Source organism: Crocodylus siamensis, chromosome 5 (genome assembly GCF_052110815.1).
Source record: "Crocodylus siamensis isolate JL-2025a chromosome 5, ASM5211081v1, whole genome shotgun sequence".
Lineage (NCBI taxonomy): Eukaryota > Metazoa > Chordata > Crocodylia > Crocodylidae > Crocodylus > Crocodylus siamensis.
In genome coordinates this window covers 161,760,434-161,904,612 of record NC_143399.1, presented here as the reverse complement: position 1 = coordinate 161,904,612, position 144,179 = coordinate 161,760,434, and the positions used below count along the sequence as shown (strand labels likewise).

The window sequence follows — 144,179 nt, the reverse complement described above, 5'->3', positions numbered from 1 at the left end:
GTGTGTATATGTCTGTGTCTGAGTCTGTTGCAGATGGGTGAGTAAGAAGGGAAGTTATTCATAGGGCTTAAAAGCTAAGGAGACCATTATGATCATTTCATTTAACTTCCTGCATCATTCAGGCACAGAATTTTTCCCAATGATTACTGTAAATCAGTCAAGTAACTTTAAGCTAAATAAAAGAATATTTTTAAAAAGATGCAATCTTGATGTAGTTTACAAGTTCTCTGGGGAAGACGTGCTGTCTTTTTGCTCTGTATAACAAGCAGTGCAATGAAGAGCCTTGTCTATGACTAGGGCTGCTAGGAGCTATGGAAATAGGGTGACCACCATAGAGCACAGTCCGGTTGTCCTCTGTCCTCTATTGAGAAAAATAGATGACAGAAAGGCGTCAGGTTTTGTATCAATAGAGGACCAAGGATAGAGTAGCAGAAAACTGGAATGTCCTCTATGATGGCCACCCTACATGAAAATAAGATAATTCATATATGCAAGCAGTAGCTGGAGATGATTGACTTGAAGACTTAAAGCAATGGAGAATCCATAGCTTCCCTTTGTAAGTTATTCAGTAGTTTAATCATTTCACAGTTAAAAACTTGCACTTTATTTCTTGCACAGGTTTGAACTTTGTTTAAACTGAACTTGCTTAAATTTCCTGTGGTTGGGTCCTTTTCATGTCTTTAAAGATAATTGATTATATGGACATTATTCTCAGTGAAGGGGAAATGTTTTAATCAGCAAAAAGATAACTTTGAAGCATTTATTAAAAGTGGTCAAGCTCTGGGGTTTGTATAACATTTTCTGAGTTTCACAGCCAGGTCCTCTTAACTGAGAATGGTCCTCTTTAGCTCTTTGCATGCTTTATTCTGAGTTTCTCTCACAAGCACAGCTATTTACCACAACTCTTTGGGTCTGCTGGATAGGAGTTATTTAACTCAATGAATTATTGCTCCAGCTTGGTGGTCAAGACGTACAAAATGATGTACTGTGTTGAAAGCTGACAAATATTTTATATGTTGAACTGAAGCCAATGACTCATGTGTACATTAGAAAAAACTGGAGAGCCCATATCTCTGAGTCAATGAACAGTATTAACTATTATTTTCTTCAGCAGGACTTGATATTGCTCCGGGCATCCTTTGATGTACAGGATTGGGCTCTTGTTAAGATTTTGCTTGTTCTCTTTTCAGATCTTGTTATTCTGAACAATGTGTGCTTAAAACAATCTGAAAGTTATCTACTGCATACAAAATTACTATATTTTAACTTGTAAACTATTTGCCTTCCACAAAGGCGTTTTCCTATGCTATGTATCAATGAAGAACAATCTTGAGGTGAATAGTTTACAAATTTGTTGAATTACTGCCTCCAAAATGTTGTTTGAATCATTTGAAGCTGTTTCTATTTTAGCTTATAAATGCTTGTTATGACTTTATTTTTATTCCGCATTTCTCTGTTTCTTATTCAGGTTTTATTTTAATGTAATATAATGTCTTTGGGATGACTTACCCACAGTAAAACATGTAACAATTAATGTGATGTTCTTCTGAAAAGGTTATAACTATATTTGCTGTCTGGATGAGGTTACAGATTGTAACCCTGATTTCAGGGAGGAGCCTTAAGTGGAATATGTGTCATTATGTACATATGTTGAGAATTGGAGGGAGGGATATATACTGCAACAAGGCTTTCTGTCTCGACTTTATTATCAGATTTATTGCTTTGACAATAAAAGGCATTTGATTCTTCTCCTGGCTAGTATACTCTCTCTCCCTTTTCCAAATGATGTCAAACCACAGGGTGCTTCTCATACTTGTCAGAATAATAAAGAAAAATGTGTTTTGAACATACTTGCCTCCTATTTAATCTGAAGTGCACAGTCTGAACTATAACATTTTTAAACTGAGCAGTAGTATTTGGAGAAAAGCATATTGCCCTCACTGACATGGAAAAAATACAAATATCCATATAAATTCTAAGCCTAATGCAAATGATTCGCGGTGTTCCCCTATTGTGATTCTCTTTCTTATATCCTAGTAATTTGAATTGATTAATAGAAGAGAACCTTACGTGCATATTATTGTGATATCCTTACATGTGTAGATATTACTGTATAGCCATATAAAGTAGAATCTTCACATACTTATTAAACTAAACCCAATATTGCTTTTATGTATTTTATTATAAATGTGCAATATGTTTTGAAGTATAATTACACTGTTGGCTGTCCACTCTTTCTTGTTTGTATTTTGAAAAATTTCTGGGTTAGTAATGGGTCCAAACTGGAACCTTTTATCTGTATTCTCTTCCTTGCCCAAATCCTGAATTTGGTAGCTAGGGTAAAGTAGAACTGAAATCTTAACTATTTGCATTACCCAGGCCCAAATTCGCTTTCATTTATTTAATATTGAATAATTAAGTGTGTTGCTTTCTGATGGGAAGTTTGAAGTAAAAGGTGGTGAAGGAGGAGTTGAATCTCCTTATCCTTGTCTTGGAAGATAAATATTAGACTCCTGTTAGAAAGTTGCTCACACTCTTGTATGCCAACCTGCACTGAAATAGGAGGAGATAAAGCTTCTGACTGATGTGGAGAGAGCACCAACAGATGCCAGACACTTCTTTGCTTGCAGCAATTTGGAAAGTGGAGATAATGGAGTCAGAAATGGGAAATAATGGGGATTACAGGCATCCCCAGATCACTTCAAAGTAGATTTGTCCTTTATCCTCTGCTTATGAACACAGTCTTGCACACCCCAACCAGAGCATCCTCATGGTTCCTCCTAAGTCCTGACTGAGAGTAGTTTCTCACAACTTAGACACAGAGCCTTTCTCTCTGCAAGCTCCATACTGAGGGAAATTGGGCTGATAAATTCACAACATTTTCATTTAATTTTAGTAATGAAAAGGAGGGAGGATATTTTTTTTTAAGCCCCTGTTGCATTTTGTTCAGAATTTTTGCACCTGATAAGTTTAATAATTTTCCTACAAGTGCTTTAATTGTTGCAGTCAATTTTCTGGTTACTAACTAAACATGAAGAATCCAAAGAAATTGATAAATAAAGACTCATTGCATTTCAGAGGGAAAAATCGCTTTTTGGAAAAAGCAAGTCACCATTAACAAATAAATGGCAGGAAGTCATACTTCACATGGAACTATAATAACAGTAATGACACAGTAAAACAAAAGCTAATAGCTGTGTAGGCATTCTGCTGGGAGCAAGTAATTGAGAGACACAGAAAGCAGTTTGGGAATGCCATAAAATGCATCACAGTTGACTACATGATGAGACATGTCAAAATGCTATAGTTAGCTGAAACCTAGCCAACATTTTTAAAATAAAATATTGTAGTAGCTCGGCCAATATTCCACAAGTGACCCTGAAGACCTGGGCCCTGAAATGGCATTCACAAGGTAGATTTTTAAGCATTTAGACTGTATTGTGAATCTGTTGTCAGTAGTTCAGACCTGAAAATATATTGCACTCAAATGATAAAAAGTGATATATTAAATGAGCTATTCACTGTGTTTCACATCCTGCTATACTACAAATATGTTTTGTAATAGCCAGGCACCAAATGTTATGGTTGCAAAAGAGACCAAAAAATCTAAGTTTATCATAATAATTCCACTTGCTGCCTTGGTTTTTATTTTGTATTCTACTAGCTGTCTAGAAAGGAAATAGAGGAAAATGACTATGAATTATGGTGACCTTTTATAGGGTTTCTCATTCTGGAATTTGGAACTGTAAAATTTCCTCCTTCATTATTTTTCCTTCTACTGTAAGACAACACAAAAGAACAAAATTAACCCTTTAAAATATATACTTTTAGAAGGTTATTTTGTCCCTTTAGAATAATTTTTCCTTTTGGGCACATCCTGTTCATTTCTGCTGTATACATGGGCCCATTGCCATTAATAGCTCAAGAAAGTAAGTTGCATAACCAGGCCTGATGTTAGTAATAGGACAAATACTTATTGTTTGGGGGTTAATGATTTTATATGGGAAAAGTGAGGATGATTTGGCTTTTTACAATTATTAGCTCTCTAAAGATTTCTCTAAAAAAACTGTCCATCAAAAGTGCAACAGAAATAACTCTCTTAATAGTCAATAAAGCTCCACTGAGAAAATGTGACAGAAATCATTCTTGTAGAGCTACTTATAGATGAAGCAATGGCTGTGTTTTTTGGGATCATCCAGATTATTTTATATTATCCTAGTAGTGCCACAAAAAAGAGAAAAATGGAAGGTTGTATGATTTTCAGATGGAACAGAAATGTTTTGCTACTCTCTTCCTTAGAAAGATATATTGATTTCTAGTTGTCTGGCAGTTGGCAGTCATTTTCTTACTGTAAGCATACAAGGTCAAATGCCAACTTTATCAATGCCGATACTCAAAGTGAAGTTTTGGGGGAGGGAGGCAGGAATGGGAAGTACGCCCCTTGCTTCCTTCCATTACTTTGAAAAGCCCTGTATTTTAAAACCAAACAAAAAACCCGCAAACATTTGTGACAGTGTAAAGTGTGAACATGTCACCCACAAACAAACAAACAAACCACAAGTCAACCATCTCCCTACAAGGAATTTTTTTTTTAAATAATGTCATGGAATATTTGTTTATACAGAATGGTTCTGTTAAAAAAAAAATAAAAAATTGCTAAGTGTATTTCAAATAAAATATTTTTAAACTACTTTCACCACTTAATACAAGATATTTTAAAGTAAACTATAGGCTGCCAAGACAGGCAAATAAATGTAACAGAGTAATGCAGCAAAGTAGTTCTTACATACACCAGTATATAGTGCCTTGAAAGTTTCTGGTGCTAAAAATTATGGATGGTATGTTTGTTATTAGTTGTCACTACAGTGCAATACAATTATTGATTGGAGGTGATTTTTATAAATTGAATCTGTTGCCAGTGGGAATAACTCTAAAGTAGAAAAAATTCAGGTGCTATAATCTGACAGCATTAAATAAATCACATTTGTGGTGTTTCTCTAAGTGTTGGCTTGGAAAAATTGCTGAATTCAAATTTTGTGGAAGAACTATATGAAAAAAATTGGGTTGCAGGGGTGGGGAGGGGAGTAAGGGGGAAGATGATCTGGCATTGCATGCATACCCTAAATGTGCAATTAAGTGAAAAGTGTCATTTGATAATAGAGGGTCTTGACTTTTTGGGTTGTTTTTTTTTTAATTGAACTTATTAAAATTGAAAGAGTTCAACATAAAGCTAATGTCAAGAAAGGCATATTGCTATTATCACTTGATGTGTAGATGACATCTTCATAGTGTTCTTTCCCAGTATTTATACTTTCTTCTCTTTTCTACAGGCTAGTCTACATTACACACCATCAGCCCTCAGAAGTTCATTTGGAAACGAGAAACAATTTTGTAAGTAATTGGTGCAAGCCGAGCATCTAAAGCTGCTAAGCATCTGGATTTTTTATTATACTTGGTTTTTATCAAGTGTATGCAGTCAAGTTCATTTTGTCAACATTTCGTTTTTAATTGTCTGAAACATTTGTTGCAGGGCTGAAATCTTGTATGCCAAGTTTTGATCCAGAATGATTTTTACACAAGACTCATGAAGCCACGTAAAACAGGATTTGAAATTCTGTAAAAGTGATGCTTCAATTATAACAGTAAAATTGGGCTCTATATATGAAACATACATCCAATACTAGGCCACTTACTTTTTTGCCTGCATATGGATAATTCTTAATTCAGTTATAAGGTTACTTTCTGTTGCAGGCTATTGCTTCATAAAACAGGTTACCCCAAGACAGAACCTCTACTATAAGCCTAGAGATGATGGCACTGGGGTAACTGCATACACATGAACAGCTGGCTTGGGAAGAAACTATACTGGATTGAACTAAGGCAAAATTTCTTGAGTTTGGGCAGAATTACCCTGGTGTAAGAAGCTGCATTGCGCAGTTGCAGCTTCTTTTCTCCAGACAGCTGAGTGCTTTCTCTGGGCCCAGGAAGTACACTTTCTTGTGTGACTAGCTTTATGTGATACTTTTCATCCAAGGTTCTGTGTACTTGAACCCCACAGAAGCACATCATTCATGTCTACATTTAAAGGACAATGAACTGCAGTAGAAGTACTAGTCTAGAGATTACTTGAATGTTTCCTGGCATTTTTGTTACTGTGGTTTAAATCTGCTCTGAGAAATGTTCTTCAGTGCAATCATGGCAGAGGTCTATATGTGCTACTACTTCCAAATGTGGATTGCACTTGTATTGTAACAGCAGGAAACTTTTTGGTGCAGACTGTATCAGGGAAGGTTGGTAAAACATTCATTTCAATGCTAGAACAGGGGCCAGCAATGTTTTTAGGCCGAGTGCCAAAAATACCTGCGACCTCAACTTTCAAGATGTTGGCATGCCAGAGGCAGACAATGCGGGAGTCGCAAGGGCCTGATCCTTGTTGTGGCAACACAGCCCTGACCCCTTGCCTGCTGTCCACCTCGAGAGACACGTGCCAAGCAAAATGTCTTCACATGCCATGCTCTGGCACCTGTTCTGGGGCTTGCCTAGCCCAGTGCTAGAAGGTATTTACTCAGATTTTTCTCTGCAGATTAGATATTTGATTTGCGAAATAGAGTTGTTATGGTTTGGAAAGTATTATTCTCCATTCTTTTGGATTTACATTATGCATATACAGATTGCCTTCATCTTTGAGGTTCTTAAGGAGAGTTGGGTTTTTGGGTTCTTTTGCTTGTTTTTTAATAAATACGTACATATGCTCAAAGGTCATAATAAGTAAACTTTATAAAATATAACATTTCCAACTCTGTCTCATGAGTTGGGCTCTAAAAACTTAAAATTAACATAAAGTTACTTTTTAAATAGTTGAACTCATCTGCTTCCTTATCTGGATGTACTGTTTGTAAGTAAAGCCATTAAGGTATAGAACTTTTTTTTAAAGAATGAGGACTGAAGTTTTTAATGCAATCACAAGACTTTAGGAGTTGGGAGTTTGACAAGCACAGATATGTGACAATTATATGTGATATTTAGCAGATGGCACTTAAATGCCAGGGTGATGATTCTTAGAAATCCAGATTCTAGGCAGGAGAAACGCTCTTTAAAGTCCACCCCAATCAAGCGGTTGCACTTAAATTAAAACATAGAATATAAAAGCAGATTGAGAGCTGCAACGACCCACTAGAGCTGGGACATTAATCAGAAACAGATGATTGAATAGGTACTGCCTTTTCTGCAAATTTTAATGTATACTTTACTCCTGTAGTTATTCATTTCCTTCACCCGTTATCCATATAATATGTGATTTAGAGGCCTGCAGATCAAATTGGTGTCTAGCTACCAAATGATGCTTTTAGCAAGTCTGTGTGTTTGTGGTTCTGGAACCTGTAGAGGCACTAATCTTATGTTACTGGAAAAGGGCCATTTGCATTCTATTATTGGCAGGCTGTGATATTAATGGTTTCTGTTTGGTTAGTATCATGAAAATAAATTAACACAAATACAATACTGTACATAAAGTCATTGTTCAAAGGTTGCTTTGTTTTTAGCTGCCAACATGAGTTTGAATTCAATGATGACTCTCTGCGGCTTAAGCCTTATGCATGATATTTCATCTTCAGTCTCTTGGATTTAGCTTTCTATAGATATGTATATATGTTTTTTCAATGTGCTTGTGCCTATTCTCATGCAGTTCAGCAAGACAATGTCTAAGCAATGAACATTAGGATGATTTTTCTTAGCGGCATCCCCTCTGTTGAACCCTGCAGGGGAGCGGGGAGAGGGTGCACACAGTTTCGACAGCAGGAAGGAAACCATGTGGGTTCTGAGAGTGGGGAGTGAGAGGAGAAGGTGGGGGCGGGCAGCAATCTTCTGTATGCCAGGTACTCTTAGATAGTACCTGTCTGAACAATTCCTGCAATCATGTCATGCTCTTTGTGCCCCAACTATTGGTCTTAAAAGGGCGGTGGCAGCAGCTGGGGACTGTTTTGGAGTTCCTGGCTTGGCAAAACTGCCAGGGTGCAAGGGCTGCATAGATGAGGGGCAGTTTTGGCACCCCTCCTATCTTGGCACCCAGGGTGGGTGTCCATCTTGCCCACATTTAGTTAAGCTACTGATTTTTCTGCAGTAATTTGATTTACCCACTAGAACAATCTTTTATTTTTCAACCATAATATAGTCTTATCCCTGACCAGATGCTTCATTTAGACCCTTTTATTGCCCAAACTCTTATTGACTTCAGTGTGTCTCAGATTAAGACATGTTTATTTAAGGATACTCTTATTTATTTAAAAGTACTTTTTAAAGATAAGCAGGGGTCCAGATACTCAAGAATACACATGTTCTCAGTCTCAGGGATGTTTTTGGTAGCTGTGTTGGTTTGCATTTATTTATGTTCTCAGTCTGGCTCTCACATGAACTCTAGTTCTGCTGTAAGCACAGAGAAGTCAGTTGCCTCAGTTACCCTCTCCATAAAATGGAGATGATAATCATCTCTCTAAAAGCCCAGCAAGCTAACTAAGGCAATGTTTATATTAAACAAAACTATAATTTGAAATGTGCTACATATATGCAAATTTGTATTTGCTATGTATTTGATCTATCTTCCTTCCTAAAATTGGAAAAGCATTTTTCAATTTTGTGAGAGAGTATGTAGAAAATTTGATGTGATAGATTTGAAGAAAATCACAAAAAATAAAATAATTTTTTAGATTGCCAAATAAAAGCCTTCATTACTTGTGAATAGTAAATTTATGGATAGCAATCAAGCCCTGTGTAAGAAGACCACTTCTGCTACTGCTGCTGAAATTCCAACACAAGCAAGCACTTCTGACCATTATTAGATATGGCATTTTTCTTCTTTTTTTGTCCTAGACTGCTCGATAGTGTTGCTGTCCACTGCTAAACAATCACAATATTCACCCTAAAGTTTGCAACATTTTTGTGATGGGCCAAGTGGCTCTTAAACGTAGCACTTATATAGGATGATTCTATACACACATTCATATACATGCACATGTTCTCACATGATCCTGGACACTAGTTTTACTTTGGGGCAACTTAAGTGACTTCAGGGGAGTAACTCCTGATTTACATCAGTTTGAGTGAGTAGCATAGGTGGCCTGGAGTCTCTAATGTATCTGAAATGAAATTAGCTGCATATGCAGAATCATGTTGTTAAGGCTGATTAAGAATGTGGTAGTATTTATTGGATGATGGGAATGGATTTAACTAACAGAACAATAGGAATTGACTATCTGATCCTGAAAAACTATAGTCTCAAAAGCAGTTTTTACTCTCTTGAATATTCCCCTGCAATTTATGCAATGAATCATGTGACTATGGACTTTCTGCTTGAGCAAATTTATACAGGATTAGACCATAGGTATTTATACTATGTTCATCTCTGTGTTATCTGAGTTCTCCACAAAAATTGCATCAAGTGCTATTTAATTATTCTTTTCATTGTTTATTATGCCAAACTTCTTTGAGAACAAAAGATAAGATTCAGTGACCAAAGAAAATGGTTTATTTATGAGGGACACAGTTGAGAGCCCTCGAGTAGTGAGATTAAATTCTTTTCAGCTGTTTGTATGCCAGCTTCTGCAGCTCAGCAGTGTGTTGTACAAAAAGAAAAGCGAGAAAGATAAGAGACCTCAGGTGGGTCCCGGTGATTCTGAGCAATCTGAATTCGCATTTAAATCAGATTACTTGGCACTTCACAAAGTCCTGCCCTTGAGTTGCAGGGAATTAGAGCCTCATATGGCACCCTTCAAATCAGTCATAGTTTCTCCAGCCCTTTAAGCAGAGCAGGATTTAGGTCCTTATTCAGTTCTTCAAAGGTATGTAGGCACCTGTTACTATCTGAACCCTAATTGTTGACAGTTTTGCCTGAATAAAAGGTACAGAATTGGATTCTGCTGAAACTGAAGGGACCACAGGGAACTCTGAACATCTTTCAAAGTGCTCAGGAAATTCTCAATATTGGGATTTGACCATAAGGGCAGTAAGGTCAGTGCAAAACTGCTGTTGGCTTAAGGTCAAGTTTCTTGGCACAGTTATGTTAGACAATGCTTGCTCACTTTTGGTCCCATCCTGTTCCCAGTGGCCAAGCATAAAAGTTTCAGAAGTGCAGGCATCAGGGTCTTCCTTTATGCCATACCAAAATGAATTACATAGTTTCATAACTTTAAAGCTAGAATAAGAGTCTGTTTTCTACCTGGAAATTGAAGGGTTTTTAATTTGGTTGTTACCTAATGCCTCTGAAAGAGTAAAGCCTAGAACCTGAATTACTAGCTGTTTAGATTCACCAGAAAATAACTTATGCTTCAGCCTTGAGTACTTTAATCTTTTAATATTTAAAATAACTATTTAGATCTTTCATTTAAATTATCAGAATTCAGAAGCATTTCTGCAGTCATTATGATTGGCTGGACTGTGGATTGCAAAAAACAGAAGCAACATCAGTAGGCACAGAAATTTTTCCACGGAGCTTTGTTGTTGTGCATTAGTTGTATTGTGGTGGTACCTATGGGCTCCCCCAAGCAGAGATCAATATCCCATTGTGTGAGCAATGTATACACATCTAACAATACACTGCATCTAACTACAGTGATTATTAACATCTTGAAGGGGTGAGTGAGTATTTTCCTTTTTTTTAAAACAGGTTAATTCTGAAATGCAAAGCTAACACATTATTTGGTATGGGACAGGTAGCAAAGGAAATACTATGTTGCTCTTCCATCTGAATCAAGAAGGACACCTACCTCTGTATGCTTTTTGCAGCTCTGACTGTGTCAGGAAAGAAGCGAGCTGGATAGGCCAAGGGCCACAGAATATTCATTTGGCTGGACCTACTGTTATCTAGCATGATGAAAATGTTCAAGACTGACTCTGTCTAGTAACTAAAATAAATCCTGTGAAAGTAGATATTCAGATAACATTAGTCTTGCTAGCCTAACACCCAGGACAAACTGTTTGTTAGGATGTTCATAAAGATTTCCATTTCACAATTATAGTCTAAGAGTTACAAAGTCTGACCTTGTCTTTCTGTCTGATATTTCCCCCACAGCGAAATTAATAGCGAAGAGTACAAAATCTGGTGTGTATGAGTTGGGCTGTGAATGTAAATATAACTATGAGGGTATAAATATCCTTCTTCTGAACATGTACATAAATGGTTTAAGCACATTTAACACTGTTACATCTGGGATATATATATATACATACACACACGCACAAATTGGTTGCACATGCACATGTTATTTGTAGTTGCTTACTTAAGTTGCATATGAAAATATGATCTTAGAGAAGATCTAAGATTTTGAAAAAAAGGCTGTGGCAGATGCAGCTGGTGGTAGAGACTGGCAGTGGTGAGCTCATTGTGCATGCAGTAGAGACAGTTGAAGGACAACTGCACCACCACAGCCGTTCTCTTGGATCTGCCCCATATAGGCCTATATTTCATTTTAGTTACTTTAGTAGAATAGCAGTAACATTATTTAATATGTTTCAAGTGAATTTTCTGTCTAGTTGCAGTAAAAATTCATCTGTTTTAGATTGTTGCCAATCTAGACTGGTATTAGCCTTAACTCCATAGTATCTGAAAGCCTTGCCGTGGTCTTCATTTGGAAAATGATCATGATCAAGCCTGCTGAACTGCATGATTTCCTATTGAGCGACATAATATAGCACGGGTACAGCAGTAATCAAACTCAGCTGCCAAGTATTTAAACGTATGACTTCTAGTCTGAGCAGGTTGTATAGTTCTGTTAATAGGTTAGACAATGGATTTGTATAGGATGGCTTGTAGAGGGATGACCCTGCCTCATGCAGGGGGTTTGACTAGAAGAGGCTTGGAGGTCTCTTTCAGCCCTGCTTATCTATTATTCCAGTCTGACTGAGGGCTGATTTTTTTGTAAAAGTGTCAGCTTTTTGACATAAGAAGGTGCTCCAATTTGTTTGTTTTTAAGCAAGATCATTTTGTAACTTCCCTTTGTAACTCTGCTTTCAAATTTTCTACGGAAGTTTAACATTTCCTGAAAACCAGCATTTTGCCCTTAGGAACCAGTACCATGTTCTGTTGTCCTGAGAGCATGTAGAGGCTGTACAGCATTGGGGCTGACCAGAAAGTATGAATTCTATTACTTATTTTGAGGTTTTAATATTTGGTTTTGTTTCATTTCTGAATGTAACCTAGGTATTTTGAAATGAGAGACACCTGTGCATATGGGCGTGCTCCCCAGAACGGTTAATAGTGAGTGGCTTGAGGATTCACTTGGCATGTGTAGAGGGCCAAGTTCAAGCTCTGATGTGAAGCAATGCCTTGAACACAGGTCTTGCATATCTCAAGTGAGTGTCCTCTTTACTGCCATATAAGGTGTGACAAATGACAGTTTCTCCCAATCTGGCCCCTGAAAGCACTACAGTCTTGACCAAACATAAGTGCACAGCTGCAGAGCACTTTAAATGGGCCCAATCCCATGACAAGCTGAACTGTCGTTGCTTGAGGGTTCTGATGAAGACGCTACAAAATGGAGCACCTTCAGTAACTTGTGTCTGCGCATGCCAGGCTGGACTGATGCAGCTTGGCCCTGCCCCTGGCACTCTCTTCAGAATGGAAGGAGGGGAAGGGAGAGGAGGGAGTTTGGTCTAGGGTTTTTCAGCTGGCGCTGGAGGAGTGGGATGGATGGATTGGAGCTCACTCTCCACCATTGGCTGGGCAACCCCCAGAATGAGCTCCTTCCATTCCCTTTCCCCTGTTCCATTCTGAGAACAGCACCAGGGCTGGGAGGTAGAAGTGGGGCTGGTAAGGGAGAGTGGTTGCGCGGGCTTGCAGCTGCTCTAAACAGCAGCTCAATTCCCTAAACCCTGGGACCCAACAGTGAACATCTGTTGGGTTCAGGGGAACGTAATTCATGGCACTTCCTGCAAAGCACCACAGATTACAATGGGGATGTGCTTTTCTGTTTGCACCTATAGTCAATTGTCTTTCTCTGACCCTAGTACAGTTTACTTTCCACAGTTGGTGGTATTAGGTAGTGAGTTGGGATGAAGTAGTGCTGATGTTTCACCTCCTCACCTCTACCCACCTATTCAGTATGAGAATATACAGAAGATGCATGTAGCCAGCACCATGTGGTAAAAAGTTGACTTGCACTGATATATTACACTATTGGAGCATTAGTGGGTTAAAATCAGGCTTTGAGTAACCTGGGTCACAAGACTGGTAATGAAACACTGTTTTTATTTCACAATTTGCAAATAAATGCCAAATGTAACTACAGGTACAAAAATGTGCAAGTTTTCTTTCTCTGCTCATACAACTCTGTTTAGCAGCTCCCAATAACTGTCATTTGTTGTTCAGTCAGAGGTGTAATGTGAGACAAGTGTACCCAGGGCAGTCTTCTCTCACCCTTCCCCAATTGTGCAGCATGCGAAAGCATCAGCAAACAGAGGGGCAGGCAATGTGGGTCATGGATTGTAAGGTATTTTGGGAGTTGTAGGTCTCTAGAGTGGCAGCAGACTTTGCTGCTGCTGGGTGGAACTTTCATCCCTTTTTTTTTTGCTGCCAAAGCACATGTCAGAAAGGCGAATAAATTGCTGATTTCAGCAGCAAAAAGCAATCGATTCTCCACCCCCAGCAGCAGCGAACTCCATTGTCTCTCTATAAAGCTATGCTTTCATAATAGCTTGCACCCTGTGTGACAGCTAAAAATTGTGTCTAAGGTGCTTGCTGAACACTGTGAAAATTAGACCAAGTGTTTTTCTGTCATTTGTTCAGATATTAAGCTATATGTTGTTGTTAAGAGCCTAATTAAAGTCAAAGAGTAATGAGGCCTAGTAAATTTAGCAAGGCCTTATAGAAGTAGTGGTAGGCCCTGTGATGTAGTAAAAATTAACCTTATCAAAAGAATGCAAGGCTTGTACTGCTATTGGTCAGTCCTAAGGAAAGTTTGCAGTGGGAGAATCTGGATGGCTGTAAGTTATCAGCATAGCTCAGAAGTTATAAATTGGCTAGCACATCTGAAAGGAAGACGCAGCTCTGTAAAAGAAACTACTGATTAAAATTAGCTGCTAACCTGAATTCATGGGCTAGTAGATCTCGAAGAGCCCAAGGACTGAATACCAGGGTCCTTCTCGGTACCCATTGGGCAGAGCTGATCGGGGACGTCTGACTTCACTGAACTTTGCAGAAGAGAAACTTGTCATACATCAGGCATCAGAGGAGATGGCTGATAAGTTGCCGATGCAAATTATTATTGTCTGTCATTGTAACATTATTAATTACGCGTAGTTGTGTGTTTAAGTCAATAAACCTTTCTTCCCCTTCTACCCCAACCACACTTTCAATCCCAAACCGTCCGCAGGCGGCTAGGACAACCCTGTAACACAAATTGCCTGTGCTGCTGCAGTGCACAGCTAGGAAGTGCATGCTGAGTAGGTAATGGAAAAGTGAGACACCCCCTTTCTTTCTAGCACCCCTCCTCTTAGGTAATACCTGGAGCAGGTGCCCCACTTACCTACCCCACATTAAGTGTTCATAGATTCATAGGGTCAGAGGGGACCTGAGCAGATCATCTTGTCCGACCCCCTGCCCTGGGCAGGAATGAATACGGGCCTCTTATGACCCCTACTAATTTTAAGCTCAAATAACTCCAGCTCTAGGTAGCTATCAAGCCTCCTTTTTAAAGACCCCTAAGCTAGGAGCCAGCACCACTTCGCTTGGAAGCTGGTTCGAGATCCCAGCCGCTCTGACTGTGAAGTAGTGCCTCCTGATGTCTAGCCTGAACCTACTTTTAATCAACTTGTGGCCATTGTTCCTTGTTACTCCAGGAGGTGCTTGGGGGAACAGGGTCTCACCCAATCCCCTTTGGTCCCCCCTGGTAAGTTTATAGACAGCCACTAGATCCCTTCTCAGCCTTTTCTTGTGAAAGCTGAAGAGGCTCAGGTCCCATGGTCTCCCCTTGTAGGGCCTGCCCTGCTGCCCCCGATCATGCAACTGGCCCTCCTCTGGACCCTCTCAATGCTGGCCTCATCCCTCCTGAAGTGTGGCGCCCAGAACTAGACACAGTACTCCAACTGTGGCCTGACCAGTGTCGCATAGAGGGGGAGGATCACCTCCTTGAACCTGCTCGTGATGCATCTGTGGATACATGACAAGGTGCAGTTAGCCTTGCTGACCATGTCCTCACATTGGTGGCCCATGTTCAGTTTTAATTTTTCAGACAGAAGTGTCTTGTTATGTATTTGTTTAAATGATCACACATAACTTCTGTGCAGTATGATATAAATCACTTGATATGCAGAAATGCACTCTACAAATTTGATAAATTCTTCTGTGAATTTAAACAGAGATGTTGAGGCATTGTAATTCCCCAATATTGAATATAATGTTAAAACAATTTATTTCATTCATAGGGCACCTTAATTAATACACTCATTGCATTTAATTAGACCCACTGAAGGAATATTTGTTATATTTTAAAATTACTGTCTTTCATATAAATTCTTTCCAGCTCCTCAAAAGAAACTCAGGGAAGTAAGAAAAGCTGCTTGATTTAGCCTAGACAAGCAGTGCTCTACCTTTTGGCCCTGCAGAGCTGAGCCAATCCACAGGCCAATCAAGTCCTGTGTACCAGGATTGGGTCCTGGGGTTTGGCACCACCCTCTCCCACTCCAGCATGCCAGGATTGAGTCTCAGGAGCCTGGTGCCGCCCTTACCCAGTCCTCCATGTGGGGATCAGATGCCCAATTTAGCATGCAGAGGCTGGAAATTTAGCAGTGGGGGATCAGTGCCACCACCCTCTCAGCATCACATTTCTAAGCTCATGTGGGGACCCTGTGGACTGGATAGGGCTGCAGGCTGCATCTGGCCTGCAGCTTGGGGGTTGAACATCCGTGGCCTAGACTGCCAGAAATTCTCTTTCTCAGAGGGGTAAAAATCACTGCATGAAAAATACATAAAAATTTAAAAACTAGAATTTGTAAAGGAATTACTTACAATAAATGTGCTGGTAGAGCCATTAAAACTTAGAAAGAATAAGTCATGACTGAGATGCTGCAAGGTGGTATGGTGTCATAAAGATGGATGGTTATATATTAACTTCTGTTACTGTACAGTGTGTCATGAGGAGGGGACAAAATGGAAGAATGAAAAATTAGTTCTGTGATGATTGAATTTGGCCATATAAATTTGACAATAGCCAAAGAATTACAAAATTACAATCTACCTTTTGCAAGGGCTGGCACAAAGCCCAGAGAACAGAGACTGAATCCCTGTTGTGCTCTTTTTGCTGTAGGTGAGTATCAGGGGAGGGGGGAGGAATAAGTACTTAATTCCTTTTTGTGATGCAGCTCATTGTGATATGCCTAGCCAAAATCTCTGGTCACTAAACAGGGCACCATGCCAGCATTCCCCTTGCTTCTCATTCTTGTTTTCTTGCTTGCAGGAGGGGATAATACATTCTCTCCAGAACAGTCAGAATCGCAACAGCAGCAGAACTGAGTAAGGTAAAGTGTACTGTACTGCACAAAAAACTAAGGGTTGTGACAATACACTGCAAAGAATTCAGCCATCACTTTCTTGTGGCATTCATGCTTCAAACATCCAGTGCACTATACAGCTAGGAACTTGCATAGATATACATGTGATGGAGTTACGTAACAACCTATACTGAAATGGGTACATGAGGAAGGGAGAATTTTACCCATTATATGCACAAAATTACAGGTGCACCAATATATCAGTCTCATATTGGATCGGCACAGATGAAAGGAACATTCGCATTATTGGCAATTGGCTTTTTTTGGCCGGTGTAGCCAATAATGTTACCGATAAATGCCTGCATGCATGCACATAGCCAGGAACACAGCCCAGCAGCTTGGAGAGCAGCTTCCTGCTGGTAAGTCTGTGGAGGGAATGGGGCAGGGGCAAGGGCAGGTTCTGCCCAACCAGGACATGGCACAGGACACTTGTGGGTGTCTTGGGGGTGGGGGGAGGTATGGGGGAGGTGACTCCACATCACTGCACACACTCCCTGTTGCGCTCATTTGCCCAACATCTTTATCACTTGATTTATTCAAAGCAAGGTCTGTTGCCCTGAAAAACTGCCATGGGAATTTCCTGCACATTGGGTTTTCATTATAGGGTTTATTTCTACCCATTCCTCTCCCATATGAAGTAAATTATTAGTTTGGTTCAAGAAGCACAAAATTTCAAGTCATGTTGCTAAGAAAGCAGTTTAGTCTTTGTCTCTTTCTCAAACACTGCAAATAGTAAGTCTCATAACACCCATCTGTGATTATTCAAACTGATTTACAAATTAAAGCAAAGAGAAATTAAGCATCTTGCCAAAATCATGGGGTGTTAGTGTAATAAATGATTTGGGAAAAGGTATAAAATCATTTGTAAAGTATGCAAAGAAAGCAAAAAATGGTGTGCGGTAAATGGTAAGGAAATATCAATTATATATAGGCTGACCATATGGAAATCCCAGAAATCTGGGACATTGCTGCCCTGCCCCCTGTACTCTCACAAGGCAGTGGGTGTGAGGCTGTGGGCCAATGTCTGCATGCCCACCTGCAAGGCACTATGCTGCTCCATCTTCTGGCCAGACTGTACCCCACCCCCTGCATTTCTGGGATGCTCGTTATAATCCCCAACAACCAGCTGGGACCAGCCTCTGAAATTCAAGACTGTCCCTGCTAAATTAGGACATATGGTAATCCTACTTGTATCGTGTCCTGGATTGCATTATAAACTGGGTTCACTTGACTATCATGCAAATTAGTACAGATGCAAGTTAATAAGCACAGACATCCTGGAACAAAGAATGTAGTTCAGTTACAGGAAAGGGAGAATGGTGATTTGAGGGTCATGTGCTTAAATAACTGAACATGAGCTCCCAGGGTGATGTGTTGGCAGAACAGAACATTTAATGCAGGAGAATAACAAGAAGTAGGAAGGATTTATACTCATATATACTGCCATTAATACTAGAATGCACATGGGAGAGGATCCAGAGAAGAGCTACAAGAATGATTCAAGATCTAGGAAACCTGTTACACAATCACAGACTAGAAAATATGACTAGAGGTGATGTAAAAGGTCATTTACTTACTCTACAAATCCTTTTATAAGGAGAAGGATTTTGGTGTTGAGGTCTGTATAACATAGAAAAAGACAAGGCTTGAATAAAAATGCTAGATCAATTCAGACTCGAAAAAAGTGCATATTTTTAACTCTCTGTTAAAAGTATGCACTTTATTTCTAGTCTGAATTAAGCATTAAAACAATTTGCCAAGTGTGTTAATAGATTCTCTGTCACTTGAAGACTTTATACTATGAATAGATATGCCTGTAAAGTAGTCTTGGTTGAGAATAAAACGTTTAGGGCCTGTTAGGAACCAATTAGTGAAATCCTGTGGTCTGATTTATGCAGGTCAGACTAGATAGCCCAGACTACAAATTTAGGAGTCCTGCAGTTTCTTATCCCTGTAAACCTACAGGGAGAAGAATTCACCACTAATTTTCTGGAAATTTTCCTTAGGCTTTAAGTGACAGACAGATTCAGATGGGAGGCATATAGAACCATGTTACCTCTCTGCTGAAGTAATTCCTCTTTCCTAGCTGGAGTTTGGTTCCTACTCTTTACAATTGTTCGTATTTGTTGTTTTTTGTTTGTTTGTGTGTTTGTTTACAAAGACTAAATCAAGGTTGTGGGAAGAGTGCAGATTCCATGCAGTGACGGGCTCAACTAACTGCAATTAGGATGATCAGAGCCTGTGCCCGGGCAGCTTTACCCCATTTTAAGTCAGGCGTTCTTGTAGGACTTTGGCTAAACCACTGGTGGCCAGAACCAAAGCCCACTGAAGAGAAGCCCTTCAATGAGTTCTGCCTGAGAGTTAGGGTTGCCAACCTTCCAGGCTTGCCCTGGGAATTAGACATAAATCTCCAGGAGCCTGTTAAGGGTCACCTGGCAGATAAATGACAGGGCATCCATTAAAATAAATAGTAAACACTGAATCCAATATATACAGTAGTCCAGCGGATTTTTAAAATGCAAGAGTGATGTGCATTTGCCTTCCTGGCATAAAGTCTATGCGCTGTTATCCATAACTGATGCACATGGGCATGTTCAGTGTTGTGTGTCGTGGGCACATTGGCATTCCCAAAACCACATGGAATAGTCTCAGAGTTGGCGACCCTAATGGGAGGGAGCACAATCACTTGTGCAGGCCTCCTTGTTTTCTACCCAGTTGAGAAGGCTTCCCAGATTCCCATAAAATGAAGCTGGAAACCTGAACTAACTCTTTGTGTCAGTAAATCTAGAATTCACGATGTGAAGCAGGGAGCACTGGCATTTCCAAATGGAGGTTCCCTTGTCTGTACCTTGGCACAGGCTTGAAATACATCAGCCAGGGCTGGAGCGGAGTCATTTTCTCCCTGGTGTTGGAGCTCTGAAGGCAAAGGTGGGGTGGGCTTTGTCTTGTGTTCTGCGGGGAGGTGGAGAGGGGGTGGCATGGAGAGAGGCTGAGGGAGAGTGCAGGGCATGGCGCAGGTGCTGGGGTGGCTGGTGCTGGGGGCAGCCAGTGCAGAGCTGGGCACAGGGCAGCCCAAGGCAGCGTGGGAGTGGTGGTGCCCTTCGTCTTTGACCCACACACCACCTGCTGCCTGGCCTGCTGCTACGGCGGCCTCTGCATCTGCAACAGCACCTGCTTCTGTGCCATGGGTTAGGGGGGTCAGCTGTGCTGGTAGGGTAAAGGGCTCTAGCAGTATGGCCCTGCTGCAGGCACAGGGCAGAGCTGCAGGGAATTGGCACTGCCACCCCAGGAGGGCTCAGCCAGCAGCAGGCACCACACAGGAGATGTCCAGCCCCTGCAGGAGGAAGGGGCCCTACCCAGGCACTCTCTACAGTGCAGGGATTGGGGCTTCAAGGTTTGGTCACCTGTGGAGAGCCACAAGTTTGGGTCTCCTGCCAAGGCTTGGATGCGGGGGGCTAACAGTGGAGGGATGGATGATCAGTCTCCACTGGCAACACATAGGGGGTGCATGTGCACCCCCACAGATTGGCAGTGCACCCCCTGCAATTGGCCATCGCCGCTGCTATGAGCAGTTGCTGATTGCTGCTGGCCACTGCTGACACTGCTGGTGGCATCTGCAAGTGGTTGCCAACTGCTGATCAGCACTTGCCGCCCCACCACTGCCACTGCTGCTGCTGTCTGTGGGCGGTTGCCATGCCCCTCCCCACCCAGACTCTAGGGGCACATGTCTTTCATGTCCATCCCTATTTAGTAGTAAGCTCAAATGCCTTTAAATCAGTGGTCTCCAACCTCTTTAAGAAGGAGGTCACTTTTGGCATTTAAAAGCAACCCAAGATCTACCATGTGCTGCTGCCACCCGCCTCCCCTCCTCCCAGCAGGTAAGTCTGTGGGGAGGGAAGGGGCGTGGGGCAGATCGAGGCAGAGGGAGAAAAAATTATTTGGGAAAGCACCTCCCTGGCAGGTAAGCCACACCTGGTAGAGACCCTTGTTCCTGCTTCTGCATCACTGCAGGGCCTTGATCTAGCCCCTGCCGCTTCCCTCCCTCACAGACCGACCTGCTGGGCCAGGGCACGTGCGTGCATGCACGCGGACACTTGGCCTCCCACCTCAGCCTTGGATCTACTCCAGAGGCTCCAAAATCTACTGGTGGATCAAGATCCACTCATTGGCAATCACTGCTTTAGAAAGAGACTCCTCTGGTGGTCACAGCAGTAATTAGGCTTCTTTGGCGATTTGAGAAGTATGGGGGGTATTCTTTCTTTACTTGTTCATAGGGACAAAACTGCCTAGAATTTTAAAGGAGAATCGATGCAAACCTTCTCTGAGATGGTTATCTGTGCAGACGAAGTTCTAGATAGGTAAATTCCTTTATATCATGTCCCATCAAATAGACTCATTGAGATCAGTTACTTTTCTCCTTTTCCAGACAAGAGCTCTTTAAGGGTATGCCTATTTGTCTCCCTTTCACCTGAGGTATCATTGTCATGGTCTGGTCAATGAAAGGATTGTTCTGTGGCATTTCTAGCATTTTCAGGGTGCTGGAAAGGTTGAATGTAGAGGAGGAAATTGTGCTTGATAGTGAAAGGAGACGACAAACCTGTCATGTTACTTGTGACTACAATGAAAACTTTTGTTATGAATGTAATTAGATGCTTGTATGAGCTGTTGATTTTTTTTCCCACCCTTCTTCCCCCCCCCCCACTTACATCTATTCATTTTCCAAACAGAATAGCCCCGAGTGTGCTTGCTGGAGTAAACTGGTGGACTGAATAAATGCTATCTGTTTCCACTGGCTTGTGCTAAAAATGAATGCAACTGGATGATGAAGTCTGGAGAGTTTTGTATACCATGAAGTGAACCTTTTCCCTTGATGGAAACTGTTCACAGAATAGCACTTTCAATTTCTTCCTCTTTGTGTTAATTGCTCTGAGAGAAGTATCAACCCTGTTTGTCTCCAAGGGTATGTGACATTCAGGAAACTGAATTTATGAGCGGTTTCCCAAGGCCAGTGTTACAAAGGGAATGCTGATCAGTTGAAAGAATTTCTTTTAAAAATGGGGTTTTTTGTTGCTCAAATTGAGAGAGGATTGCTTGCAGTTAGAGCAGCACTCCATAACATCTGAATCGTAAGTAGCCTGTAAATGTTGTAGTGGTATTACAAAATACTTAAGCAATTGCCCTAAGGTATCATTATTAATTGTGGCTTTTAAAACAGGATTTACTCTTTAATCAGATAAATTAAGCTGCAGACAGCTACTTTCCAGCCAGCTGGAACTATTGTATTTCTTGCTTAAGAAAAAACAAACAAAAAATCCAGGGTCACACATTTTGACAAAGAGGATGGCAAGAAGCTGGACTTCAATCTGGAGCTGGCTATAGTCTTCGAAATAGAAAGACAAAGGTCTTCCTTAAAAAAATGTTTTGAGTCTTTTCTGTTTTCTTTCTCTCCATTAACATTGATTTCTAATCCCAATGTTATAAAAGTTCTTTAAATATTCTAAAGCATTGCTTCCTTCTGGGACCTCCTTATAATCCATCTACTTCTAACACAGGAAACAGGCCAAGCAATAATAAATAAATGCAACAGGCTGAGAATACTTGCTATTACTTATGTTTTAAAACAAAGCCTTTTAAGTAATTGGGATCAAAGTATCAAGTTCCCAGCAAACCTGTCCTTGGGGATCTCATTGCTGTTCTCTGTTTTCTTCACTGTTTTTCCTGCTACCTATTTGATATACTCATTTCATGCATTCTCTGTCATGTTTTACTATATATGGTCTTCAAGGTAGATTCTCTTGGAATATTTGTGTAGTATCTAGCTAAATACATTCCTATTTTGGATACTGCTGTAATACAAAACTTAGTATAAATAAGGAAAATTTAAAAATGTGTAGAACTGTTACTATCACTTTCCATAAATTTACCACTTTGGGTCTATTCTGCAGTGTTTGAATGGAGTGGAGCTGATCAAATACCTTGCTTGCATAGCTGAATTTTTAATAGCTCTTTGGTTTACTTTTTGCTGAATGTGAACATTAGTAGAAATAAGGTTTTGCTTACATCAGTATTTGGGAAGTGGCCATTCTTATACTGAATACCTGTTTTCACAGTGACTGAGTGTATTTAGGTGTAAACATGAAATTATTAAGGGATTGTTTGCTTTTCCATTTCAGATTTCTCAGCCATCCAAACAGAGGGCAGAAACAATAGCATGTGATTTAGGAGAACCAATTCTACACAAGCGCCAATGAATTGCAAAGAGCAAAAATGAAAACTGTACATGCCATAGTCTGAATCTGGTGAATGGCAATTATATTAATAGACATCTATATTAATAGACATGAGGATTGATTCATGAAAGATTTGTAAGTAGAAAGAAGGCTAAATTTGTCAAATAATTTATTTTCAGTGAATAATCTAACCAGCTATACTCAGACCCTTGCAGGATAGGGGGCTTTCATTTGTCTCGTGCTGCACATATTTTGGCTGTCAGCAAAAAAAAAAAAAAAGAGCCAGTGAAATACAGGAAGAGTCTCTTCAACAGATGCATCAAAAGTTTTGTCATAAACCACTTTTATCTAAAATGCAGTTAAGATGAAACAACCCCATGCACTGGTACAGGCTGGGGAATGACCGGCTAAGCAGCAGCTCTGCAGAAAAGGCTTAAGCTGAATATGAGCCGACAATGTGACCTTGTTGCCAGAAGGCTAATGGCATATTGGGTGGCATTAGTAGGAGCATTGCCAGCAGATCAAAGGAAGTAATTATTTCTCTCTGTTTGGCACTGGTAAAGCTATACATGTGTTCAGTTTTGGGTGCCTCACTACAGAAGATATGCAGCCAAATTGGAGATAGTCCAGTGGAGGGCAATGAAACCGTTTTGGGGACTGTGGAACATGATTTATGAGGAAAGGCTGAGGGAACTAGGCTTATTTAATCTGGAGAAGAGTAGATTGAGGGGACATTTAATAGCAGCCTTCAAGAACCTGAAGGGAGCTAGATTGTTCTCAGTGGTGGCAGATGAGAGAACAAGAAGCAATGGTCTCAAGTTGCAGCAAAAGCAAGTTTAGGTTAGATATTAGGAAAAACTCTCTCATTAGGAGTACTCAGAGGAGTTGTGGTATCTCCTTCCTTGGTGGTTTTTAAGACCCCAGGATGATCCTACTCGGAACAGAAGGTTGGACTAGATGACCTCCTGAGGTCTCTTCCAAACCTAATTGCATTTTAGGAAGGCCATTTGAAAAGAAAATTGAGGCAGGAGTGGGAAATGGGAGGGTGGCAAGAGAACCAGAAGGTGCTAATGATCCCAATACATATCTTAACCACACCTACCCTACCCTCTTCCCTTTCCTGAACTTTCTTTTTTTCCCCCCTCTATCTTTGACCTAAATTATCAAAAGCTTTTGTTGAGGTTTAGTACATTGCTAGACACTTGTTTCCCACACTCTTGCATCTGTAGATCAAAAATATTCTCCATCCCTTTTCTTACTATGAAGTTTGAAAATATAAAAGCTTATCTGTGGTGTTTTACATGTTGTGTGCTGTGAACCTCCTTCCACCAACTCGCACTCCATCCATTTGGTAATATTAGGATAGCAAGGTGTTTGTGACCACATGGTTCTTGTTCATGAACTCCTGATTTGAGAACTTGTGGTTTAAGTCAGCTTGGTGAATTCCTCCCTAGCCTTCCCTGATCTTATACACCTGGTTTATTTTATTAGAAAATATTAAAAAGCATACCTATTTACATGGCTTTGTAGAACTAGAAGAAAATACATGACTCCATCATAATCTGTTCCATGGGTTACAGGCCTACATCAATTGCTAGTTATTTGTTAACAGTTCTGGGTTGGAAGCACAAAAAAATAAAGTATATTGAAAAACACCCATAAGTTAAAGGTTTGTGGAAGGTATCTGCACCCATACAAAAATTTTAAAATACAATAGCATCCTTTTTGCTTTCTTGGGTTTAATCTTAAGAATGAATTATTGTGTGTTTATAGGCCTCCCACTCAGAAGTATTTTTCAGAAGTGTCTGTGAACACAGGGGTATTTAATTAGGCCATGTCCCTTGTCTTGCAGCAACTTGTTATCCAAAATGTTAAAATGGCAGGGAGTGTCTCTGACCTGGCCATTGCAGAGGCCCACCTGGCTCTGGAGGAAGATACCGTCATAAAGGTGAGTTAAACCAAGAAATATTTCAGATTAGAAAAACAGCCGAAGTTTGGGGAATAGGAATAGGGAGAACGTAGTTGAGACTTACGTAGGGCCTGCTCTAATACCCATTAAAATAAATTGGGAAATCTGCATTGATTTCACTGGGAGTTGGATCTGCCCCTAATTCCTTTACCATCTGTTCTTGTTGTTTAAGATCCATATCCATAGCAATTTTGCACATGTAGGGGGACATTGAATAACTGAGCTGAGATCTGTCATGTGGATTTAAGACAATTTTGCCCTCAGGATAGATGCAAATATATTCTCTGCTTTGGGGTCATTGAGCTAAATGAAGATGTTTTCTCAGCTATTTCTTAAGGAGTTGATTTCTTGCTGTTCTCAGATAGGTGTGTATATATAGGGATCCAATTAATAATGTTGCATTCATTTGTGGAACCTCTGTAAATTTTTTATATGAATAGTAATGTGTTGGAAAACAGCTCAGATGTTTTCAGCTTTTAAGCCATCGATACGTTTTTGGAGATTTATGAAGAAGAAAGATGCATCTTTACTACTGGCTTATTATTAAGCCTTATGATCATTCATGCAGGAGTAGATGGGGAAATCAAAAAAAGATTACATATTCTAATTTTCAGATAAAATATTTGTCTAGGGCAGGCCCCAAACTGGTGAGGATAGGACAGGCAGCATGACCCCCCACAGCCTTGGATGAGAGATGGGAGGACAAAGCAATTGAATTTTTCTGCGGAGAGAAATAACTCAGCTCGGTAAAGCAGACCTCCCAGGTCTGGACACACACCTTTCCAAGATGCTGAAGACAGGCTGTCAGCAGTTTGCTGAGACAAAGAACTTTCCAGCATATTAGGCTTTCATCTCCCTTAATCAGTATTCTCCGTAATTCAGCTCAGACCCTAGCTAGTTATGTTTCATAGGAATTAATCTGTACTTATACTCTGCTTGATATTCGCCTTGTGGATTTTTCTACCCTGTGTCAAGTGCATGCAGGGCTTGAAGTTAACCTAGTCTTTCTCAAAACTTGGGGTATATTCTGCTGCAGGGACAGGTCTGGACAGATTTGCAATCATTTAAAAAATGTAATGATCTAGATGATGTTTTGTGACAAAAACATGACCTGAATGTAATTGATGCAGTAACATTTGCTTGAGTTTGCAGAGAACATGAAAAGTTGGCCAGAGGGTTGAATTAAGTTAGCCATTCTAAAGGATGCTTAATTCAAATGTCAATGATAATACATTAATGTTGACTCTGATTATTTTTTTATTCTCATCAAAAATATAAGAATAAAGAACCACAGAATGCAGATTTACCACGTAACTGGAATATGGATCTTTGCAATGTACTCGGAATGAGTATATGGCAAGAGAAGGCTGAGGGGGGAATCTTGTGGCAGTATACAAATTCACTGGGGGGCAGGGAGAGGCAGACTCAGTTCTCCAACATTCGGGAGATGTCTTGATGGAAGTTGCTAAGCCAGGCTGGGGCATCTTGGAATGGAAGACCAGGAGTCTATTGAGAACAGGCTGTCTTTGGTAATTGTGTCCTAAACTATGATAGTATCTGAGCAATTATCACTCATGTTTATCCTCGCATTACTCCTATGAGCCAGGGAAATACAACTCTCACCATGTAACAGAAGGACTGTGGACATGCCTATGCTGCAAGCATACCATATTGGACAGTCATGTCCTGAAATATGCTGCAGTGTTCCAGGTGGGTGTCCTGAACTGGAAATGGTATAGCTGTGTTGGAGTTGTGCATCAGCCATGCTAATTAACATTGCCTATTCGCTCATCTGTGGCAGTGCACAAATGTGGTTATATTGTTTCTGATTTAGGAGGTAGCCCAGAAGAAACAGCATAGTGTGTCTGACTGTCTGTACAGGATGCTTGCAGTGTAGACATATCATAAGTGACTTTCTGAATATCATCCTGGCATCTGAAACAGAGCAAAATTCTGAACCTCTCTCTTCCATTTTCCAACTAATTTTCTAACAACTGGAATATCCTTCTTTTCTATAGTAAAGCTGTTGTGTGGAGTAATCACCACTGTTGTGTTAGGATGTTCATGTGGCCGCATAGATGTCATGTCACCCTACATTTGAAAAGTGGTTTTGGGGAGCACAGGTTACTTTAGCAGTCAGCTATGCAGAAGCTGGTTTAGGCTTCACTGAACCAAGATTTAATAAGTCTAGTCAATGTTGTTTGAAAGTAGTACCTCAGAATCCTTGAGATCCTGTTTAAGCAAACACTTAAACATATAGATTTCATAGACATTAGGGCTGGAAGAGACCTGGCAAAACAATCAAGTCCAACCCCCTGCCCAAGGGGCAGGAAGTCAGCTGGGGTCAAATGATTCCAGCAAGATAGGTGTCCAAGTGTTTCTTGAAAGTATCCAGGGTAGGTTCTTGTACCACTTCTGGGGGGAGTTTATTCCAGGCCCTGAGGACTCAGTGAAGAAGCTTCTTCCTTATGTCCAACTTAAAATAGTCTTCCAGGAGTCTGTGACCATTGTCTTCCATTGGGGTGCCCTGATAAACAGATGTTCTCCCAATTCCTGATGCACACCCCCTATGTACTTATAGGCTAACACCAAGTCACCCCTGAGCCTACATTTTTCCAGGATGAAAAGTCCCATGTCTCTGAGTCTCTCTTCCTAAAGCCTGCTCTCTCATCCTCTAATGGTGTGCCAGGCTCTCCTCTGGACTCTTCCAAGCTTCCCCACATCCTTTCTGAATTGTGGAGCCCAGACCTGAATGCAGTACTCCAGCTGCAGCCTCACCAAGGCCAAGTACAATGGGAGGATGATCTCCTGAGTCTTGCTTGAGATGCATTGGTGGATGCAATCCAGAATTTTGTTTTCTTTGGCAGCTGTGGCTTCACATTGGAAGCTCATGTTTATATTGTGGTCAATCATGACTCCCAAGTCTCTTTCAGTCGTGGTGCTAGTGAATGTAGCACTGCCAAGCCTGTAAGTGTGGCGTGAGTTTTTTCTACCAAGGTGGAGCACCTTCCATTTCTCTGTGTTGAATGCCATCAGGTTTTGATCCACTCACCTTGCCTGTGGAGGTCAGCCTGGATCACCAGCCTATTCTCTAGGGTGACCACACTTTCCCATCATTTGGTGTTATCAGCAAACATAGCCAGTCTGCTTCTGACACCAGAGTCCAGATCATTTATAAATACATTAAAGAGTACAGGTCTGAGAACGAAGTCTTGGGGGATGCCGCTGGTCACCACGCACCATGTTGATTCAGTTTCATTGACTATCATATGTCAAGCAAGGTAGACGCACACTTGACTAGGGTGCTTTAGACAGGGATGATCCTGCCTTGAGAAGTTGTTGGACTAGATTGGCCTCTGGGCCCTACCAAACCTGCTTTTCTGTGATTTCCTGACATGTAAGATTATGCTTAATATTAAGTACGTGCTCAAGCACTTTGCTGTGTCCGGATCTAAGGACTTGATTATCTTTACTCATGCTGTTTTTCTGTGTCTGCTAAATTCAAGGAGAGCAGGATTAGACCTTGCACTAAATTGAATACAACATTTACAACAGTTGAGAGAAATTGATGTTAAAACATAATATCAGCCTCTATTTTACTAATACTTTGCAGTCAGAAACTTTATTAATAATGAAGTTGTCTAAAATGGCAGTCTGTCAGCTGCTTCAGACCTGTGCTATCGTGTGTAGCTGAGGGCAAATGAACGATTCACGACTTGTATCTGTTGCATGTGTACTACACTTTTGCAGTAAGGCGTCAGAATGGTGGGGAGTGCATCTCTGTCAATGGGATTGTGACGTGTCTCTGTGCTTCTGGCTGGACTGGGTTAAGGTGCCAGGAAGGTAAGTGCTGATATCTGTACTTTGTTTGTACCCACGGTAACTCAAATGCTAACAGTGCCTGGGGACTGTAAACATGTCCAGATGGCAGCCTAATGAGAGATCTGTGGAAACAACATCTTTTGCCAGATATGTGAGTGCAGTCTGCTCCATTTTTCATTACTATTTGCTGAATGTATAAAAACAAGTTGGGAGCAGACTTCCCATTCATGTGCCAGAAAAGCTATTTAATTTGAGGAAACTGTCTTTCTCTTCACTGAAATGGCAGCTTCGCTCTTCTATTAGGATAATAAAGTAGAAGTACATTATATATACAGTATATGGTGGCTGCAAAAATAAGATATTTTGCATGGATTTGAAGCAATTGCAATACGAATAAAAGCATTTAAAAAGGATTAAAGACTGATAATTATGCAGAGTTTACAGAACTGCTTTGAAAGTGGGGGAGTCATGCAATCACTAGTGACGTTAATTCAAAGTAAATGCAGTGAAATTACTATTGAGCTAAGGTGTTATAAATCTATTAAGAATTTCATTGTGATCCTTTACCCAGTAAGGGTAGCTATAGGAATGCACTTATCTTTTAAGTGAAGCTGATAAGCGTGCAGGCCAGAACATTGATTGATAGAAATGGGCATAACTATATTATGGGCCTGTGCTGTTTTACACCAGCTGACGATCTGACTCAATCTTGTCTGTTTTATAGCCTGCATAAGGGTAGTAGGGAACTTCTTATTTTATCTACTCTTTCTTTCCAGCGATTTGTCCTTAGGGATGTCAGAGTGATGGAGCTTGTGTGGCCTCTGGAATCTGCAGCTGCCAAGCTGGAGGTGTTGGTGGAGATTGCAATCTAGGTAAACTACACTGATATTTATTTTTCATTATTGTATGTGCATATCTGAATAACTAATTGGTGGTTCAAATCACCAATGCCTGGCTAAGCTCCAGATGAAGGACCTCATACTAGTATTTGTCATGGTTGCATTTGGTAGGGGCTGGCTTATGAGTACAGGGAGATAGAGCCATCATGTACCTCTAAATATCTAGTTAAATTCCAAGCTTTGGGTGGTCACCAAAACTATTATTTAATGTGGTTTGTGAATCTATGTGAAACAAGTTTTGTGGATTCAGGTCAGCAGTTAGTATGCAGATATTTATGTTGCCCAAAACCTTGCCAAGGTTGCACTAATTGGTAGTCTTAGAGAGCCTAAGGACTTTGTGGGCATCGTAAATGAAACTCCCTCTCCCTTTGGAAGCGTTCCCTCCAGAAGTTTCATGGGATGGTTGCTTGTTCCCTTTGTCTAGAGAGTAAATGAAAGGCTGTAGTAAACAGATCTCAATCCTGCTAAGTAAGATAAGAGCCACACACTTCCAAAACACTGATTCCCAGTTAGGAGAGAAAGGAACATATTATTTTTGATCCAAACAGAGCTGTGCCTTTCCCCTTTTTGCATTACCTTTCCTTCCCATACAACTACCCCATGTGATGTCACATTGCTGTTTCGTTTCTGGAAGCAGAGGCATTATATTAGGAAAAGCAGACTTTCTTCCTGCCATCCTGGAGGCTGAAGATTGCTTTCTGGAGATTGCCCTTGAACTGGGTCTCCTCAATGCTACTGCTCAACACTCTGGATTAATCCCCTGGACTAATCCTTTTGAAATTAATAATTTGGTGGAAAAGGATGATCTTTGAAATACCAGTCATATGGACCTTGGATTCCAAGCACTGTAGAAACATTAATGCAGCTGATGATGTCAAGCAGACCTTACAAATAAACACTATAATCTACTCACTTGTAGCAGCGACACCACAAATCACATCCTTGATGAAACAGTTTATCCCTTGTTCTTTCTAATGCAAAAATACAGGAGTGCAGGGGTTGCCCTGAGGTTCAAGGGTAAATGTCAGAAGAAATTAGAAAGCCCCAGGTCCCACAGTGTTTAGTTAGTTAAAATCTTGTGGAATAGTGATTGAAGCATTTGGGGTCTTCCCATCCTGTTTAATTTGGCATTGCCTCAGTTATGGCACTAGTAATCAGTTTAGGAATACCAGTTGCCACATTTTGCTTTCATTTTGAAATTCTCATTCAGGGCCTGTGAAACCAACAGTTAAGTTGCATTTGCAGCCTTATATGTAACATCAGTTAGTGTGGAGCCAAGGCTCTGCCTATTCTTTGTCTCCCTTCCTCTCCATGCCTCCCAACTCCAGCCTGTACGCTTTGGGAGAAGTAGTGTACGTACAACAAACACTGACTACACCTCTGTATTCAAACCTCGGGTTTAGTTAGCCCCTAGAAAGTATGGAAATAGGAATTCTTATGTTCTTTATGCAAGAAGCAAGGATTATTGTGACTGGTATCTTTTATTGGACCAACTGCATGGCTGGGGTAGGCGCAAATAAGCTTTCAAGTGCAATAGTTTTCATCAGGTGTGAGGGAAGCAGCAAGTGCAGGGGTGATTTAAAAGTATGGAGGACTGTGAACTTAGAGAAGAGAGAAATTCCCAGGGGTAGCAAACAGTTAATATTTTCAGGAATGTACTCCAAGTCACAGTACAGCCTTCATCAAGAGAACAGATCCAGTTGTTTTAAAGGTGAAACAGGATGTGGGTGAACTTACGTACGTTACCACTGGACCTGAATAAAGGACATCAGGCTATAATTCAAGGAGTCTTTGCTTACATTATTTCCATCATGCTTTTATTGATATTGTCCCCAGAACTGTCATTGGGGAACGATTCTACTATACAATGAGTCGTACAAGAAAGATTATATACTCTTTTGTCTGAAAAAATGTACTATATATTTGGTGTCTCTCATTTAAGCTGTTTGTAAGCTGCTTTGTCAACATGGAGGGAAATGTATAGCTCCAAACATGTGCCATACTCTGGTTGTACAAAGAAAAGAAAGGAATGAAACCTCTTCTGCTGAAGAAGTGTGACATTGTCTTATCAAGCAAATATGTGGGACGGGGAGGGAGACTCTTTTTTACAATATTTAATTGATTTATAAATACTTTTTCTTCCAAATATCTTAAAGAAAAGCTCTTCTGTGAGAGAGAGCAAGTATTTGGAAAAAATATTCCAGACAGTAACAAAGCCATTGAAAGTATATCTGAGTATTTCTGTGTGTGTTTAATGAGCAGAACAGTTTTGTTTCTCTGTAAATACAATTGAACATATCTTTTTTAAATAAAGGATTTCAAAATGGATGCCTGCTTTTCTTTTGCATTTCTCACTGGTGATCATTAATAGAAGAACTGTCGCTCATGAAAAAAGGCTTCATACATTAATAGCTGATTATAACAGACATTTGCACTATTAAAACATCCTATTTAATCTTACTGTCAAAAGGGCATTTCAATGATTGTGCCTTCAGTAAAATCATCCAGCCCCAAATGGAGGGGAGCTTTTTCATATACCATATTAGGATTTGTTACTTAAAAAATAGATCTTAGAAGGGGATAGTAGAAAGAATTTGCATTTCTTTAGGAACATCAAGCTGCTAAGCACAGTGTTGAAAACGAGGCTAAATCCTAATCATTCTTCTATATAAGTAAATATTGGAATGATGGTTCATTATAGCTTGGAGGGGTGGGGGAGAAATTGGGAACACATAGGGCATATCTACATGAGATGCTTTACTGCTCAGTAGACCAATTTACTATGCAGTAAGCATCTACACATGCAGATGCTTACTGCACAGTAAACTGGTCTACTTTGTCATTAATTTGCTACCTACAAAAGCAGGTAGTAAATTAACGGCAGAGTAGTTACTGCGCAGTAATGCATGTGTAGATGGCTGACCTGGAGCTCCCCTTGGCTGCTGCAAAGGGGGTTGGGAGCAGATCTGCTCCCAAGAGGAAGCACATCCCCAACAGGCTTACTGCACAGTAGTAAATACCTGCTTTGAATTAAGAGCGTGTGTAGGCATGCCCACCGACCACAAACTTACTATGTCTAGCAGTGATGCTTTCAAATGTGTTTCACAGCTCTCTGCATAATATTGTTTTAATTAGCCTGCCCTTGACACCGTTCAGACATAACTACACTGCTTCCAGCATGAGCAATAGCTGCACAGAACACTTGAGGGCATTGCTGCCAAAATGGTAAACTTGTAATCTAGACCTGGCCACAATCTCCTTTTTCAAATTTAGCACCTGCTGTCTAAACCCTTTATTTATACCTGAAGCCTTTTTTGTGTACTGATACGGCTTTCATTACAATCATATCTGGGCACTTCAGTTTTCTGTCTATTCATCCCACGACATCCCTGTTATGTAGGGAGTTTTGCTGTTATGTCCATTTTGGAGAATCAGTGCAGATATTACATTATTTGCTCAGACAGAAAAGCAGTGACAAAGCAGGCTAATTAATCTAGGGCTCCCAAGTCCCAGTTTTGCACCATATCTACTGGTCAGTCCCTCTTTTAGGACTGTTCCCTTGTAATACAAGTATGGTGTGTTGGAGGAAGGGGTTATCTTACCAGGGACCAGAGAACACCCTCAGAAACTATGGGATAAGGAAGAGAAGGAGCACCAGAGTCCTGCTAAGACCAGTGAGTAGAATCAGTAACTGTACCAAAAGGTTTAAAAAAATTTCACCCTAATGTTTCATGACAGATTTTAGGGGACACACTATTTAGGATATATATTTTACCTTTTTTTTTTTTAAATCAACTCTGCTAGTGAGCACAAAGAAGCAGAAAGCCAATGATGGGGGCTGGACTTCTTCCTTTAAATTATGCTTCAAGATTGCTTTCCTGTTGACCAGCAAAAAGGTCTCACTCCCTTGGAATACATTAGCTTTAAGTCACGCAGTAGCCGCAGAGGAAGGAATATTTCATCTGCTTTTCATTGCCACTAAACTTTGGCCAGAGGCAGATGAAGCAAAGGGAGTCGGAGGTTCTTATTCTGAGGTTCTTCATGTTTTTGGAGGAAAGACAAATGAAAGATATTCATATAATCTATGAGGCATTTACATTTTGCAACTTGTTTTCTGGTTACTGTACTTTAAAATGGAGAGAGCTCCCTCTCCCTGCCACAGAGACTGCTGCCTGGTGTTCAGATGCTGCTTTCAACCAAGGAGAAACGCATGCTGTTTCAGAGGCTTTGCTTGGGGCATTTCTTACTTGGGTACAGACATAGGTTTTGTGTGCTGAGCTTCTGTTCTGTTATAGGTACGGACTGGTTTCTGATCACTTATACCAGTCAAAGTGTAATGCCTGTACCTGGCCTTTAAGTTAGGCAAATTCTTTCTACTGTGCCCTTCTGTGATCTGTTTTTAAATAGATTGTATTTAACTATTGCTAAAATTTTAAATACTTAATTTTTTTAGTAGTTACTTAAAAACAGTAGATTTGGGAATAACTTCAGAATTTAAATTAATTTCAGAATTATTCTTTTTAACCAACATGGCCAAAAGCAGAGCTTGGTGTTAATTAGAAGCTTGTGAGAGTTATCAAAAGCAATAAAAATATGGGACAGATAAAAATGAGCATAGTGAGGTCATTTACATTTCGAGGCAGACTATGGAGGGTGTCAGCCTGATTGCATCCCATTCAGAAGTGATTTCAAGTTAGGTAAGCAGTAGTGTGGCTACAAAAGGTCTTGAGAGAGGGTTTTTTTTGTTTGTTTGTTTTTTAATTTGAGGTGGGATTGAGATTTGAATTGATTGGGATTGTTTAGATAATATGTTTCGTTTGCTAGAAGATTCTTTAAAACGTTATTTGTAGTTTGTCTCAAGTTTTTAACATGCTGAAAATGGAAGTGGTTGTATTTTTTTTAAAATACAGCTGCAATGTAGCACCATCTACTGGCTGAAGTGGCTTTCACTCATCACCAAAAAAAGGTAAACCATTTTTTTTTCTCCTTGAATTTCAGTTTAAATGATTTAGTACTGTGTTTATAGAGCATTAATATTGTAGTGTATGGTGGGATATGTAGTATATTATATAGTAAATGGCAGTTCATGCCCCAAAAATATATTCTTTCCCAGTACTTCATGTTGCTGCTACAATAAGTCCATGTTCATTTCTGGCTTTTTGGTGGAAGATTTAACACATTCTGTTTTCTGTATATAATTCTTTGGACGTGGGTATATCTCCCTATTCAGAACTGGAAAGATGCTTATGTATATGTTTATCATATGAAGAAGTTTATCATCTGTGTCAAGAAAATGTTATATGGGACAGCTTGACAGTACACCCCACATGAATTATGACTATCTGTATCTTTGAGGTCCAGTGAGGTCCTATGTTTGTTCCAGGAAAAACTAAGGAGACTGTGTTAGCTGTATTTCTGATGGGCTGTCACTTTTCCCCCGGTAATCTTCTAACAATGAGATTTTTAACTCATCCTCATGCCTCCTCCAATGTCAGTGACTATAGCAAATTCAGCCACTGTTTTTGCCTGCAGTATAACTTTTATGTTACCAGACTTACAGAATCATTTTCCCATGCCAAACTGCTGGTGTATATTGCTTGTTGATTGCAATAATTATATTTTTTTTACTGAAAGGCATTACAGAGTACTTCTTATAGATTAATCTCATTGGTCAGTACTAAAATTCGCTAAGCTTTTCTGCTTTTTTCATTGTCTGTGCTCACAATATTTTTAGTGTGAATTTAAGCTTTAAATTTGAACATACAGGGCTGAATAATGAGTTTAGAAAATCCAAGCAATGAGTAAGTTAAGGTGTTGTAACACTTTAGATTGCACTGAGTAAAGCAGTGGGACGCCAACCTTTTTGGGAAATGTATTGCAAATTAGCTTCACGCCCTCCCTGAGTGCCATTTCCATAATCTTCCCAGGCTTGATCAGCTGCTCTTTCTGTTCCCTGCCTTGTTCCCCTACCCCATTAGCTGCTCCCTACTCTGTGTTCCCAGTCTGCTTTGTTTCTCTATTTTCTGTTCCCTGCTTTATCTTGCTTGTGTTGCCTGTCCCCCTCCTAGTCTGCTGCATGCCACATACAGAAGCTGCCTGTGCCACATATTGTCTACCCCTAGATTAAATGATTCTTCAAGGGTTTGCATTGTGCTGGACTGAACTGTTATATTATCATTTATGTTGAGCCATTATTATACATAATAGATTTGTCTGAAAACAAATCGGATTAGGACAGGGCACATGTGAAAAGCTACATAATCAAGATAGAAATGTAAGAAAGCTATTCATTCTGTCCTTCATTTGGTGTTTTGTGTGAAAGATGACTTTTTTTTTTTCCTTCCAGAAGTATTCAAAATTCTACATGACATTATCTGATCTTGGGTGATCTTAGAAATCTATCTTGTTTGTGGCCTATTTCAGTTTGACTAAGTACAGATGAATGCTGCTCTCAGCCCACAGTTTCATTTGGAATATGGTATAGAGGATATTCAGGATTCAGAGAAACAATATCACAAATACAGCTATCACGTATCTAGGGATCTACCAAAGTCATGGTGAGCTAAAGAGATTTTCACAGGCTGCTCATGACGCATGAAGCTGATTTTGTGGCCTTTTCATGGAAAGCCTGCCCCTTGTTGCTGATTGGCAGAAGGGCCCCAATGGCCCTGCCCCTTGCCACTGATTGGCTGAGGGCTGTCCATTTTGTGGCCCTGCCTCTCACTGCTGACTGGACAGGAATGGGGCTGCACAATGGGCAGCCCTGTCAGCCAATCAGTGATGAGGGTGCAAGGCTGGACTGCAGTGGCTGTGAGGTCTGTGGGCTCTCTCAGGGGGAGCCAGCATTTTATTTTTAGTAAGGTTTTTTGTTTGTTTGTGGGGTTTTTTAGATTTCGTGGACAATGCCTGATTTCTTGGTCAATTAGATTTTGGACCAGAGAAAGAAAGCCAGAGAGACTATCCTAAAAATGCAGATATTGCTGTCTGTGACTCCCATGAACTGTGAGTCTATAGTTGTGCATAAAATTTCTTTCTTTGCTACAGAAGTGATCTGCATCGGGGTGCCTTCAATGCAGAACCAAAAGCTCTTTTTATCTCTAATTCTAATCATATTAAACAACCTTTGGATAATTCCCTTAGCCCTACTGACCTTAACACCCTCTATAATATAACTGTTTACATTCATTTGCTTCCTCATTAGACACCCTGATAAACTGTACACTTACCACATCTTTGCATAATACCTTTTAACCCTTTACAAAGTCAATTTCTAGCATATCCACTGATACACCAGGAAGCTAAGAATGTAAACAGCATCCATAGGAAAGCAGACACTTTGGAGATTTTCCACTTTAAATTTCTGGAGTGGCAACAACCTCTGGAAATATATTTTCAGCCTTGCAGTGTAAATTAAGAACAAAAGTCCAGAAAGATAATAAACAGCTTTTATTTCATGTACATGATTTACAATCTGGAGAATAAAATACTACACAAATACCATAAAGCTCTGGAAGTCGTACTTTAGGTAGATACCAAAGATTTATTTTGCTTTATTGCATTTGCAGAAACACAAAATGGCTTCACAGTGTTGCCTCCTTCAGATTTTAACTAATGTAGGCCAACGTTAGCTCTGCTGATTGCATTTTCTTTTCCAGATACTTTAGAAAAGAAATGTATAGTGTATTTAGTGACAATAACTTGGCAATTCCAATAAGATGTGATTCTGAAAATGCATCTTTCTAGGGGTTCGTTTGGTACGAATCTGACAGACTCATTAATTTGTGAGTGAAGGGATGTGCAAGCTTGTTAACAAAACAAATCGTAACAACAAGTCACTGACAACATTATACATTCCCTTTCATTATTAGAATGCTGCCATGATAAAATGCTACTTGAAACAGGCTTGTTTCAAGTTTGGTTCGTGCAACATTAGTACATCAATTTAAAAAAAGTTTTAAAAATCCTGTGCGTTTTGTGGGACACTCCTGTTGGTTCCAACAGTTTCCAGGATAGTGGATGGTGGTAGAATATAGCTTTTCCTCACATGATTCATCTGAATTGATTTTAAATATAAGACAAATTGCTTCCAGCAAATTTGGCTCTCTGCCAGTTAGATGCTGGTATTTAAGGAAGCTGTTGAAAAGCAGACACAGCAGTTTGTCTGCAACTTAAAATGCAAGTGGGAAATTGAAAAGGTTTCTGAAACACCCTACAGTAATACGCTCAGAAATCTAACAGTATTGTGCTGGGAGGAGGCTGAGTTCAGAAAATGTCAACCAAGGCTATTAAGAAAAATGTATTCAGGGAGTGGCCAAACAGCTATCACGAAGGTAACAGCTCTAGCCTGGTATTTGCATGGCAGCATCAAGTCAGTTGGCTAAATCCTGCCAGTTCCAAACTGGTGGAAATGCCAGCTATGCAGACTCTGCATCAATCAGCTGAACTGGAAATTGTAAGGCTTCTTTATGGTAAACACATAATTAAGAACTGCAAACGCAATTACCATATTTCACAGTATATAGGTTGACACGATATAAAAGTTGACCCCGTTTTTCTGATTAAAAAAAATAGGGATTTTGTAGATCTGGTGTATAAGTTGACCTAACTTTTTGGATCAGAAATATAGGCTCGCCTTATACCAGCCCCTGCATGCCCTCACTGTGGGCCAGGCACCTGGGGGGTGGACGCGTGCTGCAGCACTGCTTGCCAGAGCTAGGGCCGTGCTCGGTCCTCAGCTGGTGCAGCCCCAACCCCTGTGAGTGGCGCTGCCTGGGCTGCACCAACCAAGGGCCTAGCCCAGTGTCACTTGCAGGGGATGGGGCTGCACCAGCCGAGCACTGAGTCCAGCTGTGCCAGCCAAGTGCCAAACTTGGCACTGCTTGCAGGGGACAGGGCTGGGCTTGGCAGCGCTACTCATAGGAAATAAGGCCAGGACTGGCACTTGATTGGAGCAGGCCCATCCCCTGCAAAACTGAGTTTCAAAACTCAACTTATACACTGTGAATGACGGTATCTAGATAAGGGGAAATTTGCATCACTTCCAAACACTCTGTTGGTTGCTTTATGGACAGAAATGACCTTTCACACTTGGCTGCTGAGGCCCCAATGCCTAGAAAGCCTCAGGACAGACAGGTAGGAACCTTTGAATTTTGCTGCCAGATGTTGTTGACAGTTACCTGGACCAATGGGTGATAGAAGAAAGAAGTCCTGTAGTTTTCTACAGACATTTGTAAACTACTAATTTTGGTTATGTCACTTTCTTCTAAGGAAGCAGATGAAGCATCTGTTACTTCTTTAAGGACACTGATCCTTTCTCTCTTTCAGCACTCTGCTGCTTTTTCAAGGACCATCTGGGAACATCTCTGGATAAAACCATTCTCATGCCTTTATGACAGATTTGGGAACTGAAAGAATGTTCCCCAGTCCCCCAAATCCCAACCATCAGTGGGATGGGACAGACTAAATATACTTCAAGAACAGCACAGTGTAGGAAAGGTCTCCTGTAACTTCACACGGACATGAGTCCCAAATTACCAACAGAAAAGGTGATGATAATTCTCACTGCTAGATTAATCCAGGACTGTTCTATATCTGATTATGGATGGTACATGTGATTATTGGTACCTCAATCCTATCTTTTTAGGATTATGCTCATTAGGCCTCACAAGTTATTCACTACAACACAGACCAAGGATGATCATAACTAAGTGAACTAGATTAAAAAGCAGGCCTGATTTCCCTCAGAAATCAGACACAGAAGATGTGCTCTTTTTTCAATAAGTGTATGAAAACAAAATGCATGATTTCATGGGCTGTTTCTGCAATTTGCTCTTTGCAGATGCTCAGCAGCTGGTATGAATGGGCCTTTAGAAAAGGGTATTCATTACAGATCCCAGTTCCATTGACTGCTTCTCCAGGCTCCAGCATACCATGACTTGAGATTTGCGATATTTCCTAATTTTAAAGTTCAATAGGAAGTTGAATGCTGTAATTTGATTGTGAGGTAGCCAGAGGATATAGAAAAATAGTAGATTAAATGTCTGTTATTAGCATGCGATTGTACTGCAGCTTTTACAAAATGTATGTCTTTGTTTTTTAAAACATAAAGAATATTTTAAAGGCATACTACAGGACATTGCTCCCTTTATTTCAATAAACTTAATTATTGCCTTCAAAGACTCTCTCTGATTTCATGAGTCTTTTGGTCCATCCAGCATGGTCCTGGAATTCATGTATTTGATTTCCTTCAACTGTGAAGTTTTTGTACCTTGGTGAAAGAAGAAATAAGGGTGAGATTTAGTGTACTCAGAACAATTTGTACCCTGAATTTACAGAACAATTTCCAATGTATCTTTACTTTCCTGATAGCTTCAGAAATGCAAAATTCATGAAGAAAATTGATGATTTGCTTTCAGTTATTTTATTTTTTGGTAAAACTAAATAAGCTATTTTTTCTAAAAAATGAAAGTAGGGCTGTGTATACACATATTAACTTTCTGAAAGTTAAGCTGCCTTGACTTTAAGTCAACTTAATTGTCAGAGTGTACAAATGTATATGGAGAAGAGGTTACTTAAATGTTGTGAAGATAATACACCTCTTCTTTTAGCTAACAAGATGGCAGTCTCAAGATGGCTGCCACTGTATTCAGGGAGCTACACAAGTGTATGCTCTGGCATGGCTTAAGTTAAGTCAACTTAGTTAAGTTGACTTTGTTAGGTCAACTTAGTACATGTGTACGCGCCCTAGAATACAAGGTGGAAAGCAGTTTTTCAGTGGCATATGTTTGTACTGATTGGAAGCAAAATGTCAGTAGTAATTGGACCAAATTATCTATGTGAAATATTTTTAACATTTTAAGAATAGGTTAAAATATTCAGAATCAACTTACAGTTTGACCTTAGAATCAAAATTATTTCTTGAGCACTCAATTTTATAATTTGTGCTGATATATAAACTAAGTTCCTCTTGAAAACCCAACTTACTGATATTGCAATCCAACATATTATCCTGATATTAAAAAAAAATAGTTACAACAGAGTTTTACATTTTAAAAAAAATGGCATGAGCATTAATTAATTCTTTCATCAATTGATAAATACGTGGCTCTTCTTTAATAATTATCTCACAATGCACATCTCAAATTAATGTTTGGTTAAAATAGATTGTGGGTTTTAACTGCCAGTATTTATTCAAAAACTCAAGATATGTTGAACTTAAATCACTGAAGTTCTATCATTTTTTCCCTGTTATTCTGAAGCTTTATGGAAAGATGGCAGTTACTAAAAGAGGCTGTACAAAAAGGCACAATACCAAACTAGCTCAACGCAACAGGAAAGACTAGAAGCATAATCAAAGCTTATTATTGCTAAATCAGGGTTCTTAAAGATCCTAAAAATAAAAACAGAATTGTACAAAAAGTGGAAAGAAGACTGCATGACTTAAGGTTACCTGAATCAGTATAAGAAAATAATGCAACAATGCAGAGATAAAATCAGAAAGGGTGATTTACCATTAGCAAAGGATGCAAAAAGTAATAGGAAAAGATTATCTATGCATATTAGGAGAGAAAGACAAAGAAAAATTCATTTCTTAAAAAGGAAAGAATAAATAACAATGCAGAGAAGACTGAAGTATTCAAAGCCATCTTTACTTCACACTTCAGGAAAAGGTTAACTTTGATTTAAATACATCGCTAAATTCCTTTTAGAAGGGTTGTAAATACTCTGGAGGACAAGACTGGAAAAGTGGTACAAAATCATCAAGATTAAGTTCAATAAACACAAGTGGTAAGTGCTACACTTAGGAAAGAAAAAAATGTAATGTGTAATTAAACAACTGGCTATGCAGCTTCCTGGCAAAAAAGGAACTGTGGTGTATAAGTGGATTATACAAATTAAATTATAAAAAAGTTGTGCTTTTTTAAAACGCAAATCTCATTCTGGGATGTATTAACAGAAGAGGTAATTCAATTCTACTTGATGCTAGTGTGGTCTCGGCTGTGTTGCTGTGCTTTGGGCACTACCATGTTAAGAAACATATATACAAATCAGAAAGAGTCCAGAGGAAGGCAGCAAAAAGCAAAAAACAGGGCCTGTGAGAATGATTTGAATGAAATTGTTCTGTTTAGTCCAGAAAAGAGAACATGAACAGTTTTATATGTTGTTATAAAGAAGATAGTGATTAATTATTATCCATACGTATTGAAGGAAGGACAAGAATAAAACACCTAATTTGCAACAAATATTAATTTGCTCTTTTGGGTATTTCTAACTGTTAGGGTTGTAAAACAGCTACCTAATATGACTGTGGAATGTCCTTCACTAGAAGCTTTAAAGTACCCACTAAGTCAACATCTGTTAGGGTGGTCTAGATGTACATTATCCTGCCTTATTGCAATTGGTTGAGCTAGATGATTTCTGGATGTCCATTTCAGCTTTCCATTACTAAAGGTGTACACCCTTACTATAATTACCTGCATTTTCTTTCCACAGAAGACTCCAGTATAACCAGGACGACAAGAACACATGTTAGGTCGCACACACCTGCCTCCAAAAAGGCATTTCTGGTTGCACACAGCTGAAATGTACAAACGTATTTGTCTTTAATCACAAAAGCAACATCAACTTCTTTGTAAATCAGATGGCCCCAGTGCTGGATTAGCCATAATCTTTGTGTACTGGCTCTGTGTGGGTAGAGGGATCATAAGCCTTCCATATGGGCACGTGCTAGAAGCATCTCTGAGGAAAAGACAAGGGCTATGATATGTGACCTAACTACTCTGGGCTACTGCAATGGCTCTCAGGTTTGTTGTTGTAGTCCATGAGTTAGAACAGCCCACTGAGACTGAATACCCCTTGCTTGTCTCCATATTCTGACAGACTGCAGAAGTGTTACACAGTAGTCATGGGTACTATATATGTCTGCAAACTTGAAATTTGTTAACTTCACTGAAGAAATACATTTATAGTAAAGATCACATCAGACTTACGGGTTTGACATTGAACTCCTTCCCACTGTGGAGGGCAATGACACGTGCTTGGTCCAATACATTCCCCGCCATTCTTACATTCCTGAAGACAGATGGCTGTGCAAAAATCCCCACCAAATACACATTACATCTCTGATTTTTAGGAGAGTTGTTAGCTACACTCCTCCAGCCCATATGGTGCAAGTACAGCTCAGCAGCACAAAGGAAGATACAGGAAATGGTAAGGGAGAGGGATACAAAAATACATACCATTTTAATATGTATTATATACTATTTCTTAAATATTTTCTGCCATTGCTAAAATAAATACAGCCCTTCTCCTACATACCTGTCTGTCCTTCAATCTCTCTTTCTCAGTTGAGCAGTTGGACTAATTTTTGTGGGCTCATAGGAGGTACAGCAATTCTTATCTGTTGCTCTCTGGCAGAAGCTACAGCCATGGAGGTACTGAATGTCTGCACCTGGCCCTGGCCTTTGGATTCTCTCGGTGGTCTGAGGGGGGAGTGGGGATGGTAGGTCTTAAGCAGCTTCCACTCCTCCATACTCTAGGCATATGTGTTAAAGGTCTGGGTGACTAGACCTTTTACACCATGATCCAGAGGATAGCCAGTTACCTACTGCTACATAAGAGGAAAACATAGTGGCTTTACAGCTCACTTTGAAAAGGATGTTCTCTGTGTAGGAGGCAACATGATGGAAGATACCCAGGCAATAATTATGGATGTACAGAAGTAGGGAAACAAGTCTGGCACCATTGGGAATGAGCTATATTCAATAAGTTGTGTAATCTCTAGGTTTTAAAGTACAAAACAAGTTATAGCCCAGTTTTTAAACACTTAAAAAAAAAAAAAAACAAACCCCAAAAAACTGTCAGGACTTCAGGTAAGCAGAGGAAGTGATGTGACAGCAATTAAAAGTATATGAGGCAGAGTAGTGACCACCCTAAAAGGTGAGGACAAAAACCTTGAAAGTTGGCAGGGTCCAGGAAAAGGACATAGCACAGGGATGTGAAGTGGTTATTACATGATCAGAGCAATGGGTGAAGAGAATGCATAAAACTGAATGACAGGAAAGGGGGAATCAGATGAGTGCCAGGACAGAGCATGTTGCAGTTCTAAAGATTTGATATAAGGTGGTTTTAGAAAGGAGCTTTAACTGTCTGGGGGGGAAGGAGGGGGAATCTTTTTGTTTGTTTGTTTTTTAAACTAGATACTTTGGCCAATGCAACAAACATATTTTTAGGTTAAAATCTACATCTGCCTGATCCTATTAAACCTTGAATATGTTGGAAAAATATAGCTATGGATTGAGATTAGTGTAATACTTCTAAAACTGAAAATACTGAGAGACTTATTTAGGAGTGCCTGTATTTATTTAATGAAGAGGCATTTGGGGAACTCATTTTGATTTCAGAGCAGTATCACTTTATTGATTCAAATGAAGTAATTTCTGATTTACAATGTGAATTCTGTATTAGGACCTTGAGACAGGTGTGCTAAACAGTTTCTAACAGACAAGTTGCTATGAATGAACAACTGAAATTTAGATGCCTTTTTATTTAGACAAGAACTGAGAGAGAAGACAAATATTGTGTGCTACCCTGGATTAGAAAGTACTGCATGCTGCGTTCTCATGGTTAAACTGGAAGCTCCCTGGCTTTGTTTCAGTGGTACTGATATGACATCTTGCATTTTAATGCAAATACGTACTCAGAGGAAAACTGGCCTTTTTTTTGGTTTTTGTTTCTTTGTTTTTGTGTCACCTTAATTTCTTTTGTTTGGACAGAAAAACAGACTTCTGTTACATTATTTACCTAAAAGTTACATTGCAACTAAATGGTATTTATTTACTTTAATGGCTTTATGCACATTAGGTATAAGATACTTACGTGTATTACATGCGTTTCCTCTCCACCCTGAGGGACAAGAACAAATGTTCGGTCCTACACATCTTCCTCCATTCATGCAAGCTGGGTCACAGATACCTTAAAATAAACATTTGCTGATTAGTACCTGTGCTTTAAATTCACCTTTTGCTTCTAAATATTGGAAGCAATTTTATATTGTCTTACTTTTTTCACATCTTCTGCCAGTGTATCCATCCAAACAGGTGCACACATTATTTCTTATACAATGGCCGCCATTCTTACATGGAGGATTACAGATAGCTTTAAAAAAAATAATTGTACATGCTTTATTTTTGTTGTTGCATATTATTCCAGGGAAACAGATAGATTGATAATTGATTTCTGGACTGTTGTAATCTTATATTATTTATATTCAGCCAAATCATGCCTGTCTGGTAGAAATTATACTGACAAGGAAAGATACCTACCTGCAATAAGTGGAGGAACCATCTTGTCAGCACAAGGGAGAATGGAACAGGTTACCCAAAGAGGTTGTGGAATCTCCATCCTTGGAAGTGTTTAAATCCTAGCTAGACAAAGCCTTGCTGGGATGATCTAGTTGGGGATGGTCCTGCTCTGAACAGAGTGTTGGACCTCCTGAGGTCCCTTCCATCCCTAATTTTCTATGATTCTATGAATGGCTAAAGTGTGACAGTTTTATTGCACTCTAGTATTTCAAGTAGCAGTGTACCTATATAAGCTCCTTATGGCCCAGATATAGTCAACAGACTATGGCCAACTTCTGCACAAGAGTACATGATAAAGACATGGTGGGGATCAGATGAAGCTGTGTTCATGCAACAGTCTGGTCCAGTATAAGCAATTGCATCTTAAAGAAAGTGTGATTTCTATCTTGCACTGTTATATCTGTGTTTAGCTCAGAATTTTTAAAGCCATAAGGTTTGTCCTTTTAGACAAGCTGTTTTCCCAGTGGCCATCTCATCAAGAGAGCGGGAGAGGGAGAATTATTACCATTCTGACACTGGGGACCAAAGAATCCATATGGACAGAGGCAAACACCTGGCTTAGTACAGGAGCCACCATTGAGGCATACTGGGTTACACATGGCTGCAGAGTGGAAGAAAAGAAAGAAAAATCCCAATAAATCCAAATGTAAATTCATAAGCTACATGGGTGATTGAATAGCTTGCTTTGACTGAAGTTACAGGGCTTAAATAACTATGCACAATAAGAAAAAAAAAAACAGCTGGTAAAATAGCTGAAGGTGCCATTCACTTACATACCTTATCCAGTGCTAACAAGTGACTTAATAACTGGAAGTACAAAGGGTAACTAAGGTTCTGCAGCAGTAACACTAGAGACTGGCACTTTCTTGGGCCAAAAGGTGCCTAATTTTGAGGTCTGGGAGTTCCTTTGGCTTCTATCAGTCCATGAGCATAGATCCCAAGCAATTCCCAATTTTACCTGTACTGCAGGTTGGTCCATACCAACCAGCTTTACACTGGCAGGTATCTGGAGCAAGACATTCACCACCATTTTCACAGTGTCTGTTGCAGACCACTATAATCCAGAAAGTTAGAAGAAAACACAGAATAAGAAGATAGCAAAATAATTCATTACAATTTGTTACACTGTAACCCAGCAGGGGCCAAACTTTTTGGCAGGCATGCTGCAAATTAACCCCCTCCCCTACAAATACCACTCAGATTTCCTTTCTGTGCCCTATCTGCTTTCTGCTCCCTACTCTGTGCTCCCTGACCAATCTCCTGCTCTATGTTCTGCTTCCTGCACTATCTGCTGCTGTGCTTTGTGTCCCCTCCCTGATCTGTTGCAGGCCACACAGAGAGGCTGCCCATGGTACTTGTGCTGCAGTTTGGCCACCCCTGCCCAAACCTATCACTTGAGGAACTGCATATAAGATAGGATTTATCTCAGTGGCATAATTAAGCATGTTGCAAGATTGAAAACTGTCAAAGAAAAGTTGTACTTAAGAAATGTTTCCAGTCTAGTTCTATCAGGCAACCATCTATTCAAGTACTTTTCTACAAAAGGGAAAATTTAAAGATGGAACAACAAATGGGACCCTAGCATCAAATGATTAATGTGCTCAGCTTCAGGACATTTCATTCCATTCTCCTTCCCTCTTTTTTTTTTGTTCCTCAGAATTGATTCTGTCTTCTTAAGTAGGGACAAGAACAGCCACCTCCCTGCTGGGGCCCCCTTGGGCCCCAGGGGAGGCACACCTGGGCCAAGGGTTAGTGAGGAACTAGTTAGGGAGCTTCTGGAGGGGTTGGACGTATTCAAGTCAGCTGGTCCGGACGATCTCCACCCTAGAGTTCTAAAGGAATTGGCCAAGGTTATTGCAGGACCCCTGGCAAGGCTTTACAAGCACTCGTGGTGCCAGAGGACTGGAAGAGGGCCAGTGTGGTTCCCATCTTCAAAAAAGGAAAGAAGGAGGACCCGGGAAACTATAGGCCAGTTAGTCTTACTTCGATCCTAGGCAAGCTGTTTGAGAAAATTATTCTGGCACACATCCATGAGGGGCCAGCAGGGGACTTCATGCTTAGGGACAACCAACATGGGTTCACCAACCTGGTGGCCGTTTACGATCAGATCACCAGATCATTAGATGCGGGGGTAGCAGTGGACATAGTCTTCCTGGACTTCCGGAAGGCTTTCGACACTGTCTCTCACCCCGTTCTCATTAAGAAACTGGGGGACTGCGGTGTCGACACCCACACAGTCAAATGGGTCGCCAACTGGCTGGAGGGCCGCACCCAAAGGGTGGTAGTGGATGGGTCCTTCTCAACCTGGAAGGACGTGGGCAGTGGGGTCCCCCACGGCTCGGTTCTCGGGCCCGCACTGTTCAACATCTTCATCAGTGACTTGGAACAGGCGGTAAAAAGCACCCTGTTCAAATTTGCTGATGACACTAAGATGTGGGGGGATGTGGGCACACTAGAAGGAAGCAACAGTCTACAATCGGACCTAGACAGGTTACAAGGGTGGGCAGATGAGAACAGGATGGGATTCAATGCAGACAAGTGCAAGGTGATGCACCTGGGGAGGAACAACTGGCACCATACCTACAGATTGTGGAACTCCCCTCTTGTCAGCACGGAGGCGGAAAAGGATTTTGGAGTCATCACTGACTCCAAGATGAACATGGGCCAGCAGTGTGGGGAAGTGTCAGGAAGGCCAACCGTACCTTGTCATGCATCCACAGATGCATCTCGAGCAGGTCCAAAGAGGTAATCTTCCCCCTCTATGCGGCACTGGTCAGGCCACAGTTGGAGGACTGCATCCAGTTCTGGGCGCCGCACTTCAAGAGGGATGTGGACAGCATGGAGAGGGTCCAGAGGAGGGCCGCTCGTATTATCAGGGGACAACAGGGCAGGCCCTATGAGGAGAGGCTACGGGACCTGAACCTGTTCAGCCTCCAAAAGAGAAGGCTGAGGGGGGATCTAGTGGCCTGTTATAAACTAGTCAGGGGGGATCAGCAGGCATTGGGGGAGTCACTGTTCCCCCGAGCACCACCAGGAGTGACCAGGAATAACAGTCACAAGCTGGCAGAGGGTAGGTTTAGGCTAGAGATCAGGAGGCGCTACTTCATGGTCAGGGCAGCTAGCATCTGGAACCACCTTCCAAGGGAAGTGGTGCTGGCTCCTACTCTGGGGGTCTTTAAGAGGAGGCTAGATGTACACCTTGCTGGGGCCGTTTGACCCCCGTACTCTTTCCTGTCATGGCAGGGGGTCAGACTAGATGATCTACTCAGGTCCCTTCCGACCCTAGAAACTATGAACTATGAAACTATGATTCATGGTGAGATCTGTGACTATCTGGCAAGGAGAAAGCTTTTAGGAGCATTCCTGGCTATGGAGAACCATGAGTCAGTTCTTCAAGAAACTCTTGCTTCCATATGGGTTTTACAATATACTTCAAAGCCATATTCATATTTCATGACACCTGAAAACAAAAGAGCCTACAGAGGTAAGGATGTTAAGAGTAACTAAGAGAGTAAAATAGAATTGCTGTAAAAACTGGGGGTTTTTTATATACAGACGCGTCAGTTACTAACAGTTAAGACTGCTATGAGAATTATTCCAAAACGGGTGAAGTAGCTGGAGTATATAAAGTCAGATGAAACGGAAAACATCCATGGGACTAAACCTGTTCAACATGTCCAACTATGATACCCATTTTGCATGCCAGATCAAGGAAAATGTCCATGAACGTGTTTTTAATTTCAGGCAGTCTTATTAACCACTGATTTGTTATTTGCTAGTATTAGCTTCTGAAGGAAGACCAACCCCTCACCAACCAATCAATTTAAGGAAAAGTCATAAACAGCAACCAAATGCCAAAAAATTGCACTTGTTCTGGTTATAATATCCCACCCTCAATAATAATTCCATCTACCTACATGGAAAATAATAATACTATGTAGTCTTTCACCCATTCAGCAGTTTGTATAAACATTTAGTTGATGCCCCAGTTATGTAACCTTCATGTATTTCTTTATTTACTGACAGTAAACACAGGGTATCAAAAATTTATAAAGCATGACTTTTTTTTTTTTTTTTACTATGTCTGTAGGGGAATACGTATCATATTCTTGATTTCTCCTTATTTATATGCTTACTTGTTTCACACCGTGGTCCTACAAAGCCATAAGGGCAGGTGCAGAGATTCCTGGCCAAGCATGTGCCTCCATGTTGACAGGGTGGGATACAATGTGCTGCAGATATAGAATGATGATGTCAAGAAGTCAGCTCTAAAAAGATCCATTGCACTAGTTATTTTAAAACAGCGGGTAAGGTTACCTATTGTTAATCAGCTAATGATTATATGCAAAAAACCTGGAATTAAAATGAAGATGTGGCAACTGTTATAGGAACAAATACAAGAAAGGGTCCGATTCTATCAGATGCACACACAACTTCGCATTGATCAAATTCCCCATTGGCGAGGTGTACCGACTGCAGCGTTTCCACTGAAATCAATGTAGCTGCACCTGGGTGTATCAGCAATTAATATTGCCCATTGTCCATAAAAATGGTTTGTGCTGCTTGGAACTTTTTTAGTCACAGCCAGGGTTTGGAGTGCCCATCAGTGAATAGCTTACTGAACTGAATATCTTGGGGAGATGAAAGAATGAGATTAAAACTATACTCATAGCAAATACAGATCCCTAATTATGTGAATATGTGTATATGTATACATATATATGGTATGCACTGTACTGATGCTTTGTATTAGTAGTAGTCATATGCAGCTTTCACTAAAACAAGACTGTTTATGATGCTATAGATAAAATAAAACAAAATTGTTTTTATTGTTATATACTGTATCACTAAATTTAAATATATATCACTTGAGCTTATTAATAAATTTAAGCACAAGTAATGTTCAATTTCAATAACATTAAAGAAAGCTTTATTGCACAGTTTATATCTCCATTTTATTCAAGAAGTTGTGTAAATAAACAGATATGTCACCCCTGTCAAGATGGATATTCAAAATTGTGATTGCTATATCAGACACTTCTTGGGGACTTACTATATTTGAAACAAATGATGCCTTTACCTTCATCACAGGTTGAGCCATTGTAACCCGGTGGGCATTCACAAATATTTGGTTTAATGCACTTTCCACGGTTTTTACAATCAGGTCGACAAAAAGCTGGGTAAAACCAACAATTATTTTAGATGCATTCTTCAGTACATGCTACTTAGATGGGATAAATCCAGTGTATTGTACTCACCAGTCTGACAGCTGTAACCAGAGTAACCAGGTTTGCATTTGCAAATATTAGGTGCCACACACTCCATGTTTTTGCCACATGAGTGCCTACATATTGCTGCAGGGCAATGAGAAAAAAAAAAACAGCAGAGGAATAAGGAGAACAACAGCAGAATTTTGTCCTAATTAAGCCTTACTTAGTGTGATAAATATATCACATAGAATCAGTTAAAGTCCTTGCCCTTGAGCATGGAAACTTACAGACACTGAAAAAAACCTGTTTTTTAAATATTCATTCACGCAATTAAAAGAATTGGTGAGAACATTTAAGCTGTACCTATGATAATAATTAAATAAAAGTCAAGTTGGGGTTCTTTTCATTTTAGGTGTTATATTTTGAAATTTTAAAAATATCATATGATCCTCTGTTATAAAGTATTCAATATAATTATTTGCAATACCTCTGCAAGTGACACCATCTCCATAATATCCGTAAGGACAGCGACCACATCTGAAGCTTCCATTTTGGCTTGATTTACAAGGGACCCCAGGAAAACAGGGTAAATCAGCACAAGTTAATACTTTAGCCATTGTTAATGCATCTGATTCCTGATCTGCGTCAAATACTTTCGGTGGGATAGTGATTCCAGTGAAAACAGATGGTAAATGACTATCCTTTTGCTTGAGTGATGGGGGTTCAACTTTGTGGCTATTTTCTCTTTCTGAAACTTTGCTTGCTAGAGAAGTCACATTGCTGACATTTATTTTGTCCCTAAGCAATGAGTTTTTGCTAGTATCTAAATGGCTGGTTTCCGCTTCTGTCTGTGTTCTCTTCTCAGGTAATACAGGATTGTTTCTTGAAGATTTATTCATCACAGTGTTTGTTGAAGAGCTTTCTTCTATGCTAACCAGGTGACCATTAATGCCACTAAAGGTATGGTCAATATTTCTGGCAGAAGCAGATTGCTCAAAAGTAGTTCTTTGAGTATGAAATGATTCCCAAGTTGGTTTTGTTTGTACTGTGGAAGCTGATGGGGTGCTACTGTTTATTTCCATAGCAATATAGCTTTTGGCACTACCAGTGGGACCAGGTATATTGCTTGTGGCATTAGGAACTCTGCCAATGGACAACAGTTGAAAACCTATAGAACATCAAAGAGAAGTTAAAAGGTATAGAAACAGTGGCAACACGTAGGGGGTGCACAGGAGGGCACATGCACCCCCTTAGTGCTGGTGCACCCCCTGACTGGCTGTGCTCCCCGCTTAAGCAATGGGCAAGGGGGGCAGGTGGGAGTGCAGGTGCCCCTTTGGTGAGTGCCAGCTGGGGAGTGGGAGCACTGGATGAAGCACCATGGCCATTTCTGGGAGCAGTGCGGCTGCTTCCTGGTTAATATAATTGGCTGTGGAGGGACACCTCCCAGTCAGCGAGATTGGCCACAGGGGACCCCCCAAATAAGGTGACACCAGTTGTTCACGTAAAGAAATATTACAAAGCTTATTTTCTTCTGGGTTTTTTTACTAGACAAAATACATCCTGTCTGTAGGATATAGCAGTCTGTTTCTGGATTTTTTTTATTCATACTTAAAAATATACTCTATAGAATATAAGCATGCTAAGCCTACATAATGGCCTCTCAAAAGGTAAGTTCAGCTTATCACAAGGTTTCTCACAGCTCTGGAGCCAGAATGAGACGTTCTCTTTCCACTGTTCCCCTTACAAACACTCGTATCAATATTGTTAAATGAGGAAATCAAGAAAAAAGCTATAGTATAATTGTTGTTTTGTATTTAATGTACAAGAATTAATCAAGGTTATAGTTTTGCTTTTTCTTTTACTTTGCAATTCTATTATACCAACTGGTCTGTGTCTTTGTCTATTATTCGATAGATTTGCAATATAAAATTGTCTCAGCATACTAATTATTTTTATAACCCATCAGAAACCTTAACAAGACCTATTGCAAAGCAACTGAAACTGGATATTGACTTAACTGAGGCAAAGTCCCATATAAGATTATATTTTTATCAGCAAGATTTAAATCTAAGAGGCAGAGCTATCACTTTATCTTACAGATCTCTATAGCAGGCAGGTCTTAGTGTTAAATTCATTAATGATTCAATCCACCAGGGTCTTGGTTATTGGCAGTAACGCTATACACAGATGTTTTATAATAGATTGCTGAACTAAATGAGTCCATCTGACTAAAATTGTTTGTGTGCTCCAATTTTGTTTTTTTTATGTGCTTGTCTGTACAGTGGCAAGGGTGTGTTAGATTCAAAATGACACAGAATAAGTTTCTTGCTAAGGCTAAAAACAGGTGTCATCCTTAGAGTAGAATCAGCTGTGCCAGGAGCTGTCCTGGCACAGCTGATCTGGTTCACTGGGTTGCCTATTGTCCTGAGTTGGTGTGCAGCAACATGATAGGTATGCCAAGGAATCCCTGCTAGGGGATTCCCAGGGGTATCTCTGCAAGATACCTGACCAGGCACTTCCAGGGCTTCAGAGGCCTGAGCCTGCAGAGGAAGTCCCTGGGCATGCAGGATCAGACTCCTGAAGCTCCAGGAATGCTTGCCCAAGGTAGCTGGAGAGTGTTGGCAGCTCGGGGCTGCCTGCACTCTCCCACCATAAAGCAAACAGACATCAACTGCAAAAAGCAGTACAAATGTTTACCACCTGTTGTGGCCACAGTTTTGGGCATTTGTTGTGCAACAATAGGCATGAACATCTAGTTGCTTCACTTTTGTGCTGCCATAAATTTTTTTATGGCGGCACAAAGTCGACATCTGTTTCCAGTTGTAGGTTTTCTGTAGTGTGTCAATTGCTCTGTGTGGACTTTCAAAACCCTTCAGTTAAATGAGATAACACTTAAATTGCCTTAATGATAAGACTTTTAAAATGTTAATGTGGTATAAGAAAAGGATATATAAGTATTGCAAATTGAACCATTTGTTCAAGGATTTAAATAATGTAGCTTGTGATGTATCGTGTAATCCTGTGTGTACACATACTATTTTGGTACTTGTGACTAAAATGGATAATCACAGAATTCCTGCAAAGACATTTTAGTAAGCATTTCATGTGTTTATAATGTAAGTCAGGAGTCGGCAACCCCTAGCATGTGTGCTGAGCGTGGCATGTGAGGCCATTTTGCTTGGCATGCTGCAGCCAGCCCCGGCTCCGGGAAGCTACTGCCAAGGACAGAGCCCGGGCTGCTCCGAGCTGGGCTTGCAGCGTCCCAGCTACCTGCTGGGAGCAGCCTGGGATCCCGGCTGGCAGCAGCTCCCCAGAGCCAGGGTGGCTGCAGCCGGGAGGCTCCAAACAGCTGTGCTGGGCTTATCACCTCCATGCTGGGAGCTGGGCAGAGATCGGGGCTGCACTGCCTCAGACCCCGCCCGCTCCGAGGTGCGCCTGCATGCACCAGTGCAGAGCTGGTGCCGGAGCCTGGCACAGCTGTTTGAAGCCTCCTGGCTGCAGCTGCCCCGGCTCTAGGGAGCTGCTGCCAGCCAAGATCCCGGACTGCTTCCAGCAGGCAGCTGGGACACTGCAAGCCCTGCTCAGAGCAGCCCAGGCTCCAGCAGCTACCCAGAGCCAGGGTAGCTGCTGGCAGCCACAGAGCCTGGGCTGGGGGGCAAGGGGCAGCAGGGCTGGGGGCCAGGGGCTGTGGGTGGGGGGCAAGAGGCACAAGCAGGGCATCCTGCCATATACCCCTTGCTCTCATTTTGTTTTTCTGCCATGCTGGCACACTGGCACCTTCTGAGGTAGGCATTATAGTGTTTTTCAGCACTGGCCAAAAAACATTGCCTACCCCTGATGTACGTGGAGATAAAGGCCTAGAATCTCAGCCACTCTGAGAGCAGTGTAGCATGAATGGAAAGCCTAAACCTACCCTCTGCCAGCTTGTGACTGTTATTTCTAGTCACTCCTGGCAGTGCTCGGGGGAACATGGACTCCCCCAATGCCTGCTGGTCCCCTCTGACTAGTTTGTAACACACCACAAGATCCCCCCTCAGCCTTCTCTTGTGGAGGCTGAACAGGTTCAGGTCCTGTAGCCTCTCCACATGGGGCCTGCCCTGCTGCCCCCTGATCATGCGAGCGTCTCTCCCCTGGACCCTCTCCATGTTGTCCACATCCCTCTTGAAGTGCGGTGCCCAGAACTGGACACAGTCCTCCAGCTGCGGCCTGACCAGTGTCGCATAGGGGGGGAGTATCACCTCCCTGGACCTGCTTGAGATCTATCTGTGGATGCATGACAGGGTACAGTTGGCCTTCCTGACCCCGTCCCCACACTGCCGGCCCATGTTCATCTTGGCATCGATGATGACTCCAAGATCCTTTTCTGCCTGTGCACTGATGAGAAGGGAGTTCCCCAGCCTGTAGGTATGGTGCTGGTTCTTCCTGCCCAGGTGCAGCACCTTGCACTTGGCAGTGATGAAACCCATCCTATTCTCGTCCGCCCACCCCTGTAACCTGTCTAGGTCTGATTGCAGCCTATTCCTTCCTTCTACGGTGCCCACTTCCCCCAGCATCTTAGTGTCAGCAAATTTGAGCAAGGTCCTTTTTACCCCCTTGTCCAAGTCACTGATGAAGATATTGAACAGTGCAGGCCCGAGGACCGAGCCCTGCGGAACCCCACTGCCCACGTCCTTCCAGGTTGAGAAGGACCCATCCACTACCACCCTCTGGGTCTGGCCCTCCAGCCAGTTGGCCACCCATTTGACTGTGTTAAGCATCGACACCACAGCCCCCCAGTTTCTTAATGAGAATGGGGTGAGAGATGTGTCGAAGGCCTTCCAAAAGTCCAGAAGAACTATGTCCACTGCTACCCCTGCATCTAAGGATTTGGTGACCTGGTCATAGAAGGCCACCAGGTTGGTCTGATAGGACCTGCCTCTAATGAACCTGTGTTGGTTGCCCCTAAGCATAATCTCCCCTCCTGGCCCCTCCTGGATGTGCGCCAGAATAATTCTCTCAAAAAGCTTACCCAGGATCGAGGCAAGACTAACTGGCCTATAGTTCCCCAGAACCTCCTTCCTCCCTTTTTTGAAGATGGGAACCATATTGGTCCTCTGGCACCACACCAGAGCACCACGAGTGCTCATAAAGCTGTGTCAGGGGTCCCGCAACGACCTCAGCTAATTCCCTCAGCACTCTGGGGTGGAGATCGTCCGGACCAGCTGATTTAAATACATCCAGTTCCTCCAGAAGTTCCCTGACTAGATCCTCCCTGACCCTCAGCCTAGGTGTGCCTCCCCTGGGGCCCAGTGGGGGGGGGCTGATCTGGTCCCTGCTCAGGAAAATGGAGGCAAAGAAGTCATTAAATAGATTGGCTTTTTCATCTGCTGATGACCAAATTTCCTAGGGTGTCTTGCAGGGGTCCCATGTTACCCTGTACCTTCTTTTTGCCCCCTATGTATTTAAAAAAGGACTTGTTGTCCTTGATCCGGGAAGCTAGACCCAGTTCCATCTCCGCCTTGGCCTTCCTGACTGCCCCCCTGCAGCCCCGAGCAACCACAGTATAGCCCTCCCTGGTGATGGCCCCTCCCTTCCATTGGGTGTACGCCTCCCTTTTAACTAGGAGACAGTCCCGGATGCTTTTAGTGAGCCATGGGGGCTTTTGCGCCCTTCTGCTCTCTTTGATCTGTGTTGAGATTACCTCCCTTTGGGCTTGGAGGATCGTCTCCTTAAGGAGCAACCACTCTTCTTTGACACCTGGCTCCCCTCCCCTCCAGGACCTCAGTGCTTCCCCGACTATTCTCCTTAGCTCATTGGAGTCCGCCCTCCTGAAATCTAAGGCTGCCGCCTTGCGCTGGCTGGCGAATTCCAGCAAGCGATGATCGCTGTCGCCCAGTGGTCAAGCACCCGCAGCCCCCTGACCAGGTCGTCACCCGTGGCCAGCAACAGGTCCAACAAGGCGTCTCCTATGGTGGGGCTGTGCACTTCCTGGGTTAGATGGCATTGAATTGGAGGACCTTTTAAGCTCTCTGCATTGACTCTGAACCCTCTGAATCAATTCGGAGAGATTCAGAAAGATTTGGACATAGGTGCAGCTTTCAATGTTTTTTCTACATACCTCTAGGTTGCAGGTGGCTCGTGAATGATCTGATGCTGGGGTGCATCGAATGTTGCACAGAAATGGGGGGTGCTCCCCAATGTGCACCCATAAGTGGACCAGGAGCACTTTCAGTCCACTTCTGGGTGGGCCGGGGAGTGCGCGGGGGGGGGCTTGGTGACTGGTGCCTCCTGGTTTTGTGGGGGGAAGGGGAGGCAGGGACAGTGCACTCCCCAGCAGATGCAGAAGTGGATCAGAAGTACTTTCAGTCCACTTCTGGGTCTGCTACCAAGCATGTGCAGGGCCCCCCCCGCACTCCTGTGGGATGCTCCATCTGCCCCAGCATCGCAGCAATCACAAGATGGGCTGGTACCTCAAGGTATGAAGAAAAAACATTTAAAGCTGTGTCTGTCTGAATCACTGATTCTCCAAATCAGCATCAAATTGGGGACAGTGATCCGAATCAATTAATCAAATCACTGTCCCCGATTCAGGCCAAATCAGAATCGAATAGGGCCTTCACACACTCCTAGTAGATTTGCACAGTATAGACTAACCATGGTAGATGACAACCCCCCCACACTAATCTACCCTGCCTTCTGCTTGACTTCAGACTAAGACAGCTAGCAATGACTCTTATGTCTATAAACATCTACAGTAATACAGGAGCTCTGCTGACAGATGCATTCCATCTAGTTATGCCTGTTACAAGCATATCTAAACTGTAAATAAGGCAGTGTAGATGGCTTGGCTTTATGTCTAACTGTGTGTGCCTACACTTGGCTATCTAGGTTTGGAGACCCCAAATATGGTACTAGGCAGCACGCTCAGGGCCATTGAGGTATACCCCTAAATCAGGGGTGGGCAAAATGTGGCCTGCAGGCTGGATACAGCCCGCCAAGCCATTCTATCTGGCCTGCACGGCCCCTAAAAAATTTAGAAAATTAATATTTATCTGTTCCCAGCTGCCTGTCATGCGGCCCTCTATGGCTTGCCAAAACTCAGTAAGCGACCTTCCACCCAAAATAATTGCCCGCCCCTACCATAAGCTGTCTATTCTGCTTCATTTGCAAATGTGAATACATGTGCAGCACATAGGGGTGGGCATGCAAGACGTAGCTTTTGCCAGTACTCCTGGGCTTACTTCAAGAACATATGGGCAGAGTCTATTTGTCAGAACAGTACTGAGCAGGTTATGTTTTATTGTAGGGACTCTCCAGAAGTATAAAAATGCAGCTCAGCCAGCCCTAAGAATCTGGCCCGAATTCTTGTAGAGTAATACACTGTAATTATTAAATTTCAATTGCTGAAAACCAATTTCGTGAAGAATTCTGTTTTTTATTTCTCTGATAGACAGCATTTTTTCTTTCCCAGAACATTTTAGAACAATAAAGACATTAAAGGGAAACTTCATGAAATGTAGACTGAATAGATACACAGTTACAATTGCCAGAGTTTTTGGGACTGGAATTTGAGGTTTGTGCATAATATTCTTCATCCATCTATTAAGCTTAATGGCACTAAAATGGTCCTCAGTATAATGCCGTAAGCCCTGCCTTATCTCACAAAACAGATGTCCCTAGTCCCATGTTACCTATTTTATGGCAGTCATAAATACAAAATCCAACAAAAATATCAGTTGTCACAATACCAGTGAGGTGCCTTTACTAACTTAAGAGATGGGTTTAAACTGCCATTTTGGTGTTTTTGGGGGTCATGGATAAGTGTAGCTCAAATAATGAATACACTGAGTTTTCTTTTAAAAATTAATATGCATTTCATAAAACTGAGTGGAATCTTTACTTGCCAGTTATGTTCTCATCAGCATGTTCGTTAGAAATTTTATTTTCTTCACGAAATATATACTCTTCACCTTCACTCCTTCCAGTTTCTTCACTGTCATCCTTTCTTTCACTATAAATATCTTCAAAGCCTTCTGGAATGAAAAGATGTGAAAAATCTATCACTTGCTAGTTTTATTTCATTTGCAAATGAAACATTAGCAGATTTAAAATTCTAGTAAACTCTTATATATATATTAAATATATATAAAAAAACCCCCCTGAGTTTGAATATCAAAGTTTGAATGATTAAATACTTGCATAAGAGCATACCAAATTTCTTTGCCAGTCCTTTAGCAAATAGCACTTTTGATTTTATTAGATATTATTAGATTGTTTTGAAAAGTATTAGGTCATTTTGCCAACAAATGCACTTGGTAACAAAACCACCACATCCTCATGGTAACTATCTATCCTAGTTCTATAATACTAAATAACTGCCAAATATTGACAGATTCATAGATTCAAAAATGTTAGGAGCTTGAAGGGACCTCATGAGATCATCAGGTGCAGCTCCCCCGCACTTGTGCAGGAAAGACTGCTGGGGTCAGATGACCCAAGCAAGGTGCGTGTCAAGTTGTGTTTTAAAGATCTCCAGGGTAGGTGATTGTAGCACCTCTGGTGGGAGTCTGTTCCAGACCCTAGGCACTCACATCATAAAGAAGTTTCTCCTTATGTCCAATCCGAAGTGATCTTCAAGTAGTTTGTGTCCATTGTTTCTTGTCTTCCCCTGAGGTGCCTTGGTGAACAGATGCTCCCCCCGGCCGTGATACACTTATATAGGCTGCCACCAAGTCCCCTTTAAGTCTTCTTTTCTCCAGAGTGAACAGTCCCCCATATCTTTTAGCCTCTCCTCATATGACCTTTTTTCTATACATCTTTAGATGTATAGATTTATAGAGATCTATCTTTCTATACAGCCTTTTTTTTCTATACATCTGAGGAAACGCACAGTTCAGATCTTCAGCTGGTATAAACTAGTGTAGTTTCAATGCCATCTCTGGAGCTACTTCAATTTGCACCAAGGGCCTGTTGTCTACGGTCATATAACAGCAAGTGAAATATAACTCTCTGCCTGTTCTATGACTAATAAACATGCAATTTGATGAAAATGCAGGAAAGTAGAAAAGACTCTTATTTTTACAGTTCTTTTATATTACTGTCAGAAATCTAATCTGAATTAAAGCCAGGTGATCACAGCCTGATGGAAAAATATAATTTTACCATAACATATCTTCCCATCTCCTTGTAGACCTTTCGGGCATGGACCACAATTAAAGGCACCAAAGGTATTGTAGCAAAATACTCCAGGGAAACAAGGATTGGATGCACACTCATCCACACCTTCTTGGCAATTTCTACCTAATTTGAAACACAGATGTTTACAGTTCATGCTACTTAACATTGGTTGCAAATTTATATAAATGAAGTAGATTTATATGGACAGTAAACTCCAAAACAAATTCCATATATATATGTGTGTGTGTGTGTATAAGCACAAACTATATAAACTCTATGGGCCCATCATTAACAATTTTTCCATAGTATATTGAATATTTTCCTTATTCCAGAAATTGAAAGGGATAGAGATTTGTGGGCTACACTCTAGCAAAGTACTTAAGCATGTGCTTGTTTTCAAGCATAGCATACAAGTCATGCTCCTCTATTTAACTCTACTGTTGAACTGAAGTCTCAGAAAGAAAATATATGAAATTTTCTTTTAACAGATGTTATCTGTCTGAGCAAGGATCCACAGTCTTTATTTATCAGAAAGGAAAAGAAAAATGTTTTATTTGACACTTTGCATTTGACAAATAGAAAAAAAGAACAGAAGATAAACAAAAATATATTTCCAAATGTTCTGCTGATCCTTTTTAAAGAGGGATAGGAGGGAGGTGATTCCAAGCATAGCCATAGGTCTCACTCCATGGATTAACTGCAAGGCTAAAGAACACCTCTCCCTACAGAGGCACTGAGGGTCCTTGAACAATGAAATTTTAGTACCAGTTGAAATGCAATTGCTCTACTCATTCAGGGGCTTCTGTGACTCCTTGGTTCTCTTAAATCCTTTCATTTCCTGTGTTTTTGATGCTCAGGTGATGAGTGTGCTGGTTTCAGGCCAAACTCTACCCTCAGTTACAATCATGCTATCCCACTGACTTCAGTGAGCTTCTGTAGGTTTAACTGAGGGAAGAATCCAGCACTTAATATTTGGAAAACATGACAGCAACTGAGGCAGAGAAGGAAATGCAAATCCACTATTTATTGTCTTCAGTCTGAAGTAGCCTGCAAGCAATTACTGGTGTAAAAACGTTGTTTTGGAATTGTAAAATGAATTAACTAGGATGATAAGAGATAATAGTTCTAAAGATGCAAAGAAAATTAGAAATGGTAATTTACCACTAAAAGAGTAAAATAACAATTTACCCTGTAGCTCAGGTGTACATTCACAGTGATAGCTGTTTATTCCATCAACACATCTCCCAATACCACATGGATTAGATTTACAGTCATCAATGTTCACTTGGCACAGATCACCTTCGAATCCAGGCAGACACACGCACACATATTTCCCACTTCCAGGTGGGAAATTAATGTTTGTTACACATGAACCATCATTTAAGCAATCGCATGATTTCACATTGACCTAGAAGACAAACCAAATAAAGCTAATTATCACTTGGCAACTAGTAATGACTTTTGCAATGATGTAATTTACTGGTTATGAATTAGTGGGGGTAATTTGACTGTCAATACCTCTATTATTACTTTAGTCTTAGCATTGCAGTCATCTGTCAAAGCAAGTGTAAATTTCTGTGGAATCTTTGCTGCAACTTTCCAGATAAGGAGTCCCGAAGGGGATAGGTTGGCACCATCAGGACCAGAATCCAATGTGAAAAGGACAGCAGAACCTTCTGGATCTGAAGCCAAAAACTGGTACACAAAATTCTCCCCGTAAAAAGTCTGCAGCATACCTTGCATAGTTTGAAGTTGAGGAGGCTGGTTGTCTGCACAAAAAAAAAAGACATTAAGTCTTTTTACAAATATTAAAAAGGTAAGTCTTTATTAAAGAGTCTATTCCTTTATGATGAATACAATGGATTAATCTAAACTTCAATGACACTTAAATGGCACTGCAAAGAAAAAATCCTTTTATCATATTCATAACTTTATAGATTTCATAGACATTAGGGCTGGAAGGGTCCTTGGAAGATCACTGAGTCCAGCCCCCTGCCCCAGGGGCAAGAAGTCAGCTCGGGCATAGGATCCCAGCAAGATAAGCATCCAATTTGTTCCTGAAGGCGTTCAAAGTAGGTGCTTGAACCACCTCCGATGGCAGGCTCTTCCAAATCTTGGGGGCTCGGACAGTAAAGAAATTCTTTCTCATGTCCAGCCTGAAATGGTCTTGCAGGAGTTTATAACTATTCAACCTCATCATCCCTTGGGGCGCTCTGGTGAACAAACGTTCCCCCAGATCCTGGTGGTCACCCCTCATAAACTTATAGGTGGCCATCAGATCACCCCTGAGCCTGCGCTTTTCCAGGCTGAAGTGTCCCATAGCTCTCAGCCTGTTGTCATAAGGTCTGTTTTCCTGACCTCTGATCATGCGTGTGGCTCTTCTCTGGACTCTCTCAAGCTTCTCCACATCCTTTTTGAATTGTGGAGCCCAGAGCTGGATGCAGTACTCCAGCTGTGGCCTCACCAAAGCTGAGTAAAATAGGAGAATGACATTCCAGGATTTGCTTGAGAAACATCTATGTATGCAAGCCAGCATTTTGCTCACTTTACTAGCCGCAGCATCATATTGAAAGCTCATGTTCATCTTGTGGTCAATCATGACCCCCAAGTCCCTTTCATCCACAGGGCTAGTCAGAGTAGCACTGCTGAGCCTATAAGGATGCTTCAGGTTTTTCTTCCCAAGGTGGAGAACCTTGCATTTTTTGGTGTTAAACACCATCAGGTTCTCATCTGCCCATTTCCTGAGCCTGTTGAGGTCAGCCTGAATCACCCTCCTGTCCTCAGGTGTGGATGCTTTACCCCAAAGTTTGGTGTCATTGGCAAACTTGACCATTCCACTTCTGACTCCAATGTCCACATCATTAATGAAGATGTTGAACAATACAGGTCCAAGGACAGAGCCTTAAGGGACCCCACTGGTCACACGGCACCATGACAATTGACTTCCATCAACCATTACCCTCTGGGTCTGACCATGGAGCCAATTCCCAAGCCAGGGGATTGTGGTGGACCTGAGGCAGCAGTTGGCCAGTTTTGCGAAGAGGTGGTCATGGGATACCAGACTGAAGCCTTTTTTAAGTCAAAATATACAACATCAATCTCCTCCCCATTGTCCAGGTGCTAGGTCACCTAGTCATAAAAGAAAGATAGGCACCACACTTCTTCCAGTTTTTGGGCACTTCACCAGAGCACCAGGAGTTCTCCAAGATCAGTGCCAAGGGCTGAGCTATGATGCTAGCCAGCTCCTTGAGTACCCTGGGGTGCAGACTGTCAGAGCCGGCTGACTTGAAGGTGTTCAGCCTCTCAAGGTGTTCCTTCCTTGCCCTCTATCAATGAGGTCAGCATTGATAGAGGGCAAGGAATCTCCCTCACTCGGGCCTCCCTGTCCCATGATGGGCAGAGGTGTCCTGTGGGACTGGTGAAAGACCAATGCAAAGTACCCATTTAGTAGGTTGTTTTTTTCCTGGGTGTCAGTCATCAGTCGTCTCACCTAGTTTAGCAAGGGTCCAATGTTACCCTTGCTTTTCCTCCTGTTTAGAAGAACTCATTGAGGCTGTGTGCACAAATGCAACTAATCTGGGAGAATTCTCCTAGGTTTATTATCCTGGTAAAGAAATTTATCCAGTGACTCCTGTACAGACATTTGAATGCTAAGGCCCTGAAGAGTGGAAAGCCTGCAATGCTGATATTGTGCAGCTGGGGAGGACAGGGAAATGGAGGTGGCTGTACATACATCTCCGTATGTTCTGCAGGCTCCCTTAGTGTGCCTGGCAACAGATGATAGCATTGTATAGGGTATCTATGACTGGCTGACCCACCCTGCCCGTGGTCAGTCTGTGTTTCCATACAGCGCAATGTGGGAACTGTGAAGAGGGGGTGTTTGCTCCATGCTGGAGCAGCAGAACTGAGTAAGTGACGTAAGGCATTTTAGATGTGTGTGTGACGCAGCACTGGGCACTCGTGAAAGCACCTGGTGCTGTGTCACATACATTTGCATAAATGGCAAAATGCACGTCAGCACTGAGAAAAATGGCAGTGGTGTGCTTTTGAACTAACACACCAAAGGTGCCCATAGTGTTTCCCAGGGGGAGGAGAGGATAAAAGGGTGCTGGAAGGCCATGTTCTCTTCTGAAAGAAGCTACAGTATTTACAGACATTTGCTGTCCCCAGAGAAACTCTCCTGGGAATGATTTAACCCTGGTTGTTCCAAAGTTTTTTCTCCTGGAACAGCCATTTTCACTTGAGGAGGAAAAAGCCTGAACTTCTGTATGGCCATGGTTCTCCTGGGACAGTAGTGATACTTCCAGAAGAAACCGAATGTCTGTAAAAGGCCTGTATCGCTACATAAAAAAATCCCAAAGCTACTAGGCCACCTGGAAATAGTTTATGATTCTGTCTGAGTGCATGCATCCGTGCCATATATTTACATGAGTGTGATATGTGTCTGAATGCAGTACTCAGATAAAATTGATATTGAGTATTGGGTTGTAAAGTCATTTTTATAAGGAGGCTCTGGAACTATTTGGAACTTACTTTCAGCAACTGACCAAGTTAACTTTGAAATGCCAGGTCTGCAGAGTAAGCAGGGGCTGGTAGGATTTGTATCTCCTTCTCCAAAACAAAGTCCATCTATGTTGCATGTTTTTTCCTTAAGAGAGACAACAATGTAATTCTTCAAAGTTTTAGAATTTTCTATCAGTTTTCAAACAATAGAACTTTATGTACTATTAATGTCGGTTAAAACATGACCAGTTCTACTCAATCCGTCTTTAACAAATAATTTACTTACTAATGTATTCTAGCTTTTTGGGGGGAATGATATTCAGAATAAAGTTTTCAAATCTGCCTCAGCCAAGCCTCTAAGCTTTTGCTCATGGTTTTTGGGCATCCAAAAGGTCTGGAAATATGACTTACAAGGAAAGTTTGAAAGAACTAGAATCATTTAGTCTGGAAAAAAGAAATCAAGGGATGATTTGATAACAATCTTTAAATACCTGAAGAATGATTATAAAGAAGATAGAGAGAGACTATTCACTGTGGCTACAGGGGACAAGACAAAAAGCAATGGTCTCAAATTGCAGCCAGGGAAATTTACGGTGGATATTGGGAAGAATTTTCTTATTACAAAGGTAGCTAGCCAACAAGGCTGTGCAAGACAGCACCATTCTGCTTCGACATCTGTTTCGATGGAACAGTGTTTTGAGTTTAGTTTAGTTTCAAAAGCATTGTTCCGTTTTGTTTAGTCGAAATGGTTTCGCTGTTTCGCCCACTGGCTATAATGGGGAAGCACAAAACTGGAGGAGGAGCAGCTTCCCGTGATTGCAGGCAGATCGGGGCCTGCACCCCGGGGAGAAGTCTGGCAGAGCCCCACAGCCCTCCCAGAGGTGCAGGTGGGAGGCTGCTGCTTGGGACTGGTGCTGGGAGCTGAGCTGGCAGAGGGAGATGAAGCGTAGCCCCGGTGCTGCACTCCACTTCCCCCAGCAGGATCAGTTCCACAGGGCTGCAAGTGCGTGGAACCGGAGCCCAGTGGAGGCAGAGGGATTGGAGCCCTGGGGCTGTGCTCCACCTCCCTCCACCAGGCTTGGTTCTCAGGTGATTGCAGCACGGTGGAGGGCGGCAGGGTGAAGACCTGGGTCTCTACTCCCCCTGCCTCCATTGGGTTCAGTTCCCAGGTGCTTGTAGCCCTGGGGATGTGCTTCACTCGCCTCTACCAGGCTCGGTTCCCAGGCGCTTCCAGCCCGGAAACTTTCCCTGAGCCCCCCAGAAACTTTCGAAACATTTCGACTGCCCTCATTTCATTTCAAGGCTGTTTCAAAGCCCTTCATTTTGTTTCAATTTTGCTGTTTTGAGCTTGAAACAAGTTGAAACAGCCGGTGAAGCTTCGCACAGCCTTACTAGCCAATGGAACAGGCTACTCAGAGAGGCTGTGGAATCTCTGCAAGTTTTTAAGGTATGTTAGACAGACACTTGACTGGAATGGTTTAGACAGGAATGATGCAGCTTTGAGCAGTGGGTTGGACCAGATGACCTCCTGAGGGCTACTTTTCTATTACTTTATGAAAATGCCTACTGGATATAAGAAAAGCAGGCTATATACTCTAACAGGCCATGTAAGTAAAATTCTTGATTACCAAGAATTCAGACAATCTTCATATTAGTATCCAAAGATGTATATTTTCAATATATAAATAATAAAGAAACAGATACCTTTAATGTACATAACCCATCTGTCCTCAGGTCACATATTTGACAAACTCCATCAAATAATGTCATTATTTTGGGGTTGCTATAAGTGAATCCATCATTAGAAATCTGTAAATGTACCGTAGTAGTGCAGTAAGTTATAAGATATCTTTGGTAAAGGATTCTGTTTGCACATGGCAGCATATAAAACAATTTTCATAATAATTATTTCTTTAAGTCAATGTTAAAAAGTGTTGTGGGTACCTTAATCTGCCACCTTGCCATGGGTTTCTCATCAACCAGATCCATGACATCAGATTGCTGACCATCAGTTGGTAGTTGGCAATCAACAGTCCCCGTGTTTTGGAAGGCAGCTGGCATAAATACAGGCTCTCCAAAGATCCATTTGCTATGGCTGTACTAAATTCAAGGAGGAAAAATCCAATTTCAGTTCAAGGTATTCTGAAAACACCCTTGGAGAAAATATGTATTGTATGCTATGGTACAAAGAACTCGAAAACATCTTTTATGAGCTACTTTGGAATGCACCATGTTTTATAATTTATTTAAGAATATAGTTCAGCTGAACTCTTTTATGCCAAATTAGAAGTGCTAATTTGGAACTATAGGCACAAACTCATCCCTGCAGTGTAGTCATTTTACACTGCATTGCCAAAGGATAATGGCCCTAAACCTGGGGTAACTGGCCATGAGAAGATCATGCTAGCAGGGGGCATTCTCTAGTAGATATACTGGAGGGGTAGGGGGTATATACATATACAGATTCTTACAACTAGATTAACAAGTGTCTTATAACATATCATGTATGTATGTATAGACACATAATTACATACATATATATTCATTAGATACATTACAAGACTTAATTATATATATGTATATCTAATTAGATAAACTGAAAGAGATGACTCATACTATATCCAAATTACTCTAAAGGTTTTCTTTCCTTTTCCAGGGGAGAAGACCTTATTTTTGTTTTAGTTCTCACAATAATACTAGAATCCCATAAAAAATTACTCTTTTATCAAATATAATTTCACTATTTAGGCAGCCATGCTTTTTCTGCCAAGACTGTCTATGTAAGCATCAAATGGAAGTTAAATTGATCTGGTAATTTTTTAACTGCCTGTTTTCACATGTGAATAGTTTTGGTTCAGATATTAAGCATTTTATTTTCTTTCTTCTCTTCCTTTAAAAAAAAACTAAATGAGCAAGAAGGTATTCACCTATAATTGCATTGAAGGAAAAATCAATGGAAATATTGATTAAAATATAATATTCATAATATTTAACCTCATAACCTTTGAAATGTGAAATAGCCATTTTCCCCAGTAGTTTTTTGTTACTAACCTTGGGGATTTCTAGGTATTCATTTGCTATAAAAACATACTAAAATAAAAAAAAAAAAGATAATTAAAAGGTCAAGTGTCTAGGGCTTTGCGAAGCTTCTGTAGCTGATTTGACACAGAGGAGATTCAGCCTGATTCAGCGACTGAATCTCTGAATTCAAATTGAATCAGGAGACCAATTAAAAGCTCTGAATCAAATCAGAAGCCTCCAAATCAATTCGGAAAAGATTCGGCCCAATTCAGAGATTTGGCCATAGACTAAACAAGCAGCAATCCTCACCAGGCTGGACACAGCTGCCTCCAGCTGGTAAGTCTGTTGTGGTGCACAGAGGGGGAAGAAAAAGGGTGTTGGGGAGAGAGGGATTTGGGGCTGGGACAAACTGTCCAGCTGAGGTGGGAGGTGCGGGACTCAGAAAGGTGGGACACAACAGACTTACCAGCTGGAGGCAGCTGTGCCCAGCGTGGTGAGAACTGCTGCCCATTTAGTCTGTGGCCAAATCTCCAAAGCAGCACTGAATCTCCAGATCTGAACTGGCCAAACTGAATCAGGATAGTGATTCGAATCTCCAAATCGAATTGCTGTCCCTCCAAACCAGTCAAATCTGAATCTGAAGCAAATACTGCCTGCTTTGTACAGGCCTACTATTCAAAGCATTTTTCAAACATTGCATGAATGCATGTGCAGCTTTGTGCAAACCTGACTGAATTTTCTTCTCTATATGGCTTCATTTGGCTAAACTTTCTCATCTCCCACATAATCTGAATAGATTTTGCTATTCAATCTGTGTAATGATAGACTTGCTGGCTATGTTTGCCACCCTTGCACAACTCCTGGGCCAAAGTAAAAGCTGATGCCTTCCCAGAAGTGCCCTGCTGGGGCTTGACACATGGAATGTTCTAATGTATATATTTTCCATTAAAAACTATCTCCTAAAATGATCCTTCTCTGATGCATGTAGTAAAGAGGTCTGTCCCAAGCTACTTCAGGGCTGAATCTAATGTACCACTCTTACACAGCTGTAATTCTTCTTACATTAGTGGGTTAGTCTTGATTTACAGCAGTGTAATTATAAGTACATACATCTCTAAAAGTAAAACATGTCAGTACTTGATATTTTCTGCTTCCTCATCAAATTCTGTCCTGTGCAGATAGTAACAGTGCTACTCATTTTCTGACTTGGCTATATTCAGTGATAGGATTGTCAATAAAAGTGATTAACCATAAAGTTTTTGTAGCTGGTAACCAAGTGTGCAACCACAGCGAGTGTTATAACAGAAAACCTTGCCAAGAGATGAAAGTGAGACATTTCAAACTGTGATAAGCGAATTCCCAATAATTGCATCACTGGGAGATTGATCTGTAGGGTTTTTAACCTAATGGAGTATAAATTTATTCTCAACTTTCTCATTTCAACCCAACTTGCAGATGAGTGGATCCATGTTGTGCACAAGAAAAATCAATAGCTTGCATTGTCTAATCTGTCAAAATAATCTTAGCAACTGTAGAAACTAGTTGAGTAAAGGTTTCTTGCCTCAATAATGAACGTTTCCTGCTGAACGTACTACAAGCAAAAACCTACATTAATAAAAAGAAATTTTACTTCAGGGCTTTCTTAGTTTTTTATCCAAGGTCAAGAGGCTAATTCTTAATTGCATCTTAAATTATTCAGGGTTTCCAATATCTGTAAATTAATCAGCTCTTTTAGACAAAGGCCAGCCTAGGTAACTGAACCTAAATTCTATCTAAATTTCTTCCATCACTGTATTAGTTTATGGGACATAATTCTCAATTTCCAATCCTGAGTTAGTTGTGGGATGGAAAAAGACGCTGCCTTTGTGCTACCATAAACATTTCTCAGAGGGCTGGTCCTGTTCAGGCAGTTGGTCCCAGGGCCCAATGCAGGATTGCCCCCCTCAACCTAAAGGAATTCTTGTGAAGAATCAAGTCCCTGATCCCTAGGAGTGCTTGGTCTGGGTTTCGTCTCCCAGCAGAGACACAAAAACTGTGCCAAGTTTAAAAATGTGGTTTTTACATTTGCTTCCCTGCAAGCTGGGAGCAGGCCCCCTTCACCAATGGGATGAGAGGGCAGGACTGGGGCCAGGCCAGGCTGGGAGTGCCGTGTTGTACCTCTCTGGGCACTGGGGGGGCCTTGGGAAGCTATGGCTACCCTAAAATTCATCTTGGCTCTCCCTAGCCACCCTTCCTAGCACCGCTGCCCGCCCACAGAGATGCAGCACTCCTGGTTCAACCTGGCTGGGCCCTGTGCATCTGTGTGGCAGCAGAGGATACGGCTAGGCAGCAGCTCCCTGCAGGTAAGTCTAATAGGGGCTGGGCAGGGAACTAGACACAGCTGTGGGCAGCTCATAGGGGGGTGGGTGGCGGGGGTGGGGGCTGCCTCAGGGGGATCGAGAGCAGGGGAGGGGAAAGGTCCAGTGAGGGGGAAGGTGTGTGTCTGGGTGTGAATGTGTCTCTGTCTGTCTCTGTGTGTGCGTATGCATCCCATGTGCGTGTCTCTGTTCATGTTAGGGAAAGTCTGTTTGTGTCTATATGCCCATGTGCAGAAAGTGAGTGAGAGTAGAGTGAGCACCTGTCAGTGTGCACGGGTGTGTGTGTGTGTGTACATTTGGCCGTAGGGGGGAAGGGGATATGGTGAGCAGGGAGACACAGGCATGTGCTTCCCCACCCCCAGCCTGGCAGGGTCCACCCAACCTCCCCCCACCAGCACAAGGATAGGAAAGGGCCCACCTCCCCACCCTGCAGCCCAGGTCCCATGGGGAAGAAGGCCTCCAATTTTGTGTTTGTGTTCCACCTCAACCCACCTTTGCAGGCAGGTGCTCCCAGGGCTTGAGGGGCCTATTTTGTGCAGGAATTCCCGAGCATGAAGCATAAGGCCCCTCATGTCCCAGGAGAATACGCTGCCTTTTGGCCTCATCAATGGGTGTGACGAAAGGTAATATGCATTTCATCCAATGAAATGCATCAGCTGTGCCAGGACATATCCCAGTACAGCTGATCCACTTTGTTTGACAGTGTCCATTTCTAGTCATAGCAGACTTAAAGAATCTCTGCCTTTTCCTCCAAATAATGGAATTTCAGCCCCTATAAGCACCTTTCTTTATGACCATCTTTAGGGTTGTGCTTATATAGGATCCTATCTCCACATGCTGGTTTGATAACTGACTGCTGTGCGTTTTTAGCTCCTCTCTCAGCTGTTAAACAACCCTTTTATGCTTTACTTTTCTCTTCCACTGAGAAAATGGCAAACCTGCAAGGAGATGAGTGCCTGCTGTGAAGCGCTGAGTGCCCTTTCTTTCAGCTAGTGCAGGGATGAGCCATACATGCATTAAAAGAAATGTCCTGTATTTTGACCACAAGATGAGAAATTAACCACAGCACTTTGGACAACTTAAATCTGGTGTTGGTGTCCAACTGATCTACCTGCAATTTGATAATTTCACATTTCAGACTTGTTGACTCTCTGAATCCCTGGCCGAAAGCTCTCACAGATGTGCAGTCATACTGTCGAATGTCACACAATCCATCATTCTCCAGCTCTGTGATTTCTGGAATCTGATCTTCGAAGTAAAGGTTGGAAAAGGTTAGAAAATGTAAATCAACAAATTATCATACTTTAAAATTATGTAATAGATATAGCTGTCTCTTTATATTTTAGAAGAGAAATGAAATAATATTGTCTGGCATGGTATGTCTTCAGTATCTGAAATTTTCATTTTGTTTTTCAAAATAGTTTGGAGAGACTTCAGATACAATTTTTAAAAGACCATAATACTGCATAATACTAGCAGATACCGGAGAGAGATACATAAATACAGTATGTCTGCTAGATGAAAGTTACTAGTCCAGTCACAGAAAGCAGCTAACTGGAACACTTCATGATGTTAAAATTCAAAACTTCTCAGATTAGTTATACTTTAGGAAATACAGCTGGGGAGAGAAGGACAATTCATATTACTAAAATGTATCTGAAAATATGTTGGGTTTGATCTAGTTAGATCACTTTTTTACAGTAGTCTAGCAGCATAAAATATAAATGAGAATAAGGACTTAAATGGTACGACTAGGCTAGGAAGATGATGCATTTGTCCCAGGACAACTTGTGCCTGTGTTTGTCCTAGAATAAAAATATCTCAGGATCAGTGTGTATACACATTGCCCTTCTAATCAGAGTTTTGCGAGTGGCAGAACAGGGATACACAGATACTTTTTTGCTATTGATTCAATTATGAAATCCTGGGATAACCTTTTAGATGCACTTTCCAATGTCCCATGATAAACTGATAGTACTTATTATCCTATGAATCTTTTTAGAATTTATCCTGGGACAAAAAACATGGCTATCTGAACAATTTCACTGTCCTGAATAAAATGATTTATCTTGGGACAAAAGCAGTTTCTGCTTTTAGCCCTAGAAAGAATGGAAGTAGAAAGGAGTCTATAGCTAGAGTTGTTTGGATAATGTTTGATAGCTGAAAATAATATTATAAGAAAATGTTTTAGCTTAAAATGGAAACTTTTTTGATGAAGAAAATCTCCTTCCCTCCCTCCCAATTTATTTTAAGGTCATTTGAAATGTTTTGTTTAAATCTGCAGCTCTTGCTTGTAACAGAATATTTATTTGACCTGAAATGATGCATTTCAGTTTTTGAGGTTTTACTTTTTTAAGTACAGGTGAATTTTTAAATAAAATAAATTAACTGAAAATAAAATAAAATACCTTTTTATTCCTCATGGAAAAGATTTGGCCAACATTATCTGTAGCCCATTCTACCATTCTAATCTACTTGTTTTCTTTTCAATATAGAAGACTTGCTCCTAAATGGTTTGCATTTATGGAAGTAAATTAAACATTCTTGCATCAAATTAATATTTGATTATTAATTTGCATTAATATTTGATGCAAGAATTCTTTACAGGCCCTTTGGGAAGTAGAGAATAGGAACGGATGTATAAGACGGCTATATCTTTAACAGGAGACACTATACAATATATATTATATAAAACATGCTAGCAGTGCGCACTATAAATTCACTGAGTGGTAAGTCTTTTTAAATCGAACATATCAGAAATTGACTCTAAGGGAAAAGATACACTTAGACCATACTAAATCTGTGTCATGTTAAGCAGTGTTGAAGTTAGCATGTCCTGTGAGCAGTCACATGTTAATACAGTTTCTTGCTGGCATTGCTTTGACTTGCCACTAGAGGACACCTGGCTTCTATCTTTGCTCTGAGTTGGAGGGGAGGAGGAGGGGCTGGGAACAGTGCATCTGAGGATGCTGGAGGTCTGCAAATTGCTTATCTCCATGGGGCATACTGATGTTACCCTAACAGAAGCTAGGTAGAATCAGAGTTAAATCTCACCTGAAGTAGCATAATGTTTAGATGCTCAGAGGCTCTTAGTGTGAGTTAGAGCTTTAATGTGTGAATGCTTAATATGCTACAAGTGTAAAACATAACTTTACCCTAAGGCTTGTCCTTGGGAAACAAGAATAGATAACAAATATGTTTTTTAAATTGGAAAAAAAGCTGATGGACAATGAGTAGAAACAGTGTAGGGATACAAACTGACAAGGCAAAAGAAAAACAAGAATCCTACTTAAATAGATTGTATTGCACAGTCCCACTTACCAGACAAAAAGCTGCAATCATAGGAGCTAAAGCCTTGGAAACATGCACAGCCCCATTCTACACATTCTCCATTACCACTACAGAGATTGGGGCATTTTAATGCTAAGAGAAGGTCCTCAACTGACTCCTGAAATTCTTGTGTGTTGTAATTTATTTCTTCCAAAATTCTCTTTTCACATTCATTCTCTAACAAGGCCACACCTGCTTCTGCCCAGCTGAGATCATCCTTCAGCAATAAATCTTTTACACACATATCTACTGTATCTTCTATCCTCCTGTCAAGAAGAGCAGCACAAGATCTTCCTATGCTGGAGTTAGCTATTGTTTGCTGGCACAACTCCAAAGCACTGGATTCAGTGAGGCCAGAAGGTGTGGGCCAAGAAGGCAAAAAATGTTGGTGCATCTTAGTTGTGTGATCTTCTGGAAAAAAATAGCTAAAACCTTCTACGTCTGTTTGGCTAAGACTCTGGTATGGGAATACTGGAAGGTATTCATAATAATGCTGGCGCTTCCATCTACTTCCAACAGGTTGTCTGTTGTAGACTTGGCTGCTAAATGCCTGTGTGTGTCTTTGAGTTTCCAAGCTCGATACTCCTTGTTTTTCCATTTCAATGTCTCCCTTTACATTTGTAGAGACAACTTCTTCTGCTATAGGTGCTATTTGAAATTTGGTTTGAAATTGGTCATCTCCTAACAGAAGTTCCAAAGAAGCTTTTTCATGTGCAAATGTATGTCTGCTTAAGTCCCTGAGAAGATCAGCAGGGCCAACATACTCAGTAGTGACATCCAGTCCTGGTATCAAAGAGGGAAACCTGACATTTTCATTTTCTTTGCAAGATGAAGCAAATTCTGCTTGAGAAACAGAATTCAACCTATTCATTGATTGATATAAATCACTGTCATCAACTGTACAACTACAGAAAGGTATTTTTTTGGATGAAGTTAAAGAAGCTGGTATTTTGTCAAAAAAACTGTCCCCTGGTGGAATTCTATAAAAGAAAAAGAGAAACTAAAACATTTCAAATTGTTATATTTTAGTTCTTTTAGTTTTCTCTAGAATTTCACGGTTGCTGTCTATACCCCTGATTTTAATACTTTAAATCAATCTTGTACAGATTTGAGTGTCCTACATAAATTACAAAACCATGAGAATAAATTACAGCTATAGAATTGAAATACATGAATAAATGTATTGGTTTATGTTCACCTAATTAGCATGTTAAATACCCTTTAAGCAAATATTAAATAGCAACTAATAAGCAGTTATTAATTTATCATTTTAATTCCAATTTGCCACAAAATAAGTTGCATTTGTTCCTTTCCTTAACTGAACATCAACTAAGACAAGTTTGACATGTAGGGGAAACACTGAACTGAAAATGAATAAATGTCTTTAAGAGCTTGGTATTTAATTGAAATAAATGTACTTGTTACCTCCATTCATTAATAAAGGTAAGATGAGCATTAGAGTCCTTTTTGATTTCCATCCCATTCCGAGTGTGGTAGTCATTCTCTGCATATCCATCAAATGTACCACAAAGCCCCATGGTATATTTATAGTCTGAACTGGGTGCCCTGAGAGTCATGCTCATTCCCCATTCACTCACATCAGCCCGAATGAAAGCTCCAGAAGAAAATGAGATCTAAAAATAAATTTATACTGTTACTGTATTAAAAAGAAATGGTTAATAATTAGTACAAAATTAAAAAAACCAAAGGAAACAAATATGTAACTGCCGGGTCTATTAGGAATTCCAATTTAACTCTACAGGTGTGTCCACACACGCAGGCATGTGTGCTTGCAGCAGCTCAAATAGAAGCAGCACAAATTTGAGCTGAAGATTTTTGCCTCAGCACATATGCCCGGTCATGAACTTTGGTATGGAGCAAGTTGTGCCACTTGGAGCAAAATACCCCTGCCCAGCCTCTCCTGGATCTGCAGCCAGAGGGAGTTAGAGCCTGGAGCCAGCACCTGTGCTAGATCCAGCAGTATAAAAACCTACCCTGTGCTGGCCCCAGCAGTATAAAAAAGCTGCCCTGGCGAGCAGCTTAGGGGTACTTGCTCTCAGGAGCTTCTGAGATCCAGACAGTTGGTATCTGGGGACACTACCCCTTGTGCCAGCTGGACTGCTAAAGCAGCCCTAACTGAGAGTTCCCTGCACCTTCTATCCACTGCAGCAGTCTGGCAGTGGGGGCTGCTGCCTGGCTAGCTATGACCTACTGCCACCTGAGACAGCACGTGGCCCCATGGCTGTGCACTTGCCAGATCTGGATAGGGACTGCACAGCCACAACAGCGGCTTCTGCATCTCTGGGCCAGCTTCCACTGGGCTGTAGCTGACCTGCTGGCCTTTGTGTGGTACTACTGCCACATGTGCGACCGCCCAGCCATCTGGGCAGCTATTGCCTGGAAGATTTTCTCAGTGTGGTGGCCTGCTTTGCACTGTCAAAGCATGTCCTCCTAGCCCCCAAGTGTCCAGGAGGTCAGCCACCTCTTTTGACTGCCAGTTGGCTCCTGGGTACCAGCCCTAAGCAGGCTCCTCTGCCTGGGTCCTGCCATTTGCCTCACTAGCAGGAATTCTTGTGTTCCCTATTTAAAAACTGCAAAATCCCCGATAAAAAATCCCAACAGCTGAAAATGAAGTCTTACTCTTGTATATTGTGGGTGGTTGTGGGAGGGTATGGGATTCGTGGAGGGGATGTGAATGTGTGGGGAGGGGGTGTGGGAAAGGGTGTTGGGGGTATGTGTGGAGGAGGAGGATTGCTGTGGGGTGTGTGGGTGCGCATGTGTGGTGGGGTATTTGCATGTAGCCGTGAGCAGGGCTCCCCCCAGAGGCAGGTGGGTATGTGTATGCAGTGTTTGTGGGGTGTGATTGTGTGGGGAACAATGTGGCTGTGGGGTTTGTGGGGAAGGATTTGAGGGTATGGTGGGGTGTGCATGGGAGCCCCCCATAACTGGTCAGCATCTTCCCCACCCTATAACAGCCTGGTGCCCATGCACCCTGTGGCACTCCACCACCACCACCAACAGCGTGCAGCCCCAGCCCACCCTGCACTAGTCCATACCATCCAGCCAAGGTGCGTCTTGATGCCCCCTGGGCACGTAGCAGGGCTGGGGTAGCTCTGCAGTGGAACTGCCTCTAGGCAGCTCAGGCAGTGGCAGTTCCTTCCAGCTGCCATCACTGCTGACTACAGCCCTGTGGTACGGGTGGGGACCTGCGCCTGCTCCAGACTCACCGTCCAGGCTCAGCACCAGTGGCACTGCCGGTGCCAGGCAGAAACTGTTGCTCGGCACAGGGGAAAATCAGCCCATCCCCTTCGCCATTCCTGGGCAGTTCTTGGTGCAGCCACCCAAAGCCCATACTCTGCTGGGCTGCCCTGCAGCTCTGCCACCATCACAGATGCCTCTGGGCTGCCCAGAGAGGCAGCGGTGACAGTGCAGAGCAGCTGCAGGGCAGCCTGGCATGGCGTGGGATCTGGGAGGCTATACTAAGAACTGCCCAGCAGTGGCAACGGGGAGGGGCTGCTTTCTCCCTATGCCAAGCAACACTTTTTGCCTGGCTGCTGCTACTGCCACTGAGTGTGGATGGGTGAGTCTGGAGCAGTTGCGGGGTGCACTGGGTTGGGGTTTTGTGTACAAGTCCCCCCTGGTACCACAGAGCTGGGGCCAGTAACAGCAGCAGCCAGAAGGAACCATTGTTGCCTGGACTGCCTAGAAAGGCAGTCCAGCTGCAGAGCTGCCCCAGCCCCGCTGCATGCCCAAGAGGCAGCAGGACGCACCACAGCCAGGTGGAGCCTGGGCCAGGCAGGACCTGCCATTGACTAGACAGAGCCCCTGTGGGCCATATCTGGCCTGCGGGCCACATTTTGCTAACCTACATGCTAAGAAGAATGCCTATAGGTACCAATAATAGCTCTTAAAGATTCTTGGGAAGTATTCTTAAACATTTAGGCTCAGCTTCTCAGGTAGTGAAGATAGCAGATAAGGAAATGTTAATAATACATGTCAATACTGCCGGCAGGTTTGCAATAGGGGGACATGTAATAAAGGTATCACACATTCATCTTGTAGCTTGCTTATCTGCTGGTTATATCACACAAAGTTATCTTTACTACCTGAGAACCAGAGCCTATATGTTTAAAAATACTTCCCAAGAATCTTTAAGAGCTATTATTGGTGCCTATAGACATGCTCCTTAGCATTCTAATTAGAATACTCCAGCATTGTCTTAGCAGCATGAGTATTAAGCCCACCACATTTCAAAATTGCCACAGGGCTGCTTTAACTAAAGCTTGTTGAATGAGCTTTAGTTAAAGCACCCTAACTGCCATTTTGAAATGTGTATGTGTGTGTGTGGGGGGGGTCTTTAATATGCATGGTGGTGAGCCATTTTCATTAGAGTATTAGAGTAGCTGTCTGGGAGCCAGTTTAATCAAATGTCCAGGAGTGGACATTGGAGTCAGGAGTGGACTGGCCAAGTTCGCCGATGACACCAAACTTTGGGGCAAAGCATCCACACCAGAGGACAGGCGGGTGATCCAGGCTGACCTGGACAAGCTCAGCAAATGGGCAGACGAGAACCTCATGGTGTTTAACACCGAAAAATGCAAGGTTCTCCACCTTGGAAGGAAAAACCTGCAGCACCCTTATAGGCTCGGCAGTGCTACGTTGGTTAGCACTACAGAAGAAAGAGACTTGGGGGTCATCATTGACCACAAGATGAACATGAGCCTGCAATGCGATGCTGTGGCTAGTAAAGTGACCAAAATGTTGGCGTGCATCCATAGATGCTTCTCGAGCAAATCCCGGGACGTCATTCTCCCCTTGTACTTGGCCTTGGTGAGGCCGCAGCTGGAGTACTGCGTCCAGTTTTGGGCTCCACAATTCAAAAAGGATGTGGAGAAGCTTGAGAGAGTCCAGAGGAGAGCCATGCGTATGATCAGAGGTCAGGAAAACAGATCTTACGATGACAGGCTGAGAGCCATGGGACTCTTTAGCCTGGAAAAGCGCAGGCTCAGGGGTGATCTGATGGCCACCTATAAGTTTATCAGGGGTGAACACCAGGATCTGGGGAAACGTCTGTTCACCAGAGCGCCCCAAGGGATGACGAGGTCGAACGGTCACAAACTCCTGCAAGACTGTTTCAGGGTGGACATAAGGAAGAATTTCTTTACTGTCTGAGCCCCCAAGGTCTGGAACAGTCTGCCAGCGGAGGTGGTTCAAGCACCTACATTGAACACCTTCAAGAGTAAATTGGATGCTTATCTTGCTGGGATCCTATGACCCCAGCTGACTTCCTGCCCTTTGGGCAGGGGGCTGGACTCGATGATCTCCCGAGGTCCCTTCCAGCCCTAATGTCTATGAAATCTATGAAAATGCCACCTCTGCCTCCCCCCCACCCCAAGCATGTACATAGGCAGCCTACATTTTTAGTTCAAGCATCTTTGTCATTTATGTGAAAAATGAAGTGTCATGTATTTTAAGAATGAATATTTCTGGATAGATGTAACTGCATGTTTGAACAGGCAGTTTATTGAAAAAATGACATTTTACCCACACGTTTGCAGCTCAGAACACTTTACCTGCTAATTGAAACTGGAAATGTTGTGTTAGAAAATTAAGGTGATATTTAAATTGTAGCAAGCATGTAAAGGATACAATCATATTATGTTAAACCCATTTGTTTTGTAAGCTCTATACAAGAGAAAAAGAGAAATTTTGCAAGCATACTGCAAAAAACAAACAAAAAAAGAACCCAAGTTTTACTCTTCTGAGAAACAATGATTGAAGAGGTTAGTGTCTGGAGGAAGTCATGACTTTGATTCACTATGCAGATTAGAGCAAATGACAGGAATGAGTGGAAAACTCAAGTAACATAACTTGTGTGCGCTTCTGTTTTCTTAACTGCAAAATGATACATTTCTGTCTCAGAGATTTCTTGGTGTGTACCTAATTAACATTTGGGCTCCTGATATAAGTGCTAAGCGTTTAAGGAGTTTTGATGTTGGTTACCACAGCCACTTCAAAAGATGTGTTTGTTTTTATGCTTGTCTTTCATACTAAAAGAGTGATTTAAGAGGGCAGGTTTAACATTCAATTTTTATGCTAGTGAATTGCCCATCAAGAATGATGGGGTGGAGGAAAGGGAAGGCAAGTGGGGATGGAGTGCCACCACCCACCACACCATACCAGTACCACCTCCCAGGAGCAGGGGGGGAGGGAAGCTTACCCCTCCATCCCCTTCCACCAGCACCTGAACTGCTGCTGCCTCCAGCAGCACTGGCCTTACCTCCTCCCCACCGCACAGCCCTGTTTCTCGGAGGCGGTAGAGTGCTGTGGTACAGGCCTCACCCCCCACCCCCCGCTCCATCCCTGCCATCATGGTGGCGCTTTGCACTCTGATTGGTTGTTTCACTAATCAGTCAGAGTACTCCAAGAGCATTACAGACAGATGGACTGCGCCCTTTATTATATAAGAATTCTGCTTCTTTTGGGCTTGCCCTTACCAGCATTCAATACATAAAGAAAAAAGCTTCAGAAAAATTAAATAAATGATTTTAAGGTTATATTTTTTAGGGAAAACTCCTCCACACAATTTTTAGTTTAGTTTCTAATTGATAATTTTGGCATGTCTAGTTGACCACATGAACACGTCTTGTATGGCACTGCATGTATAAATCAGTGTGTAGACAAGAGATTTTGGAAAATTAGGCTCCTCATTAGCTTCTATATGTAGGATCTACATAAAAATTTTTTCTGATACTTTACTATGATCATGGGGTGTCTGGTACACTAAAGTTAAGAGAAGAGCCAGAGCTTAGTCTTTTGAAAACCAAAATAATTTTAGTTAGGCATGTCCTATAGATAATTTACACCTTTATTTGATAATATTGGTCTCAGTCCCTAATTTATTAAAACTGTTATCTTGCCAGACTACTTGAAATGTTAATAATGAGGTGCAAAGATGTTTTGGTCTGCACACGTTTTTGAGGAACGGTTGTGGGAATTATACATGTGTTCTGTGAGTAAAGTATGCTCCTTTGATTCAATGGAATTATATTTGTAAAACATGTTTTATCTTGTTTTTTAACTTAAAAAAAACACTACAGGCCTTGCATCTGAAATTAGCAGGAAGAGGCAGAAGTGCTTGCTAAGATAAATAAGGTGAGAACAAATAACATTTACTACATACCGTGACTTTTCTTCCTAGATAGGATTCCATGATCCTGACATTTCTTCTTCTTTTGTCTCTACTTTTTACAGATAAATGTGGCTGAGACTCATGTAGCTGACCATTGCACATGTCAAACGCAATTATGTCACTTTCTTCTCTGGCAACAAAACCACAATTACATGATGCTGGGTAGTGAAGGCTTCCACAGTCCCACTGGCGCACATGAACTTCAAAATCCCGAGATGTACTCTTATAGAGCACAAATGTTCCTGTTTTAAAATTATCATACTGTCTGAAATAAAAATAAAATTGAGTGATATTATCATCATCTAAAATTATAATAAAAAGGAGTAACATACTGTATTATTAACTTTTCTCAGTTAAATACAAAATTTTATAATATTTTATTGGCATGTGGTATATTTTTTTCAGTTGCACTAAGAAAGGCAAATGTTATACACCCCCCTCCCCAAAATAATCTTAATCTAGACAATCAGCATTTTCACTTATTACCTGGTGATAGCTGCAAATCAGAGCAGGCAGAAATTAAGAAAAAGGGTGAATCCATGAGGAGTGGAACAATTTCCTATAAGAAAGTAGGATGGAAAGCAGAATAGGAGTGGGGGACTGGTGTGTGTGTGTGTGGTAAAAGAGTCAAGAAGACATGAGTGGGTAACAGCAGAAGATGGCAATGCCGACAAACACTTCTAACTCTTTAATATGGGAGCACTTAGCATGCCCCTAAAGGGTTAAATATACACAGGTGAAATAGAAGGAGGCTGAATGATGAATTGTGGGCATTACTGAAGGGTATACATATCTTTTAGAAAAGTGGCTTTGAGGATCATAAACCTATCTAGATTAAACTACAGAAGCAGAATATGTGCATGTTCATGGAGAGTTAGAACTTAGAATTTATGTTAAGCATAAATAGTGATTTCCCTGCCCCCCTCCCCCCCAGGGTTTTTTTACTAGCAACCCAAAGTAAAAAATGTAAAACTGTCTAGAACTTAATGGAATCTGAGAACAGTGTATGAGACTTAATAGGAGCATGGTGATTTTTTTTTCTATACATACAATGACCAGGCAGACACATGGCTACTACATTACTGGGATTAGATAGATTTAGCTAATGGTTGTGAAATAAGAACCTCACTTGTTATTTCCACTTGTTACAAATGGAAACTGTACTTGTTTCCACTTGTAAATAAAGTAGCTGCACCTTTTTTCCTAACAACAGTTCTCTTTCAGATAAGGCAGCATGCTTTCACCATGGCAATGTCACTATAAATCAATGAAAAAAAGGCTCAATCAGTGAAAAAAGGCTCAGTAATTTAGTGGTTAAAATGCTCACGGAGAGTAAAGGTGCTGCATACAGGTTCCAGGACTGAATTCTTTATTGTTCTGAGCCTACTCATCTTGGGAAAGTGAAAATTAGCACAAAAACATACCCATTAAAGGCACAGAAACTGCTGCTGCTGTGTGAAGGAGAAACATAAATAGCATTTAAAAAGTTATCCATTTAACCTCATTATACTGATTAAACAGTTAACCAATATCACATAACTAGTCCTGGCTAGGGGCATTCCCAGAGCAGTGCATGGAACTGGGTGCCATGCACAGACGTGCTGGGGTTGCAGGTTGCAAGTCCAAATAATGAAGATGTCATCGATATATCTTAAGTAAAGCAAGGGTTTGATGATACAGTCCTCAACCCTTGCTATACTTAAGATATATCCATGACATCATCATTTGGACTGAAAACCTGAACTCTGATTTCCACCAGAAATTCAATAATCATCACCCCTCCATCAGACTCTCTCTTGAATACTCCAGCACTAACATTTCCTTTTTAGACACTATGATCACTATCCAGAATGGTAAAATACAAACCACCACATACAAGAAACCCACAGACCAACATAGATATCTGCACAGAACCAGCAATCACCCTAAACACACCAAGAAAGCTGTAACATACAGCCAATCCCTGACCTCTGATACCAACAAATTTGCACTGAGGAGAACACCTGTGATCATCACCTCACAAATCTCAAAAGAGCTTTCACTCACAAGGACACTCCTCTAGAGAGAGATCACACTGTTGAAAGAGCCACCCAGATACCATGTGAATAATTGTTGCAGTACAGAAAGAAAATCCCCAGGAAATGCACATCATTAGTCATGACATATCATCCCTCCCTGGAACCTATATGGAAAATCCTCGAACAATAGCAACCTATGCTAGAAGAATATACAACGTTTAAAGAGACCTTCCCAGAACCACCGATCCTAGCCTTTAAACAAGCACTGAACCTCACCAACCACATCACTAGAAGCAAACTGCCTATGGTTCAAAACACACCAAATGGATCCAGACTATGTGATGACAAGAAATGTAAAACCTGCCAACATTTCTCCACCACTCCCACAATAACTACACCTCACAACAGGACCATCAGCATTTCTGAATCTTACATCTGCACCTCTGGAAATCTAAATGCCATGATGAAAAATACACAGAAGAAACCAAACAACAAGTGCATACTAGAATGAACTCATGCTGAAAATCTATCAGACAAGAATGCCCAATTACCTGTGGAGGAGAACTTCTCACAAGACAATCACTCCCTCTGATCTCTCAGTTCTAATCCTCAAAGGGAAATTACAAAGCACTTTTTGCAGACTAGCCTACGAACTTCACTTCGTCAACCTACTGGATACAAAAAATCATGGACTAATAGACACTGGATTTATGGAACATTATAACCTGCCTAACATCTGATACCCCAGATAACCTCTCACTATTTATACCTACATCTTATCACCAGGTCTACATTCCTTTCTCCAGCACCAACTGTTTCTTCTCCACTGACTACCTGAATTTGCTTTTTCACTGACTGGCATTCTTGCATACTGGCCTCTAGCTTCTATTCTATTCTATTCCATCCAGGAGGAGCACAAAGCAACTGCAGAGTGGGGCTGCGCAAAATGTTGATGGGTGTTTCATTTTAAAGCTGTTTTGATGCATTTTCAAGCTCAAAGCAGCGAAACTGAAATGAAACAAAAGGCTTCGGCACAGCTTCAAAATGAAATGAGGACACTTGAAAGGTTTCAAAAGTTTAAAAATGTTTTGAGGTTCAAAGAAGCCCAGTGGCCAGAGGTGGGGGAGAGCCAGGGCTGTGCTCAGAGCAACTCCACCAGCCTCACAGAGCTCAGCCCAGCTGCAGGAGGTGGCAGGAGAGCCAGTGGTGAAGCCGCTCTGGGCACAGTCCTGGCGAGCACAGCCTAGTAATGGGAGGCTGAGGATAGCCAGTGGTGGAGCTACTCCGAGCACAGCCCTGGCTCCAAGCGCAGCCCTGGTGAACACATCCTGGCAGCTGGAGGCTCTGCAGCCCCATGGAGCTGAGCCTGGCAGTGGGAGGTGGTGGAGAGCCAGTGATGGAGCCACTTGGAGTGCAGCCCTGGCTCCGAGTGCAGCCTTGGCCAGTGGTTCTCCGCCACCTCCTGCCACCAGGCTCAGCTCCATGGGGATAGCAGAGCAGCTCAGAGTGCAGCCCAGAGGCGGGAAGAGCCAGGGCTGCACTCTGAGTGGCTCCACCAGGCCCACAGAGCTCAATCTACCCTCCCAGTGCTGCCACCAAGCACTGGGAAGAGCCTGATGCTGGCCCTACTGCAGCCCCAGGAGCAACAGATGCCGCCTGCCTGCAGCTGCTGGGCTGCATCATGCCCCAAACCCCCTGCTGTGGCAGCAGGGGCAGCACTGGGCTCTCCCTAGAACTTGGGGCAGACTACAGTGATGGAAGGGGGGCTGCTGCCACCCCTAAATTCACTGTAGCCCCACCCCACCTGCCCTCCCAGTACTGCTAGTGAGTACAGGCCTCTTGGGGGGGATGGGCCCCCCAGATCTGCATGTGGGATGACAGGAGGTTGCTACTGCTGCTTCGGTCAGCGGCAGTAGCAGCATGGGCTGCGCCCAGCGCCAGTCCCAGGAGGCAGTGGCAACCTCCTGTTATCCCACATGCAGATCCAGGGGGCCAGCACCCTGGGGGCAGTCTGGGACAGCTCCACAGCCCTCCCAAGGGCACAGGCCCCCATATCCGCACGCAGGATTACAGGAGGCTGCCACTGTCAGCAAGTGATATGAGTTTTGCTTTCAACTGTTTGAGGTGCAGTTTCACAACCCCCCCACACACACCTATCTCCTTGCAACTTGGCAGACTTCGTGCCCTCAGAAGGGGATATTATTCCTGCAATTTTCATCTGAATCAGGCAAGAAATGACTAAGTTATAGGCATTTTCATGATTCCCCGTTATAGCCTGTGGCCGAAATGTTGAAAAGCATTGAAATAGTTTTGATGGAATGGAACAGTGCTTCAAAATGAAATAAAACAAAATGCTGTCCCTTTGAAATGGGGAAATGGAAGTTGAAATGAAACAGTGCTGTTTTGTCCAGCCCTACTGCAGAGGCTTCCTCAGCCTGAAGAAGGGTGTTTGTACCTGAGGGCTTGCAAAGAAGAATTTTTCCAACTATTTTAGTTGATCTAATAAAAGATATCAGATTTAACCGAAGACCTTGTTTACCAGTGAAGCTATACTTATCATATAAAAGTTTAAATGCTTAATCTTTTACATCCCTAATATGAAGAATTTGCAGTCATATGTAAGATGGGATACTAATTGCCTCACACAAGGTTAACACATGCAGCACTTGCTGTGTAAATCTCAGACAGGTACTACAGCCCACCTGCTCAAAGTATTTAGGTGTGCCGCCTTTGCCAGGATGTAGGGAGAATCTAGCTTGATAACTACAACATCCCCTGCTGTGGACACTGTCTTGCATCACCTCCTCTTGCTTAGTCAATACTCCCACAATGTGTTCTGATGTTCTTACGTGTGCTTTTTAAATCATAGGTGTGCTGCCAGTGACTGATCATTTTATGTAAGCAGCAGGTTGTGTAGCCAGTCTTTCTCTCTTGGACCTGCTCCACAGCCTCATTTCAGGAGAAAAGAACCTATAAGTTTTATTCTGTTGCCATAAAGCAAAACAGTCTCTTGCCACTAGAACTATAAATATTAATAGCAAGCAAGACTTGAGGAAGAGTACTGATGCCCAAAAGCTTGTCTCTGTCTATCACAACTAGAGAGTCAGTCTAATAGAAGAAACTACCCACACAAATTCTTTCCTCTTGCATATTTCCTGAACCACCATGGCAGCAACATCACTTCAACACTATCAATAACAAGCATGTTATTTGAAACATATTTCCTTGGTATTCATGGAGTAGAAAGGGAAAAGGCACAACAAGCAGCTTAACTGTGTTATTAATGTAAGGTCATGAAGTCACTTAAAATTAAAGTATTAAACCAATAATTACCTTCCATCAAATGTAACTATGTGTGGGTCAGTGAATGAGTAGCAGTAAGCAGAGGGCAGATCCTTTACCATGATCTTCAGAATAAAGGGATACAAAGTAACAATTATCAGATCAAGAAATAAATATCACTTGTTATTTACTTATCCTAAAATATTTTAATGTCATCCTGAAATATTTTGATTACTTTATAATCAATCCATTCATCATATCATAGAATCATAGAAAATTAGGGTTGGAAGGGGCCTCAGGAGGTCATCTAGTCCAACCCCCTGCTCAAAGCAAAACCATCCCCAGCTAGATCACCCCAACCAAAGCTTTGTCTCTTTTCTAATGTCATTTTATGTTTTTTCACTGATGATATTAACTTTAAAATATTATCAGTATATATATCTTTCAATTCATATGAAAAATGGTTGCACTTAGATGAAAAAATTAAGTTGAAAAAATACTCTCTCAGTTATTTTGGTGTGAATCAGTACAGATCAACTGAAGAAATGAAGCTTTATTTAATACCATCTAAGATTCTGGCCGTCTCTTTTTATAAAGTTTTTACATGATGATTTTCAACCTGTATGCTTTCAGGGGTGTACCCGCTCCACAGGAAATTGTCACTAGATACAGGTTCCACCACAATCTGGGTAAGTATGTCTCCATCTTGCACAAAATCTGTCACAGCAGTAAAATAAATTACAGCTTGGCTACAGGTTCTGTTATGGCAGGGTTTCTGGAGAAGGTCCACATGACAAGAAGAAAGCACCAAGTTCAAGCCTTGCAGCTCTTTACCTGTTTCAGTGAAAACAGACTGTTAGTCAGTCAAAGTCACATTAGAGGATTTTTTCCATACCGTTTGCTTAAGGAACAAATAAAGATTTTGCTGATGAATAAGAAGGAGCAAAAGCCTTCTACTTTTTAGGTATTTTAGTATACAGAAAATCTGGCTATTTATTAGAGGTGCACCAATACGTCGGTCCAATATGATAGTATCACAGTGCTTGGGGTCGGAAGGGACCTAAACAGATCATCAGAACTGATCCCCTGTCCCAGGCAGGAACGGGTGCCAGGGTCATATCACCCCAGCCAAATATCTGTCCAGCCTCCTCTTGAAGACCCCCAAGGTAGGAGACAGCACCACCTCACTTGGGAGCCCATTCCAGAGCCTGGCAGCCCTAACTATAAAGTAATGTCTCCTGATGTCCAGCCTGAACCTTCTCTCTAACAATTTCTGGCCATTATTCCTAGTAACCCCAGGTGGTGCCAGGGGAACAGACCCTTCCCCGATTCCCGCTGGTCCCCCCTGGTGAGTCTGTAAACAGCCACCAGATTCCCTCTCAACCTTCACTTGTGGAGGCTGAACAGATTCAGGCACTTTAGCCTCTCTTCGTATAACCTGCTCCACTGCCCCTTGGCTATGCGAGTGGCCCTCCTCTGGACTGTCTCAATCCTAGGCACAACCCTCTTGAAGTGCAGCACCCAGAACTGGACGCAGTACTCCAACTATACCAATATGAAGAAAAATGGCTTTATTAGATATCAGACCTATGCTGCACACAGCTGCAATACAGCACTCAGGCAGCAAGGAGTACAGCTGGCAGCAGGGAGAACTGCCTCCAGCTGGTAAGTCTAGTGTGGTGGAAGGGGAGGGGGAATGGAAGGGGCGTGGGGGGACAGATCAATGTCCCCTGCAGTGAGAGAGGGGGCAGAAGCAGGGGCAGGCGCTGCCCAAGCGGGGTGGAGGGGAGCAGGGCCATGGCTTTAGGTGTGGGGAGGTGGCCTGTGCTGCTGCTTGCACCCTGGGAGGGTATTTGCCCCCCAGATCTGCATGGGACAGGGTGGGTTGCAGTTAGGGCTATGCGGGACTCTTCTTGGCAAGGGCTGGGCTCAAAGCGGGCACTGGCGGCATTGGGAGGATGCTGCATCCACCCCAAATTTCACCACTGATCTGCTCCCAGCACTGCTGCTGCCAGCCACCTGGTGAAGCCCCAGCTCTTCCCGGCACATGGGTGGTGGTGAGGTGTTGAGCTGGGGCTTCACCAGACAGCTGATGATAATGGTGCTGGGAGCAGAGTGGTGGCAAAATTTGGGGTGGATGCAGCATCCTCCCAGCACCGCCGGCACCTGCTCTGAGCCCAGCCCCTGCCGAGAAGAGCCCCATGCAACCCTGATTGCAGCCCATTCTGCCCTGCAAAGATCTGGGGGGGAACCCCCCTCCCCTCCTGGGGAGCAAGCAGTGGTGGTCCCCCCACCAGGAGACATGGCTCCACGTCCCACTACCCCACCTGGGCACTGCCTGCCCCTGCCCCCTCCCTTACTGCAGGAGGTGTTGATCTGTCCCTCCCATGCTGCCTCCCTCCTCTCTCCATCACACCAGACTTAACAGCTGGAGGCAGCTGTATCAGAAATCATATTGGTATTGGCTGATATGCCTCCTTAAATATCAGCTATCAGTATCAGTCCCAAAAATCTCTATCGGTATACCCCTACTATTTGTAAAAGTTACACAGATAACCATACACAGATCTTGAATTTTACATCTAGAATCTTACTGATCTATGCAGAAATGTAAAATGTCTTTCCCTAGACAAAACTCCTGTTTTCACGTTATGATTGACTAAGGACTGCAGGGGATGTATAATGATAGTTAAGAATAAAGACTGCAGCACTGGGCACATCTACACATGCAATTAAGGTGAAGCAACAAACTCCAGAGTACTTTGAGCTGGAGTAAACTGTTGCTGGGCTCAGGTCTACATGTACACCCAGGACAGCAGGAATCTGAGTTGGGGTCAAGCAGACCTGGGCTGGCAGGAAGCATGGGGAGTCAGCTCCAGGTTCTGGGTGGTAGCGTTGGGCAATGAAGGGGCTGGCAAGAGGCAGGAAACTGGTCCATGCATGAGTTTGATTGCAGTTAATTACTCTGCTGTAAGATAGTACTATTTTACTGCAGAGTTAATTAGTTTGCTATACCCTAATACTGGTGGATGTGTAGACAGTGACTCTTTACTACACAGCTAGTCTACTTGGTAGTGCCAAAAGTAAAGAAATGCAATGCATCAAAAATAGAATATCATATTTTATTGCACATTTCTTTGCTTCCCTGGCTGCTGTGACGAAATTAGCAACACATAACCACAGGGCCCAATCCTCTTATTATTGAAATCAGAGGCAGGTAGCCTAATGAAATGTCCACAGAAGATAACAGAAAGTTTCCTATTGACTTTTAACTGGTGTGGGATCTAGCCTCTGAGTCTCAATACATTAGATGGCAGTAAATATAGTCTCTGACCATAGATATAGTATATTATATCTTGTACATACCGCCACATTTCCTCTCAAAAAGACCCCTAAAACAACCTCCCACCCAAGTTTAGAGGAAATTCTTAGAAATACACAAAAATTAGGACAATAATTACCTTGCTCAATAGTTTTTAATTTTAATGAGATTTTGCAGTCATTTTCAAGTTGGCTAAATTGAGGACATGGAATAGGAACTGTACTTTCTATTGTTAATTTGTATTCCTTCCCGTCTTCTGATATATCAAATGCCTCAGGCTGCATCTAACATAAAAGGTTATACTGAGAATGAAATTCATTTTTCTCCAATTGTGTGAACTGTATTAATAAGAAAAAAACTGCATTTTCTGGATAACTTTTGAAAAGTTAAAATACGAACAACTTTTTATAGCTGTAAAAAGTGATTTATAAAGCAATTTTTTCTTAAAAGCAGTATCCACCAAAAACAAACATAGTATTTCTCCTTCAATAAGTTTCTATAAACTTGATATATAGATTCATATAGCTTTACCAATAAATACATACAGTTGGACTAAATTTAGAGAGACCTTAAACTAGCTCTGAAAGGGGGTTGCAATTTTGCATATAAAATTATAATGAGAAAAGAAAAATGATGTGTTCACATTTTATAAAGCACATTGCAGAATTTAAACACATGTGACATTCCTTTGCAACTTGAACCTGAAGGGTATTTATGTGGGTGTACTTTTATATACTACAGTCCCACTGAAGTCAATGAAAATAGTAAAAGGGCATAAAAATAAGCAAAACAGATGGTAGGGGGCAATTCTAGCTCACAGATGTCAGATCAGCCACTGGCCTGCTTCAGCCTATGCCAGTGACTGATTCAATCATTCTCTACTTCCAGTATTTGAAGGGGCATGAAAATAATTTTGACTTCACATTGGGTGCATCTGCACATGCCCTCCCCGCAGTGCAGTTGTTACTCCGTCATCATTTAATACTTGCTTTAGGAACTACTAAAGATGGTGCAGTAACAGCCATTACTGCGCCATCCTGGCAGCACACAGTTATTTTTAGCATAGTTGCCCTAGTGATGCACTATAGCTATGGTGCATATGGTGACATAGTGTTGGCATCACAGTTTGTGCCCACCAACGTTATGTTGCTATAGCTCATTGCTACAGAGACATAGCTTCTCATGTAGATATGCCCACCATCTCCTAAATCTGAACCCAGTGCAGCTGAAGAATGTGCTCTGTTAGTTTACAATCAATTTACTTTGTGTGTTCCCTGGTCATAAACTTCTTTGTTGCTCACCTTCCCAGCATTATGACTTTTTAGCTACCGTGACTGAAGTGAAACAATGGAAAACAAAAAAAGTAATAACATTTAAATGAGGAATTATTTTAGTAAACAAAAAAACCCTATAGAATACCTCGTCTACTTCTATAGCTGTAATTAACAACCATAATCAGAAAGGCATCTATTGCGATAGAGTAAAGTATTGTTTTCTTTCCTGAGTACCTTTATGCCAGCAAAAAATTCCTTGCTCTCAACAGATGAGCTTTGTACAGCTGGTTTCTCCAAGAAAAAAGCAGAACTGCTACAATAGATCTGTAAACAAGAGTAATATAGCTGTAAAATAAATATTATTTTTTACATGGTGGCTCATTTAGGACTGGCAGCTTATTAAATAAATTGGTACCTAAACAACTGATTTTCTGATTGGCTACCAGTGCAATGTCACCCACAAACAGCCCTGAAAATATGGTTGTCAGTCACATGAAGAAATATTCCTGTATTTGTTTAAGAAAGGCTGATATGGGAACCTTAGCTCTTATTTTTGCATTTATGAATGACAGGTATTTTGCTTGTTAGGGCTCTATACTTCTATTCTTTTCAAAAGCACCAGGTGATCTTAGGACTTGATCCTGCTTCCACTGAAGTGAAAGACAAAACATCTACTGTTTTTTATCACGTAGAATAAAGCCCAGAGACTAAGCAGAGATAGTCAAAAAGCCCCAGGCTGAATTGATTCAATCTTCACAGATCAGTCTAAGCTGCATAGATTGAACTGATAAGCAAATGAACAAACATGCCTCTGTATTTCCTGCTTTGAGCAGCCTCCTGCCCCCCCAACTCTTACCCCTTCCCTTTCCTCTCTACCTGCCTTTCCCCCATGCTCCAAGACTGTAGGGCTTCCTGGCCTTTTCTCTGCTTGCCAGTAAGTTGTTGGGGTTTTTTTCATTTGTTTCAGGGAGCCCACCAAAATCATGGAACCCCCTGCTTGGGGATGGTCTAAAACTACAGTTTAATTACTCTGATTAAGCCTAGGGAAGCCATTCATCCACACTTAATAACACGTGGATGAATGGCTTCCCTGGCCTTAACCAGGGTAACTGAGCCACAGTTACAGGCCATGTGGTGATTTGCAGGGAGAGGTGGAACTGCTGTGGGGGGGGGAAGCTGCTGCTGCTGCACACCAGCCCACAAAAATGGCAGCCAGCTCTGGGATCTGCCAGAAATCAGCTGGCTGCCTCAAGTTTGGTATACCCCCTAGTAATCAGGCATTTAAATTTTACATCTCACCTACAAGACAGAACCGATAACCACCTAGTGTTCATTAATATTAACGGAGTGGTTTGCTATTGGGAAGAATACAATTCCCTGCTGCAGGTAGATGTTACAGGCTATTATTGAAGTGCCAATCCATATCAAACCTGGTTACTTCACAGGATCAGACAAGACCACAGTTGAAAGTAAAAAGGTGCAGGATCAAGCTTGAATTATACACTTGCTAGTGGGAGTGTTACAGACACAGTACTTAAAAGCCCCAAGACCTTGATGGCAATAATTGCTTCTGATGTATTCATGAGGTTTCTGCTCTCTTATTGGCAACAGAGATATAAACAACAACTGCAAGCGTCATATTGCTGCCAAGAAAAATTATATAGAAAGGTGCTGTGACCCTGCCTCTAATGTTTAGTGTTGCTCTCAGCTGAATATATATGAAATGATAGGTGGGTAGATAGGTGGGCCGCTGAGGAAAATAACATATTTACAAAAAAACAGAAAGACTATAATTGTTTTTAAACATACCTTGTCTCCAAGTCTGAGGTTTATGCCGTCCAGTTCTAAAAGTGAAAATGTCTGAACTGTTGTTTCTTGTTTCAATTCCTCCTTAAGGCCTGTAGAAGAAAGCCTGGACCAAGCAACAATAAACCCCACTGAGCTGTTTGCAAGAGGAAAGTCAAAGTTGCACCTTAAGTAAACACTGGCTTCCATGGTCTCTGCCACAACTTCAGGGGTAGCTGGAGGTAGTGGTGGAAGAGATGGGGAGGATGAAGGAGGCAGTTTGCCTAGACAGATAAAAATGTACGTTCATTATTTCATTTTGAGGAGACTCAGCAATGGCTTATCTTGACTAACCTCACACTGAGGAAGTTTAAATATCAATTACAAAAAGAAGAGCATTATTCTTTCCACATATATGCTATGTATACTTTATGGATAGGTACAGACATTGAATAAGCCCAACATAGAATTGATTTTAGTTATGCAGTTTTCTGTAAGTGGCATAGTTTACTTTGGTAAGAAACAGAACACACATTTTCCCTCTGGTGGGGTGGGCTTCAGTTGGATTCAGCCATTTTTAAAGCAGTCTATGTTTAGAACTTCTGTTCTGTTATGGGTACAGACTGCTTTTGTGTGCTAAACTTCTGTTCTGTTACAGCTATAGACAAGTTTCTGATAGTTTATAAAAACATAATGTCTGGACCTGGCCTTACATTTTAAAAAGTAATAACAAAAATCTGAATAACAAAAAGAATATATTTTCTTTTAATTATAAAAACAAGAAAAGTTTTTTTTCAGACATCTGTTATATCTTTGTCTATGGGGCTGGATAAGAAATAAAAGGAGATTTTCTACGTTTGTTTTAAGAAAATCTGAATATCAATTTTTTATTTGTTTTTAGAAATGGGGAAGGGTAAAAGGGCAATGAAGTAAGACAGAGGGCACAGTATCTTAGCCTGTGAACAAGATGCTAGTGGTTGAGGTGTGATGGAGAAGCAGGCAACACAAGTGATGCTCATAGAAGTATCAACTGATTCTGCAAATCAGAGTGCCTTGTCATTCCATGTTATTAACATAGATTTTATTTATTTAACATTTGTATCTGCCATTTAAGGTGCACAGCATTTTATACCGTAAAGGTATGATTTCAGCTCTGAGAAGGCTATAACCTGCAACTATGACTGACTGAGTAATACACCTAATAATAACTTACTTTTTAAATCATTATAATGTTGATTTCTCTTGATATTTACTGAGTCTCAAGCTGTTTCTTATCTGATCATTAGCAGCGTTATCTTAATTTCTTTTAGGCAGAAGGGCAAGTTAATTCATTTAACAAAAAAGGTAAATAAATTAATAAATAGATTAAAGCATTGGATTAAGTCAATAAAGAAAATATTGAAAGTCAGAACAAAATGCTTACTGTTACAGATGCCATGCTTTTCCATTTTACCAGGATCACACAGATGTGGCTTTGTATCTGCAACAACTATAGAGATTTTCCTTTAGTAGTATATCTATATAGAGATAGATTAATTAGAGACCAAGTTTTCTAAAATACTGACTCATGTTCAGTAAATTAAAAGTCATATCCTGAAACCTGCAATCAGCCTCAGATACTATTATGAAGTCAGTACCAAAACTAAAGATGCACAGCTCAAGTAAATTGGTTGCATCCAAGGGAAAGACACAGATTACCTGTAGCTTACAAGTCTTCTGCTTAATATGGGCATACAGTGTTTGCCACTGAGCCATTACTTGTGAGTTTTGCCTACTGAGCTAAAATGCTCTCTTACATGAAAATCTTTCTCTGCAGCAAAACTTAAATACCTTGCGAATTAACTGGTCCCTAAGACACAACCAGGTTCCACGGAGATCTGTTTTGAAAAGTAATTGCTCCTACGATGGCCTAACTCAAAGCATTTATGTAATAGCCACTGCTGCAAGGAACAGATTGCAGTAGTTGATACTTGTTTAAATACAAACATATTAATACATTTGGAACAATTTTAAAAAGAGGTGGGCCAACTACAGGTTAAGAGAGAAAAAATGGATCCAACTACACTAAAAAAATAGAACTAGCTAGAGCAGATTGCTCAGTGGTACAAAGTTTGTGTTTTTCAACTCATACAAGTTGTGACAGTTGGAAAACTTGCATTTTACAGCTATCAAGTGTTAAAGAGGAAACACAGTGTGTGTGGTAGACAAGACAGAAGGGAAAAGCACAAAAATGAAAAAGGATCTGTTCATATGAACATATGCTACAAACAAAGGAAATGAAGAAAGGGATCCTTGGCCCCCCCAAAATTCTTCAGGTTTAGAGTGCCTGAAACAGCTCTCCCTCGATAACCACTGCAGCTAGTTTCCTACATCAGATCTGGGCAGTAAATCTGGGTCCACTGTTGTTACACCATCTTTCCTGCCTACATTAAGGTGCTATCTGCAGCATGTAAAGTTGTGTCTTATAGGTTCTCCACTGCTTTAGTTCCTTACACAATGTAAATACAGCTGCTTTGCTGTTTTTGCCTTGAAGGCACTCACTCCACCAGTAGAGAGGCTTAAGAGGTTAATATGTACTGTAAAGTCAGGGGTTGTTTTTCTCTTGGCCTCAAGGAAATACTATCAGATCCATAGAGCCAAACTCTTTTATTCTTATTTATATTGGGACAAATTTGTTGCCCGATGAAGTCAATGAAGAGATTCCCATGTATTCTACTGGACACCGGATCCAGCCCATAATGATTTTAATGTGAATACCTACAAAATAAGTGCTATGACAGGAGTAAAGGTATCAGAATCTGATCAACAAGAGATACTACAGAAACATCATCAAACTTTAATTTACTACACTATTGCCCCACCTGCCTCAACACATGGTACACAGAATCATGTGGAAGGCTAAGAAAAATCTACCCTAAATTATGAGCTATGCAATGGGAGCCTTGTTAATAGCTCCAGTGGGTCCTAAATCGCTGGTATGTTTTAAGTCCCTGTACCTATCTTCAGTCACTTGTACATACAGATCAAGCAAATTTGGGGACATATAGCTGTTGCAGTTATCCTACCGTTTACAGGCACTGAGATGTGCATTTGATACAACTACTTTAAAAAAATAACACAAAGCTCATTATTAATGATAAAACTAGTAAACCTGCATAAAAAAGAAAAACTTAATATAGGAAGTTGCGCTCCTTTTTGAAAACAGCATTAAACCTTCATGGTAAATTTACTTATGTTTTTGGGGTAGGGTGTTTATTTCACAGTTTATTATTTTCAGTTTAAGAAAGAAATTTGCTCTGAGTTTAATACAATGATGAAAATATTTTTACTAGTTAACAATAAAAATAAATTTATTATACCATAAACATGTAGCAATTTGTTTGAGTAGGGTCAGTAAATAGGCTGCAAAGCGTAATGAAAAATGCTTATGCATGCAATAGTTTCTCTCCCATTTTATTAAAAAAGCTGTTTATTAAATTGCAATAATTATTTTGCCTCTCATATATATCCTTACAAATAAATACATTATGGTTTATTACAAAATTAGAGTATTTCATCTCTTGCTAACAGATTTACATACATTCTTTAACTAAAATGCTAGAAAACAACTTTTTGAAAATAATTGTTTATCTTTGTCACTTTGGTTCCAGTAGACCCATATTAGTACCAATACTTTTATAGAATCAGACTCAGGAAGGGACCTCAGTGGTCATATAATGCAGTTCCCTGAACAGAAGCAGAATTTGCTATCCCTAAGCCATCTCAGTCAGAGGTCTGTTCAGCCTCTTCTTGAAATCCTCCAATGAAAGAAATTCACAACACCCCTAGACAGATTGTTCTGTTGTCCTAATGCACTTACAGGTAAAAAGAGTTTTTCCCGAGTATTTATATAATCTGCTTTGCTGAAGTTCAAATCTACTGCAATATGTTCTAAGTCTCTACAGAAGAAAAATATTTCTCCATCTCCTTTATTGCAGTCTAACAAATATTTGAAGACTGCTATCATGTTCATCCTTAGGGTACATACAGATATTTGGGGAGGTTAAGGGGAGGTTAGGTCATGTTAAAAATGGCCACCTGATCCAACTTAGTTTACCCAGGTGCGGACCTTACACTTAGATCTTTAGTTAGGTTGATCTAAGTGCGAACTGTAAAGTAATTCAGGAAGGTTACATCGGTCTAAAGAAAGCCAACCCAATCTAAGTTAAGTGTACTCCTGAGGTAATCTAACTTAGATCAGGTTGGGCGACACTGATCTAACTGAACTTCAGTATAGTTCCTAGTGCACTTGCTGGCCCCAGCCCTTAGCCTGCACTTTCCCTACCTGTCTCCCTAGCACTGAGCTATTTTTAGTTCCCCAGCCCCTCCTCCCACCCCCAGATGTATTAAAACCAGCCATTAATGTGCACCAATGACACAGCTCGGAGCACTCCCAGCTGGGTCATGAGGTGCTATAGGGATTTGGGAGTGGGGCTTAAAGGTCTGGGAGCAGAGGTGGTGTTCTCGTTGATCCTCCCAGTCTCGGGCTATGGGCTGAGGAGGGAGAGGAGGATCCATGTAGTCAACCAAAGACTGCGGCGCTGGTGTCATCGGGAAGGCTTTGGCTTCCATGAGCACAGCCCGCTCTTTGGCGAGAGAAGCAGAGAGCTGCTGGGAAGAGATGGCCTCCACCTCTCTCTGCTGGGGAGAAGGCTCTTTTCAGCCAGACTGGCTGACCTGCTACACTGGGCTTTAAACTAAGCCCGCTGGGGGATGGGGGGACTACTGCCACTGCTGGCCCGCTGAGCAACCCTTGCAAAGCCAGCAGACCTAGGCACTTAAGGAAGCCCACCCTTGCCCCAGCCCTGGTACAATCTGTGGGCAAGGCAAGAGCCTCCAAAGGGACACTTCCCTGCCTGTACACAAATGCCAGGAGCTTGGGGAACAAACAGGAGGAGCTCGTCCTCCTGCTCAATGCAAAGAATTATGATGTCATTGGGATAACGGAGACCTGGTGGGACAACACCCATGACTGGACCACGGGTATAGATGGCTATACCCTGTACAGGAGGGATCGTGTAGATAAAAGGGGCGGGGGTGTAGCTCTCTATGTGAAGGAAAGCTACATGTCCCTGCAAGCTGATATTGGCGACCAGGGTGGACAGCTAGAGATCCTCTGGGTTAAAATCCATGGGGAACACGGCACAGGGGACACAACAGTGGGAGTCTACTACAGACCTCCCTCCCAAAGTCCTGAGCTTGACCAGGAGTTCGCCCGGGAACTGGCTGAGGCCGCATGCTCCAGGACCATGGTTGTCATGGGTGACTTCAATTACCTGGACATCTCGTGGGAGGACTACTCAGCAAAATCCGAGCAGTCGCAAAGCTTCCTATCGTGCATGGATGACCTCTACCTAACTCAAGAAGTTTATGGGCCAACGAGAGGCAAAGCACTGCTCAACCTGGTACTGGCTACAGGGGATGACCTAATCGGCAACCTAGTGATCGATGGGAAGCTGGGTGACAGCGACCATGAGCTGATCACCTTCACCATCCGCCATAAAGCTGGCAAGTCAGTCAGCAACACAGAAGTCCTTGACTTCAGAAAAGCCGACCTTGACAAGCTCAGGAGACTTGTCAGTCAGGCCCTAAGGGACCATGATCCCAGGGAGAGGGGAGTTCAAGAAGAGTGGATACTCCTCAAGGGAGTGATCCTCAATGCACAAGCTAAGTCTATTCCATCTCAGAGGAAAGGCAGCAAGAGGGCACTGCAGCCCCCCTGGCTCTACAGGGATCTAGCAGGCCTCCTGAGGCTAAAAAGAAAAGCCTACAAAGGATGGAGGACGGGATTAATCTCCAAGGAGGATTATTCTGCACTGGTCCAGTCCTGCAGGGAGCAAACCAGGAAAGCCAAGGCTGCAACTGAACTCCAACTAGCTTCGAGCATCAAGGACAATAAAAAGTCCTTTTTCAGATATGTGGGGAGCCAGAGGCAAAGGGCAAGGGCAACACTGGACCCCTCTTGAACCAGATGGGGCAACTGACAACTGACGCCCAGGAAAAAGCCAACCTATTAAATGGGTACTTTGCATCAGTCTTTCATCAGTCTCATGGGACACCCATGCCCGCTATGGGACAGGGAGATCCAGGTGGGGGAGATCCCCTGCCCTCCATAAATGCTGACCTTGTGAAGGAACATCTTGAGAAGCTGGATACCTTCAAGTCAGCCGGCCCTGACAATCTACACCCCAGGGTACTCAAGGAGCTGGCGAGAGTCATAACTCAGCCCCTGGCACGGATATTTAAAAACTCCTGGTGCTCCTGTATAGTGCCCAAAGACTGGAAGAAGGCCAATGTGGTGCCTATCTTCAAGAAAGGGAGGAAAGTGGATCTGGCTAACTACAGGCCCATTAGCCTGACTTCTACCCTGGGGAAGATCTTAGAAAAGTTTATTAAAGAGGCCATCCTTAATGGACTGGCCGAGGCCAACATCCTAAGGGATAGCCAGCACGGATTTCTTGTGGGTAGGTCTTGCTTGGCCAATCTCATTTCCTTCTACGACCAGGTGACCTATGACCTGGACAAGGGAGATGAGATTGATGTCATATATCTTGACTTCAAAAAAGCCTTCGATCTGGTATCCCATGATCACCTCTTGGTGAAACTAGCCAACTGTGGCCTTGGGTCCACCATGATCTGCTGGCTGGGAAATTGGCTCCGTGGTCGGACCCAGAGGGTTGTAATTGATGGCAGTCACTCATCATGGTGTCCTGTGACCAGTGGGGTCCCTCAAGGCTCTGTTCTTGGACCCATATTGTTCAACTTCTTAGTTAATTATGTGGACATTGGAGTCAGGGGTGGACTGGCCAAATTCACTGATGACACCAAAACTTTGGGGCAAAGCATCCATGCCAGGTGAAAGGCAGGTGATCCAGGCTGACCTGGACAGGCTCAGCAAATGGGCGGACAAGAACCTGATGGTGTTTAACACCAAAAAATGCAAGGATCTCCACCTTGGGAAGAAAAACCTGAAGCATCCTTATAGGCTCGGCAGTGCTACATTGGATAGCCCTATGGAAGAAAGAGACTTGGGGGTCATCACTGACTGCAAGATGAACATGAGCCTGCAATGCGATGCTGCGGCTAGTAAAGCGACCAAAACGCTGGCTTGCATCCATAGATGCTTCTCGAGCAAATCCCGGGACGTCATTCTCCCCTTGTACTCGGCCTTGGTGAGGCCGCAGCTGGAGTACTGCGTCCAGTTTTGGGCTCCACAATTCAAAAAGGATGTGGAGAAGCTTGAGCGAGTCCAGAGAAGAGCCATGCGCATGATCAGAGGTCAGGAAAACAGACCTTACAACGAAAGGCTGAGAGCCATGGGGCTCTTTAGCCTGGAAAAGCGCAGGCTCAGGGGTGATCTGATGGCCACCTATAAGTTTATGAGGGGTGACCACCAGGATCTGGGGGAACATTTGTTCACCAGAGTGCCCCAAGGGATGACAAGGTCGAACAGTCATAAACTACTGCGAGACCGTTTCAGGCTGGACATAAGGAAGAACTTCTTTACTGTCCGAGCCCCCAGGGTCTGGAACAGCCTGCCATCAGAGGTGGTTCAAGCACCTACTCTGAACACCTTCAAGAGCAAATTGGATGCTTATATTGCTGGGATCCTATGACCACAGCTGACTTCCTGCCCTTTGGGCGGCGTGCTGGACTTGATGGTGTTCTGAGGTCCCTTCCAGCCCGAATGTCTATGACATCTATGAAATTAAATGAGCAAAATGTTACAATTAAATAAAATACAAATCTTGGGTTGGTCTCAATTTAAGTACTTGTGTAAGATAGTTTTTTCTGATATGGGGTCCTATACATTATCTAATGGAGCTCTGCATTGGTGTAGGGTTCTACACTAATTAATCTAATTACTGGATCAAGATCCAAGAACCTATGTTTGAAAACTTGGCACTTTGAATTTCTCATAAAACCAAACAGATTCTTTTTAGAAGGAATTTTAGAACCATGCTTTTCTAGTTCTTTTGCATCCCATCCAGACTAATTCCCGTCCCATCCAGACTTAATAGTAAGATATTTTAATAAAGTCATGTACGTATAGTTTAATTCCTTGTTCGAGGCACCAAGTAATCGATCAAAATTTACTTTGACACAATTTTGCCTTGCTTCAATATCTTAGTAAATTATTTTTCTACACTGTTAGTATTACAAGTACAAGTGACTCCCTCCACCTCCCTGCCCCACGGTTGCCTATCAGCCACCGGGGGAGTCCTTCCTTCTTGACCAGCCATCGGGGGTACACTGACCCAAAAAGCTTAAAAACCCTTTGATTATAGGAAAACTTTCAAACATATGTTTTTATTTTTAAATGTTTACATTTCACAAGTTGCCATATCAAGTGATGAGTGAAAACACAAGAAAAATAATGATCAATTGGAAAAAATGATTAAAATTATGATTTGGGTATGTAGGCAGATAAGGTTCTTTGGGTAAATGTGATATCTTTTATTAGACCAAATAAACTGTTGGGGAAAATGTTCTTTGCAAGCTTTCGGGTAACAACACCCTTCTTCAGGCACAGGGAGAGTTTGTTGTTGCTTTGTGTGTGCTCTTACTCCACCCAGAAGAACACACAAGGTACCATGGGGTGCCACACAATATCAGCACTTTTAGATATGAAAACACTTACACATGATTTATAAAATAAACATGTAGAAATTTAGTGTCAAATACCACAACAGGTCAGAATGGTTTTCTGAGATCTTTGCAAGAGAAGAATTGCTTTATTTTTCCATAGTCAAAAAACAAGTGAAAGCTAAAACCTGGCATTTTCCAAGCAGTTTCTTAGATCTAAAACAGTTGAGAACCCCTAGTTTAGAGAGACACTAATGAAGCACATTTTGTAAGATTATAAATGCATGTTTTCTCACCTTCTGCACAGTACCCCATGCACCCCTGGGTAGGCTGTAGTAAGTAGATGAAGAAATTGCCACAGTTCCTCACACTTACAGGGATTCGGAAAAGACAGCAATCTTTTGTGGCACTGAAGAAAAACTGCCATGTTGCACAAGCTGTTAATTGTTTGATCTCACCAGGCTGAGGCATAGATTCTGACTCCCTCAGAGATAACCAAACAGGAGCTTGAGTTCCACAGTGGTTCATCTTTAGCACGAAACAAAAATTAGCAGAAATGCTATGTTATAGAGTTTAATGAAAGATGCTTATGTTTTCAATTATTTTAGTGCACAAGCAGGTACTTACATGCATTTACTAAACCGAGCACTCAGATTAAAAGATTGTTTCATATACACTGTGTGTTGCAGAATGCTATCAGAGAAGAAATCTATTTAAAGCAGGGGTCAGCAACCTAGTCTTTAAGGTGCAATGGGAACCAGCCAAAAAATTATTATTCATATTCTGTGAAACAATTTTATGGCTTATCCCTCATTTTATTGTGTCATTAACGGCATAACCATGTAACCACAATGCTACTTCAGATATGATTAACTGGTTAATCATGTCTTAAGCGTAACATCTGCCAAAGGCGGAGATAACAACCACTAGAGATATGCTCCAGTTAATATCCTGGTAACATTTCTACCAGTCATGATGAACCAGTGATATAAGAAAAAATGGACATGTATCATTAGGTGACCAAGCTCATCAGTTCCTTTTGGGTTCTATAGATGCCTCCTTGAAAAGCACTCCTGGTAGGAACTGAAACAGCAGCATGCTGTGGGGTTGGGGAGCTGGGGGTGAAGAATGGCTTAACCAACAGATGCATCAGGAATCCAAGCTGAGTTTTCCTTTCCCCTTTTTAAATATGATGCTAGTGTCTGCAGTATAGCTCTCTAAATCCTTAGAGGATTGCAAATTAAGGGTTCCGAGTAAACTTCAGCTACTTTGCACTGCTCTGAAGACACAGAACAGCTGTAAAGCCTATTTAACTAGCCAGTGTGCTTTAGTTGTCCTATGCTCATTTATTGTACTGATGAAATGACTCTTAAAATATTATAAAATACTGTAAAGTATTATAGAAATATAAGAGGACTGAAATCTTTCTTTCTCACAATAAAATCTTTCATTAAAAACCACAGAACTTTTAAAACAGAACTATATTAAGGCAGTGTTAAAGGCTGAGAGCACATGTCACTTAAGGGTATAAATATTTCAGAAATGTACTAGTCCCAAAATCAAGCACTGCAACCACAGAAAATTCAAACTTAAGGATTACTCTTGAATATGATATAATTTTTACAGGTCAGATGCAAAATAATCTTAGTTCTATTTAATTTAAGGTAGATGTTCTTTAATTCAAGATATTTTAGAATTAATTTACTTCTTTTCTCTCTAAAGTGTACATTTTAAAATCATGCCTTTATGAGGGGAATCTTTGGCTAAAGACCTATATTACTTCATAATATTTTTAGTAAAGTGCTACCCTTTTATTTATGTTTGAAACTATTTATTTGATTTCTATGCTGCCTTTCCCAACACAGGCTCAAGACAGCTAACAGGAAGAGAACAAAATACCTTATAACAGTATTAAAATAGAATATAAAATACCAAATTACAAGCTTCCAGAAGATGTCCAGGCTCAGGATATGACAGGCTTAAAGGGGAAAAAGTTCCTGAGTGGAAGAGCAAACTGCTGAGAATGTTTTTGCTAAGCAAACTTGGCATAATGATAATACTCGTGGAAAGCTGCTCTTGGCTGATCTCAGTGGGGCTTAAGGGAGAAGGCAGTCCTTTAGGTTAGCGGTGCACCGATAAAGATTTTCTTGGCCAATCCCAATAGCCAATTATTCACCAGGTATATCTTCCAATAACAATCCAATAAACAATTTACAGGAATGAAGCCAGTCAGCATGGAGAGCAGCGCCCTGCAGGTAAGTCTGTGGAGGGGAAGGGACATAGAGGGGGCAGATCCAGGCCCCCACAGTGATGGAAGGAGTGGGGCAGGGCAGTGAATGGGATCCTGGGGCCAGGGCGAAGAGTGGAACGGAGCCATGGGTGTCTTGTCCAGGGGACTGGCATCCTGGCACTTAAAAATGGCAGAAGAGGCACTTAAACTAAAGCTCAAAGAATGAGATTTAGTTCAAGCACTTTTGCCACCATTTTTAAGTACTTGGACATTTTTAGGAGTGGAGCTGAGCGAGGCTAGGGTGGAGGCTTCCCTCTGTGGGCTCAGGGCTCTTTGCCTTGCTGCCTCTGCACTGGGAGCTGCAAACTGCCCGCATTGAATCCCCTGTCTTGTCTGGATTCGGTTTCATTTGGTTGACCTGCATGCCATTCCCATGTATGGCAAAGCACTGAACTAGTGTAAAGAAAACCTTCATAACAGTGATTATAAATGCTGGTTGGTTAAATGCTACAAAATTAACCTAAGTAACCTAACCGTGATGTTTAGCTTTTGAGATGACATAATATTCATGACATAATATTCCTGTACTTGTGAGTCACATATTTCAGCTGACTTTGTGCATAAATTTCTACCTGGCACATATCACATGCCTCAGTTCTTCTGTCTAGTTAATATTCCTTTGGTAGGAACCCATCCTGTTATGAAAGTTTAAAGCAGAAGAATGTGTAATTGTTCACAGATAAAATAATATGCACCGATACCTCTACGCACTTGGTTGGCATCTCAGCTGGCTTATCAAATATTAGAAAGCGGTACCATCCTGATGTTAGTGAATGATCACATATTAAATCCTGTATAGCTGATTGTTGAAGCTGTGATGAATCAAAATCAACACTTCGGTAAGGGCTCTGAAGGATCTGATGTCCGCCAGGATAACATTCAAGAACTGCGTAAATAAGAATATATAAGATATAATCTGCCTATCAAAGATCTGGATGTATAGGTTTAAAATCCTCTTAACTGGAAGGTGCTACAGAATTGTGAATCATTTTATTCTGCAGTTGGATCATGCCCCAGAACTCTGATTTCTTTAGTGCTATACTAAGTTACAATAAGAGATAGCAGGGTTTGTTTCTCTATAAGAACTTGTGCTAGCAAGGATAACTTGGGTTAATAAAAGCTTTTCCTCTCTCTATGTATCTTATTTAGTCTCTAAATGTGCATATCTACCCTGTCTTTTGACTGATTTCAGACTAACACAGCTAGCTACCTCTTTCTGAGCAAAGCTATTGACACAGTTAATGTTTTTCATGTTATACTAGCTCTTTTCATGCCTGTATAAACAAACATAATTTGAAAACCGTATGAGGATTTAGCTACAAAAGGGGAGGCATCCTTTGTAAAATACTGAACACGTATTTTTATTCCCAGCTTTAACCTTGTTCTTTTACTTTATAATTTGAAGTGATGCAAAATACTGCCAGAAAATCTTGCTTCAAATGGACTAAGGTGGGGTGGGCAAAATACAGCCCATGGGCCAGATACAGCCCGCCAATGGATTTTGTTTGGCCTGCAGCAAGCCCTTTAATCCTACCCAGCCCAGAAGCTGGGGGGAAGCCTAGGCCATGGCGCATGTAGCCAGTCCCATCACCCCGGGTGTGTAGCAGGGCTGCAGTGGTGTGGCAGCCAGACTTACTTCCGGGCAACCCTGGCAGCAGTAGAAGTTCCTTTCAGCTGCTGCTGCTGCCAGACCTGGCCCTTCTGCCTAGGCACCCCAGCCCATCTGCTCCACGGTCACGGCTGGGGTCAAGACGGGCGTTCACAAGGTGCATGGCTGGGCAGATGGGATAAAGCTGTGGATGGGTGGGGAATAGGGCCCGGGAGTGGGGTGTGACAGTTGGGCTGTGGCAGCGTGGGGCCAGAGCCTGAGGCAGAGCCATAGAGAGAGGATCTGCTCCCTGCATATCCCTGTGACAGGTTCCAGTTCTGCAGGCAGAGGCATGTGGGGAGTGGATTGTGGCTGTGCCCCAAACCCTGGCCCCACACTGTCACCACCCTGCAATCTCAATCCCAGCCCTGACCCCGCCCATCCTTCCTGCTCCTGCATGCCACTTCCCACCTGCCTGGCTGTGTGCCCTGCCTGTGCTGGTCCCAGCTGGTCGCCACACAGGCCCCAGGATCATGGAGTGGTGACAGAATGGAGCCAGGGCCCAAGGCAGAGGCATGATCTGCTTTCTGCATGCTGCTGCCCATGGAACAGGCCTGTCGCAGGGGTGTGCGGGAAGTGGATCACAGCTCTGTCCCAGGCCCCAGCCCAAGTTGTCACAGCCCAGTGATCTCAGCCCCAGCCCTGTCCACTCTCCTATTCCTGGATGCCACTTCCTGCCCACTTCCAGCTACCTGGCCAAGCATGGGACAGAGCCACTTAGGGAGTTTCAGTGATCTGCTGGGGGAGGGGTGTGCTGTCCCAATCCATGACAGTCTGTCAAAACTCTCTATGTGGCCCTCTCAACCCAATAATTGCCCACCCCTAGACTAAGGACTCTCCAAAGGTCCCTTGTTTATGAGCTATTACTTCAAAAGGAGAATAACTGAAAACAGAAATGATACATAAGAAGCAGAATTCCCCAACACTGAAGGGAAACTGAAGAGGCCTTATAAACATTGCACGTGTACACTGGCACAACTGATACCTTCAGGCAGTTAACACAATTGAATTTGGAAGTGATTAAACATTTAACTATACATAATAATGAGTACTTACCTGTCTGCATCACGCACTTATTTGTAGTACAACTATGGATACACAGTTAGTGATAACCCAGTCTCAACACTGTAGTTGCTATATTCAATTAACTGTATATGAAGGAAATTTTAACTGTAGTTCCAATTTCTTAAAATCTAATCTATGAATGGCTCTTTCTTAGGAAAAAAGGCTAGCTCATGAAATTATCTTAGCTTTAAGAAAAAACCCTTCCCCCAAGCTGTTTATTTAAAATGCTAAATTAATACTGGCTGTGATCTCTCTGAGGATGGAGTTTAGGAAAAATCCTTAGTAATAAAAGGATGGTGCTGTCATCAGGCATAATTAATCATTGCCTTTTGCAAAAATCTAACATAGGCACATAGTGCTTACAGTGAAAGTGTTTTCTATTATATAGGCTTGGACATTTAATATTGTTTTCTACTTTTGAGGAATAACAGCACACACTCCGCCATAAGTGAAGAAGTAGAACTATAAAGCAAATAGGCTATGGCTGCCATGATATTCGAATATTAACAGCATAAACTAGAGGTGTACCAATACATCAGTCGCATATCGGATCGGCACCGATATAAGGAAAATTGACAGTATCAGCAATCAGCTTATTTTGGCTGATGTGGCCGATAATGTTGCTGATAAATGCTGCATGCATGCACACAGCCACAGCGCAACATGCAGAAGGCCAGGAGCATAGCCCAGCAGTCTGGAGAGCAGCTGAGTTCAGCTGCTAAGTCTGTTGTGAGGGAAGGGGCGTGGGGGCAGATCAAGGACCCAGTGGTGAGGGAGAGAGTGGGGCTGGGGCTGGAGCAGGCGCAGGCACTGCATAGCCGGGGAGGAGCATGGGATGGAGCCGTAAGCACCTCATCCAATGGGTGCAGGGGGGAAGGGGCTCCCACTGCTGCATGCACCCCAGGAGGACATGGGGGGGCGTTTGCCCCCGGATCTGCATGTGGAGCAAGGACGGGCTGGTGTGGCAAGCTGAAGCCAGGGTGGTGCCAAGCTCTTGCAGGTGGGGGGCTGGGACAGGCTGCACTCGGGGCGGGCAGTGGTGGCATTGGAAGAGGGGCTATGGGGAGGGCTGCAACCACACCAAAATTCATCATAGCCCCCCTCCTAGTGGCACATGCCCCCATGCCCTCCTGGGGTACATGTAGCAGCAGGAGCCATCTCTCGCTGCACCCCTTGAATGAGCTGCTCACAGCTCTGTCCCATGCCCTGTCCCGGCTGTACTGTGCAGTGCCTGCCCCTGCCCATGCCCTAGCCCCAGCCCCAGCCCCACTCCCTCCCTCACCATAGGGCCTCAATCTGCCCCCCCACACCTTTACCCTCCCCCCTCTTCCCTTCCCCCACAACAGACTTACCATCTGGATGCTGCTCTCCAAGCTGCCCAGCCACATATTTGCAATCAGATTGGTATTGGCCGATATGGCTCATTAAAAATCGACCATCGGAATCGACCCAAAAAATCTCTATCAGTGCACCCTAACATAAACTTCAATTATTTCTTTATGTCTGAGAAAAGTAGTTCATACTGAATAAAGATACTTATTGGATGAAATAATTTATCTATTTCATTCACTTCAGAAATAGTAATAACATTTGTTTTACCATAGTTGCCATAATTGTATTTGTGAAACAGTCTTCAAAATCAGGAAATCCCCTCTTCCTAAAGAACAAAATTACTTAGTGGAGCAATATACCTCAATTTTTTTAAAGAGATTATAAGGATCTTTCAAAGACTGGAGATTTAATCTGCTATGGCGTTAGGCAACCGAAGCAGGTAACAATTGCTTTATCTTCTATTGCCTAAATGCAGATGGCAATTAATGTGACTGACTATGCCACTGGTGTGTTTTTTTGCATTGGCCGTAATAGCCTCTAGGGCTAGGTTGTTCATGTCCATACAGGTTGAGTATTTATCTCTCATTGGAATTTGTAGAAAACCGTCACACAAATCAAAGGTCAGTCATGTGTGTTATTGAAATGTTCTCTAAACAGGTTTCAGTGCAAGCCGTTCATGAACCATCTTCTATTTTTATAGGGTTTCATCTTTTTTTGAATGTGGCAGCATCTTTTAAATCTCTCCTATAACCCATTAGTACCAGTTATGTTTTCAACAGCAATATTTTAGTCAAATTTACTTTATTCTCTTACTTCATTTTAGCAAAGTATCATTTATTGTACATATAACTTGTAAATTTTAGTATGTTGTCAGAGCAATTAAAAACCATATTTACTATTAAAAATATACAAAACTAAAGAGCAGACAGTATGAGATAATTTAGTTTCCAGTATTTTGCCTATAACTTGTGAATGTGACCTGGCCATTCATACAGTTTTTGAAACCATGAGTAGAATGTTGTAACTTCTGTTTGCTTTTTTTTTTTCCCTGGCCCACTCTGAAAAATGACTGCAACAGTAAAAATAATCAATAGTATTAATTAAATGTTCTTGCTCTTGTAGTCTGGCTGGTTTCTTATAACAAATTCTTCTCCATGGAAACTAATACTTTTTGTTGTTAAATAGTGAATGCTAAGAAACTCTACAGAGAATATTTATGTTCTAGAGTCTATATGTCACTCAACCTGAAGAGAGAGAGAGTTATTCTCATCTATGCAGCAAGCCAGAATGAAGTTTATGCATTAAAAGCTAGAGGCCATTGTATATTTGCATCAAAACGATTTATTGACGGAATTTTTTTTTTTTTATAAAACATCTTATTTCTGAGGAGAAGCGAGATATTTTGTCAAAAACTGTTGACTGAAATCTGAGAAATGTTAAGGTTTGGCTAGAAGTTCAGCTTTCCAATGAACCTTTGCAATTTCAGTAGAAATGTTTTTCAACACGATATAATGAAGCACTCAAGCTTTCGAAGTATGGCTTAAGTGGCACTACCATCATGCATAGTCTTCTGTTGCTCCTTTGCATAGCCAAATTTTTTTCTGCAAGACTTTCAAACTAAGGATGGGATTCTTCAAAGTTTAAACCTGCCTTTTAGGCAGACAGTCTACTTGGAACCTGAGAATCCAGCTGACGACACAATCACTTAAGTGCCTCAGGTACTTACCAGTTTATATTCTCTAGCTAAAGACAGGATTTGTCAAACAACTATACATAATAACTGTTTATTATTACAAGTGAAATCCTGAGCTTGAATGAATTCTTGTTGCACTTACTGAACTTAAAGACATAACAATATCCAAGAGCAGATATTGGTACTACTTTAAATAGTAGTTACTCCTGTGAATCGGCTTATATTATAGCCAAAAGACAGGAAAACATTTGCAGGCCCTCATTTACATTAAGGGCCCTTAATACTTTCAAGTCCAGGTCCCTTTGTGCTGGAAGGATGATGTAAAAAGGGATTAGTGTATATGCAAATCACACCTCCTATTTAAAAAATAAAGGGGCTTTTAACAGAAGAATGAATGCATGTACATACTTTCAATTTGTCTTTTGGTATTTAGAAAAAATAACCACAAATAAATGTTTTTGGAAAAGCTACATCAATTAATTATGTGCTCTAACAGCTTTCATTCTTTAAACCAAAAGTGTACTCTGTATCTTTAACCCAAGAATGTACCCTACATATTTTATGCTTGAGGATTGAGGTATATAAACTAGAATGCTACAGCTCATTAGCCATGAAAACACTGTTTTACAGGAGAGCAGAAATAATACCTACTTCCTAAAATTAGCTTAATTCATCAACATTAGGAGTGAACTATGTAAAAAACAAAACAAACCCTACATAAATTTCACTAATTCAATGGATGTTAGAACTCTTGAGACCTACCATGTTAATAACTCAAGTTTTTAAAGTTCCTAAATGCTTACATAAGACACTTTAAGAAGTGTATAAATATGTAATGTTATAATACAGTGTAAAGGTGCAGCATACAATGCAGTCTTGCATCATCTGTTTATGAGGATTCCTCTCCCCCCCCCAAGAAATTAAAACAAAGAAAAAAATTAACATTTAAGAACATTTTAAAACACAATCAGAACAAGCTTTAACTTAGGGCTTTATGCCTTGGTTTTAGTGAAGGTCTTAGGCCAGGGACTGACAATATACAGCATGTGTGCTGCAGTTTATAAGGCAAGTTTAAGAGAATAATAAGAGGAGTTAAGAATTTTAAGCTTGATTTTGCTTCCAAATGATCAATGTCCTTGTTAGACGTTATTGGCGAAAGCAATGTAATATTGAAAGGATGTAGGTTGTAGCTGTGTTGGACTAAGGATACAGGCAGACAAGGTTCTTTGGGCAAATCTGATATTTTTATTAGACCAACTCAAATAATTGGAAAAAAAACCCCATTTTGCTTATTCATATAAAAAAAAAGTTGTGTTCCAATCCAGTGGGATTTGTATCTAAGTATCAGGCTTGAAATCTAAATTTGTGCACGAAAAAAGGGGAAATGTTGTTGATGCTTAGCAGGTTCTCACTGCTAAGGAGTGAGTGGCTCATTTTGGAGATTTGCGGGGGGGGGGGGGGGGGGGGCATGTTTTTAATGTATCCCAGGCCAAATCAGCCAAAACTAATTCCAAATCCAAGAGTCCAGAAGCATAAGTGGCCCTACTACCGGCAAGCATCCTCCACCCTCATCTAGGGCTTCAGATGTTCCCAAAACCTTTGGTGGGCATCCTACTTGCAGGCCCAAGCCCAGAGGCTTGGGGTTTGAATGCCTGGGAGTTTTGCTTGCCGTCAGCTGTAAGGCCCAAGGGGCAATCCAGGGAGAAGTCTTCCATTTCATAAAGCCAAGACCTTCCCACTCCAGCAGCTAAGTGGGAGATTTACCATACATTACCTTGGCAGGTACTATCCTGTGCCAGGAGAACGGCATGCCCCGTGTGGCTACAAAGACCGCCTCCGTGGTCACGATGCTTCCCTTGCCAGGCAATCATAGACTATGTCTGATCTAAGCCCTCATTTTGGAGATGGACCAGGCATTACTTTGACCCTGAGTCTAATTCAAAGCCTGCTGAAGTTAATGAGAAGGCTTGGATCCGGTCCTCAACAGACTGTGGCTGAGGGACCCGTGGGCATCCTCATCTGGAAGCCCATCTCACCTCGCCTCACCTCACCCTTGGCTTCCCAACAATCCTGCTCCTATATCCCAGCAGGCTGCGATGCTGAGGAGAGCTAAGCAGTAGAGCAACGCCACGGCAGAACAACTGAAGGAGAAGCAGCATCGCCTACAGGTCCCAAATGGGACCTGGAGCGGATCCCAGTACGGAAGCAGAGACCTCTCCTTCCCTGCCAGAGGAGGGCGCCGATGCCTGCGCGCTGGTGGAGGTGAAGGAGGCCCCGCACAGCCCGTACGGGTCCGGGCTCAGCCTGGGCACCGCTGCAGGCGGCCGCAGGGAGCCTGGGCAAGCAGAGCCCGTCCGCGCCCGCGCCCTTACCTGGCTGGCAGCGCGCGGCCCCGAGGCACAGCAGCACCGCGCAGAGCGGCACGGGCCAGTCCGCCCCCGCCCTCGCTCCCGCTCCCGGCAGCATCGCTCCTCCGCCGGGTCTGCGGGGCCCGGGGGCTTGCACTGCCCGGCCGGCCGCCCGGCCCCGCCCCTCGCCGCCGCGCTCAGGGGCCTGGCTGCCGCTCCCGCCCGCTCCTGAGGCTGGCGCGGGTCCAGCGGGGGCGCGGGGGCAGCCTCACTGCAGAGCTCAGCCCGGCCACGCGCGCCAGGCGCCCGCGCGCGGCAAGGCCTGGGGGCCCGCCCCGCCCTTCCACGCGGGCAGCAAATGGTGCCCCGCAGGGCTGTGCCCGCGCCCGCGCCCGGCAGCTCGCTGTTTCGCTGAAAAGCTGGGGCACGGAGCTGGAAAGCGGAGGGAGTCCAGCGCTCTCTGTTCAGTGGTTTGTACCCCCTCCGTTTCCACTGGAGCTAGATGTATTCCCCTGGTGTTTCGTCCCCAAATAAAACAGCAATGCGGTAATGAACGTGCCTTTGAATTGGAGAGCTGAATGTAGGCCGTTGGCAACGTGTCGGGGGTGCACGCGGGGCCCCTGAGATTGGCGGGGCGCCCGCTGCAAAAAGGTGCCGTTGCCACAGGCGGCGGCGGCGCCTGCAGGTGGTCGCTGCTTGCCGCCCTCCCCCGCGCCGCCAGGCGTCGTGGGCGGCGCGTGCTCCCGGCAGCTGGGGGGGGCAGTGGCGGCAGGAGCGCGGCTGCGGTAAGCGGGGCAGCTCCCGCACGTGCCGCCGGCGCTATCGGCAGTTGTGGGGGTGGCGAGCGGCAGCCAGGGGTCGGCGACCACCCGCAGGCACCGCCTGCAGCGGCCAGCGGCTATCACGGACCGCCCGCAGATGCCGCCGACACGCACGGGATGGCGAGCCGCGACCGCCCGTGACAGCACCTTTTTGCAGGCGGTGCCCTGCCACGCTCAGAGGGCACGCGTGCACCCGCGTGCGCCCTCTACGCATCACGCCTGCCAGGGGTCTGCGGGCAGTCCCCAGTCACCGCTGGCCCCCGCTCCTGGAAGTTTAGAACCTGCAGTAGTTACTAACTAAATCAGTGTTTCCCATCCAGTGTGCCGAGGCTCAAAAGTGCGCCATCAGAAATGAACAGGTGTGCCACCAAATTTTGCCATGACAATGACCTACAGTAGGTATGAGGATGGGGAATGCCTTAACAGGTGTGCCCTGGAAAACTTGTATTAATGTAAGTGTGCCTTGGGCTGGAAAAGGTTGGGAAACACTGAACTAAATGCACAATAACGCCACTGCCCACCTTTTAAGTCAGTGAATCTCAACCTTTTTTTGTACCAGGACCCATCTGTAAACATCAATGGCCAGTCCTGACCCAGTGCCCCTCGCTCACTCCCACCCCCAGCCCCGAGTGTGTGAGGCAGAGGGGTGGGTGTGCGGAGGGGATGTGGGGCATGAGGGGCCCTAAGCAGCCCAGCCAGCCTGCAAGGGGAAAGCAGTGGTTTCCAACATTTTTCTCCTTTAAAACAGAATCCATTTTTAAGGTTGATCCATTTTTTAAGGTTTGTTCATGATGCTTTCATATATTCTTGCAACCTGCTTTTGGGTCATGGCCCATAGGTTGAGAAACACTGTTTTAAATGAAGTTAATGCACAGTAGACTAATTCCACTGTGCATTAGCATTATAGCATGGCTTTTGCTGTGATGCACTAATGCGCAGTAGTATTAGTTTACTGAGCATTTAGCATCTTGTGTAGACACTCTAGGAAGACTCCTGTGCCTGTATGATCTGCTGAACTGGGCTGACAGGCACTTCTTTAGAAAGGAGTTGTGAAAAGAAGATCATCTTCTTAGAAGCTGCCTCAGGGGGATCTGAGATAAACTTCAGAGAAGTGTTGCAGGGCACTAGGGTGTCCTGCTCCTTTTAAGGGCTGGAGCTGCTAGAGAGAAAGCCCTAGCAGTTAGTGGGGAGCCCCCCCTGCTGGTTACCAGGGCCCACACCTGCCAGCGGTCAGCTGACCAGAAGGGGCAGGACCTGGCTCATATATAAACTGCAGGGCTGAGGCCAGGAAGGTAGTTCCCTACTAGCAGACAGAGGGGAAGGAGCCTCCAGGAAGGAAGTACCTAGTGATGCTGCAACTACCTGGTATGCTGCACATAGGGGCTCCATGAGCTCCATAGGTACCCTTACCTACTAGACACTTAGTGCCAGGGATGAATTGTGATCTTTTGAAGGGTCAGAGGCACACCCTGATCTTTTACTTGATGTTATAGCCCAGAGGCTTATGGTTTTGTTTGCTGCTTATAACGCTGGTGTTTTGGGTGAGGCTATTTGGGGAAGGAGGAGGCCTTATTGGGGGCCCACTGCAGCATGGGGACCCTGGTGCCAGAGAGGGCATGGCACTTTGCAGGGCACAAAGCCCCGTGCAAAGACAGGGCTGCAGAGAGCCCGGTGAGGACCAGGGGCCGAATTACAATGGGGCCTAGGCAAGACAATGCCACTACCATCTGCGAGGCTTGGGGCGTGGTAAAGGGGTGGTTGGAGCCACGCATATAGCCCATAAGGCTAGGGTGCCCCCGAAACACCCATTGTGAAATAGGACCTATAAGGGGTCTGGGAACCCACGGGTTCTGAGAGTCCATCAAACCGTGTCCAAAAGGACTTAAAGGCAGCCTACCTATTTTTATATTTTTCCGTCAAAGATGTGGCAGGCGAGAATTGCGGGTGCCCATTGGCTCGAGGGGCCTTAGGAAATCACTGCGATCGTTGAGGACCCCATCCCATGACAAGAAGCACAGACAGAAAACAGAGGTGTTGGCTGAAAAGGTGTAGGCAGTGTTGGGGATGAGTTGTTGCAGCGGTATTAGGGTACAGATCGGGGCCTATATGCAAAGACAGATGCTTGTCTGGCCTTTCTTCAAGTGCAACAGCCATTTGGGCAACAAAACCAGACAGGTTCTGCTGAGTAAGCATGGAAAAACATTTCAGCCCTTCTCTCTTGAGATGACTGAGTGGTAGGGTCTGAGTTAAGGTGACACTTTAACCAGTGACTCTTATCATCTTTCATACCTTTTATGTCTCCTTTAGTGTCTCAGCAGTCAACATCATTACATAAATGATGCATCTACACGTCGCCCTGTGGTGATGTAGCAACACACTATATTTCCATACAGACTGCTATGGTGACATAGCGATCATGTGGGTTCACACGTGATCGTCAGCGAGGTCACCGTAATGGCATGTTCTCCTGGTATAACACACCACTATGATGATGTAGCGGTGCACACCATGTGTCGCACACATGGCACAGTAACCACCTCTACCTCGCTGTGCTTTAATACTTCCAAAAGGAAGTGTTAAGGAACAGCAATGAGTAAATGCACCCAAAGTGTGGCATCTGAGATAGCACAACGTCTCATTTGCAAATGATGTAACATATATAGCTACTATTTGAGGTATTGCTGCTTAAAACAGATAATTACAGGTAGCTGTTGAATTTAATGGCAACCTCTGTATGCATTTTGGTATATGTTGAATATGCTAGTAGCTAGTACAGGTCCTCTAAGCACCTTCCTTGAGCCTAACTTACCTCTCCTGTGGACTTCTGCAGAAAAGAGAACTCAAGTGAGTGCAAGAATTGTAGCTATGTTGTTTCTGAGTTTGGTGTGCAATACAAGAGAAACCTATTGCCACTCCCCTATTTTGCAAACCCATATTGTGACTATCAATTCCTTAAGGTTTGTATTAAAATTGGAAAAGTAATTTATTTAGCTGTGCCAGTTTGTTTCAGGCTTCAAGTAAAAAATACCATTTTTAAACACTTAAATGTTGGCAATATATATAGAAATTAGCTCTATCTTTAAAACCAATTATCAGCTATCCGTGCAAATTTGCATTATGGCTTTAACTTCTTCTGGGTTCATTTTAGTTAAAGGCATATTTTAAAAGTCCTGAGCAGAGCTAGTGTTCTTGAACTTAACCTGGAAAGCATGAGCTCTGTCAGGTTGCAGAGTAGATTCATCAGAGCCATGGATTCTAGATCGCATTTCAATATCCACTATGGATAAATAAGAAAGTAGTATAATTCATGATTATAGGCTTCCATTTGTTTCAGTCACTTTCTGACTTATTTTTTACCAGCATAAGAGGTTAAATTTGCTAATGTTTATTTCATTCCCTGGCTTTACTGAAAACTGTATGACTTTTGAGTGGTATTTTTTTTTCAACATGCTTTTAACATTTGTGCAGAGAATTTTAAACAGCGCCCTGTAAATGTACTCATTGTTGACACACTGTTTAACTCGTGTAAATGATGACATGTTTAGTGTATTTTAGCTTCTAATTCTCTTTCAGATTTGACCTCTTGTTTACTCTATATTTGACTTGCGGACTGAAGAGACTTCAGTGTAGGAATCTAAAGTAATTTGACTTGGGTTAGCAATGTGAGTTTTAATTTAAATTTTAGAATACATACCTGTGCTACTTATGGATTAATTCAGAGCCAAAGAAACTTAATGGGAGTTTTGCCTTTAATTTCAATGGGCTTTAGATCAGGCCTTTAATGTTTTATGGCTCTTAAGTAGTTTTATATTATTTACTATAGAATGATTTGAAGGTCTATAAACTGTACTATATAATGACTTGAAAGTACTCGGAATGTGCCAAATTATTTTGAAGTCTGGAAACACAGAACCCTTCTTATTTTTACATTTTTTTTTTTTACACATACAGTAGCATGTGTGACATATGGTATACTCTAACATATTACATTTCTGTCTCTCTCTCTCTGTGTCTTGGTGTGCCTAAATAGCTTATTTAACTAGGATAAGATAAGGTGAAGAAATGGGCCTTACTTTAGGACTTCAGGACTTTGTGCTTACTCACAGTGATCCTAATACAGGAAAGTACTGAATTACGTTTTACGCTCTAATGACTCAATTGGAACCTTAAACTTGTGCTTTGAAATTAAGCCTGTTCTTAATTAAGCTGTCTTTATAAAGAGGGAAGCTTTTCTAAATCAAAGCCAAACTTTCAGTAAGAGTGCTCACTTGAGTAGTATGCTAGGATTGGTCCCATAGCCTTGATCTTGCCAATACTTGTGCAGAGGTTTAACTTTATGGATATGAGTAGTCCCAATGCTAAGTTTGTGTTTGAGGGATTGAAACCTATGCTAGTGCTCACTGCTTTGATATATATCAAAGTTAGTTAAATGTCACTGAATAAAGTATCTTGGCTTCTATCAAAATTAACTAAGAGTACATCTGTGGTATCTCAATACCAGCCTGGAGCTATGCCATTAGTACACACCATACACTCACTCCTGCTCTGGGCTTTCCAGGTGTCCCAAAATTGGGTCTTTCTGAGCACTGAGCTCTTGACGGAACAGCTCATAGGCTGTCTGCATCAGGTATGTATCTTAGCACACACTGAGCTTTGCCATGTTTTGGCTACATTGCCTCACTTCCAAGATTTGCTGTGCAGGAGCAAGTGGGTGTAATGTTGTTTCATGGTGGCACTCCTGGGAGTAGCACTGAGTTAGCGTGAACATACCCTTACTCATAGCATTCTGCTGTTATGTTTTGGTCCAACATGTGAGGAAAAGGTAACATACATATTTTATAACAAAATACATCTGCTGACTTGATGAACAAATAATAAAATCTGGTCTTCAAATTCTGCAGTCGCCTCTATTAAAGCCGTAGGCTTTGATCCTATTGGGGTTTAGGCATGCACTTAATTTTAAGGATGTAAGTACGTAGTCTCCTTTGAATACAACAGCTCTATGCACGTGATTGGGATTACTTGCATATGCAAGTCTCTTTAAGAAAATCTACCAGAAAAGAATTTTTTCCCTTCAAATCTAAAATGTAAACCATGTAAGACATGTATAAGTTAGACTTCTTTGTGATATTTTATTTATTTATTTATTTTAGTCATCCAAAAACATCCCATTGTGAACCATCTTAAATACAGTAGAAAAAAAATCCAGCAAAATGTCTTGGTTCTTTCCCAACTGCTCCTTCCTACATGACATTTTGGAACTCTGAATCCTTCTGCTGTTTCCAAGTGCCCCTAGGGATTCTCTTGTTTCTGTACGATTCCTTGCTACCCTTCTGTTTAAGGTACCTGATCCACCTGGTGACTAACTGCAATTTCTTTGTCATGTATGTCTCTATTCCTGACCACACCTCTTTCAGTTAGCATTGACTCTCTCATTGATATTACTTACTGGACATTCCATTGTAAGTGCAAAGGGCGCTTAAAAAATAGAGTACACCACATATAGTCTAGTAACAGAATGAAAGCCGTTGGGTTTTTTGTTTGTTTTTTCCTCCTATTTTTCTATGAAGGATCAGTTTCTAGGTGAATGTGGCTTACCAGACTAGTACCTAAATATCATTTGTATGTAATTGAATGACAGTTCTGCAGTTCTTATGATCAAATATTGATATAAACAATTATTCATAGCACTGTCTATAACTACCAGATGATGGATCAATTGGTTGTACCTAGATACAGGCTTCTGCATCTAGGCTGCTTGTGAAAAACAGTAATTATCACATTTTTATCTCTTCCATGAGATGTGACTCTCACATCTTTTAGAGGTTGAAGGTCTGTGGCTTAACTGCTAGATATGTACTAGTTTTGAAGCAGTTATATAGCCTTAATCTTCTCCAGGAAATCCAACAAGAACCGTTTGTTTTGCATGGAGGGATCTGAAGACTAGATTAACAAGAACTTCAGTTAGTGAGCTTTATACTACCACAACTAAATGAAGATCCTTTTGTCTCTGCCACCTAATCCAGAAAGTGATAAATTTCCTTGATGCTTAAATTTCTACCAGTAAAACTCTTTGAGGCACCTAAAATACTGTTGCTGGCAAAAAAAAAAGTACCTCTCATGTCCTGACAGCACCAAATTTATAGTTTAGCCAAATTAAGATTTGACAAGCCAGGTGTTCCTTCACCTATCTTTCCTGCTGGGCCCAACCCACTTGGTATTCTCAAAGGTCCCCTACGAAACATAGCCAGAGGGAGGTTCATAGTCTCTTTTTATGAAATAACCAAAATTTATTGCTCACACCTCGATTGTGAAATACTTACATATTCAGTGGTCCAGAAAGAGGAATAGCCATATTGTCCAGTGTTTTGGTATAATCCTTGAAGCAGAGATGTATGCATTCTCTCATTCCTACTCTAACAAATATTTAAATATCTTATATGAATTTGAACAGTTTCAACAAGAGAGATTTTGAGGAGCTCCACCACTGAATAGCTCCTATTCTGGTGCTTAAGATAACCCTTTCAGGAGTGAAATGTAGGTTTGAGTCCCCTCAGGCAAAAGAGGAATGTGAACACAAATTTCCCACATCCCATCTGATTGCTCCAGGCAGGCACTAAACCATTGAGTAAAAAGAGGGAGACAGCACCTCATTATTAATAACAAATGAGTTCCTCATCACTGACTCTACCACTTGTTCCTTTTGTTCTGATTTATCACCTTGCATATGAGCCCTGCTGAATATGTTCATCACTGGCCAAGAACATTGCATCACAGACAGATCAATGTGAAAACCAAAGCTATGGCTTGGCCTAATACAGATAATGATGCAGGTTGTTGATGAACATCCCCTGTCTAGACCCTAATGATGAGTGTATTTAATGTAGCAAATAAAGAAGCTACAGTCTGGCTTGGCAAGATAAACATTCTCTGAAGAAGAGAACACACACTTTATTTTGTGAGAAATGGATGAAATTACTTAGATGTGTAACTCCAGGAGAAGACTCACTGCTGAGAATCCCAGCTGGAGGGAGGTGACTTACTCCTTTAGAGTGGATTGGGTTTAAGCCATACTTATCCTGAGGCACATAACCTTCCCCACAAAAAGTTATATATTTCACTAGACTGAAGTTAATGGTGTAGTTAGAACATGGTAAGGGCACTTAAAATGTAAGCATCCACATTTTAAGTGCCCTTTGAACGTCTCAGAGTTATGCCACTTCAGGTGAGAGTTATCTCTGGACTGTGCCTAGCTTATGTCAGCGTAACCTCAGTCTGTTCCATCGAGATAAAATGAGCAATTTGTAGTCCTCCAGCATCCCAGTATGCACCACTTCCAGATGCCTCCACGCACCCCCCACCCCAAAGAAGGGATGGAGCCCAGGTGTCCTGGCTTCTAGCCATGCCCCACTCACCAGCCTTCTAGTAGCAAGTCAGAGCTGTGCAGGTAAGAAATGGTATTAAACCTTAACATGCGACTGCTTACAGTGCATTCTAACTTTAACACACTTATCATTCCCCAGATTTAGTATGGTCTAAGTGTAACATATAACTTCACCCTAGGTAACAGGATACAAGAAGGGTGAGTTTTGTGATGGTTAAGTTCCTGTGTGAAACTGGCCCTCGGATGCTGTACAGCATAAAGATAAAATAAACAGTGCAATATGCATCCACATAGAAGCAGGAGTTTCTAGCATGGAGGGTTCACAGGCTGAAGAATATGCAAAGGAGGAATACTCAACCAAAATCTCATCCAGAAGATTGTACTTAGTCAAAACCCTTGGAAGATTATGAAATTGTGAGATGAGTGACTATTTGACTAAGGATTTTGGGAACTGGTTTGTTAATGATGCTTAGAATTAGAGCTAGGCATAAATGTTTTCCTATCTTGTAACATTTAATGTGACATCAAAGATCTCCCTGTGTCTTTGACAAAGATGCACACAGATACCTTGGAACAATTAAAAGGCCTGGTGTTTAAAGGTTTGTGAGACGCTCCAGTCTTTTCTCTGGAACAGGCAGAGCAGGGACTATAACCTGCACTGACCAAATTCCAGGTAGGTGCCTACAACACCAAGCTACTTGCTTTTGTAGTGGCTCTTGCTCTCTTTGATATTGATCCGAAATTCTATATGAGACATGACGACCCTTTCTTGATTAAAGTTGCATTGAAATCAGTTCATTTCTTTTAAAAGTTCCAGTTTGATGAATAACATCTCTTAATGAAAAAGTATTTCATCAGCAAATTACTGATCAGCTCTACATAGAATATTTATAATACTTTTCCTGCATTCATCAAAGTCTATGGTAATTTATCTGCCTAATCAGTGGTAGGACTGTAGTAACAGATATACTCTAAAGAAACAAAGGACCATATCCTCATCTGTTAACTAAATGGAGTTTCACTAATTTATGCCAGCTATGGGTCTGGCACACAATTCCTGGTTTTTGCAGATCTTCCTAATAAAAAAACAAAACAACTGTTGAATTAATGAAAATAAAGCCAGTTATAAGAGTAAAGTATATTATTTTCCATTTTCCTTCTTTAATCAGTAATTTGAAAATAAACACAGAATTTCCCTATTTTATACTACTTTATGTGGGAAGAAGAAAAGTTTTGTACACTCCCTAGATGAAATGAAATTATTTATAAATTATTTTTCTTGGATTAATTTAAGACTTCTGACTGCATGTAGCACTTTGCCAAAAAGTGAAGCATGTGTAGATTTTTTGGCATCACTGAAACATCCTTGTTTACATAAGAACATGGAATTTAACACACACTTAATCTAAAGTGCTGTCATTAACAAAACACTCCAGAGCTATTTTATAAAACTGAACAAAGCCACATCAGATTTTGGGTTTTTTTTAAAGTTGGATATTTTAAAATATCTCTTACAGTGTTAAATCAACTGCATTGTACCATGGTTGTGACTTGCTTCTATTTAAAACAAATTTAAATATACATTTATGTTGTTATCCTTGTGCCCAGAAGCCCCAGTTAATACTGAAGATCAATTGCAGGAGCTTTTTTGTAAAACAGTTTAGTAAGAGAAACCCTTGTTCATTGGGCCTCCCCATGTGTATAAAACTATGCATGTGTGGATGTGTTTCATGAACGACTGGTGCCTCCCGCAACTGGGGGGACACCATGCTGGTGACCAGTGAGTGGGGACTGCCCGCAGCCACTGCTGGCAGCGTTGGCAGTGGCAAGCCCTGAGCAGGGACCGCCCACAGCCACCACTGTCAGTGGCAGTGAGAGGCATGAGTGGACCGCCTGCACTGCCGGGGGCCACATCAAGAATGAGTGGGGGGGGAGGAGCAGGTTCAAGTGGTGACTGCCCACAGCAGTGGTTTTGGCAGCAGCCAATTGGTGGGGGGGGGAAGGAAGGGGGGACATGCGTAGGGCTGCCATATGGGGACACATCACCTATGATGTTTTCTGACTGAGGTTCATTATAGTATTCATAATGGTTTGTTTTTAAACTTTAGATAATGTTTCTCTAAATCATTCTTTTTTTCAAATGCTTTCTTTGCGCCATAATTATTATAAGGCAAGTGCCAATTTTATTCTATTTCTCTTTTCTCAGTATGTCTCACTGTTTAATGTTATTTGTACTGTGAAAATTCTCTTGGCTTTAACTAGGTCCCTTTGTAGTAGGAATTGTACAGACACATAATAAAAATATGGTCTCTTCACAAACAGGTTTCCCTTGCTTCATGTGGGTTCTATATGTGCAAATTTGCTCATATGCGATGACCCTTTTTATACCCAAAATTCATTATGTGCAAGGTAAATTCACTCTTAGACGATCACTATGGTGGAAGCCCACAGCCAGCTGCTTTGTGCAGTGCATTGTGGGAGTGACATGCACCAAAATAGTCTCCTGTGTGGATTTGTACTCCTTGCTCATTCTCTGTAACACGTTTCTGTACTTGCCATCCCCATTATGACAGTGCCCTGTGCTTGTGTGTACTGTCTGTCTGTTGTTGGTGAGTACCAAAACTGTCTTGTAAAATTGGTAGAAATGGGTCTGGGGGTCAGTACAGTTGGAGTCTTGGAATGTATCCCAATTTGTTATATTGTGAAGTGGGTTCCCTTTATGCAAATTTGAGTTATGTGCCACTTTCCAGGAATGCATGTACAGCATGAAACGAGGGCAACCTGTACAAAAAGTATAAGAAAAGGGACCAACAGCAGATATGCGAGAGAGAGAAATGCAGTATAAGAAGACTAGCATGATAAAAGCACATCTAGCAAGCTTTTGCCAAGCTCACCTCAGTGACAGCTGCTTTTTTGTTAAGAGTCAACCTTTTTCTTTGATCAAGACCTCAATCCTGTACACATACAGGATATACACACGTTTAATTTTAAGTATGTGAATAATTCTACTAACTGCTTGAATTTAAGGTTAAGCATGGGACCTTACTACTTTATTCAATAAAAAATAGTCATATTATCTATAACAGTTACTGAGGGACAAGATGGATTATTTTACAGGAAAAGTATTTTCCCTATGGATATACATCCTGACTGTCTTACTGACTTTTTTTGTTTGTTTGTTTTTTTATGGGAAGTTTTCTGGCTACCCAGCCTCCAGAATTGAGTAGATGTGAGCTTGCAGTAGTTACTGACTTGAAGTGATTACAGGCGACCCTCACCATTTGCAGGGGATACGATCTTGTATCCCACACGAATGGTGAAATCCAGCGGTTGGTGTCGGGGGGGCACAGCTCTGGCAGTGGTGGCAGGAGTGCAGCAGCAGCAGAGGGAGCCTGGCGGCAGCAAGCACAGAGCTCCCAAAGAAGAAGTATAACATGCTGACCCCGCATTTTAAATGCATTTGTGAATATTTGAAACCACGAATGCCAAACCCGTGAACGGCAGGGGTTTCCTGTATTCTATTTCTGAAGAACTACAGCACCAAATTGGCAAAAATATGTATTGTGGTTCAAATTCAAAGAATATAGGGTCCAGTCCTTCAAGAAGCCTATCTGATTCCATTACCATGAGAAATGAGTTTGGAGAATCTGACTAAAAATAAAGAGTGCTAGGAATAGAATGAAAAAGGAACAACTCAAATTAATATCATTGTCAGGTTTAATAGACCTGATAACTGGGTCTAATAAACTGTGGAAAAGTTTCCCCTGGGCAGCAGTGTCAGCTTTATTGAAATAATTTAAAAGTAGACTGGATGGTGTGCTCAGAAATTTACTTCGGGGAACTTCCTGTCTTGACAAAGGGATAGAAAAAAAACAACCGTTTAGGTCTTTTTCCTCTGAAAATTCTGTGAATCAGTGGCCCAGTATGTGTGAGAGAGAACTTATTTTTAGAAAAGCATTCTTCAAAGGGGGTTGGAATTTGGTTTAGATTGATGTGGATATTAGATAACATACCGGATCCTCAACTGTAAATTGGTGCATCTCACCTGAAGTCAACAGAACTGCACTCATTTACATCTGCTGAATATCAGGCCTTCAAAACTGAAGTAGAAAAACCAAATTTATTTAAAGTACATTAAATTACCTGTGTTAAAAGGATTAATAGTAATTTAATTACTAGGACTGCAGCACATACAAGCAAATGCCTTTACAATCTGAATGTCTGGCTGGCGTAATATGGAATTATGTACTTTCCTCCTTTCCCATTTTGCACTTTCAAGCTTTCCTCCTACTACATGACCATCTGGTATTCTTGATTAACAGCTATGGGTTTAGTTTTGTTTAAGTTAGGTGACTGTTCAAAACTTAAGTAAAATATACAAATGTGGTAAAGAAATTTTCCAGTAACTTTCTTGAGTCTCAAGTTCTTCACTGGCCTAAAATTAAATTTCTTATACACAATTGATATATGATATCATACAACCCTTACAGAATTGGGCTTTCTTTTTAATTTGATTCCTAAAGAAATGGTGGCCTGCTGAAATTTTGTTTTGACAGGTGTACAGTGTCAGAACTCTTGTCTCTTCTACTGCTTGCGGGTAGTATAAGAATTTTTAGTTCAGATTCACAGCAATAATTATTTGCAGCTCATTGTGTCTGGAAAGTCAAACTTGGTTGGTCTTTAGCTAGTGTGGATAAGTCATCCATAACTCTCTTATATTCACCTTCAGGATGGAGCATAGCACAGGGAACTTCACAGCACTAGGTGCTGTTGCATTACTATAACTTGCTCTAACAATCTTTTATTTTAGAGCTACACCTAAAACACCTTTGCTCTAAGTATTTCATCCAAAGTGTTTGCATTTCTCGAGACACAGCTGCATCTCTCCACCAACATACAACAATTTCTTATGTCAGAAACACACCCTCTCTGGCAAGTTGGGCAGAGACACCCAAAAGCACTTTGTTTTAGAGTCATTAGGTCTGTATCTGTGGTCCTGACAATAAGATTTGTATCCTGGGGGGAAAATGTAAGCCAATTGTTAACAACTGGCTAACTTCTGTGCTCAAATGCCTCAAGCAGAGTCATTACCCCAACTTGTTTAGACAACTTGAATTATTCTTCAGTGGCCTTTTATGTTTAACTTGTTCAGGATGCCTTGCCACCAGTACTTATGGGTTACAGTATTTATACTGTGGCTGCTTCTCAAAAAGAGATGAAAAGGACTGATTCAAAGAATCTATGATCTTTCTTTTTTGTTTCTGTTTTCAATATTGACAGTTAGAAGGAGAGTGTTATTGAAATAAAGCTATTGTTTGACACCTTTTTAGTATATTTGTTATGGCATAGATTCACAAGGATGGCTGTGTGTGTTTCCTTTTGTAATGCTACTGACTTAAAATCCTGTTTTTTAAGGCCCCTCCTAACTTTCCAGACCTGGGGAAGCTCAGAGTCTGGGCTTAGTTGCTGTGATGGCAACTTTTTTCTGTTTGCATACTAAATAAAAACACTTTGGACAAGTTCTCAAAATTTATGGTACTTGAACGTTCCCACAGCTTTGACTTGTTTGTGCTTTTCCTCTCAGTAATGTGAAGGTTATGCAGGGTATGTGGGTGGGGTGTTGGTGGGGTGTTTGGATTTTTGTAAGCCTCTGATGTACCTCAGATTTCCCTTTTTTGAGCTTAAGTAAACTTAATTAATCACTGTTAAAGTGAGTTGAGCTCCTGTTATAGAAATCTTATGTGTTTATCAATTGGAGGGCCACAATCTAATATATGTATTCTAAGTGCTTCCAGTTCTACTTTTTTTTTTAGGCCTACTTCAAATTTATTTTGTTTCATTTTTTTTTATCTTTCTGTTAATCATCTTCTGGTCTTTAGTACACCATTAAACTAGCAAATCCCATGCGGTACAGGTCAAAGACCACCCACAGGTTTAGGGAATGCTTTGAGCAACTTGCTGTTTTTAAACTGCCAGCTTAGTTCACTGTAAAGGACACCAAGCAGGGTGCAATCAATGACATGGTGCTGGTATAAGTGGCCCATGGCGTAGGATATATGGGCCTCTTACCTAGCAAAGGTTACAAAAAGTCTGACTTTTCTTTAATTGACATGCAATGTTGGGACCTTGAATAAGAAGTCTGCAAGGCAAAGGAAACAGGAAGAGGGCTGCACTTGACTGGCTAGTGTAATATTATCACTATCTTATATTAAACAGAAGCATCTGTTCGTTTGTTTTTTAAATCTAATTCTGAAAACTCTTGTTTAGTATAGCTAATAATGGTGGAACCACAAGAAAGCTGCAAGCTCATCAATAGCTTGAAGGAAATCTTATCTGCAGATGATGCCCATTATATGGTATGTTTAAGCAACAAAGGCTTTTATTTCTGCTTGTGTTCATGTCTTTAATTTTACCTAAATGATGTAACACATGACTAGCCCAGAACCTATCATCAATTAATTATACTATCTATAGCTTCCACTTTTTGCTTTTTACTCCTATTGTTACTTACATAAGATAGCCTGTTGGCACTTTGTATTATGTGCATGTTCTTTTCGGAAAATAGAACCGTTACACAGTCATGGAAACTAGTGTTGGAAGGGACCTCAGGAAGTCATCTAATCCAAAGCCCTGCAGGACAATTCCCAACTAGATAATCCCAGCCAAAGCTTTAGCTAGCCAGGTCTTGAAAAATCTCCAAGGATGGAGATTACCACTTCTCTGGGTAAACTGTTCCAATGTTTTACTATCTTCCTTGTGAGAATTTTTCCTAATATCTAACCTAAACTTCCTTTACTGCAACTTGTGACCATTGTTCCTTGTTCTGTCATCTGCCACCACTGGGAACAGTCTAGCTCCATCCTCTTTGGAACCACACTTCAGGTAATTGACTGCTGCTATTCAATTCCCCCTTAGTCTTCTCTTCTCCAGCTAAATAAGCCGGGTTCCCTCAGTCTGTCTCCATAAGTCATGTGCATCAGCCCCCTCACCATTTTTTTTTTTCCCCATCTACTGGACCCTCTCCAATTTCTCTGCATCCTTTCTGTAGTGGGGGGCCCAAAATTGAACACGGTACTCCAGATGTGGCCTCACCAGTACTGAGTAGCGGGGAATAATAACTTTGCTTGGTGAAAGTGGTGTTAACATGTGTACAAATGACTTGTAATCTTTGCTTTTAATCAAACAAAAGCAGAGCCCCAGAAGTAGATGTTCACACTCTGCCATGGCCTTACTAAGCCAGTACTTTTTAGCTTCAATTGGGGTGGATTGTCTCAGTGGGTGAGAAGGGGTTAATTCTAAATGGCTCTTTACTAACCTTTGCAATGTGAAATTTATTCACCAGTTTCCATTACAAAGAGCAAATTTTTAACTTTTCCCTAAATTCCCAGTTCACTCTCCCTTTCAGCATCTACTCTCTGCCACTGTGACACGGGATGCTGAGCAAGATGGGCCTACGGTCTGCCCCAGTAAATGACAGTCTTTATGTTCTTATGGTCTGCTTTGACTCGATAAGGCCCACTTGTATAAAACACTATTTTATTAAGCCAAATGCAAAGCTACATTCAGGAAGAAGCATGTGCAAATCCAAGAACATGGCAAGGGGTGTGTGGCCACATCCCTTTTTGCTTTGTCCTACATACTACCTGAGCTCCCTGTGCACACATCACACTGAAGGGGTTTATATTGCCCACATGATGGTTGAGTGGATGCTTCAAAGCATTTGAACTACACTCAACAAGCTGTATTTCAGAAATGGTGATTCTTCAGAGCCATTCCTATTTCATCTAGAGATATTTCTGTATCTACTGTGGGTCAATTTGTAGCACTAGGGAGCTGTTGATATTCCATCCCTTCACTCCTTGAAGTGCTATCAAAGCCCTTAAAATGCAACAGACATTTTCCCATGCCCTGAAATGGAAACCAGTGGTAGGACAGTAGTAATTTAGAAAAAAATACATTGTATAAGAGATGATGAAAACAAATTCAAACTTCCTTTGCAGGAAAATGTGAAAAGTAGAATTAGACTCTGATTATATAGAAATAAGCTGCATTTGATTAAATGCAATGTATAAAGTGATTCATTCCCCCAGAATTTCTATTGCATCTGGATTGCTAATGTCAAAGAGCACTGGAAGAGCTCACCAGTGAAAACTACTATTTCAGCAGCCTCTCTAACAAAATAGGTAGGTACTATTACTAGTTTATAATGAGTGGGAGTTGTTTAGTGTTTCATATTTGCTAGCTAACTCTAGCTTGAGAGAGAAGACAAAGAGAAAAGAAGCTCTGCGTGGAGGAGCAAAGTGTGAGGATATAGATAATATATTACATCAAAGGTGAAACTGGATACAGGAGACCTAGAATGGCTTAAGGGAGTGGGCAGATAGAGGTAAAAAAGTTGAACTAGATATGATTGGAAAGCAGTCATGAGGAAAAGTGTTGGATGAGAAACTGGAGAGGTAGTGTGGAAAAGAGGTGAAGGTGATGCCCAGTTGAGTGGGTGAATGTCAGCTTAGAAAACAAAGCTGGAATGAATCTCCTGGGATAGTTCAGTATAAATGAAGACAGAATTGGAGCTGGACTGGAGTGGCAAGGGGGCCAGGGCAGGTAAGAGAGGACAGATAATATCTGGTAGGTCTTTCTCAGTAGAAAACCACTAACATTCTAGGCCAGCCTTAGAAAATCTGTAACACTCCCAACCTCTTCCTCAGCATTACGCCTTTTAAACATTGGAACTTTTTTGCTACCCCAAAATGTTGCAGACAAGTTCAACATGAAAGGATTCATCAAATTTCCACTTTCGTGTCTTGCTCTCCTTTAAATTTTTTGTTCTCATCCTTGTCATTTTAGTTTTACTACTACGGCTCAAAGCAGAAATTTTTCAGAGAAAAGCACCCAGGTTAGACTTCTGTCATCCATGTTGCATCTCAGCCAACTGGTATCAACATACTGACTTTTTTTTTTTTAATGTCAGCTTTCTGTAACACACAAGTGCCTTGCATCAGAGCTGCAGCCACCATGTGTGGGCGAATAACTGCTGTGCATGAGAGTTGCATATTGATAAATAGGAAGCATTCATCATAATCGGTCAACACTGTTGAGCATCTTTGTGACCCCACTTTTTTAATGTTGTGACCCAAAGATTGGGAACTGCTGTTCTAGGTGGAAGAGTTTAAGAAATACCTGAAAGGGTGACACAATCAACAGAGATGGAAAATGAATAAAGCTCATATCTTGCTCAATGCTTTTTGAATGATAATGAACAGGTAACACTGCTAACTGAATGCATCTCCAATTTTCATCACCATTATTGTATTCCAAAGCTACCCAAGGGTGAAAACATCCTCCCAGTTTGTTCTTCTCTATTCTTAGTATATTTGAAGCTGTCAACCAGACACCAATGGCAGATCAGTGGTACAAAGAATTGGTTTTCCTGTCTGTAAAGGCCTGAGACAGGTCTTCAAGAAAATTCATAAACACTGGAACTTTCTAAGGAGGAACATAACATTTCCATCATATTCCATCTACGTTACCATCCTTGTAGTTGAATTCAGGGCAGGGATTATGGCAAATTTAATCTGTTAGTATGAGTTACCTGAATTGGACTGCAAGAGAAAAATGGCTTCCCGTGATCTCATCCTTACCAATCTGTTCACATCTTGGTTCTTCCTGCAGTGCATACTAGTCAACTGTAATGTATTCGTTCCAAATTTTTATCAGGTGTTTTTGTTCTACAGAAGTATGTTGCCCACATGGTACTTTATGACGTCTTCCTGTTTTTGTGGTTTGCTACCTACTTGTGCATCTTCTATTGTGTCAAGATTCCTAATTTTATGCAACTCCTCTTCCTCTGGATAAAACTCTATGTCTGGAACGTTGCCAGCTTTCCTTCTGGGGTCCTTATGGACTTCTATTGCAGGCACCTTGTACTATGCCTAGCAGTTTTTTCCCCTAAAACACTAAATATCACTCTTTTAGGGAATGTGACTCGAAAGAAAAGTGAAATTCAAAATAATAGTGTGATTAACATCCTGCTAGTACTGATCCCATTATGTTTATAGTTTGTGCAGCTCTTTCTTGTTTCCTTCTACAGGCATACCATTGGATGAAGATAGATTCATCTTGCTTTAGGAATCCTTACATGAAAGCCCATGTAAAAGCACTTAAATCTTCACCATCTTTCTTCTTTCTCCCCCGCCCCCACCCCCTTTTTTTAGCTTGTGATAATGGTGTTGGCTACTTCCACTGTGTTTCAACAAGGAAATGTCCAGCTTTTTTTTTTTTTTTTTTTAAATTGTTGTATTGGCTTATTAATATGCACATTTTGCTTAGCCTGATTCAAAGCAATGCAAAACTCAGGCAGGCTTTGGGTCAGATTCTGAACCATAACCAAGTTTTGTCCTAGCAGACATGCTTTCTAAAATCTGTTGTAGAACTTCAGATGATGATCAGCAACTTTTGTCCTCTGATAGTTATATTTTCAAAGATATAGTCTGGATTGTCTCAATGGGACAGGAGGGGTTTGTTCTAAATGGCCATGTGAACATTGATGCCTCTCCTGAAACTGCAAGCAGTTTGGCTTGTGGTGTCATTTTATACGAACAATTCTCCCTTGGCAACTACACTAGGATCACAAACATCTATTTTTTTGCATAAATATCAAAACACTTATCCAACAACTAGAAAGAATAATAACTAAAACCATCATATGAGGGTAAAATGTTAAAAAAAAAAATTCCAAATTATGAATCCACTAACTTTTGAAAATGGCATTTTACATGAAATTTATAATCCTTGTGAACTCTTCAGCAGTTAAGTAAAGGATATTCATTATTGCCAAGATACTTGATTGTACAGTTATTTTTTGGAATTGTTAATGTCCAATACAGCAGCTGTATTACCCATATGAAGCTGAATATGAAGTCTAAAGATCCAGAGGCCTTTTTTGAGCCAGGATTTCAGTTAAATGCTTTACAAGTTTTAGAATATAGGAAAACATTGCAGCTGCATTTCCATCTGTTTAGAACATTTTGCCACAATCCAGCTTTCTAACTCTAATCTGATTGGAAGTGTGTGTGTGTGTGTGTGTGTGTGTGTGTGTGTGTGTGTGTTACACTCACTCATCCCAGTGGATTTTGGAGTTAGTATGCTCAACTCCCATGAAAATCCCTTGGCTAAAGTGGTAACAGAAATGTAGGCTGTACCTCAAGAATTAGATCAGTGGTTCTCAATTTTTTGGCCCTATGGGCCAGATGAAAGACATGAAGCTGGCCTGTGGGCCAGAATAAGCCCTGGGAGCCATAATAGGACCCTGGGAGTCGGCACTGGCCCCACTCTGCCCCCACATGCTGAGATTGTGCACCAGGGACCCAGTGTCATCCGCTTCTGCCCCCACATGCTGGGATTGGGCCCTGGCGACTGGCCTTGGGGCCTGGCACCACCCCTGCCCAATCCTGCATGCTGGGATTGGGAACCCAATCCAGTGTGCAGGACCCACTTCCCCATGGCTCTGGAAACCTGGCAGCAGGGGAACAGTGTCACTGCTTCTCCACTTGCAAATTTCTGGACCTGCTGGCTGGATGATATGGCATTCAGGCTGATTCTGGCCTGGGGACTAGGGGTTGAACTCCCCTAGACAGGATCATTGGGACTGGTTGTCCTGGAGCTGATGCAGGTTTTAGTAAAAGGAATCTTATATCTATCTTAAGGTGAAAATTAGACCGGTCCTATGGCTATTTTATATTGCACAGGTTGCTAGTGAACTACACATGTCTGCCAATTCTGGGCTAAACTTTATCCTGAAGTGGTGGCTTTAGGAGCCAGCTTGATTCCACATCATGTGCATTCTCTTACTCTGAAAAGAAACAGTTATGATGTCTTTACGGCTGGTCTGCTTTGGTCATCTTGATCAGGGCCTGTCAACTGGGAATACATTTACCCCGGGGGTACTTAGGAAGGCCCTAGGGGGTATATGTGGGTGGGCAGGGACAGAGTACTTCCACACACTATCCCACAGTGCCACACAGGTGCTGCCCAGCTCGCTGGAAACGGGAGGCAGGGGAAGCTTGCACACGGCCTGTCGCAGCTCCATGTTTTGTCTGCACCTCCCTCCCCTCCTCCCCCCAACGTCCAGCCACGCTCCCCCCCACCGCTCCACATCCAGACACGTGTCACTCCCCTCCCCCACCACGCTCCACTCTTCACCTGGTGGCCAGGAGTACACTGATCCAAAAAGGCTGAAAATCCCTGATCTAGATCAAAGCAGCTGTAGCAGGTTACCAGAGTCTAGTTCTGGTTCTAAGCTACTTGGAAAGTGGAAAGAAATTATGCTGATCTGATGACTATGGAAAAAGGGCCTAATTCCCACATTACCTTTTGGTTTTCCCAGAATTACCTTAAAACAACTCCAGATAAGCAGTTTTGACTCCATTTTTGTAATGCTGACAAATTTGGCTGACTGGGTGTTAATTTTTATCTGAACCTTCATGTTGGCCCCTCTTTCTTCCACCCTCAAAATTAATGGATGGCACAGATATGGCAACACTGCAGCCAAATAAGACAGAAACAAAGCATCTCACTAACAGAGCAACATTCTGTTTTTTATATCATAGTAGCATCTAACGATCTGAAATGGAAGTGTTTCCAAAGAAAAGTTTTTTATGTTTTTCCCTTTTATTGCTCAGACAGCTCTGGCTTCATTGATGACAAACTGAAGAATTCATCACAAGTAGAAGAAGACCAAGTGGTTTGAGGCAAGTGTGTACTTGCTAGAAAAGAGGCCTCTGCTTCATAAGGTGTTTTGTTTCCTTTTATCTGGCCGCACACATTTCCTCTAAGCCTGTATTTTTAATTTCTTATACATAATTCCCCCAAATGACTGTAAGTTCTAGAGTGCTGTTTTGGCTGTTGCTTTGATTGCATGTTGTGTAGATCATCAGAACTTTTCCTTTCCCCCTGCTGAATTTTCCTGACGAGATATGCTGTATAAATATCAGTTGTATATAAAATACCATGTATTTTTAAAGAGAATCAAGAGGAAAATGGCATGGCAGCTTGGTTCTCTAGTTTAGAGCACTCTACTTTCTGCATGACCTCATGATTGATTTCACTATCTTGTTTAGGGAAGAAATAAAAGGAGATAATGACTTACTCATCATTTCAATGCCTTTTTCAAATTGTTCTTGGTGAAAAATCCTACATATAGCTGAGTAACTATATATACTATTAAGCAGTCTAGATCTGGGTTTGGAGTGGGTTGATGCTCTTAATTTACCTGACTAACAACTCTGAGAATCTGAGAAGTTTGGTTGCAGAAGATTCAGTACAAGCTCAAAGTCCTCATAAATAATTAACTGGTGGCAAAAGCTAATAACCTAAAGAAATGCAGTGGTATTGAGAAACCCACTCTAAAATGCCACAACAATTAGAGAAGTTTCACTAAAAAGCATAATTTTTTCTCCCTTTGATATTCGGAGATTATAAATTGTGGAAATACTTTCTGGGTTATACTAGTTTTTGTATTTAGGTATCAAATGTCATGTCATTCTTCTTTTCCTCATTTCACCCTTTTAGTTCTAATTTTACATATTTAGTTTTCCTGCATGTCAGATCAATTCACTGGACCTTTCCTGTTCAGTCATGGACATTGTTCAAATTATAACAACTCGGGGTGCCTACACATGTGCTCTGGGATGGGTCAAAGGGGTGGGGGGGAGGTTGTTTTTAATTAGAGTGGCTCTCGGGAGTGTCTTGTATTCAGTGTCCTGTGTTTCAAAATGGTGGCGGGGGCACTTTACTAAAGCTCACTCGTTTAGGTCATTGAATACATGAGACGCTGTAGCACACTGGAGCGTTGTAATCAGAATGCATCGGAGGATGTGTATAAGCACCCTAGAAAAACAACTCCTTTCTGGAAGATGCTTAGCAGTGCACACTGCCAAGGAACATGACTTATGTAGGAAATTATACAGCTCTAAGGATGGTAGAAATTCACTTTTACCTCTTTAAGATCATGGTTCCAGTTTCTGGTTTGGAATTGGGGCTTTGAGGCTTACATGACTGACAATAGGGTTGTGGCCACTACCTGCACATAACTGGACTGTTTTCTTTAGACCTCTTACTAAATTCCTTATCTACAGGCAGCTGTGTAGACTTGTCATGGAGCCCAGCTTGACAGTACAAACGTTCCCCACCTATTGGCATCCACACAGGCTCTGTTTTGTGGGCCAGTCTGACTTAGTGATATGGTTCTGTGCTTGAGTCAACTTTTACCCCTGCTCACTCCCTGTCTCCTTCTTTTGACCTTCTTGAGGCCCTTTCCCACTTGCCCTTATTTTTCACCTCCCTGTCCTCATTTACTTCTCCTTTTTTTTTTTTTTTTCTTTTTTATGTTATGAGAAAAGATTTCTCATTATCACAGTGTTACTGGAGGGCTAGCTTTGGTAACTTTTCAGTCAAAGCAGAACAAAGCAATGAATTCCTCAAAGGAACTAAAACAGGGGTTGTCAAGCAGGGATATGCATACCCCCGGGTGTACCTGAGAAGATCTTAGGGGGTACGTGCGGGCGGGTGGGGACAGAATGGCGCCACCCACCATCCTGCACTGCCATGCAGGCACTGCCCACCCGGCTGGACGTGGGAGGCAGAGAAAGCTTCGCATGCAGTGGCTGCCACCATTCCCTGTTCAGCCACACACCACTTTCCCCGCCCTACATCTGGCCGCGTGTGCCCCTGCCCCTCCCCACAGCCCCCTCCACATCCAGCTGCCAAGGGTACACTGATCCAAAATGGTTGCCCTGAACTAAAACATCAAAAGATTTTACAATAATTTCAAGGATGTAATCATCTCTTTTCTTTTCCCCTAAAAAATCAAACGTTTTGATTTACAAAATTAGATGCCAGTCAATGGCTTTAATCATGGACAACAATATGTCAGTCTCTCATGGTATAATCCTATTTCCTAATCGTAGTTCCATGAAGAAAGCCAAATACTGCAAAGTGCAGACCAGTAGACAACTTCTCATGAAGTTTTTGTGACTATAAGTAATCTACAAGCCCTAAAGGAGCCAATTACCTAATAGAAGTTGTCAAACTTGCTTAAAGAAATATTTCTCATCTGCTCAGAAACTGGTTGCTTTGTCAGCAGTTCAGTTCAGTACTAAGATGTGCTCTTCTGACCTTGGCCCCACATTAGCCTTACATTTTTTTTTTTTTAAACGTGACCACTTGCTGCTCTGAACAAAATGGAGACATTCCAGACTACTGCTATAACTCTTCAGGACTGCTGTGGCTTGGGAGTATGTATGCGTTTACTTCATTGTTAGTTCTGATGGGGTTGTTTGTAATGGGACTTCCATAAAGTTCACACTAGAAAATTTGAAGCCCATAAAGAAAGACCAGTTGAAAGCTGTTGAAACAGATTTAGTCCAAGAAATGCAATTTTTTAAACTGTATTATCAAGAGTTTTTCACCCACATGTTTTAAAAAAACATCTGGATGCATGCTATTGCTCATAGCAATATGATAATGGAAAAAAAGCTACATTTTATAAGTAAGAATGTTTTCTTTTCCTTGAGAGATGAGGAACTTTTTTTTATTGGTATCCTGACTAGAAAAGTTAGTTGCCTATTCAACTATTTGTAACATAGTGAAAGGGCTACATTTTAACACCTTACTTTGAGTAACACCCTTTTAGGCTCAGATCCTGTTTTAAAAAAAATGAATATGAATATAAAATGCATGCCAAATTTTACACATGTGCGCTTCTCTAGGGACAACTAGCAGCAGCACAAATATGTGAGAGGGCAGCAGGACAGGCTGTATGAGGAGAGACTGAGGGACCTGAACCTGTTCAGCTTCAGCAAGAGGAGGTTGAGGGGGGGACCTGGTGGCTGCCTACAAACTCATCAGGGCCGATCAACAGCAAATAGGTAGAGCACTTTTGTCCCCAGCACCACTTGGGGTGACAAGAAACAATGGTAATAAGCTGATGGAGAACAGGTTTAGGTTAGAGATCAGAAGGCAATATTTTTACAGTTAGGGTGGCCAAAATCTGGAACCAACTTCCCAGGGAAGTGGTCCTTGCCCCTACCTTGGGCAAATTCAAGAGGAGGTTGGATGATCAACTGTCTGGGGTCTTGTGAACCCAGCATTCATTCCTGCCTGTGGCAGGGGGTCAGGCTAGATGATCTTTTCAGATCCCTCCTGACCCTAGCTGCTATGAAACCAGAGAGAACGCTAGGCTCTGGCACCTGAATGGACAAAGGTGCCTACCTGCACTCCTGAATTTTTTTTTTTTTTTTTAGATGCCTAAGTTCTGGCACACGCACGCACACTATAAAGCGAGCTAGAAAGGCAGGTGCCAGGTCTTCTGGCAGGGGAGGGAGAGGGACTAGAGGGTGTAGAAAGAGAGCTGCATATTCTGCTTCCCCACCCCCAAATACAGCTGCATCCTCTTTTCTGGCAGCAATGAATCTTCTGCTGCCAGTGGGAGCAAGGAGGCGGGAGCAGTACCTGTCCCTCCACCTGCAACATGTCCCCTAACACCAGAAATAGCCACCAGCCTGACGGTCTCCTTCACCACAATTTCATCTCCCAGCATAAGCCTCCCAGTGCCAGAGAAGCTGGATCTGGATGCTGAGGACCTGAGTGCCTAGCAAAAGAAATTCTGGGGAACGAGGGGAAGTCTGAGTTTCTGCTCTGCACTCCTCAAAGTCCCACTAGAGCCAGGTCTCCTTTTCCAGAAGGTACCTCAGAGGAGGTTGTGGAGGCAGGTAGCTCAGCTTCCCCTGTTGTTGTGCCTCTGCCTGGTGAAGAGGGAGATAAGGCAGGATCCCTACCCTCAACCCAGAAATGGGGTGGGAGGGAGGATAGTGTAGTGTGGGATCATTTTGAGGTGGCAGATGATCCCAAGTATTCTATCTGCCAGTATTGCTGAAGGCACCTCCTGCAGGGCAAGGAGGTGAAACACTTCACAGTGATGCTGTTGCATCTCAGGAGGCAGCTCCCCCTTGCCCTTGTTCCTTCTCAGCCTGGCAGCAGTGGGAGTGAGCCCACAAAGAAGTCCCTGTCTTGCTCCAAAGCCCCTATCTCCGCCAAGCAGAGGAAGGCCACCCTAGAGTAGTGGGGGGAAAGCCACAGAAAAAAAGGGGCGTGTTGCAAGGGCAAGCAAGGTTACCCAGAGCACTGGGGAGAAGCTTGCTCTGGATGGCCAGCCCTTCTCCTTAGTTGAGTATCCAGGGTTCAGGTGGCTTATGGCACTCGTGATCTCATACTACCAAGTGCCTGCATGCACCATCTTTAGCATAACACTGGTGCTTTCCCTGCATGAAGTATGCAGGAATTACTTAAAGGAGGAGCTGTGCAAGGCAGGTCTGCTGGTAGCTCTACACTTCACCTTGGACATCTGGAGCAGCCAGGGTGGAGATCATGCCTACTTCTCTCCCACAGGGCACTGGTGCGATCAGTCAGGCTGTTGGTGGGCTGTCCTTCAAACAGAGGTGATGGATGAATCCCACGTGGCAAGGGACATCATGGTGGCCATGAACTGCCTGATACAGGGGTGGCTCATTGGGCAGGGTGAGCTCACCTGCAGGTTCATGGTCACCAACAATGGGTCCAATATGGTTAAGGCAGTGCATGATGCCAACTTTGTTGGCATCCACTGTGTCAATTCCACCTCATAGTCAGGGACACCTTGGACTGGGACAGGGTTGCTGGTGATGCTGCTGTCACTACCACTCAGTTGACTTCAAAATGCAGGAAGGTGGTGGGCTACTTCCACCACAGCCTCAAGAAGGGCAAGATGCTGTGGGACAAACAGGCAGTGGGCCAGGGACCCACCACAAGGAATATTCAGAGCTCGGGACTCTGACTGGCCTGCAGGTGGGGCCAGGGCCTAAGAAGGAGCAAAAGGTCCCAAAGAGGGGATCACAGCAGGAGGGGGTGAAGGATGTATCTGTGAGGCACAAGCCACAGTGGAAGGAGAAGTATGAAGCTGTGGAATGGATGTCACCCCAAGACACCTAAATGCGCAGCCTCCCATCAGGGAAACGTCTGAATCAGTTTTCCATCAAGTAGTGGCAGGCAAAATAGGGGCAGACGGTGGTCCAGAAACAGGTGGGTGGGCAGAGATCTAACTGGCACCAGGAAGGCCCCCTGTCACAGGCTACCATTTCTGCTGTTTTCTTCCTGCTCTGCCATAACACATGCACACAGTCACACATCATGAGTTTTGCTTTTAGAAGCTTAGGTGCAGGGGTTTCTGGGAAACTGCACCTAATCCCCTCAAGGCTTCACTGTTTCAGATGGGGTTACCATGCCTGCTGTCTTCATCCTGCTGCGCCTTAACACATGCACATGCACACGCATGCGCATGCACACACACACGTCATTAATTTTGCTTTCAACAGTTTTATGTGCCGTTACCCAGAAACCCCTGTACAGATCTCTTTGAAACTTGGCAGGCTTTATGCCCTTAGAAGGGGCTAACATCCCTGATGTTTTCATTCAAATCTGCCAAAAAATGACAGTTATAGATATTTCAGTAATTCCTCATTATAGTCTATGGCCGAATCACTGAATCGCTCTGAATCAGCATTGAATCTTCCGAAGCTGATCCAGCTGAATCAATTTGGGACAGTGATCTGAATCGAATTACTGTCCTCTGAATTATCTGAATCTGAATCGAAAGCTTCCCTATTTACACAGGCCTAATGATTAGCTGTAGGTTTTACGTTCTGTTTCAGACGCCAGATTAATTTCGTAGGCACCATTCATGGAGTAAGTATGACATAGAGTGGGATATTAAAAAAAACCTGATTGTTTTGGAGCACAATCCCTGTTGACTTGTTGAAATTCCCACCCAGTGGACACGTCTACATGAGATTCTTAATGCACAGTACATTGATTGACTGCTTGTTATGTCAGCATGGCAAAAACTGTGCTATTATGTTAATGTGCAGTAGGGCGGTCTCCTGCGCATTTATTTAGTATTTCCTTTTGCCAGGGGGAAGGGGAAAGAATGTAGCTGGTACATAGCGGAGAGGTACCTGGGGAGTCGGATGTTAGGTAGGTCACAATGTGTCATAACTCCAATGTCTATATTTAGTGCAGACAAGGGTCTTTGGGTGAATATGATATCTTTTATTAGACCAACTTAAATAGTTGGAAAAATTTTTCAGCAAGCTTTTGGGTTTAAAAACCCTTCGTCAGGCTGAGGAAACCTCCGCGATTGGTGTGTGCTCTTCCTGGATGGAATAAATAGTAAAGAAGCCAGAGGCTGAGCTGGTATGCATGCAAGAGAGGCAGTCAGTGAAGATGTAATTGAGGAGTTGGTAGGTAAAAGACAGGCTTTGAATTTCTAGAATGAAAACTGGCCCTGACCTGACTGATCCATTTTCACACAGAGAATGTAATTTATCATTTTAGGCCATGGTATCGAAAAACTCCAATGCTTTCACATGCTTTCTAAATCTCTTCCTAAATAGAACCAGGGACAATACAGGAGGTACAAAGAATGCTGCATGTGTTTAGAGGAGCAAGTGACTTCTTGCAAAGGATGTAATTTAAAATGGCATTAATGATGTTTTTCAGACAATAATGGAGACTTTGAAACTACTCTGTTTTCCCCTACCACACCAAATGCAGAATTTTGCTCCAGGGCACCTGCTTTTTAACTATCTTTTTTCTACTGTGGAGATGAGCTGTCTGAGTGGCAGTTTATTCCCAACAGTAATGAAAAACAGCATGTTGATGAAGGATTGCAATAAAGGGTTTTGCAGATGGGTGATCCTATCTTCTAAATTAATCAATGAGAGGCTGTGTAACTTATCTTGTCCATTCAGCTTTTATTACTTAAAATGAAATATATGTCATGGTTACAGATCTGACTTTTTTATGATAGAACCGTCAGTGATAAAATATACTGGATGTGAAATACTTCGCCGAGCCTTCAATGTCAATAAATGGCGCATCGTTGAAAGGAAAATACCAACGCAAAAAAATGGTGCTTTATATTGCATTGATCACTTGGTCTGGATTATTTTTTGTTTCTGATTTGATTACAAACCTGTAAAATTAGAACTAGTGCTGTAATGTGTCATTTATGGGCATGATAGACTTGCTTTGACTCAGGCTTTTGTTTCTATCTTGCTGTGATAGGTGGGAGAGGCTAGGGAATAAAGTCCTTGCTTGTGTGTGTAGCAGTTGTAACTTAGAGGGCACATGTACATACGATGCTATTGATGCAAAAAATTGCGGTCCGTTTCTTGGAGGCTCGCAAAGTATCACAGACACACATACATTAGATGGCACAAAAGGTGTATTTGCAAATAGGGTCAGAGCAGAGTCAAAAACTCAGATTACTCCGAACCCACCAAGGAATTTTTGCAGGCTGTATTTATCTTTTTCCTCCTGGGCCCGTGTGCAGAAACAGGAACTCTTACAGCTCACTTCCGTTTCATACAAGCATACATGTGGTTACATCACTACGTCCATCGCATGTATATTATAATTAACTACTTAAGTATGCAGGGCAGAGAGGTAAATATGCATCAGCTAATTAAGCATGCTCAGAGAATACTATAGGTCACCAAGAGTTTAAACCCCCACCCTTTCAAGGACACAGTCAGTTGAATTCCAGCTTCTGTAATCTGCATGAGAAAGGCTAGGGAGAAGCTGGGGGAGAGTCTGCGATTTAGTATAAGAAGAGCTGTGGCAAGGCTGGGCAAGGAAAAAAGTCCTTGGCAGTGTTTCTTTCTTATCAGGTGCAAGATGCAAGCTGTGCATTTCTAACAATATTCCATTTCTAACACTATGTTGCTGTAGCAATGCACTACAGTGACATGGCATCCATGGGCAAGAATCGTGAAGCTGTAACTACATTGCCATAGCAATGTGCTCCCTCCTTATAGCATGTTGCTATGGCAATGTAGCAGCTAAAACTGACTGTCCGTCACATGCACAGAGCAGTACGGGCTGTTACTGAACCATCATTTAGTGCTTCCAAAAGAATGTGACGGAATTCTAAATGACAATGCAATAACAAAGGCGCTATAGGGACATATGTGAGCATAAGGCCACAGAGCCAGGCAGGGGCCAGGGGCCCAGTGCCCAGGAGGGGCACAACCAGGCAGGGGCCTGGCACCTGAGAGGAGTGCAGCCAGGCAGGGGCAAGGGGCCAGCAGACAAAGGCCAGGGGCCAAGGGCAAGACTAGAGCTGGTGCCTCAAACCCAGGTCTGAGTCACTGGGCTGGGCCAAGAAGACCTAGTTAAGAGGAAAGGGTCAGCAGCTGAGGAGGCCAAAGCCCCAAAAGACAAACAACATCTCAGGAGCACCTGTGAGCCTTGAGACATGGTGTATGGGAGGAATAAAGCCAAGCCATTAGCCCCTAATGCTTTAGGTGCCCTGCAGTGGCACAGTCCTAGAGAAGCCCAGCAAGGGGCCAGGGAGCAGTGGGCTAAAGACTAGTAGGGTACTAGGGAACCCCGGTGGAGGTTCAGCTAGACTGAGACCCATATGAAGGCCTGTGAGCAGCTTCCTTTTTAATCTTATATTTCATCAGGGTGTGGCGGGCAAGACGGAAGGGAAGGTATCTTAGGGACAGAGTAGGGCACAGTTTTGTAGGCACCAGGGGACATCATGGCTACCCTGGGACCCTGATGTGCTGCAGGGTGTTGCATATGATTAAAACTGATTCACAGTGTTCTCCTGGGCTAGGGACAGAAGGTGCACACAATCTAGTTTAAGTGATCAGACACCAGTTTAAACACGTAACAAGAGAAGGTCAGCATATGTAAACTGGTTTCAAAATGGTCAAACCTGGTTTGGGGTAACTCTGATACTACATCCATCCAAGGCTAACTGATTTAGGTTAAACCAGTCTATGGCACTTCTGTCCCACACCCCCTCCTGATTCAAGTTAGGTCATAGTCCCCTAGTATCTCAGGAGCCTTTGTGGCAGCTGGGCTAGCCTCTGCCAGTACTCCTCTGCTCTGGCCAGCTGGCCTGGCCCTGCCCCAGGCTGTCACAGAGCAGGGCAGGGGAAAGGAGCCCCCCAACCTGTCCCAGCCCCCCCCCCCAACTGGGATCTGCTCTACTGGGGTGAGGATATGCCATGAGGATCCTCTCCCTCCCCCTCCAGATCAAGCTGGCTGGGGGAAAACTCCCTAGAAGCCTGTGGCTCTGCTCTCATGGGCAGATGCCTGGCTTGGGGCCAGCCACAGATAGGGGACTGTTTCCTCCCCAAAGGGGACAGGAGAGCATTGGGGGCATGTGCCAGCCAGTCAGCTGGGTATGGCCCGGCAATGGCCTCCAGGCTAGGAAGCATGCTCTAGCATCCCCTTGCCTTTTGATCTGGACCAGTGCAGGCCTGACTTTCAACTCAAAAGTAAACATCTGTTCTGTTCTCAGTTCAATCTGTGCAGTTTAAAGAAACCTGCGAAGATTGAATCAATTCCACCTCTGGTTTTTGTACAGTCTGTACTTAGGCCTGAAGTCAGTAGCAAAACACCAGCTGACTGCTTTGGAAACAGCACTGGGCACAATAAGTATAATCCTGCTTGCTTTATTCTTTTGTGTGGTCCCACTCATGGTTAAAGGTGGGTAAGTTTTTTTTCGCTAGTACCTCCTTAAAAATTATGTTAAATTTTGTGGAGCAGAAAGAAAAATGGGTAGGGGAGAGTGATTTATTTCAGCTCTAGTCCTATACACCTTGTGTACCATGAACTCCCATTGATTTGGATATGGGTCATAAATAATACAGGATTTGGGCTTTATTTCCTTCACTGTACAATAAGTGATTTATGATATTTGACAGATTTATCTATAGTAGGGTGCCAATGTTATTTTGCTATGTATTCATTTGCGCATACAAGAAACCAAGTGGGTTACAGCTCTTAATGTTTACGAATGGGTTTTACACTTAGAGCTTTCCTGTAGTTTCTTAAATAATAATTTTATATACCTCATTATGTATAAGGTTCTGATCCTGTAAATGGTAATATTATGAAAGTAAGTGCGTGTATGATTCGGTAATATTAATTTAAGTATGTGCAACAATCTGTATAAATTTGGAGAAACTTTAAATGTATAATTTCTAATGAAAGTTTAATATCTTCTCCCTTTAGGAACTTATCTAGTTTACCCAGGATTGTAGGTTCTTTGCATACATTTGGTAACCATTACGCTTCTAAGGTTCATGAGGAAAAGAATATCCCAAACTGATTTCAACCAGTGGTCAACTCCCTTAGAGTGTACTCCCTATCACCATAGTATCTGAATGCCTTCTGTGAGAAAAAGTGTCAACAGCAAAGTCCCTAGGGCACATCCTGAAATTTTCTGGCACTGAAACCCAAAACTTTACAAGGATATCGTTTTCCATGAAAAATGTTGACAAATTGCAAATATAGGTGTTTTGTCAACTTGTTAGTCTTAGGGAACCATACATTCTTAGAAAGTCAAAACAAAGCATTTTAAGGCACAGCCTATTTGTGTCCCTGAAAACCCATAAATATATTTATTTTGTAATATGCCACCCCCCCCGAAACTTTAAGACAAAGTCACAAAAAAAAGCAGCAAGGAGAAAGAAAACCTACTCACCTTTTGCACTACTGACTTTTCAGGGATTTGAGCAGGACAGGATAAATGTAATTAGATGCAAAACAATGTTTTGCTTTGTTTTTTTAAATTTTAAATGACTTTTCATTTCAAAATATTCTTTTTATTTCTTAAAGTGAAACATAATCTTTGGTTTGACCCAAGATGAATTATCAGTCTTTCAGTCTACTCAGACATCACCCTTTGCAGGGTTACAACTCTGCTTGGGTAAGGGCAGAATGATGGAACTAGATATCCTAATTTTCTATACACACACAAAAAAAGAATAACATAGATCAGGGTGGCCAACAAGCAGCATACATGCTAGAAATGGTCTAGGCAGCCTCTGTATAAAGTCTGGGAGGGGACGGGCAGTACAGTGGCAGATAGGGCAGGGAGCAGAAAACAGAGCAACAGATTTGTCAGGGAGCACAGGGCAGGAAGCAGAAACCAGATCAGCAGACTGGGCAGAGGAAGGGGATCACAGTGGCACTTGGGGAGAGTGTGGGCATAATTTATGGCACACCTGACAAAGGTCAGCCCCCAATGGCATAGATCATGATTGAGCACACAAATCTGCCCAGATCCCTCATACTGGATGCAACTACATGTGAGCTTTAATGCCTACTAGCCTATTTTAGTGTGCATTAAAGTGGCATGTAAAAAAACTGCTATTATGCGCATTAAAATAGGCAACTGTGCATTAAGCATCACCTAAAAAGAATGCGCTTGCACTACTGCACATTAGGGAAGCCTAATGCCTATAAATTGAGTACTAAATTTAATGCATATTAGGAAAAGCACATGTAGATGTGCCCACTGACTTTGAAGGACCATCATTACAGTGAAATGGATACCATTTGGCTTCTTGACTGAGACAGCCAACAGAAGTGCTAGTTAGTGTCAGTTATAACCAATTGTGATTTATATTGGTCTTCTGGACTGTGACCAGTGATTGCTTAGGCTGAGACTACAAGAAACCCAGGAATCCTTTCGCTACGAGTAAAAAAAATATCAGGGTTCTAGACATATCAAGTAATATTGGTTATGAGATGTGCTGTGTAAATATGGTGACATGTTCCTCCTCACTCAACTAAATGTTATGAAAAACATGTCTGCTATGTTTCAATTATGACTTTTCCTTGACACTTCTTTGGATGAGGTATGCCAGGCCAGATTTGTTGTCTCTCCTGGTCCCATTGCTCCACTCTTATTCCTTCACCCTTTGCACTTTGTCTAGCTTGGGGGTGTCTCCATTAGGCACAAGAGGCTCTAAAATACTTCAATATATAGCCCCAGTACAGGGCCGGTTATGAAACAGGTGTGGCTGGAGTGCTCCAGGTATTCTCCCCTAGTTGACTGAACCTTTTCAGCTAGCAAGTGTCCAAACACAGAATCATCCTTTGGCTGCTTTAATCTGTGCTGGGACTCGAGATAAGCAGTTAATACAGAACATATAACTAGGTCGGTGATTTCCCCTCCCCCCCCCCCAAAAAAAAAAAACTGTACCAAGAGGAAATTCAATATAGTAGAGAATCCTAGGATGCTGTTCTCCCATCAGAATGGAAGTGTTGCTACTACAAAAAAAATTCTGTGGAAAAAAAGATTAATGTCTTGCTTGAATATGGCTCTTTTGCTGCTTTGAGAAGGATCTGCTTTCATATTAAAAACTCATCAGTGAGGGTTTTTTATTTAAAAAGAACTTTTGCGGAAATTCATGAAAATAGGACAGTCTTGTACTCAATTTAATATGAAATTTCTCAAGTCTTACAAACTCTTCATTTGCACCCTTCCAGTTGTATGTATTAAACAGAAAAACAGATTTGGGGGGGTTATATCTCAATGAAGAAAACTAGGGTTTTTATTTCTTATGCTCATACATTTTCAAGTTTAGCTTGACATGATTTTCTCTGCAAAAGAAACAGGGTTTAAATTATACAGCTCAACCAAAACATGTGCAAAGATGAAAGAGAGCCCTTGTAAAGCACAATGATTAACTTTGAAAGACCTCTCATACATTTTACATCAAATAAATTAAAAAGAATAAAAATAAGCATAGGATTTTTGAAGCATAGGATTTTTTAAATTAATAGAAATTGCTGAGTCCTTCAA

At 42.1% G+C, this 144,179-nt stretch overlaps 1 protein-coding gene and 1 long non-coding RNA gene across 6 annotated transcripts; one reads left to right on the top strand and one right to left on the bottom strand.

Annotated features, from left to right (window-relative positions):
• Positions 1-38,048: 38,048 nt before the first annotated feature.
• On the bottom strand, positions 38,049-110,571 carry VWDE (von Willebrand factor D and EGF domains). 5 transcript variants are annotated; one of them, XM_090046900.1, is made up of 31 exons: positions 110,294-110,571; positions 102,885-103,069; positions 100,190-100,421; positions 92,692-92,757; positions 91,293-91,552; positions 89,718-89,807; positions 88,349-88,493; positions 85,507-85,721; positions 84,939-85,012; positions 79,579-79,852; positions 73,821-74,029; positions 72,387-73,375; positions 70,177-70,313; positions 65,632-65,787; positions 65,392-65,496; positions 63,718-63,832; positions 60,703-60,953; positions 60,373-60,592; positions 59,170-59,307; positions 57,912-58,040; positions 50,516-51,196; positions 50,077-50,172; positions 49,899-49,994; positions 48,955-49,050; positions 45,777-45,872; positions 45,324-45,419; positions 44,517-44,612; positions 44,334-44,429; positions 42,446-42,541; positions 41,930-42,033; positions 38,049-39,723 (listed from the first exon to the last, which is right to left on the bottom strand). In XM_090046900.1, the coding sequence occupies exons 1-31, from the start codon at positions 110,385-110,387 to the stop codon at positions 39,703-39,705; spliced, it is 5,658 nt and encodes a 1,885-aa protein (XP_089903026.1). In that variant the 5' UTR covers positions 110,388-110,571; the 3' UTR covers positions 38,049-39,702. The 5 variants fall into 5 exon arrangements, 4 of the variants coding, with proteins under 4 accessions (XP_089903026.1, XP_089903027.1, XP_089903028.1 ...); XM_090046901.1 differs by lacking the exon at positions 49,899-49,994; XM_090046902.1 differs by lacking the exon at positions 59,170-59,307.
• Positions 70,208-79,774, top strand: LOC149864843 (uncharacterized). The gene is made up of 3 exons (XR_016442302.1): positions 70,208-70,336; positions 79,496-79,550; positions 79,650-79,774. It is a non-coding gene; the product is annotated as an uncharacterized LOC149864843 (long non-coding RNA).
• Positions 110,572-144,179: the final 33,608 nt, after the last annotated feature.

Coding starts and splice junctions, on each gene's coding strand:
- VWDE (XM_090046900.1), bottom strand. CDS start 110,387: ATGCTGCCGGGAGCGGGAGCGAGGGCGGGGGCGGACTGGCCCGTGCCG. Junction 70,314..72,386: donor TGATTGCAGCTTTTTGTCTG/GTAAGTGGGACT, acceptor TTTACTTCGAAG/ATCAGATTCCAGAAATCACA. Junction 63,833..65,391: donor ATGGGTTATGTACATTAAAG/GTATCTGTTTCT, acceptor GTCTCTCTTAAG/GAAAAAACATGCAACATAGA.